Below are 144,179 nucleotides of genomic sequence, written 5' to 3'. Positions count from 1 at the left end.
TAGAACCCACAGAATTGTGCTGAGTGAGAAAGAGCCAATTCCAAGACATGACCTACTGAATGAGTCCTTTATATACCATATTTAAGATGACAAAATTACATAAATGGAGAATATATTTATGTGTTTCAAAGCTAAAGGAGGTAGGAAGAGGTAGGAAGCTGGATAGGAACAGTTGGAACTATAAAAAGGCAACATGAGGGATCCTCATAGCCATGAAAATGCTTTGCAGCCTGGCTATATCGACCTCAATATCCAGGCTGCAATATTATCCTACAGCTCTGAAAGGCACTGCCATCGGGAGAAACCAGGTAAAGGGATCCCTTTGTATTATTTCCTACAGCAGCACACAAATCTATAACTTTCTTAAAATAAAAGACTTAGTTATTAAAGTAAATACACAAGCCACGTAGACAACTGCAGACAAGGTGCTGGTCTCTATGGTGGGTCAGATTGACAATGACAGACCCAGCCGCAGGCTAACTCAGGAGTTTGTGTTGGTGACTCAAATACCATGAACAATATTGTCATCAGTAATATTTTTCAAAAGAATTAGCAACTCTAAGTGAAATTCAGGACCAAAGGATATTCAATTTTCTCTTAACTAATACGGTATTTGCATTCTTGAAAAATGTTGGGAATGTTCAAACTATGCAAAAATGCTTTGTTGTTTACATGTAAAATGGAGTTAGATTCTAGGCTTATTTAATTGTGCTCCCAAATATGTCAACTAAATATACCTCCAGAGGCAAAATATTTTCCCTGCGTTGATCCCTATCCACTTCTGTATTGCAGTGGTTCTCAAGGTATTATTTGGAGACTCCTGGTGATCCCCCTAGGAAGGTGAGAACAATTTTCCCTGACCTATCACCCATTCATATTTGTCCTTTTAGCCAGCGCCTGAGCTCTGTGGTGCTTCTATTATTCAGTCAAGACTAAGAAAATCGTGTATGTAAGGAACAGTTTAGAATTAGTCAACTGAGAATTGGTAAGGTACTCCTCTAATTAATGTCTTCCCACCGATGTTTGCCCAATCTCCCCTTTTATTACATTTATTACAAAGCTTCAGCGGGATGTCTGTGTGGCACAGAAGATCTATTAAATAAGGTTACTGTTCAGTTAGTGAAACAACAATAAAGATCCTAATTCTGTATTTGTTATTTTATTAATTCCTTTTCATTAAAAGAGTCATCCTGAGGCAGGCACAGATTTAAAATGGGAGGAACAATTGGACCGAAAGCCAGGAGACCATTTCTAGTGTTGGATTTTCAATCTTGGGCAGGACATTTTATTAAATTTACTATAAATTCCAGAAACAAATAACTAAGCCCTATTAAACAGATCTCCAATAAAATACCTTATCCCTTCTTATGCATGGACATAAATACAATGACAGTGCTTACAAATAAAAATTATACAGCATAGGATCCAACATGGCGGCCGGCGAGCAAGCAGCATTTTCTATACCTCCGCAGTAACGGGATCAGAGAGACACATAAATACACTTGCATGGGACCTTCTGAGGATCTTCTAACAATATTCCACTGAAAGGAGACCTGCCGATAACTAGTAAGTCTGTGTGAGGGGTCAGTTTGTCCCAGGCGACTGAATCTCGGCAACGCGGATCAGGGACACAATCCCACCGGTCATGGCGGCGGCTGATCTGGGCCCTGCAGGGCTGAGTCTGTGATCGGCCTCTGGCGGTTCAGCGCTAGGATCCACACTCCCACCACCCCACCCCCCTCCAGCCTGCTCGGAGCAACGCGGAGCAGGGACACAATCCCGCCAGCCACGGAGGCGGCTGGACTGGGCCCCGCAGGCCTGAGTCTGTGAACTGCCTCTAGCGGTTTGGCGCTAGGACTTTGGCAGCGCTTAGGGCTGAGTTTCAGCTTTGAGACAGAGGAGAGAAGCGGTCCAGTTTGGTTCCAGACACTGGTCGGACCACAGAGGAGGACAGCAGCCGCCATTTCAGAGAGATGATGTAATCATCCCCATGTTCTACTGATCACAGCTCATTCAGCTACGGAACAGGTGATTTCAGGCTGGTAAATTTCAAAAACACAACAGTTGCACCAAGCAGAAAGAAGTGCGTGCAGTATGAAAAGACAAGGAAAGAAAGGATCACAAGCAATGCAGGTCAACTCAACTTTAGAAGAGGTAATAGCTGCAACAGATGGAATATCAGATAAAGAGTTCAGGATATATATGCTTCAGATGATCTGGGGTCTCAAGGAAGACATGAGACAGCAAAATCAGACAATGAAAGATCACATTGACAAACAAATCCAGGAAGTAAAAGATCAATTTCACAGGGAGATAGAGGTAATAAAAAACAAACAAATAGAAATACTAGAAATGCAGGAAACAATAAACCAACTTAAAAACTCAATTGAGAATACTACCAGCAGAGTGGATCACTTAGAAGATAGAACATCAGACAATGAAGACAGAGTATTTCAACTTGAAAAGAACATAGATAGCTCAGCAAGTCTACTAAGAAACCATGAGCAGAACATTCAAGAGCTATGGGATAATATCAAAAGACCAAACTTAAGAGTCATTGGGATACAGGAAGGCACAGAGCTCCAAACCAAAGGATTAAGCAATCTATTCAGTGAAATAATACAAGAAAACTTCCCAGACATGAAGAATGTGACAGAATCCCAAATCCTAGAAGCCTACAGGATGCCGATTGTGCAAAATCATAAGAGATCCACACCTAGACACATTATAATGAAGATGTCCAAAATACAGAATAAGGAGAGAATTTTAAAAGCTGCAAGAGAAAGAAAGCAGATTACATTTAGGGGTAAACCAATCAGGATAACAGCTGATCTCTCAACACAGACTCTGAAAGCTAGAAGATCCTGGAATAACATATTTCAAACACTGAAAGAAAATGGGTTCCAACCAAGAATCGTGTATCCGGCGAAATTAAGCTTCAGGATAGAAGATGAAATTAAAACCTTCCATGATAAACAAAAGTTAAAAGAATTCGCAGCTAGAAAACCATCTCTTCAAAAAATCCTTGGCAAAACATTACAGGAAGAGGAAATGGAAAATAACATTGAAAACCAACAATGGGAGGTAGGACAGTAAAGGGGGGAAAGTAGTCAAAGAGGATAACAAATCAGGTTTAGTAACATCAATAAACAAATATGGCTGGAAGAACAAATCATATCTCAATAATAACCTTAAATGTTAATGGCTTAAACTCACCAATTAAGAGACACAGGCTAGTAGAATGGATCACAAAACAAGACCCAACAATATGCTGCCTACAGGAGACGCATTTGATAGGAAAAGATATTCATAGACTGAAGGTGAAAGGGTGGGAAAAATCATACCACTCATATGGACTGCGGAAACAAGCAGGAGTGTCCATACTCATATCTAATAAAATAGATTTCAAGCCAAAGTTAATCAAAAGGGATAAAGAAGGACACTTCATACTGCTCAAGGGAACCATACACCAACAAGACATAACAATCATAAATATATATGCCCCAAACAACGGTGCTGCTATGTTCATCAAGCAAACGCTCCTCAAGTTCAAGAGTCTAATAGACCACCATACAATAATCATGGGAGACTTTAATACACCTCTCTCACCACTGGACAGATCTTCCAAACAAAAGTTAAATAAGGAAACTATAGAACTCAATAACATAATTAATAACCTAGACTTAATTGACATATATAGACTATACCACCCAACATCAAGTAATTACACTTTTTTTCTCAGCAGCACATGGAACCTTCTCAAAAATAGACCATATATTATGTCACAGGGCAACTCTTAGACAATATAAAGGGGTAGAGATAATACCATGCATCTTATCTGATCATAATGGAATGAAACTGAAAATCAATGATAAAAGAAGGAAGCAAAAATCAAGCATCACCTGGAGAATGAACAATAGGTTGCTTAATGATCAATGGGTTCTAGAAGACATTAAGGAGGAAATTAAAAACTTCCTAGAGTCAAATGAAAACACAGACACAACATATCGGAATCTATGGGACACATTGAAAGCAGTTCTAAGAGGAAAATTCATTGCTTGGAGTTCATTCCTCAAAAAAAGAAAAAACCAACAAATAAATGATCTCATACTTCATCTCAAAATCCTAGAAAAAGAAGAGCAAAACAACAGCAAAAGAAGTAGAAGGCAAGAAATAATTAAAATCAGAGCTGAAATTAATGAAATTGAAACAAAAGAAACAATTGAAAAAATCGACAAAACTAAAAGTTGGTTTTTTGAAAAAATAAATAAAATTGACAGACCCTTAGCCATGCTAACGAAGAGAAGAAGAGAGAGAACCCAAATTACTAGCATACGGGATGAAAAAGGCAATATCACAACAGACACTTCAGAAATACAGATGATAATCAGAAATTATTTTGAATCCTTATACTCCAATAAAATAGAAGATAGTGAAGGCATAGATAAATTCCTTAAGTCTTATGATCTGCCCAGATTGAGTCAGGAGGACATAGACAACCTAAACAGACCAATAACAATAGAGGAAATAGAAGAAACCATCAAAAGATTACCAACTAAGAAAAGCCCAGGACCGGATGGGTATACAGCAGAGTTTTACAAAACCTTTAAAGAGGAACTAACACCAATACTTTTCAAGCTATTTCAGGAAATAGAAAAAGAGGGAGAACTTCCAAATTCGTTCTACGAGGCCAACATCACCCTGATTCCGAAACCAGACAAAGACACTTCAAAGAAAGAAAACTACAGACCAATATCTCTAATGAACCTTGACGCAAAAATCCTCAACAAAATTCTGGCGAATCGGATTCAAATACATATCAAAAAAATTATACACCATGATCAAGTAGGATTCATCCCTGGGAGGCAAGGCTGGTTCAATATACGGAAATCAATAAATGTTATTCACCACATCGATAGACTTAAAAATAAGAACCATATGATCATCTCGATAGATGCAGAAAAAGCATTCGACAAAGTACAGCATCCCTTTATGTTCAAAACTCTAGAAAAATTAGGGATAACTGGATCATACCTCAACATTGTAAAAGCCATTGATGATAAGCCACAGGCCAGCATCACTCTGAATGGAGAAAAATTGAAGGCATTCCCACTAAGATCGGGTACAAGACAGGGATGCCCTCTCTCACCACTTCTGTTCAACATAGTCCTCGAAACACTGGCCAGAGCAATTAGACAGACGAAAGAAATTAAAGGCATAAAAATAGGAAAAGAAGAACTTAAATTATCACTGTTTGCAGATGATATGATTCTATACCTAGCAGACCCAAAAGGGTCTACAAAGAAGCTATTAGAGCTAATAAATGAATTCAGCAAAGTGGCAGGATATAAGATCAACACGCATAAATCAAAGGCATTCCTGTATATCAGCGACAAATCCTCTGAAACGGAAATGAGGACAACTACTCCATTCACAATATCCCCCCAAAAAATAAAATACTTGGGAATCAACCTAACAAAAGAGGTGAAAGATTTATACAATGAAAATTACAGAACCCTAAAGAAAGATATAGAAGAAGACCTTAGAAGATGGAAAAATATACCCTGCTCATGGATAGGCAGAACTAACATCATCAAAATGGCAATATTACCAAAAGTTCTCTATAAGTTCAATGCAATGCCAATCAAAATCCCAACAGCATTTCTTGCAGAAATAGAAAAGAGAATCATGAAATTCATATGGAATAATAAAAGACCCAGAATAGCAAAAACAATGCTAAGCAGGAAGTGTGAATCAGGCGGTATAGTGATACCAGACTTCAAACTATACTACAGAGCAATAGTAACAAAAACAGCATGGTACTGGTACCAAAACAGGTGGGTGGACCAATGGTACAGAATAGAGGATACAGTAACCAATCCACAAAACTACAACTATCTTATATTTGATAAAGGGGCTAAAAGCATGCAATGGAGGAAGGATAGCATCTTCAACAAATGGTGCTGGGAAAACTGGAAATCCATTTGCATCAAAATGAATCTGAATCCCTATCTCTCGCCATCCACAAAAGTTAACTCAAAATGGATCAAGGAGCTTGATATTAAATCAGAGACACGGCATCTGATAGAAGAAAAAGTTGGTTATGATCTACATACTGTGGGATCAGGCTCCAAATTCCTCAATAGGACACCCATAGCGCAAGAGTTAACAACTAGAATCAACAAATGGGACTTACTCAAACTAAAAAGTTTTTTCTCAGCAAAAGAAACAATAAGAGAGATAAACAGGGAGCCTACATCCTGGGAACAAATCTTTACTCCGCACACTTCAGATAGAGCCCTAATAACCAGAATATACAAAGAACTCAAAAAATTAGACAATAAGATAACAAATAACCCAATCAATAAATGGGCCAAGGACCTGAACAGACACTTCTCAGAGGAGGACATACAATCAATCAATAAGTACATGAAAAAATGCTCACCATCACTAGCAGTCAGAGAAATGCAAATCAAAACTACCCTAAGATACCATCTCACTCCAGTAAGATTGGCAGCCATTAGGAAGTCAGACAACAATAAGTGCTGGAGAGGATGCGGGGAAAAGGGCACTCTTGTTCATTGCTGGTGGGACTGCAAATTTGTGTAGCCAATTTGGAAAGCAGTATGGAGATTTCTTGGAAAGCTGGGAATGGAACCACCATTTGACCCAGCTATTCCCCTTCTCGGTCTATTCCCAAAAGACCTAAAAAGAGCATGCTACAGGGACACTGCTACATCGATGTTCATAGCAGCACAATTCACCATAGCAAGATTGTGGAATCAGCCTAGATGCCCTTCAATAGATGAGTGGATAAAAAAAAATGTGGCATTTATACACAATGGAGTATTATTCTGCAGTAAAAAATGACAAAATCATAGAATTTAGAGGGAAATGGATGGCATTAGAGCAGATTATGCTAAGTGAAGCTAGTCAATCTTTAAAAAACAAATACCAAATGACTCCTTTGATATGAGGGGAGTAAACAAGGACAGGGTAGGGACAAAGAGCTTGAGAAGAAGATGTACATTAAACAGGGATGAGAGGTGGGTGGGAAAGGGAGTGAGAAGGGAAATCGCATGGAAATAGAAGGCGATCCTCAGGGTTATACAAAATGACATATAAGAGGAAAGGAGGGGTAAGACAAGATAATACAAAGGGAAGAAATGATTTATAGTAGAAGGGGTAGAGAGAGAAAAGGGGAGGGGAGGGGAGGGGAGGGGAGGGGGGATAGTAGAGTATAGGACAGACAGCAGAATACATCAGACACGAGAAAGGCAATATGTCAATCAATGGAAGGGTAACTGATGTGATACAGCAATCTGTATACGGGGTAAAATTGGGAGTTCATAACCCACCTGAATCAAACTGTGAAATATGATGTATTAAGAACTATGTAATGTTTTGAACGACCAACAATAAATAAAAAAAAATTATACAGCATAATTATTGTTATTGATGATAATCACACCTTGTCTTTGTTTTAGAGATTTCAAAGCTTTTCAAACCATCATCGTTTCATCATAATTGGTATACAAAACATTTATGTCTTAATGTATATAAATAAAGTTTTTACCTGCTAGCTGTTACACCTTCAAAAAAAAATAATAAGGAACGGTTTAGAGAAAAGCACTGACGGAAAAATAAAACAGCCAAACATTGGTGGATGCCACTGAGCATTATATTATCACACGAGAAATTTCAAAGTGGCAGGTGATTGTTGTGAGGAGAGGTAAGGGTGTGACCAGACTGTATCTTAGTGAATTAAGTCCGGACACCATGTGAGAAATCCAAAGGGAATCTCGAGGGTAAACATATGTCCTTTAACCAATAAGACAAGTTCTCCGGACGTCCCAGCAGGCTGCCCTGGCATATGTTTTAGTGACCTCTAAGCCTCGGTCAACCTTTCGCAGAACACAGATCTGTACCCTGCCTAGCATTTTTGCTTCAGAATCAAACACATAGCCAAGCCTCCAAGACATTTAGCCAAAGAGAGCTGACAGCCAAGTTCATCTAGGTGGTTGTGCTTTGACTTCCCCAGTGCCACCTGGGTGTTGTTGGGTCACCAGCTCACATCTCAGATGTTCCTGGTCCTTGGGCAAAACCTTGCACCTAGAACCCAGACATGGGATGTGGGCATTGCAACTTGAGAGGCTGAATTTCAAGAGCTTGGTTGAAGACCCTCTCCTTGGGACTCCTCAGGAGCCAACACGTCTTCCCCCTGGACTAGCAGATACCCAAGCTCTCTTTGGACGCCCACTCCACAAATATCACCCAGATAATGCCTTGGGTGATTAAAATTTTTTGAAGATTTTTCTATTGATTTCCTTTTAGTTATACATAAATTAGGATTCATGTTGACATAATTATGAAAGAATGGAATATAATTGCTCTAATTCAATCCCTAGTACTTCCTCTTTCCCTTTCTTCTCCCCCCCCCACCCCGTTTCTTTTTCTCAACTCTACTAACCTTTCTGCTGTTGTTTTCTAGTTTTTCTTTTCTTAATATGTCAACTTGCCAGATAGTAGTACCCAGATATTTGCTAACACATTCTTCTAGATGTTTCTGTGCAGGTATTTTTTTTTTCAGATGAGATAACATTTAAACCAGTGAATTTTGAGTAAAATAGATCACCCTTCATAATATGGATGGGAACTCGTTCAATTCATTGAAGGCCTTAAGAGAGAATTCTCCAAGGCAGAGGGAGTTCTGCCAGATGGCCTTTGGACGCAAGCTGAAATATCAGTCCTTTCCTGGATTTCCAGCATGCTGGCCTACCCTGCAGATTTTGAACATGCCCAACTATTACAGTTGCATGAGCTGATTCTTAAAATACATAGATAGATGAGTGACTGATTGATAGGTGATAGATATATCCATCCACATCCTATTTGTTCTGATTCGCTTGAGAACATTCACACAAGTTATTACTTGCTGAATGTTTCCTTTGTGTCTCAATGATTATCCTTTTCCCTGGTTTGGGTGTTGATAATCTGATTTACCAAGCCTCAAACCATCTAGCTGTGCAGGGCCACTTGGGCACAGATTCCAGAAAGGAATTCTATAGTCAAAATCTCAAAGGCTCACATGGCTTTTCATGTTTTTGAACCTATTTTCTTGCTCCCTCAGCCAATCCTTTTTAGAATTAGAGCGAAAAACCTTTGCATCCCTTTTGACCTTTTGACAGCGTTTGCACAGAGGGAAGTTAATCTTCTGGGCACAGAGTGAAGGTGGTATGAGCACTCAGCACCTCAGCTACAGTCTTTGATATGTTTAGGAATGGAAAATTCCTTCTATTTCTTCACCTAAACATAAAATCAATATTAAACCTTAATTGTCAAACATGGGAACATTTTATATTTGATCACTATGATATTCCAAAATGTTGGGAAGCAGGACATTCTAAAAGCCAAATGAGCCAAAGTTAAAAAATAATCTGGATTGAGGAGTTCTCAATGAATCTGTTTTGTACCACTGATCTAATAATTGATTTCTGCACAGAAGATCTGACAGTTCTTGAGATTCATTCAGCCCAGGTAATAAAATATCCTAATGTATACCTGGACTGGTATGCATGTAGTGATTGTGTAAGTCAACTCTCTGTTACTGTAATGAAATACCTGAGATAATCGATTTTAGAATAACATTTATTTTGGTTCACAATTTTGTAGATTTCAGTTCATTGTCAGTCCATGGCAGCACTGTGTATCATGGGGGGCAGGAATGTGTGGTGGAACAAGTTGCTCACCTCATGGTGGCTGAGAACTGAAAGAAAGGAAGAGGAAGGGATGGAGTGCTAATATCCCCTCCAAGGCCACGCCTCTAATGACCTAACTTCCTCCCAGTAGGCCCAACCTCCAGGTTCCACCACTACCCACTAGCATCATGGCTGAAGATCAAGTCTTTCACACAGGGGTCTTTAAGGGACTTTTAAGATCCAAACCATAACAGTGGGATGGGAAAATAGCCTAAAATTGCCATCTTCTGTGTCTTTTTTTTTTTCCCCTGAAAGTAATTATCACTCAATAGAAATTAAAACTCAAAGACCCCAAGAGTTCTAGAGTTTCTCTGAGTACAAATTGTTTTGTTGTTGCTCTGTTGTGGAATCAGAATTTGGTAAGGGAAAGGCTGAAAGACAGGGTGACAGGCAAGAATCACCAGTCTCTGCTGCTTTGCCCAGGGCTCACCTCTGACGCCAGATACGCTGTGGGAAGGTAAGCGGCTCTGCAATCCTATGCCTGCGGAGAGAGAGGCTTTTGCCCTGATTTGTCTTCAGATCATCTCCTGCCCTCTGAGCCTGAAAACTGATCTGCCTGTCATTTTATCGGGCTATTGTTATCGCGGAGGCCTCTGAGTCTCCCACTTGGCAGAGCACGTTAGCTTTTTGCTAAGCTCAGCCCAAGGTTCCCGCAGTGGTTCACTCCACCATTTAATTATATGTGGTCTGAGAAGTCTGCAATAATCCTCTTAAAATGGGTGGCCTTTTCATTCTTCTCTCTCGGCCCACCAAGCAAACTTCCTTTGTTCTATAAGCAGCAAGTTCTAGGCAAATGAAAAGGCTCCAATGAGGCTCCCGGTGTCTGGGGAACACATGGCAGTAGTCAGGAGTCAATGGGCACAGAGCTGTCAGGGGTGAGGGGTCCCCACCCATGCAAGCACACAAAAACACACAGCTTACCAACTAGGAGGTGCCCACGTCCAATCCAGCCTGGAGATACAGTTAATTTAGTCCCTACCACACTAACAGAGTTTTGATTTTCTTAAACTTAGTTACCAGATTTAAAAGGTCGAACATTCTACATTAAATTCCGCATTTCTGGCTCCTTTTGAAAAAGTGGGAGATATGGCAGCTCTAGGGGGTATGCATTTCCCAAGGTGCCTGGGGCTGGAGCTGAGGAATCAGAGCCCCCTTCAAGTAGGGGCCGTGATGGCCCAGAGTGACCCCAACCAGCAGCAGCAGCCCTGCTGAGCACTTGTTAAAATGCGGAATCTCAAGAACTGAAACTTAGGGCAGTAGAGAAGTGTGGGAGCTACCAGAGACTAGGGACAGTTGTGGGGAATGGGAGATATTGACTGAGGGGTGCAAAGTTTCACCTAGAGAGGAGTTCTATGTTTTTAAAATCTAATGCATAAAATAGTGACCACAGTCAATAATAACATATCATATATTTCAAAATTGCTAAAAGAAAGAATCTTAACGGTTCTCACTACAAAAAAGAATGATAAGTATACGAGGTAATGGATATGTTAATCAACTTGGCATAAACACTCCAGAGTTCACATGATCCAATCACTTCCCAAAGCTCCCATCTTCCATATATCATGGATGGACAACTTTGGCTACGATGTTTCCAACATCTGAAATTTGAAGGGTGTCTTCAAGCCATTGCATATTCCATAAGTATATACAATTATTATTGGTCAATTGAAAATAATTGGAGAGGATACTGGGGATGAAACCAGGAATGCTTTACCACAGAGCCACACCCTCAGCCCTTTTGTTTTTTTAATATTTATTTATTTATTAGGTGTAGATGGACACAACACAATGCCTTTATTTTTATGTGGTGCTGAGGATTGAACCCATGTCCCGTCCGTGCTAGGCGAGCACTCTACCATTGAGCCACAATCTCAGCCCCAAGCCCTTTTAATCATTTATTTTGAGACAGAGTCTCATTAAGTTACTTAGGGCCTCGCTGAGTTATTGAGGCTGGCCTGGAACTTGTGATTCTCATGCTTCAGCCTCCTGCGTCACTGGGATTAATTTCTTTAACTTAAAGGAAGAAGAAAAGAAACACAGGTTTTCAAGCTCAGACCTGCATCAGACACTCTGGGTGGGGCCCAGAAATCTGTGTTGGGACAAGCCCTCCAGGGGATTCTCACACTTGCTAGAGTTCCAGGATCACTGAGGGGGAGACTCCATTTTCCATGTCCTGAGGCCTATTTCCAGTCCATGTCTACACCAAGAGCTGATACTACTGGCCTCTGCATCCATGGCACGTGGCTTGACCCTGCTTTGCATGTTATGTTTTTGGGTGATCCTTGCAGATTGTCAGCCCACCTTGCTGGGACAGTTGGCAGCAAAACATCATTCTCTATATGCATGGAGAGGTCAGGGACTAGAGCAGGCATGGGGCTCTGGTGGGCCTCCAGGCCAGACTGTAAAGCTGAGAGGCACACATTCAACACAAAGAGGATCTGGTGAGAAGGAGGGGGAGAAGGGGACTGGGTCAATGCCATCTAGATATGGTCACTGCACTCACCCAGGCACCTTCTCTCCCCTGTAGTTTTGTGCATGTTGAGGTGTTTTCTGATATTTGCCCTGCTTTGTGCTTTTTCTTCCCCTCCCCATCCCCCTACGTACAGGTGGGATCTTGAGTTTCTCCAAGCCAGGAGAATATTGGGCCTGCACTCAGGGTCACTGCAAAGAGGAGGTGGAGCTGATTCAGCCAGGCTCTTGGCAAGCAGCACAGAGGGAAATGAGGGTAAAACACAGGAGGGATGTCCTGACAACTGCCATTGTCGCTCCTAAGCTTTCCAGAGTCATGTCTGCTTCAGGAAATTTGAGCAAAGTACCTGCCTAGTGGCTTGAAAGGAGCAGAGGGAGCCTGGAGCTCTCCCTGCTTACAGGAGAGTGGCCAAGGTCAAATGCACCTGGGTCTTGCCTTAGAGCCCAATGGCCTATTGCACCCCCTATTGCCACAGTGCTTAGCACAGGGCAGACACCAACCAAGTATCTGCTGCTAAAAAGAAAGGAAATCATGCTGAATTGAAGTGGGGGAGGGGCCTCACTCATTCCTTGCTGGTACTGAGGTGCTCCAGGCCCAGTGAGAGAGGGGGTCAGCAAGGGGCTCAGCTTAGTGGAGGGAGCAAGGCACATCCACCACACCTGCAGGATGCTCAGGGAGCAGGAAGCACTGTAGGAGGCCATGAGCTCTCCAGTCATTTCAGTCCTGTGGCTTCCCCTTTCTCAGCTGACCTGAGTTTTTCAGCATCTCACTGACCTTCCTACAGGGCATGCACTATGTCAGGAAAGAAGAGGAAGACAAATGGATAACATAACCTGGGCCCATGTGGTGTCAGGAGACTTAGGCCCTCACTGTCCTGGGAGGGGGTGTGCTCATTCTCACTGGAGATAATCATAACAACAATGACACTGCACACTGGTGGTCCCCGACTTAGGACGCTTTGACTTTTGACTTTATGGTAGTGAAGGGGGTGCAATAGGCCATTGGTAGAAAACCTTATTTTGAATTTTGGTTTTGATCTTTTTCCCCTGTCCTATGCTCTCTTGGCATGCTGGATGGAGACAGCAAGCTGGTGTTCCTCATCAGCCATGTTATTTGGAGCATAAATCAACCCAGCACTGTGGGATGTGCTGCTCAGTGGGGATGGTTGGTAGGTTGCAGGGATTCATTGCATTTCCAGCTTATGATGTTTTCAGTATGGTGGGTTCATTGGGATGTAATCCCATTGTAAATTGAGATTAGCAGCAGCAGCAGCAGTAATAGTAATAGCTGCTTTTATGTCCTGAGTTCTCACTAGGACTAGGCCCTTGGGTCCGCTATATTCAAGCAGGTGTCTGCAGAAAGTCCTTCTAAGCAGAGAAGTGCTTCCCAGATGTCTGTGGCTCTCAGGATTCCGTACCTGCTTTTCCACAGGATGTCCCCTTGATGGGGAATCCACGTTGAGTCATCAGGCAAACACTCTCAGAATGGCAGTTTCCTGCCTCCTGTGGAATGCATTGGCTCGGGGACAAACAGGAACTGAGGACAAAGATTTGTGTCTTTGTGGTGTCAGCTCTTTATTAGTAAATGCTCTCTCCAAATCCATGCATCAACAGAGAAGCCACCAACAGATGGTTCCATTTTGCAGAACGATGGAAATTAATGTCCACCCCTCTACTTTTAGAGCATGTGCCAGCTCCAGCTGTCCTTGGGACAAAAGGATGCCCAAGGAGAAAGAGTTGAGAGCCAGGACTCTAATCAATAGGGCATAATAAGCTTCTTCCCTGCAGGAGCCAGGGGTGGAATACTGACCAGGTCAGGAACCCACACACAATCCTTGAACTCGGGGTGAAAGGAGATGTTCAAGTAGCCAAAAATAAAATAGCAGTCACTGTTCTTGTTAGGAAATCATGTGACAAATTCTCATGAAAAGATATACTAGCCTCAAGTACAACGTGGCCTCAAGTTGAATGTCAGCCCACCCGGCCCTCCTACTTTAGCCGGGTACCGCAGAGCCACATACAGGAAGCTTCAAGGGACACGATCTCTCCTGCAGTGCTCTGTCCTGCTTCATCCACAAGCCATTGTGGCACTTTCCCCTGTACCCGTCTCTTAACAGTCCCCGTGTGGGTGGTTCTCCCAGCTTATCTTTGCTGGAGGCCTTGGGCAAGGTTCTTCCTGTTTTGGGGAACCAGTATGGACTTTTAACTTTCCTTCTCTGGGGACAATCTGCTGGGAGAGGGTACAGCTGATACAACATGCTGGGGCCTAGCTAAGACCCCTCCTGGCAGTGCTTGGTCTGAAGGAGACAAGCCCCCTTCCGCCCCCTCCACCACCAAGCTGAGACTGGGGCAATGTGAGATTGGAACTTGGAAATGCCTGACAGTCTCTGTTGCTTTCGGGGAACAGAGAAGACATAACATTAGGGAAGTTCAAGATCAGCCAGGCCTGACCATAGGTCTCTCCAGAGAGCCGTATAGAGAAGGAAGCAATGATAGGAGAAACAGGGCCCAGAAAGGAAGGAGGGGAGGGTCCTGTCCAGGTTCTCCCTGACTTTCCTCCTCCTAGATCCAGGTATTCCTGAGCCCGCTCATTCCTGCAGGCTCCTTAAAATCCATACATCCTGTTTGCACATTTTAGTATTTGTTGAGTGAGTGGCTCTCAGGGGTACTGGAAGAGCCACACTGGCAGGGACTGACTTCTCTCCACTCCAACCTCCAGGGGCTCTCGAGCAGTACAGGAGAGGAGGATGTGGAAGCCCCAGTTTCAGACATCATTTCCCAGTCATGGGGTTAAAACATGGGCAAAGATATGGCAACCCACTTGGATGCTCAATAATAGTCAGAGCATGCCTTCCGCTCATCTCAGTTCATCCCTGCCACATCCCTTTGAGTCAGTTATTGTTCCTGTTACAAGTAAAACCACTGAGGCTCAGAGAGATCAAGCAATTTGCCTGTACAGACACAGCTTCGGCTAACTGAAAGCATTCCTCACCTCTCTTAATCTTTCCCTTGGTGCTAGAGACCCCTGCTCTGAAGGGCTCACAGAATTAACAAACATTAGCCAGAGAAGGACTCTGAGGAGTTTATTGGTCTCATTAAGGCCCTGACACGTGTTTTAAATTTCCTTTTCAGGAACCCTGGGGAAGCCTTGCTAAAGCAGACAGCAGCTGTGGACAACAGGTCATTTCCTAGGGGTCTCACTCATGGCTCTCTTTGTCAGATTGATCCTCTGGGCCTCTGTGGCTGTTTCTGGAGAGGAGGAGATAGCTGTGCAAGGCACCACCCCCACCTGGGTCAGAAGCACCAGGGGCACTTGCCTTCCATGCAGCTCTCTGGGTCTCCCTCCCCCAGAGAGATGTATCTCACCCATGCCCATCCTGGGATCTGCAGGCTTAAAAAGCAATAGTTCAGAGTTATGCACACTAGGGCTTCAGACCTGAGCCAGGGTCTTGCAATTGAGTGGTGTCTTCCCCATGCATTCCCCAGAGGTTTGGCTTGCATTCCTCCCCTTTGGTTTCCTTTGGAGCCACTGCCTGAGTTGGCCAGAGACACTTGGGAAAGCAGAGGATGCTGCCATCCCTCTGGCTTCCCAGGCATGTGGGCGGTAAGCCTGAATGGTTCTGGAAGTTTGCCATCCTCCTGACTGAAAGAGTCAAGAACCCCTCCCCGCTCACTTCCCCAGCAAAGGACTAGGTGGTTTCTAGGGGATGCAGAGGGCCCCAGGTCCCCGAAGGCAGCTCTCCTGGCTGACAGATGCAGAGGGACAGTGTACCCTGGGCAGGTCATGTCAGAATCTTTATAAAGGAGGCACTAGGCAGCAATCAGGTCACAGGGCAACATTGTGGTTGAGTTTGTCTAGCTTTTATGCAAGGTTCGGAAAACCCAAGTCATCCATCTCAAACACAGCAGGTAGGTGTGCAGATAGGGACTGAAGGGGCCAGAAGAGCCAGTTGGCAAGTAGCTTGGTAACTGGACCCATGTAGCTTGGTAATTAAGCCCAATCTAAGGGGGAGGCTATCATTTAGGACTCTGCTACTGAGCCACATGGGAATGCAGTTGGATTTGAAAAGAATGTCTGATTTTACAACAGAAATTGAAAATCATGATTTTTGAGACCTCCCAAATTTGAAAAAAAAAATCATATATATATTTCTCCAATTTCATATATAAGCAACTCTGTATTGGCCAAGCAAAATATATCTGCTGACTGGATGTGGCCCATGGGCTGCCTAATTGTGGCCTCTGCTGTCAGTTTTGTCAAAAAGACCATGGTTCTGCAAAGGGAGCCACTGCCATGGTCAGGCATACACCTTTTAGTGGACACTCACACTAACTGGTTTGACAAAGCTGCTCAGGACACAGAGACTGGAGAGGCAGGTTCGGGAGGCTTTTTGATGGTAGGCCTGAACTGCCTTGAGGAGCATGCTTGGTCTGGGGCATTCATTTAATTCTTTCAACAAATATTTACTCTCTGCTATGTACCAGGCATGGGGTATATTGGTTGGATTAATTTTTTATTGCTGCTGTATCCAATTACTATAGACTTAATGGCTTACAATAGCAGAAATGTATTCTTTCACAGTTCTGGAGTCCAGAAGTCTGAAATCAGCATCATGGGCCCAAATCAAGGTGTCGGCAGGGCCCTGCTCCCTCTGGAGGCTCTTCGGGAATCAGTTCCTGCCTTCCCCATTCCCCTCCCCCGCACCCCCACTGCTGGTGGTAGTCTCTGGTCACATCATTCCAACCTCTGGCACCATGGTCTGATTGGCACATGTCCTGTGGGACAATGTCCCTCTGCTTCTCTCTTACAAGGACATTTGGTTTAGGAGCCACGTGATTAATTCAGGATGATCTCTCCATTTCAAAATTCTTTGTCAGGTTGCAAAGACTCTTTCTCCTTATAAAGGAACAAGTACAGGTTTTAGGATTTAGGACCTGATGTCTTTGGGGTCCATTAATCCAGCCACAAGATGGCAAAGAACAAAATGGATAAAATCCCGGGCCTTCTAGATCTGTCCAATGAGGTAGGCAGAAAAATCCAATGAACCAATAAGTACCATAATAAAGTGTTGTGCTATGGAAGTGCTGGGAAAGGCAATCAAGGCCCTTTGGGCACTGCCCCCTCAAACCTCAGGGCTGCTGCATGGGAGAGGAGGGAAGCCTGGGCTCCTCCAGTCTGGAGCTTCCCTGCAGCCCAGCAGAAAGAGGCCAGGGTGCCCCCTCTGTCCCTGTGTGCCTGGGCTCACACTCTTTGCAGGTTTTTGCTGCAACCCGAGACTTGGTGCATGGGAGTATCATCCCTGAGGATGGAAAGCATGACAGGAAGGGAAACTCGCCCCTCCCCCAGTATTCCTGGGAGATCCACCCGGTGCCCTGCTGCAGTAGACAGCTCAGCCTGGCTGCAGCCAGGGAGGGGCAGGCTCTGTCGGGGATCACTTGCAGGTCTTGGAGAACAAGGACAGGCTTGTTGGAGTGCATTTCCTTTCTCAGTTGCAAGCCCTACTGGGAAGATTTCCCTGACCTACATGGAGTGTGTGTCAGAGATTCCAACTCTGCCTGTCACTGAGCAGGTACCAGGAAGGCACAGTGGGCACAACTTCTGCTGAGGGTCAGATGACTGCCATCCTGGTGGGAGAGCCTGGCAGCCACTATGTGAAATGCCCCTCACCCTTGCTAAAAAAAAAAAAAAAAAAAAAAAAGCAGGCTGGGTCAAAGGACTCCCCTCCAGCCATTGATCTAGGAACCCAGTCTCAGATTTTCTTCCAAGCAAGGCTGGTATTACCAATCTCAGGAAAACCTGCTGGGAAAGGGTCTGGAGTATCAAGGTCACCTGATGTATTTGAAAGTGCTTTCCTCATCGCATTTGATCTGCCCTGGCAGGCAGACACTTCACGATTCCCCAGTTTCAGATGTTATTCTCCCTTTGTGAACAATAGAAGAAGCTGAAGGCCAAGGAGAAATGTAACGCATCCAAATGCCTTCAGACCCCTGTGGGCTGCAGGCCATGCCCACTGGCATCTGGATTTAAATGCAATTTGCAAATAATATCCCCCAAAGCCACCCCCACAGAAGGGAGTCCCCCTCTAATGTCTCTGGATGTTGGGAAACTCTGGAAGAACAAACCAGGAAACTCTGGAAGGGCAGGCACCTCATTTTCCCCAGCTCTGGAGCAGCACAGAGATGAGACCTTTCCCTTCCACCCCCAGCAGTGTGGGTGGACCCTGCAAGTCAAGGGCTTGGTATCTCTGTTGTGAAACAACGGGCAATCAGGCCCGTTCCATGCCTTCCTTCTCAGAGGAGAGCTGTTCAGGCAGGTCCACAGAAGCTGAGGAAAATCTTTGAACTCTGCAACAGACTGGGCTGGAGGGAGACGAAGTCCTCTTAGGCCCCAGGGCGGGTATGGTTTGTAGGGCAGCCCTGACCCTGGGCCACGTGACAACCTGGAAGATAGAAAACTGGGCTTGGAATGTTTAGGACTTGGCCACTGTGCCTGGAAGCAACTAGAATAGTGGCTACTGTCGAGTGTGGGGCTGAGTTATCAGCTAGCTGTGTGACTTTAACCAAGAGCCCATAAGAGGACTCAGTGTCCCCATTACAGAAAATGAATATAACAATGGCTTTGTCACATCGTTATGAAAATTAGGTAAGATTTCAACATTGCCTTTAACACATAGTAGGTGCTGAATTAAAGGAACGGATATTGTCATTGCAAAGTTATTTCTAATCTTCCACATTAAAGATAATGCTGCAACATGGAAATGTGTGTGCATGCTGCACATTGTTTGATAGTGAACATGCTGCTTTGGGGTCAACAAACCCCTGTCCACTTCCTGCTGGACATTGCTAACCTCAAATTTCCCATCTCTCCTGCAGTGCAGTTAGAAGTGATTATGTGCCTGACTTCTGGCCAGTGGAATGTGGGGAAATGATGTGAGCCACTTCCCAGCCACCCATTAAAAACCTGCTCAGTCCGCTACAAAAAGACTCTCGGGACAAAAGAAACTGCCTAAAACATTCTGAATCCTCCAGTTAGAATCACACCTTACTTTTGGCTTGGTTACCGGTTGCTTTGTCTTTACAAACCAAATACACTCTCAAACAGAACACAGGATAGAAAGATCCCAAATCCCCAAGTTGCCACTGCAGAAGAACCACCTGCAAAAGCCTTCAGCCAAGAAGAACCCCCAGGTCGGATTGTTACATCATTGAAAAGAAACTTCCAGTGCTTTAAGCCAGGGGCTAGCCAGCTGCCGACTGCCAACAAATTCCAGCCTACTGCCTATTTTTGTATTGTCTTTTGGGTGTATGTAGGCTTAAAATAAGTTTTGCATTCTAAAAACTGGCATAAATAGCAATATTTCGTGACACATGAAAATTATCTAAAAATTCAAATTTCATACATGAAGCCTTGTTGGAGTTGCAGTTTCATTACTAAGTAATGCACCAACTCCTGCTGTTTTATAGCAAGCAACAGAGGTGAGTGTTTGTGACAGAGGCTCTTCGGCCAGCAAAACCTGAAAGTATTTCCTATCTGTCTCACACAGATAATTGCTTTCTGCAACCAGGATTTGAGGATTATTTGTTGTAGAAGTTAGCTCACCCTGACTAACACAATTAAGGGATTTTTCTAAAGGGATATGATGAATATTTTTTAAGACTTTGAGACTCAAGGCAAAATTGTCTTTTTAAGGATTATGCTAATTTACACTCCTGCCAAGACTCATGAGCGGGACCATTTCCTTGCCAATCCCAGGCATGTGATCCAGCCTTACCTGCGAAACTAGGATGATTATTCTACTCTTACAGGGTTGTCATGGAGCCAAAATGAAGTAACTGGTGAACCTTGTAGGTGCTTGATAAATGTGAGTCCAGGAGTTCACCTGTATCCGTGGGGGCTATGTATTTTTTTCAGTTACTCATGCACCACTAGGTATATAAGGAGGAGAAGAATGAAAGAGAGTCTATTTAGAATACATGGAAAGACTCAGAAGAGAAATGGCATAGATTCAGAGGTGTGGAAGCTGAAAAAATGAAATTCAACAACCTGATGATGCAGATATTTTTCCCTTAAGGAAAGTTTCCAGATGTGGCCCAGACAGGTTAAGGGCTTTGCCCCAAGTCACACAGCTAATAAATGCTAAAGCTGGAATTTGAACACAGGTGTTTCTTGTAATGAGTTTTGTTTTGCCTTGTTTTTTTTTTTCCCCACTCTCCCAATATCTAATGAACTAATCAAATGCAATTACTTGTTTGAAAAATGTCCTCAGGGCCAGTTCTCTAAGCTGCCTAAAACATTCTGAATCCTCCAGTTAGTATCACACCTTACTTTTGGCTTGGTTTACCAGTTGCTTTGTCTTTACAAACCAAATACACTCTCAAAGGACCTTATCTATCATTAAGGATTTCCTGTGTGACTAACTCTGTATGTAGAATCCTGGAAGCCAATTCTAAAAAACTGATTTTTTCAGAATGTTTTGGTGTTGTCTCTGGAGAAATGAGTAATTTCTCAGGGAGGACAAAAGAAACATTTATTTAGAAGCAAAAGTCCTGGGACAGTCACCAAGTCAAGGCTGAGTGGATGACTTAGAACAAGAGGCCTGTCATTGGTGTCTTGGTCCTGCTGGCTCCTGTCACACCCTGGAAGACTTGCTGGCAGGTGTCAGGGAGGTGGGAGGCCGGAGTTCTGGAACCCCACCAGGCCACTGTCTGCATTTCTGTTGCCAGGGATAGCCACTTGAATGGACAAGTATGACTAGCCTTGGTCTAGCCAGCCATGGAAAAAGGAAAAAAAAAAAAAAAACACTTTTGAATGTTACAGTAAGAATGAAGAGCTTCACCAGCAATCAAGATTCAAATACCAATAACCAGTAATTGGAAGTGATGATTCCATCAAACAGAACATTTGTTGATTTTGAAACACACCAGAAAACTCTGTCTACATAAAACTATATTTCCCGTTCAGAATTCAAGTCATCGAGGCTGCTGAGTCCCAAACATCAATTCATTCTGGTCCCCAAATGCAGTTTTGCTTATGCTATTTGAGGGGTGGGGAGTCCTTTGTCATTCACGGTGTCAGCTCATCTCTTCATAGGTTGAAGGAAGCTCTTCAAGCTTCAGCTGGCTTGATGACTGACGGCACATGGTTGTCCCCATTCAGGCAGGACCTTTCTTCAGCTAGGTTTATTAGAGCCAATTAGAGCCTCAGAAAGATATTGCAAAAATAGATGATGTTCTGCCAACAAGCTCTCACCCATCCAGAGCACTGACATTATGTTCCTGGTCTTCAGGACACAGCCTACAGCCCTCCCTCTTTTCCCCAGTTGCTTCGGGAAGCATCCTTGCCATGTGGACATGGGGGGCTGGGAAACCTGGCTGATGCAGCAGCGGGACACGGTGCCAAAGGCGAAGGGGATAACTGGTCTGGAATTACCCATTCTTGTGTCTAAATCTAACCTGGATAATTCCGAGACATCCGACAATACTATTTACACATTGAAACTGTCTCAATAATTTGTAGATACTCATCTCTTCTGGAACGTTCATGAGTAATTTGTCTCAGTATCTCTGTAACTGAGACAGAAAGCTTGGCTCTACCCATGAAAGGATTAGTCACTTATATAAATAAGGATACAAACGGCTTGAGGAAATAGATTCTGGGAGACTCAAAACGGGATTACCAAGAACTGAAATGTATACCAGAAAAGCAAAGCACATCACGCCATGGCACACAAGAAGTGTCATTCCATCCGCCTACCTCCCACCCGCACCAGCATTATCAACAATGAACAATGGTGAAGAATGTGCACGGCACGATGCGATACCATCAATGTTTGCTCTTCCCGGTTAACCAACATGGCATTGCTCACAGATCCATTCACTTGCGACTCATTCATTCATTCATTCCTTAATCTGATCTGATTCCCCACTCTCTCCCCACCCCAAGCCCTTTCCCAGGCTCCCCGGGACTCCCTGATGTTCTCAACTTTTTCTCTAAGTCGTCCCTTCACTGGAATCAAGCTACTCCCTCCCCTGAGGATCCCACTTCCTCCCCTGCAGCCTCTTGGGGAAGGAGATGGGGAGCTGGTAGAAAGAAAGTTGGGGGTGGTTTGGAGGTGGGAGTTCCCCCCTGCTGCTTTCACACCAACCCAACCCTGATTTTATGAGAAGTAAGCATCATCTCATTGGCCCTTTGACTCCCGTCACCCACGTGGAGGACCATTTTTCTCAACAGTCAATTAAATCCCGATCTCCCCTCCACCCCATGACTTCTCCTGCACCAAACCCTCCCCTCCCCTCCCATGGTCCCGCCTCTGCTGTTGTTATCAATGCCTCATATCTGAGGTCCCAATTTCCAGCATCCCTCTGTGGCTGTCACACCCCATCCCTCCAGCTCCCTCTGCAGCCATTAATTCATTCTTCTCCCCAGTCCTGCAACTCACCAGCCTCAACACCCTCTCCCTCCCTCTCTTTAGTGCCCCCATCATTGCAATTCTTGATTCCCTGCCCACCTTCTAGCACTGTGGGTATTATGCCCTCTTGGCTGAACTCCAACCTTGAGTGGACCCCCATTGACTTCTGCCCATATTTGTCCTTGCCAGAGAAAATCTCCCAACCAGACTCGTTTCTCCTCCATGAATCGGAACAAGACTGGGGAGGTCCCAGCACTGCTGAGCATCATTCCCATGGATGTCTTTCTGCTCACTGACATAATTTCATGTTCTCTTCCATCTCACACCCCATCCTCAGGGATGCCTTCACCTCCTATCCTACATGGGAAAACCTGAAGCCGTGGCAAGGGGTTCCCTCAACTCCACCATCAGGTTGAAACACATCCCATGTGGCACCCATTCTCCCATCTTTGCACTAGAAAGTGTGTCTGTTCTCACTCTCTGCCGCTCTTGTCCTTGCCAGCCATCTGGCTGTCCAACCCTCTGACCCTTCCCTCTCCCTCACAGTGATTTCTACCTCACCACTGGTCCATGTCCTCAGCATGCAGCATGCTCCAGCACCTTCCGATCTCAAGGAGCATGCCTTGGTCACCAAGTCCCTCCACTTTTTTCTTCTGTTTCATTTCTCTGCCCTCCTTCATAACAGATTGCCTCCAAATGGCTGGATGTACTTGCTGCCTCCATTTCCATGTCTCTAAGACCCACCCCTCTTGAGCTTCCATATGGCCACTGTCCTCTGCCTCCACTGAAGCTGCTTTGATGACACTTACGGAGGCCTCCTTATTAGCAAATCCCTTCTCTCATTCAGGGGTGGCCACAGTGTCCACTGCCTCAGTATTTGAATACCCTCACTTCTCTGGCTTCCTGAGCCTCTCACCCACTCAGCTTCCTCCTGCTGTATTTCACATCCATGGAGAAGTCACTTGCATGGAACTGTTCTCTGACCAGTATTCAACATTTCAGGGCTGAGGGCTTGGCCTTGGGCTCTGTCTTCTCCTCCATCTTTCTTTCCAGGTGATAACATTTGGACTCATGGTTGGAAATGCTTCCTATATGCTGAGGACCCCAAGAGGATGTCCCCAGACCTTGCCCCTGAACCCTGTATTCTTATATCCATCGGCCTCCTTGGGATCCTCATGTGGGGGTCTAGGACACATCGCACATGGAATACAACCCAAATGGAGCTGTCAATCTTCTCTTCCCCCTAGGAAAAGCAGAGCAAAGCAATATGTCTATTTATTTTCAATCCTTCTACAACCTTTCTCTCAGGCCTTCTGCCAAGAGAACACCTTGGAGATTCACCCCAATCATCTGAGTCAGACTGGTATCACGTCCTTTGTCCTTTGATGACAGAAGTTGGCAGGAAGGGACTTGTTGTCCAAAGAGTGTCGTGCTCAGCTTCACTCTCAGCCAGACCTCCAGCATCTCGGGTTTTCTGACCTCTGCTACCCATCCAACCTCCTTGCCTGCCCACTCTGCCTTCGCACTTCTCTGACAACAGCAGCCCCATTTCTTTTTGGAGAAGGCACCTCTCTCCCATTCTCAGTCTACCTGTCTTAGCTCAGGGCAACCCAACTCCCCCAGCCACTGGACAATGTGCAGGTGACTTCAGTGTGACCAGTTGATCTGTTCCCCTTCCTTAGGGACATGACTCAAGCTAGGCCCAAAAGACTAAATTCCAGAATTATGGAATTACTAGAAATGTGAAGCTAACCAGATAAAAAGAAGACCCTGGATCCAACTGAGCCTCAATTTATTTCTATACCTCAAGTGACTTCTCCATTTTTTTCACTTATATTGACTTAAGTCAGGGTTTGTTTTTTTGGAATTATTTTACCCACAGTGCAAAGAGCTCTGATTAATGACCAATTCATTCGTTCCTCACTGACTGGTTTAACGACTATGTGTTGAACAACATCTGGTAGTAGTGATCTGTCTAAATCCGCATTCTGCTCACATCACTGAAACCACCACGTTTCCTCAGCTACCCCATTGCCTGTAACATCAAGTTCTGGACTTTGTGATTTAATCATTGGACCCCATCTGTATTTCTTGACTATCCTTATCTGAGGCCACTACGACAAAGAAGCTAACTCCGTTCTAGCTCCCTTCCAAACCCATACTTGTTCTGCTTTCAATCCTTTCTTTGCACACTTTTCATTTCATCCATCTCCAAGGCTCATCTCCCACTCACAGCCCCCAGCCCCCCACCAAGGAGGTACCCTCCATGGCCCTGGTTCACACGTGATCCATCCCTCTGTAGCACACCCCACTCACAGGATTCCCAGGTTCCCTGATCTCAGTATATGTGAGTCCTGTCTCCTAAGAGCAGTATGAAGGCAGGGCCTGGCTCTCCTGCTCTTTTCATGCCCCAAGTCCCTTGGGCAGCAGTGAACCTGCTCAGGAATGACAAGAATATGACAATGTTTGCTACTTACCAGACCCGGTTCTATGTTCACTCAGTCTGCTCTCATGGTAGCCAAGGGCTGAAGAGCTGGGCACCCAGGACCTCACACAAGGTCACATGGCTCAGAGTTGAAGGATCTGGAATGGATGTCTGCACCTGCCTCAGTGCACACTTGGACTTCAGAGCCAGGACATGGATGCCTCCTCAATGAGGATGGGAAGAAGAGACTTTCAAGGAAAATGCATTTCTCTGTTAACCCAGTGCCTGTCCTGCCGTCTGTGGTTAAGCATCTTGAACTGAAGGTCTTGGAGGTTCAAGAAGAGCCGTTCATGTAGCAATATCCAACTACTCCAATATTTTTTCTTTAAAAAAATTTTTTATTTGTTCTTTTTTAGCTCTACATGACAGTAGAATATATTTTTGACATACTATATTTGCATACTTAAATATTTCTAAATGTAGATTACTTTCAACAACGGAACTGGAACACCCCCCCACCTCCACACCTCCACCCCCACCCCAGACCAGGAACAAGCTGCAAACAAGCAGAGTTCTGTAGTGTGGCCCTATTTTGAGTAAAATCTGGCCTGGTAGCTTTCTCTCCAGTTACCCCTGACCTAGGCAGGCAGCCACATTGACCCTAGAGTCCGTGTGGTTGGAGAAATGGCCTGCTTCCCTAGGAAGCAGGGAGTCAGCCAAGAAGATAACAGACAGACCAGAAGCCCTGCTGAGACAACAGAGGGGAACCAGGCCTGGCGGCTCTGCCTCCTGCTCCCGGGGCCAATGGCCACCAGCCAGGTCAAGCCTGTCATTGACCACTGAAAAGCCCTGGGTTCCAAGCCAAGGATTGCTGGGTCCCCTCAGAAGGACTAAGCTGGTCTCCATTTGATGACAGGGGTCAGATTGATGGATCTTGAACCAGAGGTTACTGGTCTCTGTCCAGTAAACACTCTTGACTTAAAAGTCCTTCCACACACACTGATTGATGGTCAGGCCCTGTGTCAGTATGTGAGACAGAACCAGGCCTCTGTCTCCTGGAGACGAGATCACAGTGGCGGTAGAGGAAGAAGAGATTGGGAAGAAAAGGACACAGAGTCACTGACTTGGCTGTGGCTTTGCTGACAAGCCCAGTGGTCTCTTTCTCATGCTTGGGATGTGGGAAGCTGTGAGGAAGCTGGCGCCGCCATCTCTTCTCCCACTTTGCCCGGCCCATTTCTTGGCATCAGGGCACTTGATCCTTCTGGGTGCTTCTGGAGTAACCTTCAAAAACCAAAACAAACAACAACAACAACAAAACACACAGGGGATCCTATGGCAACACAGATCCTCCTCTTCCTCTGACCCCTTTCTACCTGCTGCCCTTTCTTGTAACAGAAACCTGATGTTCTGAGCTGGACCCGTCATGCCCATCCCCAGCAGGTGTGGGGAGGACATGAAAATGGCCGGTTCCTTATGGCTTCTGAGGGGTAACCTGTGAAGACAGAGAAAACACAACCTTTCAATTCAGAAAGATCTAGCTTGGAATCCAAGCTTGACCACTTGGCAAGGATGATGTGAAAGGATTGAGAGCTTAGACTGAGCCAGACAGCCTGGGGCCAAATGACAGCACTGCCACCTACAAACTGTGGAACTTGTCACGGTGTGTCACGTAACGTTTCTGTGCCTCCATTTCCTCCTCTGTGAAGTAGAGATTACCAAAGTCCTTGCCACTGAGTGGGTGAATTTGTATAAAGTGTTTAAAACAGCTTCGCTAGCAGGAAGCACTTGGCTATTATTAATTATGGCTAGCCATGTTTACTATACCTACTGGCAGGGATACTGAAAGATCTAAATGGGCTAATCACTGAAAAATGTTGAGTAGGTGCCTGACAAATACGAGTGTGTTTTCTTCCACATTTCTTTTGATAAGACAAAGAACATGTGGAAGGCAGACTCTTCCCATCTCCACCAACCTGACCGCTTAGGCCTGCTGGGGAGGGGACTGTCCAAGAGGCTGCTCCTAAGGGTAGTAGTGTCTAGATTTCATATTACAATACCCTCAAGTCCTCCAAAGGGATGTCTGAAATTCTTGAGATGATATCGATTTAAATGCACTTTAATGTTTAATTGTAAATTTTTATTTTTTTAATTTGTTTTAATTAGTTACACATGACAGCACAATGATCTTGACATATCATACATTTGAATCAGATGGGGTATAATTTCTCATTTTTCTGAGTGTACAGGTTGCAGAATCACATTGGTCATGCAGTCACATATGTACCCACAGCAATAATAATGTCTGTTTTATTCTGCTGTCCTTCTATTCCCCCCTTCCCCTCCCCTCCCCTCCCATCACTTCTCTCTACTCAATCTAAGGTGATGCTATTCTTTTTTTCCTCACATCTTTATACATGTATTTTGTATAATGATGAGGGTCTCCTTCCATCTTCCATGCAATTCCCCTTCTCTCTCTCTTTCCCTCCCACCCCTCTTCCCTATCTAGAAGTGATCTTCTTCTCATGCTCTTCCTCCTACCCCATTTTGAGTCACCCCCTTTATATCAGAGAAGACATTCAGCATTTGTTTTTTGGGGGGATTGGCTAACTTCACTTAGCATAATCTGCTCTAATGACATCCATTTCCCTGCAAATGCCATGATCTTGTTATTTTTAGTGCTGAGTAATATTCCATTGTGTATAAATGCCACATTTTTTTTTATCCATTCATCCATTGAAGGGCATTTAGGTTGGCTCCACAGTCTAGCTATTGTGAATTGTGCTGCTATAAACATTGATGTGGCTGTGTCCCTATAGTATGCTGTTTTTAGGTCTTTTGGGTATAGTCCGAGAAGAGAAATAGCTAGGTCAAATGGTGGTTCCATTCCCAGCTTTCCAAGGAATCTCCATACTGCTTTCCAAATTGGCTGCACCAATTTGCAGTCCCACCAGCAAGGTATGAGCATACCTCCCCCCACCCCCACCCCACATCCTTGCCAGCACTTGTTGTTGTTTGATTCATCATAGCTGCCATTCTTATTGGAGTGAGATGGTATCTTAGAGTAGTTTTAATTTGCATTTCTCTGATTGCTAGTGATGGTGAGCATTTTTTCGTGTTTTTGTTGATTGCTTGTATATCCTCTTCTGAGAAGTGTCTGTTCATGTCCTTGGTCCATTTGTTGATGGGGTTATTTGTGTTTTTTTGGTGTTTAGCTTTTTGAGTTCTTTTATACCCTAGAGATTAGAGCTCTATCTGATGTGTGAGTGGTAAAAATTTGTTCCCAGGATGTAGGCTCTCTATTCACCTCACATATTATTTCTCTTGCTGAGAAAAAACTTTTTAGTTTGAATTCGTCCCATTTGTTGATTCTTGGTTTTAACTCTTGTGCTATAGGCATCTTATTAAGGAACTTGGGGCCTCACCCCACGTGATGGAAGTTAGGGCCAACTTTTTCTTCCATTAGACGCAGAGTCTCTGATTTGATTCTTATATCCTTGATCCATTTTGAGTTAACTTTTGTGCATGGTGAGAGATAGGGATTCAATTTCGTTTTGTTGCATATGGATTTCCAGTTTTCCCAGCACTATTTGTTGAAGATGCTATCCTTTCTCCATTGCATGCTTTTAGCACCTTTGTCTCATTTAAGGTGGGTTGGTCTCTGTATCCTCTATTCTGTACCAGGGTCTACCAGCCTGTTTTGATGCCAGTACCTTGCTGTTTTTGTTACTATTGCTCTATAGTATAGTTTAAGATCTGGTATAGTGATACCACCTGTTTCACTCTTCCTGCTTAGAATTGCTTTAGCTATTCTGGGTCTCTTATTTTTCCAGATGAATTTCATAATTGCTTTTTCTATTTCTGTGAGGAATGCCATTGGGATTTTGATCGGAATCACATTGAATCTGTAAAGAGCTTTTGGTAATGTAGCCATTTTAATAATATTAATTCTGCCTATCCATGAGCAAGGTATAATTATAATTTTTTAAAAAAGATATCTCTTTTAGAAAGAAGCAAAAACAGCAGAGAAATAGAATATGACTGGTGGTCACAGGAATTGGCCAGCCAGCGTCAGGCATCAAGGAACACCAAGAAGCCCAGAGGACACACCTGGCCCCTGACCCTAGGAACAGAATGCCTGCTTCTTGGCACAGACCCTTTGCCTTGTTCAGGGAAGGAAGCAAAGTGCTGACCAGGGGAATTAAAAATGCTTATTCTGCCTGGAGTTCCTGCTCCTTCCCTCTTGCCAGGAAGGGAATTTTCTTGCTGCCTCCTCTATAGCATATCTGGGGAGGACGGAGGAAAATAGCCAAGGGCCCCTGAGCTGTCACCTCAAAGCTAGAAGTGATTGTGAGAAGGTGAGCAGGGAAGGGGGAGGACCCCAGTCACCTGCATTGGCTGCACCACAGCCTCACCAAAGGGCTCTCACAGAAGAGGGTTGGCCCAGCATACGGCTCCAAAGAGCCCTCCTCGCTGTCGCCGTCTTGGTACCTAGTCCCTGCCCACTAGCAGGGGCAGGTGGTAGGCATGCCACATTGAGGGCCTTTTTGCACACAGCCTGCAATGAACCTTATGTGTTACTAGGGGAGGTGGACAATGACCACTTGAGACCCCAGAATTAGTGGCTTGTATGCCCAGGAAGTTCTGGGTTGGACCTTTACCAAGACCCTTTCCCTGAACACTGACCATCACCTTCTGTGCTGTCTGGACACCAGGATGGATCTGTAAGCCAGGAGAGTGTCTCAAAAGTCATTGCATTTCAAGTTCACACTAGATCTCCCCTGAGCTCTCCATTGTAGCTCTTGTTAATGCATCTGTCTAAATAGTGACTTTGGCCCTGACCAGGCCTCCTCTCAGGACTCAGTACTCCTTGCCATCTTCCTCTGACCCCTGGCTGCAGTCTGCCTCTCCAGCTGGCAGGGCCTATCTTGCTTGGGCTAAGGATTCCTACAGGCAACCTTGGGCTGGGCCAACTGCGGTGAGAACCAGGCCAGCAGTGCAACCCAAGCCAAGACAGGTGAGACAGGTGGCCTGTGGACAAGGTCTCCTGGGGAGAGCAGTGTGGCCGGTGAGTCACTCCAGAGAAATCCTCTGGTGTTATAAATAGGCCCCACTGGCAGGGATGGGAGGGAGAATGATAAAGGACCATTGTAGGAGCAGCTTCCTGATAGGTAGTTATTGTACCATGATTAATCCCTCTGAGGGAATTCCAGTCTGCAAGACAGTTCCAAACCCCTTGCGTGCCAGAGCCAGCGTTGTGAGGTGCACGAGGTGTCCAGGAGGCTGCTGGGGCTGCACCTACATGATGACATTTAATTAATCAGCACACCAACCTACCAGATAAGTAGGCTTATCCTCCATTTAGAGATGGATAAACAGAGAGGTTCCTGCCCAGACTTCCGGTTCTCACAGCTGAGTCAGTACAGGAACCCAGGTCTGTCTGACAGCAAGGCCTCTGCTCCTTCAGTCAGGCCATGGGGTTTCTTGGCCAGCCAAAGGGGCCACAAAGGGCCCCTGGAACTGCAAAAATGACCAAGTCATCAACTGTGACATCCAGGGCTTCCTCATGTGGTGCAGTCAACTAAAGACTCCACTGATACTCAGGCACAAGACTGCCCAGGGGATCCACTGCCCAGGGAGTGAAGTGGATGGAAATCCATTTAAGGAATACTATATCTGTTAAATCTTCTTCTGTTTTTTTTTTAATTTCCCTTTTAAAAGTTAAATAAAATCAAGAAAGACTCCTAATAGAAACTAAGCAAAGGTACTGTTCTCAGCCACAAGATCATCTTGCTTCTATTTGCCAATGAGGGTCAGGTCTCTGAGACAGCTCCTGAAATTCTCTGGCCCACACAGCCGGGCCCACCCGGGCTCCTCCCACATGCCCCCCAGAGGAAGCAAGTCTAAGTCTGCTGGGTGAGCCCCAGTTGCCTCAGGGGAGACTGGGACCAGGTTTGCTTGGGACCCCACCCAAGGGGTCCAATAGGCAGGATTGTGTGCATTCCTGAGCTGCTGGGGACCTGGACATCAGGGGCTGAGTGACCTCAGAGCCTGAGGAGAGAATTCTTTGATCTGCCCATAGATGTTGCTGCCCAGGGTGTTGCTGAGATGGAGTCTTCTTCCTCCAGTACAGTGTGCACAGGGCTGGAGCCGGCTGAACCCTCTCTACGCCAGCAAGACGAGAAGGCACAGATGGCACCTGAATGCAAAATGGAGGGTTTTGTTGGCTTGTTTGTTTTTACGTAAATACCAAACAACCATCTCCTCCAGTGAGCTCTGCCGCTGAAGCGTGCATTTCAGGGAGGGAGGAGGAGTCTGAGCCTGCACAAGTATCTGCCCATGTGGAAAGGGATTTCTGAACAGTGTGTCTGGGGAGGATCCTTTCTACTCTGGAGATCCCGGATGGAGCTGGCCACAGCCTGGACACACTGGCTCTTTCTGCGGACACCCTTGAAGTTCTCACCACCAACACTGTGGGTTGAAAGCCCCAAGCTGAGCACGACATCTTCCCTCCTAGTAGGGATTTTCAAGATCTGTAGCTCCTGTGGCCTGGATGTGGTACACACAGGTTAGAATCAAGCCAAGAAGCTTTAAGCTGAAATAGCTTTGATCTCAACTGTCAAACTTCAGTGAAATAACTGTATGGTATGTGTCATCTGTGTACCTGCTGGCTTATTTCCTTCAGCACCCCCAACTGCAGAAACCCAGATTCACAAGCCACACACGAACCCCTAAGTACAGAATCCCCACCCACCCAGCCCAGTCTTCCCTCCCAACGGTGAGACATGACACCTAATTTACCAAAGTTTAAAGAAGCCAAAGTCTGTATGCTATAGTCTGTAGCCAGTGGCTCTATAAGTGTTGCCAAGACATTTGTCCAACAACCCAACATGCGAGAGCAACTACCACCATGCTGAGGGCAGCACGGCCTCAAGGGTTTTGAGGAGAGGAATCTGCATGCTCTGAACACAGGAGTTGCCATGGAAACAACACACCCATCTGCAGAGTCATTGCTCACCCAGGACCAAGTGTAGCTCTCTTAACCTGCCAACCCTCTAGCAGAAAGAACCAAAATGTAGGGTCTGCCACTCCCAAATGGCACATACATCCTTCCCCACCATCTCTCTGCTTATGAATGACTGGGCCCAAAGTGTGACAAATGGGGCAGGGTACAGCAGGCCTATCCTGCTTCAGGTGAAGTTGAGTTGGTCCTCCTGCCTGCAAAAGCATGACCCAAACTGGGCCATTGGACCTTATGAAATTTTCTGGTAGATATAACACTTAAGAGACACAGCTGCCCTTCCTTCTAGATCTCAACTAGAAGACCAGGACTTGGGGAGGACACCAACCAGTCCCTTTGTCTTTCCTTCCACATCATTACTGTGGCAGTTGACTCTCAAATCTGTACCTTCAGCCCAGAGTCCTCTCTGAAGCTCTAGTTCCTACATGGTAGCTCTTCAGGTTATTGTGTCTGCTCTGCGTGTCTCAAACTTATTATGTCCAAAATGAGCTGACTTGATTTTCAACATTCCCCATTGACTTCAAACCTACCATCCTCCCACACTCTGTCTGGATGAATCTGTCCAGGCACAAGGTCAGAAATACCTACAACTCCTCACTACCTCCACCACCTCCATTGCCACTACTTACATAGCCTCCGCCATCACTTCCACCTCCACTTCCACCATGGTCACCATCCTCAACTCCTCCACCTCCACTCTACCACATCAAAACCATTACTACCACCACCACCATGGCTATTACCCCTTCAGCCACCATCATAATCATTTCTACCTCCATCACCACCACTACCACCACCTCCACTTCAACTTCTACCTCCATTTCTGCCACCATTAAAACCATTATTACCATCACCATCACCACCTCATCACCTCCACCATCACCTCACACACCAAACACACACACCACACACGCTTACTGGGTCATCCAGTTCTAGTGATTTCCTCTCCTATATTTCTCTGGAGTCTGCCCCTTTCTTGCATAAAAGCTGCCAGAGCCCTACATCAATCTTGCCACTACCAGCTCTGCTTTTTTCATCTCCTTCGCCTCCTATATGGCCTATATACAACTGTTAGTGTAAACTTTCTAGAATTTTTAAAGCCTTGCAATAACTCCATGCCAAGTCCTCTCAGAATTGCACTGTAGAAAAACAGAACCTTCCTCAAATTTGGGAAACACGGGGTTAAAAACTTACATGCTTTCCTTTTGCAAATATTTGTCAGAAGCTTTAGCATGAATGAGCACTGAGACACATATAGGGCACTGGAGCAGAATTTCTCATAACTTTTTCTGGAGCTCCTCCAAGAAGAAAGGATGCCAAGGCACCTCTTTGTCTCTGGTTTCTTTCCTCTTACCTCAAAACCCCTCCTCTCTTATTGATTTTTGACCTCAAACTCCTTCTTTTTCATACACACCTTCCAAGATTGACACTATCACTTCCTGCCTTCCTTTATTCTTCAGTCTTATCATCTTTTGTCTGAATTTCTGATTTCTCCATCAGTCGAGGAGTTCTCCAAGTGTGGGAAATGATGGTGATCTCCTGGGCCAATAAAGTACCTGAGAAGTGGCAGGTGCCCCATCTGTGTTGGTGGGGTGACTGTTCGATGATTACTGATCTGGGCAAGAAAAGTGGAAGCAAAACCAGAAGCCTCCTGATGGGACTTGCTCCATCTCATCTTTCCCTTCCTCTCACTCCTCAGCCCACGTCCCCTGGAGTCTGCCTCTACCCCTCCATCAGTGCTGCTCTTACTAATGTCACCAATGACCCAGACCACTAAATTTGCCCTGGCATATTTAAGTTTTCAATTGATCCAACCTCTCAGCAGAATTCTACACAGACTGGTCTTTCTGAATCACTCTTCAGGACCACCCTGTCCTGTTTTTTCTCCCACCCCTCAGCTACTCTGCCCTGGTCTCCTTTATTGACCCATCCTTCTCTCACCTTCCAGGCAATACTGGAATTTCTTCAATCCTGAGCCTTCTCTGTCAGTGACTTTCTGGACCTGGGCAGCCATCCCCTGGCTTTGGCCACTCCCCTATCCAACCAAGACTCCCTCACTGATGTGCCTGCTCTACACCCTCCTTTGACCTGCAGGTTTCATTTTGCCAACTGCCCCTTTGACTAACTCCTTTGATATCTCATTGCTTCATACTCAGTGTAGCCAAAATACTAACTCTTGATCGTCCCCCTCAAACCTGATCCTCCTCCAGGATTCTGCCATCTCTAGAGACATCACCACCTTCAGTTCAGCTCACTCACCTCCCCAGCTTTGCCAAGAGTCAGCACTCTAAACAAATTGTGCGATAAAAAACAACTGAAGTGATCTACACTCTTAAAATTTTAAGTGTGTGATGCAGTCTAGTTACCTAAAGGGACGATGTTGTACAGCAGATCTCTAGAACTTATCCATCTTTCTTAATTGAAACACTATGCCTCTTGTTTTGAAAATTCCTATTTCTTCCACCATCCAGTCTCTGATAACCAACTTTCTGCTTGCTGATTCTTCACTATTAGAAACATCTCGTGTAAGTGGAATCATGAAGTATTTGTCTTTCTGTGACCCATTTATTTCATTAATGCCCTACAGATTTATCCATGTCACTGCATATGACAGAACTTCATCCTTTTTTTAAGGCTGAATGATACTCTAGTGTATATCGAGTTCTTCATCCACGTATCCATTGATGGACACGTAGGTTGACTCCATGTCTTGGCTACTGTGGATAGTGATGCAATGACATGGGATTGCAGACATCTCCTAGAGACCCTGATTTCCATTCTTCTGCATAAATACTCAGTGGTAGGATAGCTGGATCATACAATGGTGATTCTGTTTAATTTTTTGAGGAATTTCCATAGTGTTTTCCACAATGGCTACATCATTTTTTTCTCTCCTGCCAACAGTGGATGAAGGCTCCAATTCCTCCACATCCTTGCCAACCCTTGTCATTTTTTTTTGTTGTTGTTATTAATTACCATCTTGACAGGTGTGAGGTCATATCTCATTGTGGTTTTGGTTTGATTTCCCCTGATGATTAGTGACATTAAACTTTCTTTTTAGTTCACCATGTCTCTTGATTCCCCACTACTGTCATCCAATCCACACACCATCCTCTCTTGCTTGGATTCTTGTGGCATTCTCCAAGCAGGACCCCCTTTCCCCACCCTTCCCCCTGCTATACCCCCATCTACTCTCTACACAAGCAAAGACATGGTTCCAAAACCAAACCATTCCCTTTTCTTAGGTACGCTATTTCCTCCTATAGTCTCAGGATAAAATTGAACAGCCCTGGTGTAGTCCCCACCTTAACAGCAGAGTCGGCTGACTTTCTGGTCAGCCATACTGGCTTTTCTAGAATATTCTCCCAACCCCTTTTCTTTTCTTATATCACTCACCAAAACTCCTATATATCTCTCCTTAACTTCTTCAGAGCTCAGTTCAAAAATCATTTCAGCCACATGCCTTCATCTGACCTTACATATACATATTTGCCCCTCCTTCCTAAACTCATCACAAATAAGTGGGTAACTATACTTAGAGTCTGTTCTTGCTGTCAGAAGGCAAATTACAAAAGCACAAAGGAGCACATCTAGTTGTATTTCCAGAACCCAGAAAGAGCCTGGTTCCCAGGTGGGCTAAGTCAATACTTCTTAAATTAATGCATGAAGAGCTTTATTGTAGTTACAGCTTAAAGCTTGGGTTTTAAAGTTAGAAAAACAGGGCTCCACCTCTCACAAGATTTAGAGCCTTATGTCTCAGCTTCTCCAATTATAAAAGAGATAGAAGTGTGCATGGAGCCCGGTATATTTCCCACCAAGCAAGGTGGTAGCCTTGCTCTCCTCAGCAGATTAACATAAATCTTGATCATGGTTTCCTAAAGGTCCCAGGCTCTTTGATGATCCACTGTGTCACACAAAATGGAGATTGTGTACATTTCCTAGGACTGCCACAATAACTATAGCCTAGGTGGCCCAAACCACAGACATTTATTGTCTCACCATTCTGGAGATCAGAAGTCCAAGGTAAGGTGTCTGCAGGGTTGGTTCCTACCAAGGGCCATGAGAGAGAATCTGTCCCAGTCTCGTTCCCTCTTTCTGGTAGTTTGCTGGCACTCTTTGGCATTCCTTGGATTATAGATCCTTGCTTTCATTTTCATGTGATGTTCTTCGTGTGTGAGTTCTGTGTCCAAATTTCTCATTTTTATAAGGTCACCAGTCGCATTGGGTTAGGGGCCCACCCGACTCCAGTATGACCTTTTCCTAACTACTTACATGTGTTTATGTCCCATTTCCATATAAGGTGAAGTCCTAAGGTACTGGGTATTGTGAACTCATCTTCAGTTTTGGGGAGGATGCGATTCAACTCTTAACAGAACTTGTCTGTGGGATCTGAGGAGGAGGCCTGGAGAGGCCAGCTGGGCATGGGCAGGGCCTCTCTGTGGTTGGTGGCAATTGGGCATGATGATTGCCAAAGAGACAAACCCAGAGCTGAGTTGCCAGTGTTTTGAGGCCCTCGGTCTCTGCCTGGCCAAGGAAAGCCCCCGTGGAATAAAGGGACTTTCACCCACTGTCAGAGCAGGCAGGGAGAGGGAGCCCCACTATATCTCTGGGGAGGAACTGAGTGGGGGCAGGGGTGGCTCTCCATGCCTCATCTGAGATCTCCTGCCCAAAGCTCCACAGGCTAGTTCAGCTCCATATATGCCTGGCTCCTCATCTGACCACAGACTGACCTTGGCATCTAGCAAGACAATGGCTCCTACAGCTCACTTATCTGCTGACAGAGGAAGATGCTGGCCTCCCCCCTTCTCTTTACCCTGTTACTAAGAACTGAGGGCCAGCCAGAGTCTTCCCAGAACTGGTAAGATAAATGAGTGAGAAAATATTTCCATGAATCAGCTTACTTCCTACAGCTTCGTGCCCCATTTCAAGCATGCAGGCTCCACTCTGGACGGGAGTAGCAGTGTAGAGAGCTTTCACCATCAAGCAGTGGTCCCCAGGGTGCACCTATTCCAGGTTGCCAGTACCCCATGGTATGACCCTCAGCAGCTGGAAGGCACAGCAGGCTTTTACCATGGAGTGTTTTGTCTGAAGGAAAGGTGGCAGAGGGATGGGTTCCTGCCAAGGACAGCAATCAAGGCTAGCTTGTCACAATCACAGTTCTCCCTTTTCTCTCCCATGCACCCATCTGGGATCCTTGTATTTGGCTTATGAGCCACAGTCCAGGCACATAATAGATGCTCACTAATCAACATTTCCTGAATACTTCCTATGCTCAGTGAGAAACCCTGATTCCTCTCACAGTCTGCCTGTTTCTGGTTCTGTCTGCCTCTGATTTTCATCTCCCAATTTCTCCAGTCTTCCCATCTCTCCATCCACCAAGGCTCCCATCAGGCCCACGCTTGCCTTACCCAATGTGGCAACGGCACTTGTTCTCATCTTCACTTGCTGGTATTGCTCCACCTCCTCCCTCCTCCCCTTGACCTCCAGAGCCCCAAGACAGCTCAAGACCCTGCATCCATCCAATCATGCACTATCTGGATGGACATAGTCCAGCCTCCATCTGTTTGGTTATCTTTCCTGACCAGTTTCCCCCATGCCCCAAACAACACACCCATGCCTTGGCTCTCTGTCCCAACCACGCCAAACCATTGCCTATTCTAGACAAGGTCAGGCTATTTCCCACCATTGGACCTTCTCCTATATTGTTTATGGAATCTCCTTCCCTCGACTATCCAGCACACAAATTCCTATTTATTCTGTGAGACCCAACTCTTACATCAATCCCTGGGACATGACCCTTGGTTACCCTTCTCCTTCATCCCTCCTCTCAAAGCAGGTTGGACACTCTCCTGCTTCATTCATCGCTGTTTTGGGATCCTTTGCTGTTTAGCTCCTTTCTTTCATGAGTCCCAAAGGTTCTCCAAGTGGGGGAACCAAAACCTCCTGACAGTGCCATAACAAGGGGTGTTACCTGACTCCATGACAGAGATTCTTATTGAGGGGCACAGGAAGGAGAATTCTGACAAACATACCAGTGGTCTTGATGCAGATTGTCCTGGGGCCCCACACTGAGACCTGTTGTTCCTGTGGGCTCCAAGCTGGAGGATCCTGTCTTCTTCAGAAGGGCCCCCAGCACCAGCTCAGTGCTCATTACATGGAAAGATGAGAAGCTGAAGTCAGGGCCCTTGGCTCACAGCATGGCTTCCCCCCACCCATACCAGCCAAGTTGCTATGGTAAGCTTCTCAGCCCCTCTGAGGTTCAAGGAAGACCACCAGGCTCAGCTCAGAATTGAAAAACATAATACCCTTGGCCACTGTATTGGAACCCAATACATGACCAGGGGTCAGAATTGAGTCTATGGCAATAGGAGCTTCATATGTTTTTTTTCCATTGGTCCTGAAGCCTTACTCTAGTAATACTACGGCATATCTCTTTACAAACAAGGTAATTTTTTCTTGGAAAGTAAAATCCCCTCTCTTCTTGGAATGAGGAGTGTAAAACCTATCCTGAGTTCCCCTGAGTGTTTTGTCAACTTTTAGAAAGGTGGGTGTTGATGCATAGACATTTCCCAAGAAAACAAAAAGTGAAAAGTATCTCAAGCTGCTGCATGTCCCCTGTGATGGTACAGGCCTTGGGGTGAGGGCCATGGGGAGCATTGATGACCTTGGGCCTGTACACACTGGTCAATAGAAGTACAGGTGGCCAAGGGGTAGGGCTTTCAGAAGTTCTGTTTAACGAAACTCCATTCAAGTATGTGGGCACCTACAACCCCACCAGTGGGCTCTGTCAAATTCATTCACCAAATTATTCATTCATTCATTCATTCATTGATGCAGCAAGTATTTATCAAGTGTCCCAGATGTTACTGAACTAGGCCCTGAGGATACAGGGTACAAGATGCATCTTTGCACAAGAGGTTTTATGATATCCAGGGGAGGTGGGCAAGCAAATAGCAGCAAGGCAAAGTGGATTTGCTGGGATGGAAGTAAATAGAACATTCTGGAGGGACTTGACAGAAGAATCATGAAGAAAAAACCCACCTTTGCTAGATACTGGGACCCAAGAAGCTATTGTTGCAAAATCCCTTGTTTGAAAATCAAGGTCCATCTGTGCACCAAATGTTGCTTTGACACCTCCAGCCATGGCCCAAGGTGTCTGCATCCTTCTCCATCAGCTCAAGTCTGTGGGCATGTAGGGTTGAGTCTGGCCAGAGAGGGCAGACAGGACACTGAAGGGCAGATGCACCGAGAGAATCTGAAATCTGCCACACCTGACAGAGAGACAGAGGGGCAACTTCCTGATTGCTAACAGATTTTCTGGACTAGTTCTAGCAGCCCCCAGATATTTGGGAGTTATCTCTTCTTAGAGGTCCATCAGCCCTTTATAATCTTATTTTTTAAAATTTATTTAAGTCAATTTTGTTCATTTATTTATTTTTAAAAGTATCACATATCAATTAGGTGATTGACATCATTTTAGGTGTCTGGGATATGTCAGAGAACCATGTAGACAGATACCTTGTTTTCATGCAATATATTTTCTAGCAAGAAGACGTGTACAGAAAACAATAAAGAGAATGAACGGGTAAGTTACATAGTCTGGAGATGTTGCATGGTCACTGCCAGGAAGAAGAAAATAGAATAGGGTAAAGGAATTGGGGACTGGGAGAGTGAGGGAGCAAGTCACAGAAATGACAGGATTACATAGGGTCATCCCAGGTGATTAAGTGGGGAGGTCTTTCTCTGAGCAGGTGACTTGGATAAGCAAGGGCTATGCAAAAATAGGAGAGAAGAGTGCTTGCAGTAAAAGCCCCAGTGAGTGCAAATCCCTCACGGGGGAGCCTCTTGGAATATTTAAGGAACAACAAAGAGACGGGACTGAAGAGAATGAGCAGAGGGCACAGTTGTGAGGAGAAGGCTGGGAGTAGCCATTAGAGTTGTGGGCAGAACAATGTCACCTATGACATGCTCTTTTAAACAATCAACCTGCCTGGTGATTTAAAAAAAAAATGTTTAAATTGTTTTATTTTTAACTGAGACATAATTGCACATATGTATGGGGTACAGTGCAATATTTCAATGCATGTATATAATAGGTAGTAATCTAAGTAATTGCCATTTCTATTACCTCAATCATTTTTTTTAATTAAGAACATTCAAAAATCCTCTCTTTTAGTTCTTTTGAAACATACTATAAATCATTGTGAACTATAGTCACTCTGCTGTGCTGTATCAGACTGGAGCTTATTCTTCTTATCTAATTGTATTTTGGTACCCATTACCCAGCATCCTTCTATCCTTCCAACTCTTCCCAATACTCCCCTACCTCTGGTAATCACTATTCTGCTCTCTACTTCTATGAGATCAATCCTTTTAGCTTCCACATATGGATGAGAGCATGCAGCATTTGTCTTTCTATGTCTGGCTTATTTCACTTAACACAATGTCCTCCAGACTCATTCATATTGCCCTCTGGCTGTTTTGTTGAGACTAGATTGGAGGTTAGAGAAAGAGAGAATGGTTGGGATGCTGTTGCATAATCCATATGTGAATTGATGGTACTCCAACAAAACTGAGAGTCGCAAATCTAATTAGAAACCCAAGGGACATTTCTGGAAGAAGCCATAGGGTTTCCTGACAGATTGTATGTAGTACATTAGACAAAAGAGAAGTCAAGTTTGAGTGGGTTTTTGTTGCTTGCAGCAGGAAGAGAAGAGTCCTGAAAATGGTCTTCTTTGCTGTCATTTAGGGCTTGAAATGGCCTCTGCCAGCAACTTTCCACTATACCCCAGACCTAGCAAGATGCTTCTTTACAAACCATGGCTCTATGAGGAATTAAAAGTGTTGACTAAGTCAAAAGATGAAGCAAGTCCCTGTGTTTACACACAGAAGACTAGAGGTAGAAAAGACAAAGGGTGTGAAGAGAAATCCAGGAAATAGACCAGTCCTCTAAGTCCAACACGTCTCAGTGAAGGCACTGAGAAATTGGTATTACCGCATTGCAGTGTCAGAAATAATTAGTGCTTACCTACTATCCTCTATAAGCTCACCTACTTTCCCACCTCCCTTGCTTTTAGGTCATATGACTAATTCTGGCCAATGAACTGTGAGCACCAGTGATGAGTTTACTTCCAAGACGAACAATAAAAGCAGTGAGCACCCTCCATCCCTCCTTCTCTTACTACAGTGCGCTAGCCCAAAAATAGATGGAGCCTGGATCCTTGAGTCACCAGGTAGAGAACTACTGCTCACTGAACCTTATGTGAGCAAGATATAGGCTTGTTTATAGCAAGTTTGATTTATTGTTACAGCATGGCATAGACTTCTCTGACAAATACAACTGGCTAACAACTATAGAACAATTTAAAACAACAGTAACAAGAATAAATAACATCCACATATCACTTTACAGTTTAAAAGATATTTTGATCACTTGCATGTGATAATCACTGACTTCTTCGACTACACAATTTGCTGGAACATTTTCAAATGGACACCATTTGTGGAGAATATAGCTCAGTACAGAGCACTTGCCTAGCGTGTGTATGACCCTAGGTTTCATCCCCAGCACTGCAAAAAGGAAAAATATCAAATGGACACCTCTGGCTATCTTAAAAAACAAAAAACATAAGAGATACCTGTACTCTAATGTTTATTGCAGCACTATTCACAAGAGCTAAGGCATGGAATCAGCTTGGCTGCCCATCAATGGATGTATGAATAAGGAAAATGTGGATGGATGGATGAATAAGAAAATGGAATATTATTCTGTCACAAAAGAAATTAAATCCTGTAATTTGCAGCAAAATGAATGAAACTGGAGGACATTATATCAAGGGAAACAAGCCAAGCACAGCAAGAGAAACACTGCCCATTCTCTTACATGTAGAAGCTAACCAATGTTGCTCTTACCAAAGTAGAGAGTAGAATAACAGGAGAGAAGAGAGAAGAAGGATAAAGGGAGTTTGGATGATGTGTATCAAGACTCATATAGACAGGAACAAAAACTTTTAGTGTTTTCCATCCCAGTGGAGTGACTAAAGTTTACAATAATGGATTATGCATTTCATTAAGGAAAAAAAAGAGGGGAGTTCACAGTTTCTTGACACAAAAATTTATCAACATTTGAGGTGATGGAAGTGCTAATGGCCCCAATTGATCATGCATTTTATATGTGTATTAAATGTCACACTGTGACTTATAAATATGTACAATTATTATGTGTTAGCTTTAAGAAATCATGTAAATTTTTCCAATTAAAAAAGAATATCTATAGATAAATCAAAAGAAGCCTTTTGTAGGAAACAAGATATAAAAAAAGGTCCTTTACCATAGTACCCAAAATTAACATATCCATAGGAATAAACTTACTAGGAATAAAAAAGCAGAGCTATTAAAAATCTCTGAACTCTATTGGAGGAAGGTAAATTTTAACAAGTGGAGAAAGATACTGAGTTCTTGATTGGGAATATTTAGGATTACAAAGATGAAAACCCTCCACAAGTGAACTTGCCCATGTAATATACATCCAATCCACATTCCATTATGAGATCTCAGAGACTTGAAATTCACATAAAGGTCTTGAAGAATAAAAAGGTAATAGTAATGAAGAAAGTCTGGGGGAAGAAGGAATAAAATGCACTACTAGATAAAGGAATAAAATGCACCACATAAAAAAATTTTTTGTTCCTGTCTACATCTGGTTTTAAGATATGCTTAAAACTATCAGAAAACTACTGGAGAAAGAAGTATACACTTGAAATAGAAGGGAAAGCCTGTAAATATATCCCAGTACTTCAACCATCTAAGATGAATTTCTAAGGGATTAGAAATGAAGGTTTAATGACTTTTTTTCAAACCCCCAAACTCTGTTGTACTCCACACAGTCCCAGGGTAACCGTGGCACATAATGACATCAAACATCCTCATTAGAGGGGCTTGAATGGAAGGGGAGGTGTGTTAGAACGCATGTGTGTGTTTGAAAAATTGCCCCTGTATGTACATATGTAGTAAACTTATGATAAGAAGCAAAAAAAATGATAAGTGATTCAAGGTATTGCTTAGTTTGGCAAAAGGAGAAGACAATGAGATGGGAAAGACTTTCAAAGGGTCATCAATGATTTACTAATGTTCTATTGATCAAGCTGAGTGGCAGGTAGATAAGAGTTTCTATATTATTTATTCTATATAGATGGTACATATATTATTTATACATATGACATATTTATTAATACATTTTCAAAGTCCCTGAGGTATATTGTTATCATTCCCAAAAGGTATGTCTCTCCCACCCCCAGTTATGAATCACTGAATTAATAAGTGAACAATCAAACAATAAAAGAACTTGAGTTTTTAAAAATAGTCTATAAATTTTCTTTTTTTTTACAAAAGAATTTTGATGAAGATGAGTCTAAGTGCCTCCTTGAAAGCAACTGAGGGAATAACTCTTAGTACCACCCCTTCTTTAACCTCCCTACCCAAATGTAAAAAAATTATAGACTTCCCATATATCAGCAATCACCATTTGGAATCATAATTGGAAAAATTACTGTTAAACAACACAACAAGGCAACATATTCAATGATTCCACAAAGATTTAAAAAATCTTCAATTCTTTATGAAAATACATAATAATATAGTGAAGGAGATTTTTAAAAATCTGGATAACTCTGTGTTCCTAAGTGGCAATATTCAGTTTTATCAAGGAGTGTGTTCTCCCCAAAATAATGCACAATTGAATACAACCTCAACAAAAATCCTAAAGGATTCCTATGGGATTTGCAAAATAGATTGTACTTAAAATATATCAGACAAAACATGAGAAATGTTTGAAAAATAAAATATTCTTGACATGGTGAATATAAAAATTTCCATAAAAGTATATTTATTAAAACATTATGGTATTAACACCAGGGTAGATAAATAGATTGAAAAGAACAGCAAGTCTGGGACTGGGGCTGTCGTTCTGTGGCAGAGTGCTTGCCTAGCACATATGAGGCACTGAGTTTGATCCTTAGCACCACATAAAAATAAACCAATAAAGGCATGTTATCCATCTACAACTAAAAAAAAAAAAAAGAACAGTAAGTCTTAAAACAGATATGGTTATTTGGGAATGTAGTACATGGTAGAGAAACCATTTTAAACTAGAAGAAACAGACTCAAATGTTCAGTAAATGAAGGTGGGACTATTAACTACTATTGTAAAATAACCTACTTAGAGCCCAAACCCACCAATATATATATATATATATAAAATCCAAATGAATTGAAGAACCACATGCAGAAAAATAAAATTATAAAATTATTAGAAAAACAGAGAGAGAGTAGATAGAGATGCAGCTTAGTGTACTAAACACACATACACAGAGGTTTTCATACTTGATATGCGGATAATCTTTCTAAGCAAGATGTAGAAACATCAACCATAAAAGAAAACAATGACAAATTTGACTATTTACATGTTTTTAAAGTTCTATATACATTAATGACACCATTTGCAAAGATTAACAATGAGAGAGAAAATATCTGTAATGTACACAAAAGATAAATTCATGTTACAAATTATAATAATTGTTTAAAACTAATAAGAGGAAAAAAATCAATCTGATAGAATAACTAGGCAAAAGACACTAAAAAAACAATTCACAGAAGAAATACTGAGTTTCACACAAAGAAATGGAAATCTGAACAATGACATGTCATTTTAAAATCTGGTAGATTTTAAAATAGATAGGCAAAAATCTGATAGATAGGCAAAAATTAAAAAAAAACTGGTAACATGCCACACAGGTTAGAATGTGGGGTAAAGTGTTGGTGGGCATGTGGCACAGGGATCCTGTTATGGAGAGCACTGAGCTGTCCCCTAATCCAGCAATCTCATGGTTAGAAATATATCTGACCCAATCCCCACACCATGCAAAAAATCACATGTTCAGGAACATTCCTGCACATTGCTGGCAAAATAGCTAATACGAGGGAATTTAAATGTCTAATAGGATGAAACTGGAATAACCAATGGTGATGTATTCCTAACATGAAATGTGCAGCCCTTTGTAAGAATGCTGTGGTTCAAGATATACAGAAGTGGAAGTAAACCAAAGATATATTCTTAAAGGCAAAAAATAGAGACTCAAAACAGCATATTTATTATTACCCATTTATACAGGTACAAGAAAAAAGCATATTGTAAAATTAAGAACTAGAATGATCTTCACCAGACTCTCACTCTGGCAAGAGAAATGAGGTTGGCAGTAGGCGGGGAGATGAGCTCTTGCAAGGAAAAACTTTTATTTTTAATAATCTATATTTCTGTTGCCTTTGATTTTTTTTTAAAAAGCTCATATTTTCAAAAAGTAAAGAGTTGAGGAACAATGAGTATAGAATGATTTCACTTAAGTTTTTAAAGAGACAAATCCTTAAATACATACAGAGCAATCTTTCCTTTGCATTTTGTACTGAGGGACTATAAAAAAAGGACCAGGCAGTCTGAAACCATGCAAAGCAATCTTAAAGATAAGTGGGAAAGATACACCCTAAATTTCCTCTGGGGAGAGAAAAGAATGGGGTCTTGAAGAAATATTTGATTATTTGATACTTGACAATGAGCCTTGGAATTATTTTTTTTAAAACTATGCAGAAAAATAGAAGCTTAACTGACAAAAATACCATTTTTCAAGACATTTTAAACACATATAAACAAAAAATATTCCATTGGATCATCATTTAATTATCCATATTAGATTTTTTAAATTATGAAGTAATACTTGTCTATAACAAATGAAATGAAACAAGCCAAAGATGATGAGGAGAATGTGAATATTTCTGGACTTTATTGTTTCACTGACTTATGTGATTATTTTGTGCCAACATCATACTGATTTGCTAAAGCAATTTTAAAGTAAGTTGTAATATCTGGTGGAGCAAACCACTCCCAAAATGGCCCAGGCTATTCTCAGACTTTATTCTTCTATATTACCTTTAAAAGCTATTTATTGTTCCAAGATATGCCAGTGGGATTCCATTTAGAATTGCTTTTCATCTTTGGTTTTTATACAATTTTGTCCTTATATGTCTCTGCAACTTTATTTAAATTTGTTTGAAAAAATTCATACAATATTTTTGATGGCAATCCTTTTCACTAACATGAGTAGAATCTTTTTATTTTCATTTTTAACTCAATGTTGTTAATATGGAGAAAGGGTACTGTTTGCGTATTTACTTTGAATCCAACAAACTCACTAAATTTTCTTATCAATGCTAATTGGTAATTAATTGGTCATTGAGGCCTTTAAGAAATGCAATCAATCATGACATTTTCATATAAAGATACTTTTTTCTTTAATTCCAATATTTGCATTTCTTAATTTAACTTTTATGATATTGTTTGTTTGTACCAGGGATTGAACCTAGGGAGCTTAACCGTTGTGTCACACCTCCAGTCCTTTTTTATTTTTTATTTAAAGACAAGGTCTTTCTAAGTTGCTGAAGCAGGCTTTGAACTTATGATCTTCCTGCCTCAGCCTCCAGAGCTTCTGGGATTAATAGGCATATACCACCCTGGCCAGCTTGTTTTATTTTAGTAATAAAAGCACATAGTTTTAAAAGTCAAATGATACTACAAGACATAATTGAAAACAGCAGATTCTTGCTACACTCACTTTTTTTTTGCAACATTTGCTTTTGATTCTGAACCATCAGATGCAGCTACTTTTACCTTTTCAACATTAGTTATGACATTTTCAAATGCCATATTTTTAAGTGACAAGCTTATATTGGTTGTTTTTATTTTTTTTAGGTTTAGATACTATCTGTTGACTTACTACAATGAGAACAAGAATTTGGCTCTTTTATATAAACCCTTACCTACCTGTATATTCCCATTCTCCTAATATGACTCTATCACAGTGAACCAATTTTTACATTCACATAGTCATGAGTATGCAACTGTTATACATAGTTGAGCCATACACATAATGACTGGCCATCTTTCATTTGCTGTTCGGCTTTTCTTTTCCCTGGAATTAATAATGGTTTAATTTTGTTTATTTCTTTGCTTCTTTGTTTGTATGTATGTGTTTATGTATTATTGTTACTGTTTCATTTTGCTTACAAATCCATTAACATCTCTGGAAATAGTCTTCTCTCAATACATTTAATCACACCCATCAATCTATCAATTGTTTATTTTTTTTAAGAGATATCTTTCCTATGGCCCTGTATCTTCCTGCTCCAAATGGGATCAACTGCTTTCACAGGCAAGATGGTGGTGATCCTGGATTTCTCTTCACATTAGCCTTTCAAAATATTCCTTTGTCCCTCAGCTGTGTTTCCTGTTCACTTATTTCCCATTTCTCATGTTTTGTCTGTTTCCAGATTTATTCTCTGAAGTAGCTAGAGAGATGGTAAGAAAGAGAAGGTCATTCTCACATGTTGGAAATGTTTTCCAGTGAAGAGAGGAACATGAACTATTAGACAATAAAGGCAAAAAAAGAAAGAGTTAGCTGAAAGGGAGAAACTGTGGTCACCCAAGATGAGGAGGTAATATACAGGAGAAAGTTCCCAGAGATCATGCATGGATGAGCTGGCTTTGGAGAGGGAAATGTCTTCCCACAACCATCAGCAGGGAGAGCTGAAAGTCAGACTCCATTCTGGGAATCTGGCAGACTAGATTATCTGGGTTAACTCTCCTTTTGCAAACAAAAATACCAGATAAAATAGAAGACACATTTAAAAAAAAAAAAAAGCATCCAGAGGGTGACTAATATTGGATATATTAGATTTTTGTCAGTTAAAAATAGTCCACTAATACTTTCATATGTCTCAATCTACAGACATAATAGGTCAAAAATCTAAGAGAAAGAAAAAAACCCTAGAGAGGGAAGAAGAATACCAGAGTTGCTTTTGCACTGTGGGAATTTGCTGGTCCAACAAACTTGAACCATGCATGGTTGGTCTCTGATGGTAAGGGGGAAAAAGTCAAAAGAGAGGAATATAATAAGAGAATGTCCCCACACTAAACTATGAACCTAAAAAGTTATACTTTTCAAAAAGAATGAATCAATAGTAATTTCCTCCTCCCATCCAAGTCAGGGAAACTTGGATGAAAATTGCTGAAGCACTAAGCAGAGCAGAAGATGGCAGAGGGGTCCTCTGAAGATTTGCAGCTATATGTAGGACTATGACGGAGATTTGTATCCCAAATACACATTTCTGGGATGGCCTCCGAATAATTTCAACTGTGAGTTTAGTTCAGAGTAGTCTTTGATGAGTTGTGAGCCCAGGCAACTTGAGGAAACAAGGGCGAATCCTCAAGAAAAGCAATAAATCCAACAAATAGTTTTCAAGGATAATGAGCATCATGCAATAAAAACTAACCATGCATTAAGGAAACAAAGCCCCTTGAGTGAGATTCAATAGAAATAGCAGAAATAGACCTACAGAAAGAGTCAGATATTAGAATCATAAGACAGATTATAAAATAACTACACTTAAAAAGTTCTAAGTTAGGGATTTTATTTTGTGTTGGTTTTGCTTTTGTGGTACTGGGAATGAACCCGTGCATGCTAGTCAGAATTTCTACCACTGAGCTATACCCAAGCCAAAATCTTAAGATTTTTAAAGCTTAAAAAATCTCCAGACAATAAGAAACTATAAAAGGTGACATAGCAAATTTGAAGTAGAACTAAATCAGAATTCTAGGAATTAAAAACACACACACATGCATATACAAGGAAGAAGAGTCAAAATTTATAATAGGCTTTAGAAAAGAGTAGAAAAAGCTGAAGAGAGAGTTTGGGAACTGGAAGCTAGGTCCATAGAAGTCATCTAGAGTGAAGCGCAAAGACCAAAGAAATGGAAAAGGTGAGAATCTGAAAGATGGAGGATGAAGTGAGAAGATCGACATGGATATAATTGGAATCAGAGGGTACAGGGAAAAAGTGTGATAAAGTCAGTATTTGAAGAGATAATGGCCAAACCTTTTTAGAACTGATGAAAGCTTAGGATATGTTACTGGGTAGTGTTCCCCACCAAATACAGAATGATATTTGCTCTGCTGTCATGTAGCTGTGGGTGTAGTACAACTTAAGGAATTTAAAATTGTATTAAACAAGGATCTTACCATCCTATTCTGAGTTAAAATCTAAGGTCAGTGTGGTTACACATGGCAAAATTGGCCCCCACTCTGGATGGGAAATGAGGACTTATAGCCCAGCTGACATGGGATGGAGGAGGTTCTTTAGAAACACTGATCTTAGATTAGGATTCCTCTGAATCCTCCCCATAGAGCTATGAAATCTCATTTTTAAAAAAATCAGTATTTTGGTGGATAAGCATAACTTCCTCAGAGGATGAGAAAGAAAATCCCACAAGCTCCTACATCAACAATCTAGGCCAAGGCGCCAGAAAAACTTCACATACTCTGTCTTGTCATGAGTTACAATCATTGTTCTGGGAATTTTCCCAGGGGTTGGCTTTTTTCCTTATAAACAAAACTACATATCATTCTCGAAGCTGTCTGATAACTGGAATGCAAGCAGTTGTGGGATCTTTTCTAAGCCAAAGCATGATGCCCAGTGGTCCTAAAGGATAACGGGGGTCTGGGTATCAGTTTTCATTCTCCAGTGGAGCTGTCACCATTCAGGACACATGTGGAAACAGCCATCGCCTCTGACCTCTCCAAGTCAGTCCCAGATATCTCACACAGGAACCTCAGAGGGTTTTGTCCTCTGCCCTACAAGCTTGTACTTTTCTCTGCCTGAAGATACGATGGCTCAAGGACGAAGGCTTCTGAGAGTCTGTGAATAGCTTCTGAGAGTTCCTTGGGATGTCTGACTCAAGTACCCATGGCTGGTACAGCATGTTCCTCCTCTGTAAATTGTCCTGTGATGAAGTTTACAAGATAAAGTTGATGACTCTTAGATAAAGGGATACAGGCTCCGAGATGGTTTAAATAAAATGGATGAAAAAAAAAAAAAGAAAGAATCATTGTCAAGCCTCCCAGCCATTTTTCTTCAAGCTTCCTTCCTTCTTTCCTTCCTTCCATCCTTCCTGATAGTAATGTTAGGGTAGTAGGTCTTGTCAGGGTATAGTTTCCATTTTCTACTGCTGTGGTTTGGATATGGTTTAGAAGTGCTCCCAAGGGTTCATGTGTCAAGAACTTGGTCCTTGGTGTGGTGATGGTAAGAAGTCATGGGACCTTAAAGAGGTGAAGCTTTAGTGAGAAGTCTTAGATCACCAGGGGCATGCCCTTACAGGGGATTAATGTAATTCTCATGTTAGTTCCCAGTCTGTTCCTGGCTTCCTGTCTCACCAGGTGATCTCTCCCTCTCTGAAGTTCTCCTACTATGGTGCCATCTGCCACGATGTGAAAGAGTGGGGGGGGGCACTTGCCAGTGCTGATACCACGCTTCTTGGACTTCCAGCCTCCAAAAGTTTTCTTTAAATACGTCCCAGTGTTATATTATTGAAACAGAATATGGACTAATACACCCACTATACCCGGAGCAGAGCCCCTGATTCCTTTCGAGGTTGAGTAAAGAGCTGCGTCACTTCTCTCTCATTACCCGCTCTGCTGGTTCTGGTGCTGGGTTCTTTCTCCTGTGAATACAAGACTGACCACAGAAGGATCAGCAGTAGGTGACTCACAGTTGTTCTCAGCCGCCTTGAGAGTCTGCTGTCCTCCGAGCTTGGGCGCTTCCTTCTCCAGTTCCTCCCCTTTTGCTATACCACACACTTTTCCTTGCTCATCAACCCATGGCCTCCAGGCTCAACGCCAAACTTGTTCCTCTGGCTTTTCAGATCCTTCATCTGCTCCCAATAACAGTTTAAAACCAGACTTCCAACTCTCATTTACTCCCATGGTTCTCAGCCTGGGGTGCCCTAGAGGATGTTTGGAAATACATGGAAACGTTGTCATTATCACAAGGATGGGGTGGCAACTGGCACTTCATGGGCAGAGTCCATGCATGAGAATTGCCATAGAATGCCCAGAACAACCCCCACACGATGCCTATCCCATCCTAAAGCTGGAAGTGCCGCTGTTGAAAAGTCCTGCTTAGTTCTGGCCCAAAGTGGTCACTCATCAAATCTGCTGTTTGTCACTACTGTCCCACCCCCACCTGTAAGTTCCCTCTTTTCTTCCCTATTTATTTCAGTTCTACTCATTCTAAAGGCCTGGATTCCATGGATGCCCATCTGAGACCATCACTTCCCCACAAACCCTCTAGCCACTGTTATCACTGCAAGGCTGATGGGCGTGTGAGAAAGATGAGGACGCTGGAGTGACACAGACCCAAGTTTGAAGCTTGTTCTGTCATTTCCCCCAGTGTGGCCCAGGGAGACCCATTTCCCTTAGAAATGGGTCCTTTCCTTCTCTCTGAAGTAGAGGTGATAATAGCAACTACCTAAGATGATCCATAAGTTTAAATACTATGATGTAATGTTAAATGCTCAGCATCCCCCCACCATGGGCATGTGGAAGGAACTCCGTTAAAGCTATAATGCTTTAAATTACTTTTAACAGGGTGTTCTTACCCTATAAATACTGTGGAGTTGATATTCACCCCTGAGACTCTGTAAAATGAAAGTGTGAGGTTCCATCATTCAGGACAGAGACTGTGTAGCCGACACTCATATGTATTCAGCCACAGAAAGTGTCTTAGGATGTGAGCCACTGAGAAGTTGCAAAAGAAGGGGCCCCCCATGAGTCAACACCCTCCGAATCCTGTCTCTTCACCGAGGCCAGAAGCATGGGCTTGATGATGCCTACTGTCTGAGGTATAGGCACACCTCAAAGAAGAGCTAAGAGGAGAACTGGAGGTTCCATCTAGCTTCCTGAGGTCAGCGATCACCTGTAAGAAATGATGTCAAAGAATATAGATGCTGCCCCTCTGAGATGAAATGCCACCGCCTAGCCCCTTCTAGCTTCTCTTCACTGTTCTCTCCTCACTCTGGGTCTGTGGAATAAAACTCTGAGTTGCCCTGGAGTCCTTCTGGCTTGGCTTGGCTCTGTGTCCTAAGAAAGGGCATTGTCTCATAATCAAGGAATGATTTCAATGCATTTATCCAAGATTGTGGGGTGTCAGAAATACTCAGGGATGTGTGCAAGGGGTGGAGGACAGACCAGCCCAGGCTCACTGGCCTGAGCCCAAAGTCTGGGTCCCTACTGTCTCTGAACCTTAGCAAATATTAAGGGGCTAGTTGAGGATGTGACTTGCTCAGAAACTCTTAAGAAATGAACGTTGAAGGAATTTCAGAAAGAGATGATCCATAGTGATACCATTAGTCAGGAGCCCTGTTGAATTCTTCCATCTGATTTCTTGCTTTTTAAGTTTAAAAATGTCCCCAAAGTTCAAGATTCCTAAAGAGGTGCTCTGGTTTAGATGTCCCATTCAAAAGCCATACTGAAATTTCATTGCCACTGTGACAATATAGGAAGGTGAGGCTTTTAAGAGGTGCTTAGGTCATAAGGGTGCCTCTTCTGACAATTAAGACCCACTATCATGGAAGTGGGTTAGTTATCCTTGGAGCAGGTTGTTATAAGAGTGAGTCCAGCTTCCTTGGCTCTCTCTTTTACCTGTCCTCATCCTCTTTCACCACGTAGTACCCTCTCACCTTCCACCATCGGACAATGCAGCTAGAAAGCCCTCACCAGATACTGGCGATCCTTGATCTTGGACTTTCCAGCCTTTAGAACTGTATAAATTTGTTTTATTTATAAGTTACCCAATCTGTTGTGTTCTGTTAGAGCAGGGGAAAAAGGATTAAAACAAGAGTATTCCAAATGTCCTAGAGCCATATAGTTCGGGTATAAGGCATTGGATTTGCTATGCTTTGAAGACAAAGAGGTGATCATAATGAGAGTCAGGGCAATGTACAGATGGAGCAGATTCTCGTGTGGGTAAAGGAGTAGTAGGCATGGTTGAGCGGGGCTGGACTAAAGGCTTGGCTCTGCCACAGAGTGTCCAGAGGACTCTGGGCACCTCACATGGCTGCTCTGGGCATTTTTCCTTACTTCTCCATGAAAACATTGGTCACAGTGACAATATCTGAGTGTGAACCAGTTAAGACACTCAACTGACTTTTATCCATCGGATAAATAGTAAGAATCATTACACTGTTTACTTGTCTGCTGAATTTTCCAAAGATCTTTTTGCCCATCATCCACAGTCATCTGGAGGATATCCAGCTCTCTAGGGTCACCCTAGATCCACCAGAGGGCTTGCATCTTAGATGCTGTGTTCCTGGTCCTTGGCCCTGGTGACAAGCTCTGATCCTGACTCTTGCCATCTTCACGAATGAAGCCCTTGGACCTCCATTCTTTATGCTCCCAGGCTCTGGGTGTGGCTCCAGCAGGGCTCTGGGCTGGGGGTCAGAGGCACCTGTGCTGAAAAGCTAGAGTTAAGAAGCCACAGAGTCCTAAGTCCACTGGGCAACGAAAGTGAGATGACAAGGAGTAGTTAAGGTTCCTGTTCTCTGCAAAGGTGGCTGTTATGGCCCAGAGCAGGCAAGTCAGAGAGGAGCTGGTAACAGAAACCTCAATATGAACCTGCACTCGGCATATCTCTCAATACAGGGTCTCAACAAGAGCTCTGCCTGAGGACCATGACCATTTATATACCTAGGGAAAATATTCGAAAGAGAAAAAGGCTACAGGGGACCTTCCTGGCCAAGGCCAAACACAATCATCCTCCATAGGAGCTGGAGAAGCTCAGGCTTCTATGAAGAGAAGCTTGTATCTTCAAACCCATGTCCAGTCAATGTAGGCGAGCATGTCCCTGCAGGGCCAGCTGGAAGCTTCCTGCAGGACCTCTCCTTCTGGCCTCTTCAACTCAAGAGGTTTTACTACAGTGTAAAACCTTAACAAACCAGAGAATAATCAAAACTCTAAACGCATGAGGTCATTTTTAAGATTTTCCAGTGATGAGAAAGAGAAACCACAGTAAAACGAATTTACATCAAGGACACTCCAAACGAACAGTACCAAGCACCACTGCAAACTGAAACGGTCCTACCTCTTGTCATCAGCAAAAATGCAAAGCTTAGGGTGGTGGCCCTAGGGCCATCAAATCCCAGAGGAACTATTCCAACCATTTAATCAACAAAATTAGTCGTGGGGTGGTTCGCTGTTTTGAAAGATGGAGGGCAGGACACTCACCATGTGTTGTCAAAGATGAGGCAACTGAAATCATTTCCCTGGGCAACCTTTGGACTCACTCAAGTGAATGAGATGATTTTATTAACTGATTAGTGAGTATCTTGGGCCCTGCTTGAACATTCTGGTGAAATGACATTTGTAAGACGTACACAAGTATTCACACCCTGCATCTCGACAAAAACAGAAACTTCAAATCTTTTTCAGAAATGTGATCAAGAACAAAATAAAGTCTAAATATCTGTTTCAAAAAATCTGCAAAACAATGTCGAAGAAGACGGGGGGTTACAAAGTGGCAGCTCACACTTTCATGGCCCTTTGGGGAGCTGGAGAGGTTATGTGTATCTCACGTCATGGTTCTGACTGGTGCCAGATTTGAGAGGCACCTCCAGGCATTTGGAAGAAAGCACTACTTGGCTAGGAAAAGTGGTAACAAGGGAGGCTTTTAGTCCAGGAATTGCAATGAAAGTAACGTTAATCAGGTCACTACAATTGGCTTCCCACGGGCTGTCTCTACAACTGCTGAAGAATATCTTTGTGTTTACTTGCACAGTTGATCAAAAAATCCTTCTTCCCTAGAATATATTAACCTCTTTCTCTAGTTATCTTTAAAATTGGGGAGGTTTGAGAATCCAATAAAATCTCTCTGTCAAAAGTCCTCTTGGCACACAATTTACAATGCATTTGAAAGGATCTGAAGTCAAGCCATAAACACTGGCTTGGAATCTGTGTTAAAGTGGGCTCCATTGGAACATGTGGATCAAGAGTGGTTACAGGTCCATTTCCCAAGCGCTTCAGTGTCAGGGGCCCATCATCTCTGGGGGCTGATAGAACTATTATAATCACAAGAGAAGGACACTGAATTTGTCCTGAGAATCCACCATACTCACTGCCTATGACAGAAGCATGTATTCAGCAGGCCCAGAGCCATTTCTCCCAAGGGTTTTCAGAAACTTATGGTACACCTACTGGCATGACTGGACAGACAGGATATGAGTGAGGACAAACTGGAAGTACTCAAATCAGGAACTGTCCCCTTTAGGTCCCATTCTATAACTGGTGTGTGTGTATGTGTGTGTGCAGGTGTGTTTGTAAGTGCACATAGATGCTCGGGAGAGTGACATGCTGAAAGTTATCCATCTGAAAGGGTGCAGTATCGGATGCTCCACGCTGGCCCTGTCATACTCAATGCCTCTCCCCCAACCACAGTCAGAATATGGGAGAGGGAGGAGGGGAGAGAGCATATTCCTACTCTGCATGATGCTGTTTGCATGCTGAGGGTCCATGTCCCCTGGGGAATTCTGGGATCTGTGGCCCTTCCTGCTACTGGAGCAGGCACATTATTGACAGCCCTTGCTTGATGTTCCCAATATCAAGATATTGGGAATATAGGCCATGAGACAAGTGAATTTTTATCTGACCTCTCTGACTTGGAAATAGACCTCTTGGAGGAACACATTGCAATAGGTTCTGTGACATTGGTGTCACTGGGGTACATCTTCCTGCCACCCAGAAATTACTCTGGCTGCAGGCTCCCTCAGCAGGGCCCTTCCCTCCTTAGAGACCAGGGAGGAGAATGACACTCAATCCCCTTCCGCTGTGTCCACTGGGAAGGAGACAGAGGGCAGGGAGGCAGGAGAGGTTGTGAGAGATGACTTGCCTTAGTTTTGAAGTGTGATGGTTGTAGACATAGTGCCCATGGCTAGCTGGATGGTGACAGAGGCTGGAAAGTCAGGTTTGCTAGGGGTCAGATGTAAATAGCTCAGTCTTGATACTGTGAGCCAAAGAGTATGGCAGGGGACTGCTGAGTAGTGTCGTCACTTTCACAGGGTAGCACTTGAGGCTCACAGCAATGGCTGATTAGGGCCCTAAGCCCCTGAGTAGGACCCCCTAGAGTGTCAGCTAAGAAAGGCTTAGAGTGAGCCTCTCCCCTGCCCCTGGTTTAGGGGTTTGCTTGGTTTATCTTGAGGGCTTATATACTTTAGTGGGCCCTGAGACACTCACTGCCCCAGGGCACTCCTTCATTTTGTTGACAGTTTGTCTGTCTGTGTGTCTCTCTCTCTCCCTCTTCCCTATCCCCTTCTCCCTCCTTTGCCGCTGGCTTGACATTTCCCCCTGGAATGCTGCTCAAAGAGTTAGCCCTGGTAGATATTCATTCCCACCACACATTTCTGCTTGGGGAAAAAGATGGAAGTCTTTGTCTATAATAGAGCAGCTTCCTTCTCCGGACATCAGTACGAAAAGGTGATATAACTACTTTTCCTGGATTTGCCCTTCCTGCTCTTGAAATTCTGGGCTGAGTGATGTCATGTCTCCCTGTCCATGGCTTGCTGCAAGGATTTCTTTGGATGGCCACATGGAAGTATTCGCTCTACCAGGCAGTTTCCGTTTTGTTCTTTCCATTTCTTCCTTTCCATCATCCATTCGGTCCATCCTGAGGGTTTCTAAATAAAGCCAGAGCAGCACATTCCCATCTTTGGCATTCATGCCTTCAGTGGAAAGTTCTCCCTTTTTCCTTATGAACGATGAAGTGGCTTCATCTTGAATATCTCTGAGAAACTCTTACTCAGTTGATTACAACATTGCTAAATTTTTGGCAGAACACATATTTACCCACTTAATTATCATTATTAAGTATTTCTCCCACTCAGATTTTTGGCTTTACATATTATATCATTTTTGGCTGAGGGTGCATGTGTGTGGGGTGGGGGTATCAAGAAGAGGAAAAATACCATTTATTCATGTTGATTAAAATTCTCTGTACTTAAACTTCAATTTTTTCTCCCAATGACATATATCTAAGAACTACCCATAGTGCTTGGCAAATATTCCTTTCTTCAAACCATTTTTCTTTTGTTTCCAGAACAGGTCCTTTCCACTTGTTCTGCCCCCATCCATCAAGTCTTATACTTCCATCACCTCCCACTTGGGTTATAGATAGTTTTAGTTTTATAACTGGTAGAAGATGATGTCTTTTGAATACCCAAGGAGCCAAACGGACATCAGAAAGATTAATTCTAGGGTATGGAAAGTAAAATATTAGTCATCTGATTTACTCACTTGTGAAAATGCCAAAGGATTAAAATCCAAATCGCTCGTCTGGATTTCCAAACTTTTTGTCCTTCTGGTTAGTACCGTAATTCAAATCCAAAACCACTTCACCTCTTACATGTGATTTCCTTTCCCTGATGGATCTGTGAGTGGTCACTTCTAAACCCCTGACCAAGGAAGATCATAAAGGAACTATGGTGACCCCTTTATGGGGATTGTTACCATTCCCCAGATGAAAGCTCGGTTGCCCATGGTTCCAGCTGTCTCCAGGAGAGGGCCTGTGCGGCTATTGCTGAGGACTCTGACCTCTGGCCTGAAAGGACTCCCACACTGGATTCTGCTGTGACTACCATTCCATGAATACTCTGTCTCACTTTTGTTCCTCACCACTCCCTACCAACAATCACTAGTCTAAGTTGGCTCCCTAGGATGTAGGCAGCAGTTCAGAATGCTGGAAGGGGGAGAACAATCTACCCACATGTGTCTCATGATTAATGGGCTCAGTCTGGACTGGTGCACTTGACACATCTCCCCACAATTGGGGGTCTTCTCTTTGTCCTCCAACAAGTGGCTCTAAGGGAGCCTTCTCTCATAGTCATCTGCTTCCCTCTGACATGTATAACAAAAATGTGCACTTCCTATCTAAATAGGGGAAGGCCCTTAGGAGACAGGCTCACCAGGAGACAGCTCCACCCCATCTCTCACCTCCATTCCATCTGGGTAGACAAGGCCATGCAACTAACTCTTGCCAGTGGAATGTAAGCAGAGATGCTGAGTGTCATTTTGGTGGAGGTCCTTAAGAAGAAGATATGTTTGACCCATAGACTTTCCATTTAGCAGCAGGGCAAAGGGCAAGCCAAAGGTCCTGGGGGAACAGCAAAGACATGTGATGGAAAGACCCATGCCCCTGTTATAATACATGGAAAATAACTTCCTGTTGGTCAAAACCTCCTGCCTTGGACTACGTTACATGAATGGCATATAAAGGTCTATGGTGCTAGGTCAATGCCATGGTTTGGATGTTGTGTGTCTCACAAAGGTACATGGATTAAAGGTTTGGTACCATTGGGAGTTGGTGAAAATTTTAAGAGCTGGGCCTAGTAGGAGGTCTCCTGATCATTAGGGGTATGATCTCAAAGGGGATAGTGGGACCCTAGCCACTTCTTTTTTCTCTTTTTTGCATCTGTCCATGAGGTGAGCATCTCTGCTCCACTTCATGCTCCATGGTGTGCCATACAGGTCCCAAATCAACAGGGCCAACCAACCATGGACTAAAACCTCCAAAGCTATGAACCAAAAGAAACCTTTTCTCCTTTTGATTATCTCAAGTATTTGTTATAGTGACAGAAATATGACTAACATAGCAACTGAAGTGTGGAAGACTATTTGTTATAGCAGCTGTGTTACCCTCATCCTCCAGTGGCCATCTTTATCTCCTCCACCCTGGAGCTGCTTGGTTTCTGGCCCAGTACACCCTGAAAATGACTGTCCTCACTGAGGCCTGTGCCTATCAAGGTGCTAATTTTTCCACAGCAGTTGAGATTAGGATCCTGATGCCTAATAGAAGCAGTTTAGAACCTCAGAATATTTTGATGAGATGACTTCTGTGCCTTCAAGTGATGGCCTGTGGGTGTTGCCCAGGCTGCTGGGAGAAGGATCAGGGTTTATTTCTTGGTAGGTCTGAGATGAGGCTATACCAAGGTCAGTTCTCCTAGTGGCAACCTGACTACACAAATAGCCTAGCCCATCTCTCCCTTGGATCTTGTACAAGGAGAATGATGAAACCCCACAGGATAAATATCAAAGGATGAGATACCTAAAGTACCTGGCCCACAGTGAAGGCTCAGGAAACATTAGCTCCCTTCCCCACTCCTTCCTGAGGAGGAAACTCAGATATAAGTCTGTCTGGTTTAAAGTCTAGAGAAGGAAAGAGGGAATCCCCAAAGTGACCAAACCAGGTAGGGCGCGGTCACTTCCCACTGTGGCCTTCCAGGTTGAGAGTGAGTTCAGCAGGCTTTCCAGCACTCTAGGGAGGTGAACCATCTGAGCCAGTGGTCCATCTGAGCCAGTGAGAGGTCAGGACAGTTATCCCAGGTCCAACATGACCAGAGCCCCTAAAGGGTCAAAGGTAGCATACAGAAAGACCAGGGGACACACTCCTACCATATCAGGACCACCTCATGGCAGAAGGAAGCTGTTTTGAGAGCTCTTTAAAACAATGCTTCCAAGTGGTGCCCACCTCCCTCCCATATTAGATGCAGAATCCACACTCTCCTGGATAATCTTTCATTTATGCCGACACAGTCTAGGGCTTCAGGTTGGAAAGTCTACAGCTCCTTTGCAGCCAGCTGCCTGACAAGCAGAATACACATGATCCTTTCCCTGAATCAGCTTCAGTTCTCCTGTCCTCTGAGTATCAGCCTCGCCTTCCCCATCTCTTGCAGCACCTGGGCAACCTAACTGGGTTGTCCTCAGATGTGTATCTCATGTCTGGCTTCATAAGAGCATCTGCTGGAACCCAAGCATGGGAACCTCCTTGTCATTAGTCTTCTTTCCAAGGCTCTGGGCTTCATCCATATTCTTTCTGAGTCGTGGCTACATATCATTGTCCTTAACTCCACTTTATGTCTGCAGCAGGTCAGCTCTCAACAAAACATAGTCAACAATGTCCACTGGATGTTTCTAGAAACACCAAAGGGTAATTCAGAGACTTTTGTTTCAAATGAAAACAAATATGGAGGAATTATATTCGTCTTCAACCCTCTCCTAAGACAGCTTCAGAATGTCATTCAAGAGACACCCCATTTGGGGGGAAGTGGTTTAACTTATTCAAAGGCCTTGAGTTCACAGACAAAATGGCCATTTCTTTATATGCAGAGGCACTCAGGATGTCACTTACCTTCCTTCTTATGTGGGCCAGGATCCAATGGGGTGGGGAGTGGGGGTAAAGGAGCCATCTCCATCTTTCTCGCAAGAGATGCTTCATCCAGCATCTCTTTCCAAAAGGACTGTCCTGGACCATCTCTGAGAACCCCCCTCCCCAAGGCCAACTTCCAGAATTAAAAAAAAAAGAGCCACCAAATTCAGAGAGCAGGGGCTAGCCTTTAGGTGAGCAGATCCATTAGCTGGATCTCCGAAGACTCCTGGCCTCCGGGAAGCATCAAATCAGCCCTTGAAGACAGGGCAGATGACTGAATGCTTTGAATCAGGAGAAGAATTTCCACCCAAGTAAAACTTTCTGTGTCTATACCATAGGCAAGGTTTGGCTGTTCACCTCCAATTTTTCAATTTCCAACTAAGGTAGAGTACATTTTGAAAGGATGTGCCATGTGGTTTTTTGACAGCAGCTGGGTCAAGGCAACCTGCCCGTTATATAAGCAGGGCAGTTACAAAGGAGGTACAATGCTAAGCACCAGGGGCTGGATGAATGAGACACACAGGGTCCCACTTTCATGAAGCTCACAGTCCCGTGGGAAGGAAAGCAGATGATTCCAGGAATAAAGGAACTCCCCACTTAGTTTGGGAGTGGCCAGAGAAAATTTCCCAGAGGACGGGGATGTCTCAGTTAAGATCTGTGGGATGCCCAGGATTCCACCAGCAAAGAGGAGTCTTAATGGGGTGGGGACCCAGGCCACATGGAGGCTATGCACTGAGACAGTGAGGTGAAGGAGAGTGTTTCACCTGGGGAAGTGGCTGAAATGCCAAGGAGAGGTGAGCAGAGCCCAAGGGCCAACATGAATTTTGAACTTCAACCCAGGGGCAATGTCAGGACACAAACCTGGCATGAGAATTCAGAATGAGTCAACTATTATATTTGTAGATTCTAAGAGGCTATCAGTTTTAAACCACAACTTGTTTCAAAAATATTAAGATGTGAAAAATTAAATGTTAGAATATAAGAGATGGAAGTCCAGCTTGTAAAATAAAGAAAAAAAATTCAGTTTCAAAGCAACCCAGGCACCAGAGGTGTGAGGCAGTCCCACCTCGGGGAGGCAGAGTGGGGAGAAGAGGTCACACATGGTACCATATTGCTGGGACCATCACAGGCCCCTTGGTTCTCTTCTCTCAGCAATGTTGGCCAAGACAAAATAGATCAAAGCAAATCTCAAGGCCTCACTTTAACAAAAATGTGGAGGAAAGGGAACTGTTGTGTACTGGGTGGGAATGTAAACTGGTATTTGCATTATGGAAACCAGTATGGAAGTTCCTCAAAAAATTAAAAATAGAACTTCTATATGATCCAGTAATTCCCCTTCTGGGCAGTTACTCAAAATATTTGAAGTCAGTATGTCTGCACTCCCACGTTCATGGTAGCACTTTTCACAATAAAATGGTGTTATAGAGATTATGGACTCCACTGAGGTGCCCATCAGTGGGTGAATGGATGAGGATAATATAGATACATACATAGAATACTACTTGGTCTTTAAAAAGAAACAAATTTTGCCATTTGCAGCAGCATGGATGGCACTGGAGAATGTTATGTTAGATAAATAAGCCAGGCACACAAAGACAAATATTATATGTCCTCACTTATGTATGGAATCTGAGACAATAGAACGAGAGAAACAGAGGAGAATAGTGGACGTAGAGGCTGGGAGAGTGGAGGAGTGGGGTGGTCATAGCCAAGTTCTACAAAGCCTCAAACAGGAGGAATATGTAGTTTTTCTTTGAAATCTATTCCACAGTGTCCCGAGTATAGTGAATAACAACTCATTGTGCATTTAAAAATCCCTACAAGACTTAACTTTCAAATGTTTTACCATAAAAAAATAAGTATTTTTAGTGATGGCTGTATTCATTAGCTTGACTTAATTATTCCACATTGTATTCATAAATCATCACATCACTTTATATACCATAAACACGTACAAGTATAATTTGTCAATTTTATAACTAAAAGAATAAAGATTAAAAAGAAAAAAAATATTCTGGGCAAGGGTTCCTGAATTGGGCATGGAGACAGGGACAACACTGTGCTCTTTCTGAGGGGCACTTGGGTTGATCCTCGCCATATGAGGCTGTTCCCCTGCCCCACAGGACTCTTTCAAACCCCCAACTCAGCAGCAGCCCCTACTCTGACTCTCACCCCTAATGAGGCGGTGGTCATTCCTCCCCACTGCAGATGGTCCAAATTCATACACCATTATATTTTAGATCTTAAATGGTCCCCAAAGACTCATGAATTGAGGGTTTGGTCCCCAGCTGGTAGCACTATTGGGAGGTGGTGGAAGCCTTATGAGGAACGACCCCGTGGAAGGAAGTGGGTCAATGGGTGTGTGCCCTTGAAGGACATAGTGGGACTTTGCTGCCTTCCTCTCACTCTGGCTTTCCAGCCACCATGAGATGAGCAGCTTTCCCATCATGATGTTCACCAGACCCACAACAACAACAAAGGGGCCAGGTGGCCAGGGGCTAGAACTTCCGAAACTGTGAGCCAAAAGAAATCTTTCCTCCTTTTAAGTTGCTTATCTCAGGTATTTTATCACAGCAACAGAATGCTAACACATACCCCATTTCCAGGTCTGCATTTTACCCACTTGCTAATGCTTCAGAAATCATGATGTCTCTTCCAATGGATGGGTAAAGGATTTCTGAGTGGGACATGGAGATGAAGGGGTCAATCCCCACGTTGTTTTTGAGGACAATCTGTTACTAAATTGATGGTGTCTCTTAAAATCACTGTTCTATTGAGTTGTAGACTTTCAAATATTTGGTAATCCAAATGATGAACAGATCACGCGGTAGCAACTGTGACTCATTTGAAAAAACACAAAACAAAAAGCAAGGCACTTGTGTGTGTGTGTGTGTTTTAAGAAATACTTCTGTCTCCAACTGGTCTCTCCTTTTCTTGCAGATGTGCACAAATGAGCACTAATAAACAAATTCCAACCTCTATTGGGTAATTCCTCTTAAAATGGAAACAAAATCGAGGAGTATGTGGATGATTGCAGGAATTAGAGTCATGAGTATCTTAGGAGAGCACGTTACCTCCTTATGTAAGGATATGGATTTGCAGGGGTGGGAGGGAATGGCCCAGCAGGGTACAGGTTGGTATTTTGTTGGCTGCAGTTTGCTTTGCTCACTGGCTGCCATTCAGCAGTGCCTGTTGACACATCTCATCTGAGTCCTCTTTGCACAAGTCCAGTGACTGTCTGGGTGAAGAAACCAAGTCAGAGAGAAGTGACAAGTCTATGTGTCTCATCACAGACAACAGGACTGAATAGGTGCATCTAATTGCAGAGAACCCCAGAGTCTCCCAGAGATAGGTATGGCACCCATGGTGCCTTACCTGACTTACAAAAGTTCTTCTCAGTAGAAACTGGCATGTGGGGAATTCACCTCTCCACCCCACAGCACTTCGGGAGAAGTCACTGGCTAGGGGGAGACTCATCAAACTTGAGATTCTTTCCATCTCTGCCCCCAACTTGGTGCCTGGAATGCTTAAACAACAATAATTTGCAGGGCTTATCACTTTCTGTGACTTCCAGGAAATTACCATTAAAATTATATAACATATATTTTAATATTTAAATCATGTTATAGTAGTGGGCTCCAAGGCTGACATGTCAGCCTCCTTCCCTGCTTACCCGGCAGCTCTCAGGAAGCCTAGGAGCTCCTTTTTCCAATATAGAAAAATCAGGCCTTGGGCTGGGGTTGTGGCTCAGTGGTAGAGCACTTGACTACCACGTGTGAGGCCCTGAGTTCAATCCTCAGCACCACATAAAAATAAAAAAATAAAGGTATTGTGTCCAACTACAACTAAAAAAATAAATATTAAAAAAAAAAGAAAAATCAGGCCTTTCATTGGCAGGTGTGGGTCTTAGTATCAGAGCTCAGACCCAGGCGATAGGGATAGGTCCCTTGTCCTGGTTCGCTTTCTGCTGCTGAAACAGAATATCATAGACTGGGTAATTTGTAAAGCAAATCAATTTACTGCTCATGGTTCTGGAGGTCGTGAAGTCCAAGATCAAAGGCACTGTCCTCTGGTGAGGGCAATCTTGTTAATATTACAGCATGGCAGAGGTCATCACATGAGGAGGGAGCATTGGGGGGAGAGAGAGCTCACTTTGATAACTAACCCACTCCAATGCTAACAGCACCAGTCCATTCATGAAGTGGAGCCTCATGAGCTAACCACCTCATAAAGGTCCCATCTCCCAATATGGTCACAATGGCAATTCAGTTTCAACATGAGTTTTAAAGGGATATTCAAGCCATAACACCCTCTGAACAGCCTAATGACACGGCTGGTGCTGGCAGCCCTCAGGCGGAGCTCATGGCTCCTGAGGCAATAGCTTACATGACACAGCTCACCCCTTCTTCTCTCCTTCAGGGACTCATGTCCATGCCCATCCCCACTAGCATGGATTCCTGCAGCCGCCTATCACTTGATGGAGCACACTTTGAAAGCTGAGCCCTTGCCCTTCCCCTCCTATCTAAATCAAGTGTTCAAGGATGAGTCGAGGTTGGTTAGACCAAAAAGGTCAAGAACAGGGAGGCCTAATATGGTGGCTGGACTATGCCCCCATGCATTGAAGTTACAATCACCAGTACCTTGGAGTGCAACCTTATTAGAAAATAGGGTCTTTGCAGACTGCACCAAGCTCAGATGAGATCACTAGGGTAGGCTCTAATCTGATGGGTCTGGTATCCTTATATAAAGGAGATTCTTGGACACAGAGAGACACACATGGAAAGAACACCATGTGAACATTATGGCACAGACTGGATGCCTTTTCAACAAGCCCAGGAACACCAAAGATCACCAGCAAACCACGAAAAGTAGGAGAGAGGCCTGGAGCAGATTTTTCCTCACTACCTCTGGAGGAACCAGCCCTAGCCACACCCCGATCTAGGCTTTCTAGCCTCAAAAACTGTGAAAGAATAAATTTCTGCTGTTCAGGTCACCTAGACTCTAGTACTTGGTGGAAGCCCTAGTAAATGAACACAGAGACATAACACCCTGGATTCTCCAAAAAAGGTCATATTTCCAAATGTTCTAAACCTCAGTTCTCATGAGTTATCGAAATATACCAGAAGTTCAAATTTTAGCTTGAAAAATACCCTTTCATGAGATGCTCCCTAGATCCCCAAACAGCATCAAATCCATTTAGAGAAAGTCTTAATTTAGCATTCAGAAAATATGTTCCTCAAATGTGTAGCTCAATTTGCAAAAGCCTGTCTGCATCAGAACTCAGTTTACGCAGCAGGGAAACCTGCTGTGACACACATGATGGGCCAAGCAAATCCCTATCCTGCTGACAGACTTGGTCCAAGGGATCAGTTGGACTAAATGCAGTGCCATCTGACTTGCAGAGGAGCCTTAGAAAGTTCCAGGATAAACACACATGGGTCACCATCCCACCTGCATCATTTCCTCATCATGTGGCTCTGGGCAAGTCAGTCTCCTTTTGCTTTGGTTTCCTTATCTCAGTGCTGAGGTAATGCAGTGCCTGCCTCCTAGATTCAGGGAAGAGTTAGATGGACTGGAGTATACAGTAAGCACACACATACAGATGCATGCACTCATGCACCAGAGTCACAATTCTCCAGTAATCACAGCTTTTAGGCCATCAGGACCAGAGTTCCCAAGGGCTCATCTGGACAGAAGAGGAATCTATGGCCAATGGAGGACCCACTGCAGGGCTCAGGGCACAGCAGAATCAGCTGCCCCACACTTCCACACTCACAATTTCTCCTTCTCAGACCCAGATAACTCACAATGCCAGGAAAGATGGGTTTCTTTAGTCCAAGAGCCTCCTACCACAGGAAGGAAACGATTTTAAAATGGCATCTAGAAATGATCGCTTAGATTAAGTGGGAGCACAGATCCTCAGTCCTCTACTTTCTTCCCGCCCTCTTTTCTGTGAGCCTGTGAGGGGTGTGTGTGTGTGTGTGTGTGTGTGTGTGTGTGTGTGTGTAAACACAAGCAAGGCTGAGCCACAGCATTTAAAAATCTAAGGAAAGGAATTTTCAAGTAAGTTTTGTAAGCTCCAACTCTGTGGATTAACCAACTTGGGCTATGGATTTACTTGGTGATTCAGTTATTGGTCTGAGAAATGAAACATGGAAACAGAATATGTGCACGCATGAGAGTGAGCATCACTCCCCCCATTTAAAAATTAAAACAAATGAAAAAAAAAACAATAGGAAGAGAACAAAACCCCACCATGGTGTAACAAAATGAGGGACAAAATCCTCCATCCAGACAAAAACAGGCTTCCCCAGGTTCTGGTCTTTACTGGGTGGCGGGCTCAGGATGCCTCAGAAGGTAGGAAAATGCAAGTCAGATCAAGTGCTGAGCAACCCTAACTAGTTCCTGGAAGGGACACAGCATTTCCAAGCCTGTGCAAAGGGGCCAGATGTTTTCCTCATTAGGACCTTCCTCAGATAGAAATGATTCTTTCCTGTTTAATGCTTGAGTCAATTAGTCGTCATTCTGCAAAACTGGCAGCTGTCTAATTTCAACTGCCTTTAGAGGCTCTGAAAGTGTGTTCTGTACCCTGCATCAACCAGAAAGCACATTGGCCAAGTGTCGACCCTGGGCCCAGCCTTGCTGCCAGACTAACTTGAGCTAACAGGAAATACTGAAGGTAGAGGAACAGAAACTCGAAACCAGTCACACACATCCAGCATGTGGGACGTTCTCCAAGATGACTCTTTCAGATCCCTCAGTCAGTCTCCTAAGATTATTATATTTTTTAAACAGGTAGGGTGTACTTTCTGGAACACAAGAAAGCAAAGAGACATAGTCAAACACAGTGTGTAAACCTAGGTTCGATCCTGGTTTAAATAAGTAACAGCAAAACAATCATAACAGACAGTCTTGTGCCAACTGGGGAAATTTGAACATGGACTCTGTTGGTTTAGATTATGGCATTATCATTATTTTCTTAGGAATCATGTTGTTATTGTGGTTACCTTGGATATAGGGTGAAGTATCGTGATGTCTATAGCTTGTTTTTTTTATTAGTTCTTTTTAGTTATACATAATGTTAGGATTCATTTTGACATAATTATAAAAGCATGAAATATAATTTCCTCCAATTCAGGCCCACTATTTTCCCTTTCCCTCCATTTCTTCCTTTCTCTCTACTCTATTGATCATTCTGCTATTTACTTAATTTTTATTTTTTTAATTAGTGCCTTGTGGATACAACAAAGGTGAAATTCACTGTGGTATATTCATACATGTACACAGAAAAGTGAGGTCATCCATTCCACATTCTTCCCTGCGGTGTTCCTCCTCTCTACTCCTCAATTCACTTCCTCTTCCACTGGTCTTTCTTCTATTTTGATGGAATCTCCCCTTTTTCTTTTTCCTTGTTTTACACTAGTTTCCACATATCAGAGAAACCATTTGACCTTTGACCTTTGAGACTGCCTTATTTCACTTAGCATGATGGTCTCCCGTTTCATCTATTTACAGGCAAATGCCATAATTTCATTCTTCTTTTTGGCTCAAAAATCAAAACTCCATTGTGTATATATATACATTCATCTGTTGATGGGCATCTAGGTTGGTTCCATAGTTTGGCCATTGTGAATTATGCAACTATAAACATTGATGTGGCTGCATTCCTAGAGAATGCTGATTTTAGATCTTTTGGATATATACTGAGGAGTGGGATATCTGAATCATATAGTGATTCCATTCATAGTTGTAAATAGCACATAAAAATACACATACACACGTGTGCAATGATGTAAAATATAAAGCAATGATGCAAAAATTGTCACAATTAATGGAACTACATGGAGGTATTTGTTGTATAATGTTTTCATATGAAAAAGCAGGGGAAAGAAGAAAACAGAATAGAAAAAAATAATGATGATTATATGTATTAGGACCTACAGAAGTTCCAAATCTTTATATCTACAAGGTTAGCTGAACAGAACCTTAAATGTAGCAACTCTACCTTGGCTTAAATAATGATCTCTTGTTGACAAAAGTACCTTTAAAGAGAAAGTAAATAAAAGGGAAATATTTTAAAACTAAAAGTTTATTTTAAAAGTTGGGGAAAAGATTATTCTAATTAAAGCCATGCATTCTACTATCTTGTCTTCTGAAAAGCATAATGGAGAAAATATGGCCAGTATGCAACTATGCATGCTAGAACAACTAGGAATGGGGGAAAAAAAGGAAACAAGTGCTTCTAAAATCAAAATCAAAATGCCTGGTACAGGGGATGTCTTGGGATCGGGAGAAGAACACAGATGTTAGTGGAAGTAGATGTCAGTTCCAGTTCATGATTTGTGTGAAAGCCTCATGTACATGATGTATTATTAATAAATGAACAAATAAAATGGAAGAGGGCCATGCATGGATCAATGAGGATGGCTCAAAAATCAAGTAAGTTAAAATACTACCTGGTTCCTGTGGTTGGTTACGAAGATGATAAGAAAATGTTCTTATGTCAGTCTTCAGGACAGTGAAGAAAAAAATTGCACTCAGCTGGGCTCTGTGGTGCATGCCTGTAATCCCGGTGACTCTGGTGGCCAAGGCAGGAGGATTGCAAGTTTCAGGTCCTAAGCAATTTAGTGAAACCCTATCTCAAAATAAAAAATAAAAGAAAGGCTGAGGATGTGGTTCAGTTGTCCAGTGTCCCTGAGTTCAACCCCCAGTACCAAAAACAAACAAACAACAACAACAAAACTTCACACTCATTATAGGTCCACTCATTATAGGATGGTTTCAGTTTATCTATTACTTATTCATTCTACATTTTTTTTTTTAGTACCAGGAATTGAACTCAGGGGCTTTAACCACTGAGCCACATCCTCACATCTTTTTAATATTTTACTTAGAGACAGAGTTTTGCTGAGTTGCTTAGGACCTCACTAAGTTGCTGAGCCTGGCTTTGAACTCAAGATCCTCGCGCCTCAGCCTCCCCAGTCACTGGGATTACAGCATGTACCACCACACCCAACTCATTCTACAAATATTTACTGAAGATCTGCCATAGTTCAGGTAGATAGATAAATGATAGGTATATGATAGATAGATGGTAGGCATGTGGATAATAGATAGACAAATGATAGATGCAGATAGATGGTAGATATATGATAGGTATACATATTTTTATAGAAGGATACATGATAGATACATTTAGATGATAGAGATAGAAAGAAAAATAGGTATAGATGTCATATACATAATGTAACATGTCATATATACAGGCATCTGTACATATGTCAAGTGCTATGAAGAATTACATAAAGCGTGTGAAGGGGCTTAGAAACAGGGGCTGTTGACCAGTGGGCAAGGAGGGAGCTCTCTGAGAGTTTATATTTTAATGTAGATGGACAATAAACAAAAAAGCAAAATATACACCAGGCAAATTTCAGCCTGAAAAAGTAAAAATCATTTGATACAGTGATTAAAATAGGTTGGGCACTTACTTTAGATCCAGAAGAAAATCAGCAAGAAAAAAGACAATATAAAGAACCCCTTCCTGCTTCCCTAGAGAAGTGTGTGGCATATGAAAAGTGCTTGATGTATATTGGTTGGAAGAAAAAGTGAATGTGGAGCATCATTTACCAATCAATAAGAATCAGGCACATGTGCATAGGCTAATATAAAAGGGTGACTTCGAGTAGAGACAAGTAAGCTGCAGAAAGATCATTTCATAAAACTAAATGTGACACAGACAGATGCACAGAGAAAGAACTGAAAGAACCCACTCTATGTAGGTAACACCAAGAGGGAAGTTGGAGGGGCTTTCACTTTTGCCATAATGTACACATACTGTCCTTCTTCCAGAAGCACTTCTCACCAGAGATCATAGGGCTCCTCACTCATTCTGGGATGGCCCTAATGTGTGTGTGTGTGTGTATTATATATATATATATATATATATATATATATATATATATATATATATATATATATATATTTAAGAGTATTTGCCTACTTTGAAATAAAATAGACTTTTAAAGAAGCACATGATGATTATATGTATCAGGAGAGATGATCCAGAAATAGAGCAAGAATGTTGTTGAATCATTTGATTCAATCATGAAACCTACACAAGAAAAAGTTACTTTATAAGTGAGTATGCTCAGATGTCCAGGCAAAGCCAGCTCACTCACATACTAGCCATTGGCCAGGCTCCCTATGTACCCTGAAGCCTCTCCTATGTCCCAGGAAGGTCAGGGGCAGAGCATGTCACAGTGTCTACTGCCCATGTGTTATCTCAGAAACAAAGGAAGATGGCATAAGAATAGAGAATAAAGAAAGCATTCAAAATTTCAACTTTCAGCATCCTGTTGGTACCACCAAAATAACTTGTCAGGATCTAGTAGCAGTTAAATAATCCAGATCTTCACTGTGAAGGGAAATTAGAGATGCTGACTTGGTGGCCTCAACCCAGGTGAATACTGTGACTGGTTACAACAGAAACAACTGTCTTTTCTGATTTCTCACCCACTAAAAAAAACAAACAAACAACAAAAAAAAACTGCTTCATGTGGGAATGTTGACAACTGAAGACAGAGTACTAGGTTGTAGTTGAGAGAAAGCAGCTCTGTGTGCTATTGCACAGTGGGGTGACTGTACAAAAATGATAATGGTCTGTGTATATTTCACGAAAAGCTAAAAGAAATGATACTGAATGTCTTCCCTACAAAGAAATGATAAATGGTCAAGGAGATCTGCTTGCCCTGATTTGAACATTATACAATGTGCACATGTGTCGAAATATCACAGGGTATCTCATAAATATGTACAATCTAGACATGTCAATTTTAAAACAATTAAAAATCCATGGACATCAATAATAATATTCTAAAAACTGGAGACAAAGACATCTGGTACGGGTTTTTGTGCAAGAACTGGAAAACTAACAAGGCAAACCCTCCCCAAATTCTCCTGGGCAGTGTTGGTCTGAGAGCCCCACCAAGGACAGCTGCACACAAGAATCTGGTGGGTGGGATGCCAGCAGGAGTGCGTCCCAGGGTGAGGGCTCCTGACCCCAGAGGCTGAGCAGGCGAATCAGGTGACTGGGACTCCTAAAAGACCCTGTAATTTTCAGTTGACTAAATGGGGGGAAAATCAATATCTGAATCACCTTTCAAGTTTTTAATTTAATTAGACAAGGAAAATGAGGCTTCTTTAAAATTCTTACTCGGTATTAACTTCTGTCACAAAGCAGCCCAGAGTAATTGGTAAAAGTGAAAAAGTGATTACCGAGGCTTAAGCTTATTTATCACAGCTGCTGCACTTTCACAAAGTGAGTTTGCTGCTGCTAAAGCCTCCGCCAGAATGGCACGCCCACCCACCCCCCAGCATAGATTCCAGCCTTTTCATAAACCACCCCTAATAAGCCATTGTAAGAGGGTGGGGCGGGGAGTATGTTAACAAACCACCTGTGGGGTTCACAGCTGGAGCTTTGTCCTAGGAGCCTGTCTTTCCCCCTCCAGCTTCTCTGGAACACTAGGATCCTACAGTATGGCTTGGTCATGGAGCCTCTAGCTCATCTGGCTAATCCTGGGCAAGGGATCCTACAGTCTTTGGTGCCACCCGTCACCAGCAGAGCCAGACTGTGGCCTCAGTCATGGGATGCTCAAGTCACAATATTTTTCTGCCTTTGGCAAGTGACTCAGCACACAGAGCTAGACATCGGTGGTGGTGGTGATGTGTGTGGGGTATTCTGCAGCAGCCCTTCTTCTGTGGCCTTCAGGGTCCTTGGTGTGCATCACTCACTTGCCTTTTGTCTCCTCTCTTCTTCCAGGGTCTTACTGTGGGGAAGGCAGGTTCCTATCCCTTTTTATCTTCCAGGAATGACTGCAGTGCCCTGTGGGATGGAAGGAAGGAAGGAAGGAAGGAAGGAAGGAAGGAAGGAAGGAAGGAAGGAAGGAAGGAAGGAAGGAAGAAAGGAAGGAAGGAAGGAAGGGAGGAAGGGAGGAATCTCTCTACATAAATAACCACCCAATGAACCATAGGAGTCTGTTTCTTCAACTAAAACAGAATAAAACTTTCAAGGAAGGAGTAACATGCCAAGCTGTGTGAGGAAAAAACAGACCCAGCCCACAAAAAAATTTTTTTACAATCCAGTAGGTGAGATGGCGATATTTCATTTGGGGGAAAAGATTTAAAAATTTAAACTGAAGGCTCTGAGAATAATAAATAGCACAAACAGCCACAAACTGACTTCCAAAACATTATTATTTCATCACATTCATGTTGTCCCTCCCAAACCCAAATAGGCAAATCAAATCAGTATTGTAACAGATCAGGAATTGTTTGTGATCTTAGTAGGCCAGAGATTTGGCTGCATTTTGCTTTGGAAAAACATTCTGTTGGACAGTAAGGAGATCTATGGGTTGGAGAAGATGATTATTAAATACTTAGACACTTTTGCCTGATGAAGGGTTTCTGATCCCCTCCTCCCTCCCGTCTTGCCAGTTGTCACTGCTGTCAGGATGGCACTGGGCCAGGTGGACCTGAAGCCAGCCATTCCAAGACCGGCCTGGCCAGGCTTCAGAGCAAGGGGTAGGCTGGATGCAGACCCTGGCTCATGAATAGCAGCCTTCATATTCAGGGTTGTCTGGCTTCCCACCTTCATATGAGAATCAATCAAACCCACCAAATCGCATATATTCAATATGTGCATTTTTTTTTTTTTGGTACAGCAATTACACCACAAAGCAGCTGTTTAAGAAAAAGGAAACATTTCTTTATTTTGGCAGGCAGACTCTGTGCAGAGATTATTCCACTTTGCTGGTTCTCAGAGCGGCTTCCAGGAATAGCAGCAGCAGCAGCCATTGCAGAGTATCCTCACCTGCTAACTCATTTGTTTATTTCTTATATCAAGTAACATCAGCTTGGCCCCCAAGATGCTCAGGCTGCATTCTGGGGCTGGGAAAGGATTTGTAGATGCAGTAATTCCTTCTAACTTCTTTGGTTAGGGGGGGGCTTTGGTTTCAGCCAAATGAATGTGGCAAGGTATTTTCTCTCTGCCATCAATGCTTGGGACCATGCTCCAATGCTTTGATCTTAGGGACACACCGTTGGCAGCCTGCCTCCTGAGCAATGCCAAGGCACATGCTGGCTGAGGCAGCTGGAGCCATTGTCTCCCCCACCCCCAAACAGGTTAGGGCTGTCATTATTAATGTTTGGCACACATGTTATTTATGAGCTACTAAACGAGGCTAAAGAACAATAACAGCAGGATAACAGAACTACAGGCTACCGGTTTTGTCTGTGCCCAAATTAAATTAAGTAGTTGCAAAAGATAATTGGAGACACAGAGGTCTAGACTTGGAGTTAGCTTGTAATGTGGTAGGAAAGATTTGTAGTCTTTGTTAACATAACACATACAGAACTATCCAAGGCTAGCCTATAAAGTCAGGAGACTCGTTTTTACATGTGAGCCCCAAGAATCACCAGAAGTACTTTTATTCACAACTCATAGAGAATCAGGTAGGTGGTTTCTATAATATCCTATAGTGAATGTTAGATTCTTTTTCAGTTTAGTTTTGGTTTTTTTTTTGTTTGGTTTTGTTTTGCCGTGGGTGAGTCCAAATACCCTAATGAAGTGGTTCCAAGTGTGGTCCCAGGACTACTAGCATTCACATCACCTAGACACTGATTAGAAATGCAGATTCTTAGGCTTCACTTTTCTAGGGATGGAACCATCAAAACATATATAAGAGCTGGGGATGTGGCTCAAGCAGTAGCGCGCTTGCCTGGCATGCTCGCGGCACTGGGTTCCATCCTCAGCATCACATAGAAATAAAATAAAGATGTTGTGTCCACTGAAAACTAAAAAATACATATCAAAAAATTCTCTCTCTCTCTAAATATATATATATATTTATAAATATAATTTGTGTGTGTGTGTGCAAGTGGTACTGTAAATTGGACTTAGGGCTGCTCTACCACTGAGCTACATCTACAGCCCATTTTATTTTTTATTTTGAGGCAGGATCTCACTAAATTGAGGATCCTCAATTGTGATCCTCCTGCCTCAGCCTCCTGAATTGCTGGGATTACAGAAGTGTTTCACCACACAAACTAGCAATATTTTAACAAGCCCTCCATGGGATTCTGATGCTCACTCAATTGCACCAACATACAGTAGAGCACCATAATTCCACACTCCATTTAGAACTTGGAAAGTGGACACACCATTGGCAGCCTGCCTCCTGGGTGATGCCAAGGCACATGCTGGCTGGCACACACTGGCCTACCCTGGCCTTTCGCTTGTCAATCAGCTGGGTTCAGCGCTGGCTCCTTCTGATCCCTAGATGGCCAGAGTCAAAAAATGCGTACTGAATGAGCAAGGAAGCCTCTACTGGATCATTTCTAAACTCTCCCAGGATTCTGTTAATAAGCTCAGGAGAGAACACAAGGGTGGAGTCTGTTAACATCACATAAGGCATCTATCTTGTGTGCACCCTACACTTGGGTTAGGCAGACTCAGGACTCCTCTGGGGATATTTATTATGTATACTCTGACTTGTGGAATATCCCAACCTACATAACCTGCAAATATTGGCTTCTACTAAGAAGGCATTTTATTACTTCCTGTTAAAACAGAAGGTGATTAAAGTGCTTTTTAATTTAAAACAATTATTAAATGGAGCAGGAAGTAATGGTATCAGTTAATCTCAGGGTAGGGCTTTTTTAATTTTTTTTTTTAAATTTTAAGACCCTAATAGCTTCCTAAACATCAAGCATTTCTATGAAGCTAACCAGAGTTACTTAATTATAGGCTCTGTGACTAAGAATTTCTATGGAATTCTCAAAGGAATCATCAGGATCCTTGTATAATGCAGGGTTTAGATGTTCCACGCCAGAGCCTATATACTAGCCCTTTTATCTTAATGCACAAAGGTGTCCAGAAGAGGATGCAATGAGGAGTTAAACACCCTGGGGAGCCAGCCTGGCTCAGGGATGAGGCAACCGACCAAAGGCATGAACTCGGGTGCTGGCATCCCCACCCTGCTCGGCCGCGGGCCTCCGCAAGCCTTGTGCCAGGCGTACAGTGGCCTCCTGGTGGCTTTCTCATGCAGGGGAGCCCCCTCATAGCAATAACATCATGGCTTATCACCAAGACACTCAGTGTGGCTGTTGCTTCCCCTCAGAGCACTGAGGATCTGTCTTCAAAGCCCATTCGGCAGAGGGAGCCAGCTACATGTTGGAACTTGAGAGCCTGCGAGAAGTTAGGGCCGAGAGGAACACAGTGAATGGATGGCAATGATGAGCACCCAAGCCTGGTCCAGTGTCATCACCAGCAGGGGCACATGCACAAGCCCTGCAGCCCTCTCCTCTCCACTAACCTGCAGCACCAGATTCTTCAAAGCCCCATGTGAGCTTACAAACTCTCTGCTTCCTGTAATCTTTGCATTTAAGACAGGAGCCACATGGTTAAGTGAGGAAATGAAAACTAGGGAAGTGCTATGGTTCGCATCTGAAATGTTCCTCAAAGGTCCACAGGTGAAACACTTGGTCCCCAGCGTGGTGCTATTGGGAGGTGGTGGAGCCTGTAGGGGCCTCCTGGGAGGTTTTATGGTCACTGGGGACATGCTCCTAAAGAGGATCTTGGGACCCTGTCTCTTTCTCTTTTTGTCTTTTGCTTCCTGGCTATGAGGTGAACAGTTCTGTTCCACCACATGCTCCTGCAATCATGTGCCAACACACACCTAGGACAATAGGACTAACCAATCCTGGACCGAAACCCCTAAAGCTGTGAGCCAAAATAAACCTTTCCTCTTTATTAGCTGATTGTCTTGGGTAAAACTGATAAAAACAGAGAGAAAATCAAGAAAAGCAAACAGGTTCTGAATCTCACCCAACCTGAATTAGGGCCAGGCAGGGACACAGAGGTCCAGGTGGCAGGAGACAGTGTGCCACACTCATGTCACCACTCAGCACAGCACATGTAGCACTCTGCTGAAGGCCCGGGGAACTCTCACAGTGTTCCCTAACACACAGCCCCTGACACCATTGGTGTTATAGGCGTCTTGGACACTGTGGTAGTGCCATAGATCCTCTTCCTGGGAAAAGCCACCTGTACACATCCTCAGAAGGTTTCACAGTCCTGAATTCAGAACTCAGAGGAAGATGGGACACACAAAGAACAAGGCAGTGCAGATGTGTGTCATAAAGCAAGTCTGTGGGAACACTAGGAAGCGTGAATCATGCCAGCTCAGAAGCTTGGGGAAGCCTTCCTGCTGAGAAGGCGAGAAGGGATGGGGTGGAGGGAGGGAGTCAGAAGAATCACCGTCTGCCTCTTCATCTCTGGAAATAATCGGAAGTAACTCACAGGGTGGTGATGAGAACCCGGCTTTACACAGTAGGTACTGGGACCTATCAAACTTCAGTTTCTGTGGTACTTTCCTAGTATCAGAGCTGTGGGCTACACACTCCCCACGCACCAAACACCTGCCAGTCAGTGACTACATGTGGCACTATTCTAGTTGTTGGGATGCAAAGTGCAAGGCTAGATCCCTCACTTTCAGAGGCTTACAGCATAGCAGGTGGAGACGGAAAACAAACCTTAATTTCCCCTTTAGAAAGAACTCCAAGCAGGACTTTACAAATACACAGTTGGGGTCAAGAAATGGGAAGTCAGAGGGCCAGGGCACCCTCCCAACTAGAATAGGAACACCTTGAAGAAGTTGGCCCAAGAGGGAGACTTAACTGCTATTTTGGGTGGTACGGACTCACGGTCCAGCAGGACAAAGACCACTTCCTCTTCTCTCCCCAGCCCTAGAAATAGCAGGCAACTTTAGAATCTGATCCCAGCCATCTACACCACTTCCTCTCCTCAGTTTCCATCCTATTTAGACTTACTGAGCTCAAGTCACTCCCAGTCCACAGGCCCATAGCCTGGAATCCCTCCACCCTGTATGCATCACACTCTGGAAGCCATGGGCCAGTCTCACCTCTGTGGACAGGAACAGAGCTGTTGTTTCAACATTTTTGTTTTATTGGAATCACATCCCTGTTCCCCTAAGGCTTTATCTTAATGTTAACACACACACACACACACACACACACACACACACACAACCCCTCAGGGTGGGTGATAACAGTAATTTGTCATTTACATGTTACAGGACAGATAATCATGTCTTGAGGACAGGTTTAATAGACAGGTTTTTTGAACACGCTGCAGCAAAGAAGTTGCTGCTTTCTTGACTGGTGGGTACAGGGCATTGCACACAACTCTGTGGCACCCATTCTTTTCAGGACCTCAAGGCAAGGGTGTTATGGCTACCATTCTGCCTGTCTTTGTTGTGGCTCCAGGTACACCTAGGAGTCTGTCATCAGACTTTGGCTGTGGCTACTCCATTCCTTCCAGGGCTGGTTCTCCCTTATGAGTCAGGCACCAGGTGATGTCCATCTCTCCTCCACTGGTTCTACCTCAGCAGGTGGAGGTCCTAAGTCACAATGGCTTACGTACAAGAAACAGCTGCTAGGGATGGGAGTGGAGGCCAGGGAGGCGGTGGTGGAGACTTTTAAAATCTACCCTGAATTGGGTCTGACAGGGAGTGACCTTGTCATGGACATGTGCAATGTGATTTTAATCACAGGACCTCGAAATTTTCTGTGGGTAGTATATTTGAGCCAAGAGTACTTTCTGGGACAGTGCATCATTACCTTAATCTCAAGGGCTGGTGCATTAGGGTAAACTCTCATGATTCAATATTTTCTCCAAGTCAGAAACATCACTCAGCCTACCACTGACATGGTAGTTTTACTTTATATTTGCCAGATAATCACACAAAAGTCTAGAAACTAATAGTGTATCTATCAGCTTCTTACATAAATTTCGGAATTCTCCAGGTGAGTAAGCAGCAATTTTAAAGAGTAACAACAATCAACTAGTTGCTGATACTAGGAATGTTTATTTCAATTCAACTTAATCTCTAATGCAAAATATCCTAGTTCTTCTCCCTTCCAGATCCTTTTAACTCTCAGTGGAAGTATGTATTATAAATGTGAGTGAGTATAAGTTGGTGAAAGGCTGGTCGTATTTCCATCTCTGTAATGAAAGCTAACAGAAAAAGCTTAGTGTACACACCACTGGCATCTTGGTGCAAGTTCATTCAGTTATCCAACCCATCTTGTAAATTCACAGAGGGAACAAAAACACAAAGCCACAAGAAGTAATTGGTCCAGCCATGCTCACAAGGCTGGCAAAGGGCACATATAGTTAAGGGGGTCCCCAGAAGACAGGCTGTTTCCTTTCAATGAAGATTATTCAAAAAGGCAAATGGAGGCCAAGACTGAGCTCTCAGAACACATTTAGTAGGAAGTTATGAGCATTTTATGGATGTGTGGGCTTTAAATCTAGGAAGTACACCTATGAAATCCTAACTCACCAACTCCTGCCAAAATCTGTGTTGTTCTATTTTTGCTCTATTAACAGTGGGTTGATTTGTGTTCCACGGCAGACAAGTGACTTGCACAACTGTCATGCTAAGCCATGCTAAGCCATGGAAAGCTGAAGATCTAGCAAAAGGTTAGGGAGGCCTGGCTTCTTCAGCCTACACTACCAGTGAAAGAAAAAAGGACAAACTATGCCAGTGTTTTCCTACAACATAAAAAAAAAAAATTATACTGGACTGGGACTGTAGCTCAGTGGTGGAGCACTTGCCTAGCATGTGCTAGGTACTGAGTTCCATCCCCAGCACCCCTCCTCCACCACACACAAATACACACAGAAAAAATACACACAGCATTCATGTCTGCAGGATATGGACAACTGTAGAAAAAGCACAAGAAGTGGTGATGGGGCAGGACTACCCCTCAGTCCCCATCTAGCTGCCCTGAGAACTGAGGAGATCTCTGATCAGAGCTGGAACTCATGCAGATACCTCAGCTAGCCAGGGATCCATGTGGGACAGCTCTGAACTGGGCATTCATAGAGTGGACCCCTCCTCTTTTCAAGTGCTGTGGGAGCTCAACTAGGGACTCCTGACCAGACCATTCCCTGCGGCCAGAGTTTCAGTGGGCCATCCCCAAACTCACCATCATGGTACCAATGGCCACATGTAACTAAAGCTGTGGAAAATGGATTCTTTTGGCAACAGGGTTGGAGAAGCAAGCAAATAAAACCCAGGGTCCGTTCTCAAGGAGTTCTGAGCCCAGGGGACTCAGGGAAAATGGTTTCTTAGGAACAACAGTAACTAGGAAGAAATACAATTTGTTCCCTTCAAGTGCTACCCAAGGTGGGAAATGGCTGTAGCCCAGACTAATTTAGTGGGCATTCTTCCAAAATAGTGAGCCATATTTCTATCCAGGTAAGGCAAAAAAAAAAAAAAAATTCCTGAACTCTAAAATTGGGAAACTAAAGCAATTTAATGGGCTAAGTTTTTACCTTGTGTACAAGCATGCACTTCGCTTAAGGGCTAGGTAACCGGAATTAAGAGAGGGGAAATCTAGAAGCCTCTAGAGAAATCTAAAACATTCACGTACAGTAAGCCCATGCCCTCTGAGTGCTCTTTTTTTCTGGTAAAGAAAAAGAAAACTAAGCAGTGACCTGACCCAAAACTATCAGAGGAAGAAAAGCAACATTAGCTCAAAATTGAGCAGCAAGAACAATATGACTCCATTTGCCAGATAAAATAGGAAATTGTGCAGCTGGATTACCTCTGTGTCCGTCACAAAGGGTCAGTCTACTGGTCACGTAACCCAGTTTCTCAACTTAAAACTGATTCCTGCTGTCTAAATTCAGCCATCTCTTTTCTGATTAATAAAACTGTTTCACAGAAAACTGAATCACTTTACTTCTTCTTAATGTGACATAAAATTACGCATATTAATTTTAAACAATTTCCTAATAGAAAGGAAACACAGATTTGACTTTTTAAAAAATACTTTCTTAGTTGTAGATGAACACAATACCTTTATTTTATTTATTTATTTTTTATGTGGTGCCAGGTATTGAACCCAGTGCCTCACGCAGAACCACTGAGCCACAAACCCGCCCCTCCTGAGTGAGATTTTTAACATGCTGGGAACAAATCAAGATTTAATTTAAAATATATTTATAATAATTACAAATGATTACTGACTTTTTAAAATAAAGGTCACATTTGCAAGGGAAAAGTAATTTGCCTTCATCAGATCCTTTGCTTCTAATGGTTTATGGGTCTTCAGAATTAAAAAATCATTTTGCTTGATGATGCACAATTGGAAGGCAACACAAGATACTCTGGGCATAGGGGAATGAATGGAATTGAAAGAGCACCTCTCAGCACTTAGTCAAGGGCTGAGCACTTTCTCAGGGCACTTTAACAGGGCTAGCTAGGGGTCAAGGTTTTAGTCCCCTGCCAATACAGAACATTCACAAATTGCCTCAGTCTTTCCCAGTGTGATTTGTACAGTGAACTGTTGCTTAAGAATCACAGAGATCTTCAGAAGATAACAAACTTAGGGAATGTGCCATGGTCTTCAAGAAATATAATACAAAACTGAATGCTATTTACCAGTGGCATACAGAAAGTTGTGAGATCAAGTAGCATCATTGACCGGGACCCTTTATTTTGATTATCTAAGATTTAAGAGACCTCATGTAGTAAAAGAAGAGCCAATAATAGAAGACAGACAATCATCTTTGAGTGTTGGGAGTCCATATCAACTCTAGCCTAAATTTCAGTCTTTGGCAGTTAAGCTGGTAAAAAAAAAATCTAACATCAAAATTTGTAAAGCATCACTCACTCCACTTAATGGAACAGTTACACTAAGTTACATAAATATAGGCAGATGATACAAACCCATCTTCTTTCTTCTTGGCTACCCAATTACACAGGATGTGGAAAATATTCCTGATATCAAGCAGATAATCTGTTTTATCAATAGCAAGGAAACCATTTTTATAAACTGTCTTTCAGCTGAGAAAACAATGCACTCCTTACATCATACTGGAAAAGGAATGACCTCAAGATTTCCAAGCAACACAGCTATTTTTCAAATCCTAACTCCCCTGCTGATCATTAGAAATAATTTCAAATGTCCCATTCTTGGCCTTCATGGGTGCCAAACCCTGGGCAAGAATGTATCAAGGTTATAATTCCAAAACAGCCCCTTTCTGCACAGGGTGCTAAGCAGTCTGTCCTCCCTTTCTCTTCACACACCATCATTTATATGAGTTTCAGGTCTCTCCTGAATCAAGCTGTGCTTATGTCATAGGGAGGAAGTGAGAAATCCAAGTTATTTTGCTTCAAGCTCCTGCCGGCTAATAAACTACCTCAGATGCACTGTGACTACATTTACTGTACTGTGTTTAGAAAGCTGTGGTCTGAACTCCGTCTTTGGTCAAGGTGTACGTGCATGAGGCTGGTGATGAATATGACCCAAGAAGGCTCAGCACTGTATCCAACACACCCACGACTTTGTTGGTTGGTATTTGCAGAATGCATTTTTAAAACATAAATTTAGTAGAAGGGTAGAAATTGGTTTATCCAATGCTGATGTAAAGTGGTACTGTTTTCTATATCACATCCTTACTTAGTCCCAGCAATCTAAAATGTTGATGAATGATAGATGAATTTTTGTTTTTCACTAAGTAGCTAGAAATATTAAAAAGCTAAGGCAGACCAGAAATAAAACACAATTCCAATATCTTTTTTAAACCATATTTAAGTTTTTTTTTTAATTCAAATTGACCCAAAGCAAAACTTACATTACAAAGGAAGAACAAAATACATTATGATATAACACACTGGGAGTTAACATGAAAGCTAAATTTGCAGGCAAACAGCCTCATCCCAATCACATCCTGGGCTAATGAGCAATTCTGCAGGGAAGTTAGAATCTCAGTTTCGCATGGTCCACTCTGGTAATTAAGCTACACATTCTCGTCTCTCAGGGTGTGCATCTGACAAGTCATGCTAGACTCCCTCCTGCTCCAGATGTGTACTCTTGCCACTGCCAGAACACTGAATTCTCTAGTGGAAATGTTGTTCCAAGCATGACTGATAATGAATTAAAAAAACAAAACAGTCAAGTCCTCCAAACTAACAAGCATGGATTATTCTGTAGTAAATAGTTTAGAAATGTGGGAATTAAATAATCTAAGAACACTCTTACTCTTCTGCACATTTATAAACACAAATATTTACAAAAAAAAAAAGCAAACGTCTTTTCAAAAAATGAGGTTTGCGGTTCATTAATGATCATAAATCTTTTATGAGCTGGTTTCTTTGGTGTATCTGCCAAATATATTCTTATAAAGATTGAGTGGTTAAGTTTCAATAATAAATTTCAAAAGAAACAAAGAATCAATGACAAATTTGATAATATGCTGAACATTTTAATCAGGATTCTGAAAAACTAATCAGTTGATTTTCTGAAAATACCTGTTTTCTCTACTCAATATGTGACCACAAAATGCTTCTCTGGCAAGCAAATTCGAATGCAGATCTGTATGTTCACTGCTATATTCTACTATTACCAACTGCAAGACATTTTAGTTATTGTTAAATATGATATGTGATTGGGACTTTATTGAAAACAAACATAAAGTATTCTTTTGAAGCTTTCAGATAAATCAAACTTCAAACAATAAATAATGCAATTATACACTTCTTCATTAAATAGAATTTTCAATTCCAGGAAGAGTTCCCATAATTTTTTTTCTGAAATCACAGCAGCAAGACAGAACAAAGAATTCACCTAATCTGATATTTTTCCTTGGAATTTCCTGGCTCAAACTCAGTGGCTAACTTAGTTTGGAAATCTTTGAGTCGCTGGGGAGAGAATATCCTTTTAAACTAACTGAATAAATTAATACACATATGTGGATATAAGCACTGGGTAAATGAAATATTAACATCACCACTCAGAGTGCAGGACCCTAGGCACCCTCCTGCCTCCTCATCTCCCTGGGCTTGGGGTTTTAAGAGAAGCAACACCCAATTCATTTCTGGCCACATGTGTCCCTAATGCTGCTTCTACATATCAGATCTGATCTGGGGTGGTTTAAAGAATGAGAATACATCTCAGCAACTGTCTTCACAAGGGACTTAACTCTGACTTTCTGGGGATAATGTTTTGGAGAATATTTTTAAGAGGCAAACATCTGACTACCCACTTCTATCCATCAGGCTCTGCCAGCTACAGTTGGGGATGGTTAACAGAACTGGTCTCTTGCTGACTAGGTGCCTGTAAGAGTCTACAGTCCGCATAAGTGCTTCCCCTAATAATCCTTTTCCCGAAGCTGCACTTTCTTCCGAAACCTGCACATGGCTTAGGCATATCAGATTCTCTAATGCCAGGGCTACTCGCTAGCCAAGAGAGCAAACTTTGTGCCTGAGAAACTAGCACTGCTGGCTCTGAAAAAGGCAAAGCCAGCGTCATCTCCTGGCTCAGCTTAGTTATACTTCTAGGTGAAAGAGTTTTTATGACTTATAAGTAGAAATTCAGACAAGAAAAGAGAAGCCCTTCATCTTGTAAACTTCTGATAACCAATTTATTAATAGCATATAAATATTGTGGCATTTCCCAAATCACTAAAAATGATACTGGGACATTTGAGGTGCTTCTGAAACTAACATGATAATGAATGAATGAAGCACACAACACGTTGGCCAGGACATTATAGATACCTAGTGCATCTGGGCTATTTTCCATTGTCAGACACTTTATCATATCTGTGTTTACACTGCACACAAAAGACCAATCAACCCAGAAGAGAAAATAACAGTCCTGAAGAGCTTCACTGTACAGAACCTTAAAATAGACCGGAAATGTTTAATTAGCATATTAGGAATTAGCCAGACTTGCAAATATGCACCCGTTAGAGATTTTACCTTTAAAAAATATATCTATATCTATATAGATGTAGACATATATTTAAAACTGGGAAGAAAAAAACCCACTATGAAACGACCCCAAATTATTTAACCATTAAAGGCAAATGGTTTAACAATAGTTTGGGCTATTTTTAGGAAATACTCTACCACCAGGATATGAAATTTGCTGCTTAAAGTGAAGTAAAAGATAAAGCTTAAAATAGAAATTGTAACTGACACACTATGGGTCTGCTATGAAAATTAAAGTGGCGGTTCCTGTTCTCCCGGGCATGTCAAAGCCGGCCGTGGAATGATGAACAGCAAGTAAAATAATGATAGAATACACCAGAAAGAGTATTGCACTGGAGGCACTGTTTTAAAAACAGAATACACTGGCTTTATAAAGTTATTTTCTATCTCATTAATTTTTTTTTTAAAAGCACAATTCAACTAGAGAGAGAGAGAGAGAGGTTGAGACACAGTGTCTCATGGTAGTGTCCTATCGTTGTTAAAAAATAAGTTAAAAACGAGCACACCAATAGGAAAGCCGAGGTACTGGATTTTTGTCATTTGAAAGCTACATTAATTAGGAAAAAAAAGAGAACAGTTTGAAACAGCCAATTTATACTCATTAAAAATGAATGAGGTGACAGCATTATTTAAAAAAAAAAAATTTAGGGCATTTTCCAGTATAACCCAGGACCCCCCCTGGGTGAAACTGTGCCTCAAACTTCGACAAGTGTGCTGCTGGTTTCTGGTACCATGCTTGCCAATGAAACTAGAAATTTGGAAAGGGTAAACTCTCCACTTCAAACCTGCTTGTGTCATTTAGGAAAGACAATTTTTCTAAATGCAATGTTGTATAGAAAGCTTGGACCTCTTAAACTTGGACCAAGAAACCAAATTAAGACTTTCAAGCATGTGGTGTATGTTTATATATATATATATATATATGTATATATATAAAAATCCCTCCCCTACAATGAAAACCAACCAAATAAACAAAAAACCTAAAAGTGTATACCTGCTTTCTGACTTCACAGCAAATCAGAAATTGCATAGGATATACTTTGTGCAAGGCAAAAAGCCTTTTAAGTATCTGGAATATAACTCCTAATCTTGCTCACAGTTCTGATATATCAGATATCATCAAATTTGTGTTTTAAGTAGTCTTTCATGACCTTGGCAATTGGTAGTTCATCAAGTAGCTTTAGGTTTTGAAGGCCTATACATTGTCGAATTTTAATTCGGCACAGGTCCTGCAAGTTTCGGGGCTGTCCTAAAAAGACAGAAAAAAGAAAATGTTACTTTGTTATCAAGCACAATATTTAAGATGGGCTTTGAGATTTTGAAAAGAACTGTTTTTATTTCACTGGGAGTGCTCTCTATGGATTTTAAACACCATGGATCAGAAAGGCACTGACTAAATGACATGTCCGTGTGAAGTCTCAGATAGTTCTTGTCACAATCCTCTACAATATGGTAGAAATTTCCATTTCCATTTTACAAATAAGGATACTCTGTATCAGGGATTTAAGTAAATTGTTCAATGTCAGACAACCTTAGATTGAGACTAAAAACCAGTTCTGAGTCTAAGCCTGGTCTTTCTATCACAAATCAAGAGAACTCTGGTTCTTGTCCTGATGAGGCCTCTAATCTGTAGACAAGCCTCTGAGAGCAAACTGTTTCTCTGGGCCAGAGCCATTATCTGAAGAATATGCACCCAATGAGATACTCTCTTCCTCAAGCCCTTTCAATTCTGGGTCTAGGATGCTGGAGCCTTGATGCCTCTCAATCTCTGTGGAACTTTCTAAAGTACATCTGCCCACTTGTTCACTGTCATTCTAGACAGAGCAGAACCCTGGTTGTGAGGATGAGGGCTGAGAGGTGCAGCAGGCAGGGAGTGTGAACAGGCCCCTCCAGCTAGTCTGAATCTATGTTGCTTCACACCTCATACCCTAACCACCTGCCAATAACCCCTGCTTATCACCCCAAATGAAAAAAAGTAAAATCCAATTTATTCCACTTTTGAATACATTCCCAAACCATATAGATGGCCACAAACACAAGCGAAAAAATTTGTTTAACAGTACTTCAACATATTTGGAGTCACGTACATTCTGCTTTCCTATTAAATGGTAATGATAATAAAAGCTAAAATATTAACTGCTTACTCTGTGCCATGTATTGTTATAAGTTCTTGACACGTATTAACTCCTTTAATCCTTTTATGAGGGAAGTACTTTGATCATCATCCCCATTTTACTGACAGTCTCAGAGAGATTAAGTAACATGGGTATGTATGGCCAGGTAGATGCTGTATTTCAGTGGTTCTTGAACTTTTTGTCTCAAAACACCTTTACACTTTTAAAAATGATTGAGGACCCAAAAGAACTTTGATGTGGGTTATTTCTATGGATAATTACCATATGAGAAGTTAAAACAAATTTTAGAGATTATTTATTAATTCATTTAAAAGTAATGGCTCAAAAACTAAAAAGAAATTGTGAGAGGAATGGCATTCTTTCACATTTCTGGAATGTTTTTTAATATCTGGCTTAAAAGTGGACAGCTGAATTTTCACATATGCGTCTGTTAATTGTACCATCTAGTCTGTGGAAAACTTCACTTATACTCAGGAGAGAAGAAATATGAAAGGCTAATAATGTCTTAATATTATTATGAAAATCATTTTGACCTCATAGATACCCTGAAAGGGACCAGGGGACTGTAAGACTCCTCAGGCCACATGTGCAGAAACACTGCTATTCTTAGTAACCCCTTACTTGAATTATACTTGTTTATAGTGATCACCATTACTCAAATAATTCTTCACGAGTGAAAAAGGCTCCCAGTCCTCAGACTCAGACAACTATTCTAGAAGGCTTGGGTGAATGCTGCTTTCCAAGAGCATAGTGAATATGTGCATTCTTGGCAGAGTCACAGCAGAAGCAACTGCTGCCTTGGAAATGCCTCAACTTGGGGTATGTGTAACCACAGATGTCTGTAGAAGGATTCATGCAGGATGTGACCTATATACTCAAGGGGTCTTTGGACAAGATTGAATCTTCTCCATCTTCCAGATCTTTGCCAAAACAGCATTTCATCGGGAGACGAGATCATGCTCCCTATGGAAACCCTTAGAGCTCCCCTCCTTTATAACAGGCTGTAATTTTACCTTTCCATGTTTGGGTCTTACATATTAATGCCCATCTTTCTCACCATATGACATATGTCATGAAGCCAGGACCATGTCCAATACCATTTGCCAATGTAAACCCAACGCTTGACACAGTACTCAACAAATATTAGCTGGAATAAATGAATACTTAATAGGCTTTCCTTTAAAGTATAAAACAGTCAATATGTGGTGAAACATGCCTATAACAGCAAGTCATTTCCTAACCTGTTTTGAATTATTTTTCATCACCACTCATGGGCTACCTTGGGAAGAGAATGAATTATCACTGTCATTTTTCAACAAATGCTTGTAGTATTTGACCTGAAAATGCAAATCAGAATATGAATTAGATATGATTCTTCTTCTTCTTTTTTCTTTTTAAGTAAAGAATCCAAATTTCCTGTTGGGTGTGGTGGCCCAGGCCTGTAATCCCAGTGACTCTGGAGGCTGAGGCAGGAGAATCCAAGTTTGAGGTTAGCTTTACAAAGACTCCATCTCAAAATGCAAAATAAAAAGGGTTGGGGAATGTAGCTCAGTGGTAGAACACCCTTGGGTTCAATCCCCAGTACTAAGAGAGAGAGAGAGAGAGAGGGACGGGGGTGGGGGATAGTTGATTTTTCTAATAGATGGTTGGTTCTTTTCAAGTATCATTTAAGTTGACATACATAAGTATACATTCATATAGAAAACATATCAACAAAGTGGAAAAAACAAAATTCCTGGAATTTTGCTTAGCTCTATCCCTTAGAAAGGACTGGGACAAAAGGTTATGTAATGGGGCTCTTCTTAAGTTGTGTTTGTGATAGACTATCCTCCCCAAAGATGACTACAATTTCTCCTCTCCCTCATATTTTGTGTAATGTGGCTGGATACTCTTATCACTGACTGGGAAAGACTCAGGCATAGATAACAGAGAATGGTAGTATTTTTATCATCATTACACTCGACAATACTACTACTACTTTTAGTATTTAGTGATTTCTCCTACCATTTTGTGGTTTAAAACAATTATTATCCCTTCTCTGTTCCATGCAGTGTTTTCTGGAGAGGCTTGACCAGGGCCTCCCTGCTTGCAAAATGGCTCACTCAGATGGCTGGTGCGTTGGTGCTAGAGGTTGGCTAGGAGCTCAATCAGACTGTCCAGATCTAAATATATCAGAATGCTGTTAATGGACATTTTAGGCCTAAATATATGGGAACACTTTGCTCAATTTGGTGGTGTTTCTCCTCCTTCAAGCAGTTATCTGGTATGTTTGGGGAGAATGTGATCTTTATTTTCTCAAGCCTGTGTAACTCCTGTCTTTAATGATAGTGATATATCAGAGTCAAACTGCCTGGGTCTGACTTCTGGCCCTGCGTCTGCATGATCTTGACAAGGTATTTCTGCCTCAGTATCCTCAAAATAACTGCATCTATCTCAAGGGCTTTATAAGCATTAAAAAAGTTAATTTTGAAAAAGTGCTAAGAAGAGTGCCAAACACAAGGGGATTATTTGGTCAATGGGTTTTTAAATATTTGTAAAGATAAGGTTTGCTTCTCATTCCCAGAAAAAACAGAAAGGCACCCTCTTTGGAAGGGAGAGTCTTCATCTTTTTGATGTTAAAATAGTAAGAAAACTAATTAGTGTAACCATTAAGGAGCAACGAGTCATTGGGAACAATTTATTACTCAGAAATAGTCCTGGGAAAATTGATGGAAATTGTATTCTGGAAATCATTGCATGACTTTTTTTCCTTTTTTTAACTTTTTTAGTTGTAGATGGACACAATACATTTATTTTATTTATTTATGTGATGTTGAGGATTCAACCCAGTGCCCCATGCATGCGAGGCAAGCGCTGGTACTACCACTGAGCCACAACCCCAGCCCACTGCATGACTTTTAACTATATAAAAAGATGTGATGAAGTGAGGGATGTATTTATAGATTCTGCACTTATATATAAATACTAACTCATCTTGTCATACCAGCATTGTTGACTTAACAGGGGGCTAAATAATAAAGAGTAATAAGGACTACTCATTGTAACTGTTGTTATTCCTAAACTATTCCAAGAGTCTTCAGGAATAACATTTTAGGAATCGATTATGATTAAAACAAAAGTACTTAATTCTTGTCAACAGAACACGTAAGAGTATTTACTGAGCACCTACTATATACTAAACAATGCACTGTACCAAAGATTAAAGGGGCAGGGGAAAGACAGAATAGTAGAGGAAGAGAAAGAATGAAGAGAATGAAGGCAAAAACATCAAGACAGATGTGCACATCATTTTCTAGGCTCTTTGAAAATTAGCTCCCACTAAATAACAACTGTTTAGTCCATGGGAATATAAGAGAGGAAAATGTGAGAGAAACCTCTAAAAAAGGGTAAAAATAAGAAACTATAAATGCTTTGGGGGATGCAGAAAAATTCCAAGGTATTCAGACTAACCAACTACAGTGGAATTATATAATAGTTCAAAGGGTTATTAGTCTTTCCATTTGGTAAAGAAGCCCATCATTACTAGTAATTGGGCTGGTATAAAATAGGAAATCAGCTTTTAAAGGGTCCAGTTTAGTATAAATTACAAAACAAGAACCAGCTACCTCCTTTGACAGCTCCATTACTATATTTGTGATAGATAAATCTATTTATTTGGATAAAAATATCTGGATTCATACAGGTAGAGACAGAGAGACAAAATATTTTAAATACCAAAGTGGACAACATTAAAGCAAAACAGATCCCAGGTTTTCCTTTGGGGGCTGGGAAGACTGGAGGAAGAGAGGAGTGTGTAAAGAAATAAAGGGAAAGATTTAGCCTCCTCTGGTTTGCACGATCTGTCACTCCTTCGGGAACCTCTTCATCTTAGGTCAAAATCTGGAATGGTCTCCCAATACGTATCTCTGTGTTTTATCTCTACTTTCCATTTTTAAAACCCTACTATAAACACATGTTCTCCCTTTGCTCTTGCTTCTGAATTCCCTTCACTATGGGGTAGTATGAAATGTGCTACACAAATTTTACTTTATAGGGCCAAGGCAGGTTCTAGTTCTCTTAAAAAAAATTATGGCATAGTCTCTTAGAGTCCAAATGTATCCACTTATCAGTCTTCTGACATTTGCCTATTGGTTACATTTTTTTCCATAGACAAATGAGCTTTGAACTCTAACTTCCTTTGGTACTCCATCACAAAAAACCATACATGGCTTACTAACAAATGACAAGAAATCTTTAGATGCTAACATTAAAAATAGAAAGTAATAAACGTACTGTGAAAAAGTGCAAAATAAGATTTTCTGTATCTTTAAATTTTAAAATGTGATAAAAATTGACTTATAACTATGTACTACTGATTGCTAATTTCTAATTTTTAGAAACTAGAAATGATTATTGATTTTTTAATAATTAAGAATGGAAAACCTATTTAGATTATGATGTAGATGCCTGACAAAAATCCATAATTCATTAGAAAAAGAAAATATAAAAAATAACCTTAGTTAAAATGTGTTACACAATGTCTCCAAATAGTCACACTATATAATATTGTTTTAAAATGAATCATCCTACCAAAAAAAAAAATTAAAGCAGCATCAAAGCAGCATCGGAAAGAACAGTAAGTAAGGGGAGCAGATGTCAGTGGCATTTTGCATGATCACATACCTACTGCTGTACTGATTCAGCTTAGAAAGTCTCAGTCCATTTCCTTTTCTTAAAATTAAAAAAGAGAAGCCATGATTTTTATTGGTCCTGTGTGTGTGTGTGTGTGTTTTATTTTTCCTTTTGCAGTGTTAGTGATTGAATGCAAGGCCTTGTGCATGCTGAACAAGCTACTCCACCACTGTGCTATAGCCCTGGCTCTGAAGTTTTGTGTGTGTGTGTGTGTGTGTGTGTTTTTCCGTCCTTTTTTTAAGTTTGAAATCTTGTATTTTACATTTGCAAACATAGTACTTTTGTTTTTGCACAAACATAGTACTTGACTATTGCTGAAATATAAACAAAAACATATTTCTGGTTACTGTGATATTTATAAAATCGTATTTTTAAACATCTGTGATTGATGTTCCAGAAAGTTACTAGCTTAAGTAGTTGACAGATTGTCTCCTGCCAAACAGTTTACACAACTCAGTTCCCATCCACTTAATCTTTTTCTTTTGGAAATATGAGCCATTCAGTTTCCTAAAACATACAAATAAAAATCCAACCCAGTCCTACCTTCTACACACCCCTGAAACATACTGATGGCTGCTTCCAGTCTTTGAGCAGTGTCTTCCAGAACACAGATCACACTGCCTCAGTGCAGACTCCCTTGGATTTAAACACAAACCCAAATAGCATACTCTCTGCCCTAAGAATAATTTAGACCAGAGATTGCTATAGAAATAAAAAGGTGCTGTGTGAAGGAAAGTAAGCTGGGAAAGTTAAGCTGCTGAACTAGCAAACAAAGTTAAATGGTTTATTTACTCAGGGGCTTGGCACTTTTTACACATTACCATGCATGGCAAATCTCTGTAACTGGCCTCTGGGATCCAATGTACCAGTCTTTTCAGCTGATGAGAATCATGAACCTGTTTTACATCACAGTATCTATAGGGCCACAATTTTATAAACAAATTTCAGAAATCACCAATCTCAACATAACCTATGTAGTAAATGTGATAGCATAGGGCAAGCAATAATTTTTTAAAATTTCACATTACCCACAAATTTTAACTTAATAGAAATACAATAGAGATTCATCAAATTCCAAAATACTAGGCTAACAGGACACCCTTTAAAAATCTCAATGTAGAAATTACATATCACTGTGTGTTTACTTTTTAGTTTAAGGACCTCTTTGTACCTTTAAAATGGTAGGACCTTAAAGAATTCTTCTTTAATTGAGTTGAATTTATCCATATTTACCACATTTAGAAAATAGAAATTTTAGAAACCTTTATTGATTCACTTACAAGTAACAGTAATAAATTCATCAGTTGAAGTAGAAATAAAGTCTTTTGGAAAAATTGAACTGATTTCCAAAACAAAAATGATCCTGAGATAAATGGCATTACTCTCACATTTCTGCAAATCTCTCTCTCTTTTTTTAAAAATAGCCTTTATTTTATTTATTTATTTGTATGTGGTGCTGAGGATCGAACCCAGGGCCTTGCACGTGCTAGGCGAGTGCTCTACCACTGAGCTACACCCCCATCCCCTGCAAACCTCTTTTAATGTGTGACCTCAGAGATCTGCTTCCGCATCTCATCTGTTGTAATATGCTGCCTTGATTGGAGTACCTGGAGAAAACCCTGCCTTACTCAGACATGCAGTTGGAAAAGAAAGGAATATTTTAATATTTTTTTCCAGATAACTGTAGATCTTCTATGATACTATATCAAAACCACACAAGTGATGGCTTCTTTAAGGTTAGCTGAAATACAGAATTTGAAACCAAATTGGTGAACTTTTTGTACTCTTTTAGATTAAAATCCATTTATCTTGCACTTTGGGTCTTTTACCCATGTATGATTCTCGAACAAAGCCTTTACACATTAGAATCTTACAGTAGCAAATACAAACTTCCCCAATTCTCATTTTCAGAGTTCAAATTTCTACTAGCCATCAAGGCTGTCAGTTGTTTTCCTTAAAGTGACCAATGAATTTTATTCATTTTCAAGAAAATGCCTGCCAATAACCCAAGACTAAATCTATAGTTTGGCTGTTAATCTTTCAGGTAAAAATGGTGCTTCCTGAAAAAAACCTTCTGGTTCAGCTCAAATGAATTACAGTTACTTTTCCTCAATTCAGTCATCACACTTTGGTACACAGTGAGAACATTTTCCATTTCCATCCCACAGAATATTAAGAAAATATATACACAAAAGGGTAATATTTAATAAAATTAATTTTACTGCTTCATCAAAGGCATTCTTAAGTGGGACTGGAATACTCTTTACTGAAAGCGCCTGCTGGAAAGACGCAATGACTATTGAGTACGCGTTGGGCCACTGCCTATATCATGCTAACAAGCCAGAGTTTACCCTCCACAGCTTGTCTACCAAATGTCATAAAGTGTAAATGTCATCACTGTGAAAAGGGCAAACAATACTTAATGAAATTAGTTTAGACTTGATGGACACATAAGACAGTCTTGAGGACCTGGAGAAGCCCATTTGGTGAAAAAAACAGTTCTACATGAAACAAAAATTATTTTTAAATTGCAAGCAGTAGGAAGTCATGCCTTTAAAAGTGGTTAGTGGCAGCTGGGTACCATAGCCCATGCCTTTAATGCCAGTGACTCAGGAGGCTGAGGCAGGAGGATTGAAAGTTTGAGGCCAGCCTCAGCAATTTAGCAAGACTCTGTGTTAAAATAAAAAAGAGCTAGAGACGTAGCTCAGTGGTAGAATGCACCTGGATTCAATCCTCAATACCAAAACAAATAAACAAACAAACAAAAAAAACACTCCCAAAAAAAAACTTGTTACCAGTAAAAATTTTAAGCGAGGGATCTTAAGGATTATGGTCTGATTTCACCAATTTTCAAAAAAAGAAACTAAGATTCAGAAGTGGAGGGTGAAGGGTAAAAGATCCGCCCTTATTTATTAGGCAAGTCAGACAGGAGCCCATTAGGAGCTCTCTCCCACCCCATCCTGCTGATTTAACAGCACCTCTGACACAGGCACAGTAGAGAGACCTTATTGATATAGGGAGACCGTGTTTCTGATCCCAATGGGCAAATATTATTCAGTTTAAAGGAACACAGGTAGGATGTATTTTTTACATTTTAAGTAAAAATGATAAAAATTTTTAATTCTGGTTTCAGCTCCAATAGGAAAAGAGCTTGGTAGTTGTTACTTCCGTCCTTAAAGAAAAATTTGAACTAAAATTATTGATCTTGGATCAATCAGTAAATTGAGGTTGTAGGGCAAACTTTACCAAACACATGGAGAAATAAACCCTGAGAACCACAGTTGAGATCTGCTTACCTGTAGTAGGAGCCACTGGAACTGACAGGAACACTTCAATGGCAAGTTTGAGGAACTGTTAGGGGTTGTGTATGAACTAGTGAGGTCAGAGTCTTGGGAAGCCCCCTTCTGGTTATGAGTTTTACTTCCAGGAACCCCACCCACCAGGTTCCCAAAGTGAAGAGCCAATAAAGACCGCCTCATGGCTCCTAGGGGGAGGGAAGCCCAAAGTCTAAGGCTTGGGGAACCCAAAACAAAGACCCTGTTGGAATAGGAACCTTCCAGTACCTACAGTTCCAGCAAACATTACACACAGCCTAACTCCTAGGCACAGTAATAAAACACCTTACATTAAAGAGCCAAGGAATGCATGGGTGAAGCAGGAACATCAAATCTGCTTTGGGCAGAAACACCACTAGAGAGTCAAAAAGAATGATTTAGGTGGAGGCATTAGAACACAAAGGAAGACTGCAGCCTTAAAAAGACAGATGGTCCTACACTTCTGGAAAGTATCCCAATTTTACTCAGTCCCTGCCCCTTTGTGTGCTCAGCCAGTCAATCCACGAACTGGGTGCAAGTTCCTGTTGATGCTTATTGTTGCCCCTCATATTAAGTACATGCTCAGCAGGTCCCTCCTAGCCACCTGGCTGCATGACTCCACGCACAGATTCTACAGGGCTGAAAATAGGCAGCTGGGCTAGAATAAGAATCTATTGGTAGTAAGCCAGTCCTTGCTGTTTATCTACCCTCACTTTATCATAGTCTATTCTGAAAAATGCTTATAGAGCATTTAAAATGTGTCAGGCACTGTTTTAGGTACATTATAAATATTAATTTATTTAATCTTCATAACAAGCCTGTAGCGTGGATATTATCATCACCTTTATTTTGAGAAAGGACACTGAGGCACAGAGAGGTTAGATAATCCTGCCTAAGGTCACAGCTAAAGTGTAGAATTAGAATTGGAACTCGGCAGCCTATCTCTAGTCTATGCCTCTGCAGAGCAAAATATTTAACAAAAGGGGCTCAGACATTTAGTGAGTAAGTATCAGGCATTTTTGAGGGCAGCCATACTACTTCAACCAAGATTCTTCAGTGCAGAAGTTAAAAGGATATAACGACAAAAAAGATGCAAGGTAACCAATGATAAAAAGATACAAGGTACCAGTGGCTGCAGCACCACATACACCACACCTTCATTCTTTGGCTACTTCTGTGTGCCTCAAAAGCTTTCTGCAAGGGAACATATGCCAGATAGCCCCATACCTCTCCAAGGCCAGGCTGAATGGTGCAGACCAACAGGGGGTCATCAGTGCTCATGGCCATTTAAATTTATCCTAATGACAAGTAAATAAAATTTAAAAATTAGTCCCCGTAGTGGCATTAGCTGCATAACAAGTGCTCAACAGTCACAGGGAGGCCAATGGGTACCACAATGGACAGCACTGAGAGAACATCTCTATTATTACAGAAAGTTCTCCTGGCTGCACTGAGTTAGACCTGTGATTTTTTTTAAGCTTTAGTCTGAATATATTTAATCATAATAAGTTAATCTTCTTCCCCACTAGAAATAAAACAAATTATATTTCATTTCTTAAAAGCAAATTTTTACTCTCAAGTTCAGTTTCAAGAGTTGGAGTGGATTGTTTACAAGCAAGATAAGTGAAATTTCTTACCCGTGTACCTAGGATGTTAATGTCTTTCTATAATCATGAATGAAAGTTCAAAATCAGTGAGGTAAAAGGCATTCATTAGAAAGTACAGCAGGCAGCAAAATAAATTTTGTTTATAGACTTAACTTCATGTGTTGGATGTTAACCTTGGGGACGTGTACTTGACTGGTCACAAGGAAGCTGGACAAGAGAAGGAATCGAAGTCTACACAAACTAACAGTCCATCAGAAAACAACTCACATGCATATGCTACTACATAAAAGTAGATATTTCCAAATGCTTAAAAAAGAAGCCATACATAAACAAGTCAGACTAATGGAAGCTGTGTGTTTCAGGGACAATAGTGCCTAATTTCCCACTGATAGTTTTTTCCTACAACAATTTCTAGTATCCTTAGCCTCCATTACGAGGGGACTTAAATAAATAATACTGCCATTCCATTTCATGTGGGTTCACTTGAATAGAAAAGCCACAATTAAAACATGAATAACTTAACAATAAACCACAAATTCTAGAACACTCCCATAACTAAGGAATCTAAAATCCAAATTCTCCATTTTCCCAATCTGAAAACTACAGAATTCTAGAAAGACGATCTCTTTGACTGTAGGAACTGGCTTGTTCTAACACAGATCTTTGTTTTGAAAATTCTCCTCCCTGTCCTTTCCTCCATTTCTTTTCCCATCCTTACTATCTACCCTGTTATTTTTATTAACACAAGTGAACTCAGAACTTTAAAATTTTTTTTGGATGAATGAGGCGTTATTTAGCAAGCAGGGCTTATAGGAATGATTAATGTCTAGTTATTTAATGTTATAAAAACACCTTGAGCTTCTCAAGAGATGCAAATTGTTTGAAAAGATGCAATAATATAGTAATAATTATATTACATACTTGTGACTTCTTGTAAGAAATCCAAACACGGTCGACTACTTCCCGAAATACTTATTGAAACAGCCAGTGGGGTCTGACCTTCATAGTTCCTTGTGTTTGTGTCCGCTCCATAGTTATATAACATCCGTGCACACAGCACATCATCCCGAAGGGCAGACAAGTGTAAAGGAGTCTGTCCATCTTCTAAACGCCCCAAGTTTGTGTCTGCCCCTCTCTGAAGGAACATTCGGCAATAAGAGTGATTACTTTTGATCACAGCATATCGCAACAGGAATCCATTCTGAATGTCGATGTTGGCATTGTGGTCCAGGAGGATTTTTACACAGCTTGACCTCTCTCGGATGATGGCGAGCTGAAGCGGTGTTGTACCTTTATCGCTGAGTGGGTCGACCTCAGCCTTGAACTCCAGAAGGAGTCGGACAAATGAGTCCCTACCATAGTGAGCAGCCACATGGAGGGGAGTCCAACCATCATTGCTTTTTGCATTAATAATGTCACTCCTGTATTCCGATTCTAACATCAAGCGTGCAATCCGGGCCCGGCCATGCATGGCTGCATAATGAAGAGCAGTGAAGCCTCCAATTAAGTCTTTAACCGTGGGATCAGCTAGAGTTAAAACCAAAATGAAAACGTTAGCACAGTCTAAGACAAAACAATGTACTCTCCCATGGCACAGCACTCCAATTCTAGCCAATTCTCGTACAAAATGTGAAGGGATCAAACATTACAAAGAACATCAAGTACTTTCTCCCCTCAGTTTAACTGAAGTCTACTTTCCACGAAAAACAAATTTTAGTAGAAAGTTATCAAGCCTGAGCTAGTGGAAAGAAAAACACATACAAAATGTTTACGCTGATAGATACTAAAAACAGAGTTCAGACCATCATATCCCCTCTTTGCTAATTTAACCAACTCCTTTGGCTACCTTACACCCCCATCTCTGCAGTCTCCCTTTTCTCGTTTGTTCTGAATGTTTCATTTTCTCTTGCACTTCTTCTTGGTCCTAAAGAGAAGCATGTGCAGCAACATCTGCTGCTCTGAATTATGGATAATACTCTGGTCTGGCAGACTGTGTTGTTTTAGGGCATATTTGATAAAAAAAATAAAATATAATATAAAAACAGTTTTTATGTGGTCTGTAAAAATTCTAAAGCATGCAAGATGTTAAAGTAATCTTGACAAATCATGTTTCCATAAAATAAAATATGTCTCTGAATTCTTAAGTTTTACATGGTCTTAGGAATTCATAAGAATTAAGTACATAGTATGTGAAAAATGGGGAGAAACTCAAGCACTAGATAAACGCTATGTGCTAAAACAGTTTTAAAAACCTCTCCTTAATTGACTGATTTCTGGGGGGAAAAGGTACCAGAATTCATCTGCTATGTGACCTTTGAGTCACTTCTGTCACTTGCCCCAGTGTTTTCATTAAGGCAAAGGTCAGTTCTCTATAGCTTGAATCCTTCTGGCATTCCTGTACAGTGGGTAGAGCAGGTTCAAGACCTGCTTCCTCTAACTCATATAGGCTACTTCCTGGAAGCCAGCAGTTCATTGTAGGATATAAACTGGCCAAACGTAATTACTAGGATTAAATGGGTTTCTTATAAAAGTCATCTTGAATTTTCAGTTTGTTGATAAAAATTTAAAAAAAACAATAGTGATTTTCACACACACATACACAAAATGCCTCTAAAGTTATGTGATTAAACATTCATATGTTGTTTAGTAAAATGTAAAATTTAGTTCTAGAATATATTACAATGGATGGATTCTGTTAGAAAAATCTTAAGGCAGAAAATTATATGTTAAAATATGAATAATACTATGGAGAGTGACATTTTCCATTAAGAAGGATTTGCTAACAAAATCTATGAAAAGTAATGCTTTTTAGGTAAACCATATCATTTGAATTCCTAAAAACACTTAATCTAACGTGACAGTATACAATGGTAATGTCATTTTAATCAGTTTAGAGAAAATAAGTGTATCATATCTATGTTGGTTTTACCTAAAAGAAAAACATACAGCATCTATTTACTCTCCCTTCAAAAAGGCAGGCAAGAACATTTTAGCAAAGCATTTTGCTGCCATCTACTGGTTATAGTGTGAACATAAACTATTAAGTTTTATTTTGACAGATGATGCTGAGCAAATCTGTTTCACATAACTTTGTTCATCTTAAATAAACTTAAAAAGCAAAGACAGGTATGACATCCAAAAGATTCCCTCCTATTCAAATGTTGCAAGCAATCTTGTCTAAATGTCATTTTCAATCTATACCTGGCCAGGCAACTGTTTCCTGACCTCTTCATCTGTGAGTAAAATCAAGAATACCTTCTTTCACTTCTCCCACCTTTCATCCACCAGGGGAGCCTTCAAAGGTGTCAGTCAACATCCTTATTTTCATCCTATACTCATTCTAAATTAAAACTGGGTTAGATGATATTGCACTTGCATCTTTGATTTCCACTTCAGGTTTGTTTTTTTGTACTGGGGATTGAACCCTCTGGGGTGCTTTACTACTGAGCTACATCCCCCAATCCTTTTTGATTATTTATTTTGAGACAGGGTCTCCCTAAGTTGCCGAGGATCATGCTCAACTGCAGAAACTGGCCTTGAACTTGCGATCCTCCTACCTCAGCCTCCTGAGTTGCTAGGACTGCAGACATACCCCCAAGCCTGGTGAGGTCTTTTTTAGGCACTATTCACATGTTGGTGCTATGCTGGGCTAAGAAAAAAACAGATAAACACATGCAACAAAGATCTGCTTAGTCTCATTAATAAAAACAAAAACAAAAACAAAACCAAAACAAAACAACAACAAAAAAAGCAATCAAATGAATTAATGGACTACACCCTAGGAATATGTCACTGAAAGAAGCAATGGAGGTAACAATGAATAAAATTTGTACAGTTACTGTTCACAAGACATTAACAACCAAATCAGAGATCATGAGGCAAATGAAAATGCAAACAAAATTTAATTTCTGGATTAGTATTTGCCAATGCAATAAGATAAGAAAAAGATATCCCATTTAATGGCAATAAAAACAACAGAACACTTAAACAGATATTCACTAGAAAATATGTAAGGCTCATGCAAAGTACACTACACTACTTCATCTACGTTTGCTCAAACATCCCTTGATAAAAAAGAAGCCTTCCCTGAACACTTCATCTAACTAACAATTCCACCAAACCTATTCATCTGTTCCTTTAGCAAACATTTTTTTTTTTTCTTCTCCAGATAGGACCTACTTTAAACAAGCTACAGCATAATCTCAATAAGCCCATTTAAATCTATTGAAAATTTTTAATATATATAAATAAAAACAAGGAAACATTCCTATGATGAATACAGTTTCTTCCTAAGAACTTCGAAGTAAAATTCACTCATTTTAAGTATAGAGATTGATGAGCTATGACAATTACATACAGTCACATAAACAGAAACACAGTTAAAATATAGAACATTTCCATCACCTCAGAAAGTTCTTTCATGTCTCAGTCAACTCCCTGCCCAAACTCTGGCAAACCATTGATGAGGAAAAAAGGAAGTTTTGCCTTTCCTGAAATTTCACATAAAAGGAATCATATGTAAACTTTTGTTTGATTTATTTCACCTGGCATAATATCTTGAAATTTATCAACATTGTTGAATCAACAGTCCATTCCTTGTATTGCTGAATAGTATTTCTATAATATGGATATGCATTGTTTTATCCATTTGTAAGCAGGTGGACATGAGTTATTATCAATGTGAAGCTATTTGAATGATGCTACTGTGTACATTCATGGTAAGTGTGTATGTGCATATGTTTTCATTTCTAGGTGAGAACTCCTGGGTCATATATTCAATGCACATTAATTTTATAAGAAATCACCAACTATTAGTTTCTAAATGGCTACACAGTTTTGCACTTGCAACAGCAATATGTGAGAGCCCCAGGTCCATATCCTGGTATCATCAATTTTACTCAGAGTTTTAAATCATGGCTTATTTTGCTTTAAATTTACATTTCCCTGATACTAACTAGTGACACTGGGCCTCCTTATACACTTCCTTTTGTGAATTCTTTTTTCACATCATTTAGCCATCTTTATTGGGATGCCTTATTATTGTGTTGTAAAAAATCTTTATATATTCTACATATGATATTTGTGAGATGTTTTATAAATATTTTCTTCCAGTCTACCTTTTCTTTCTTTGCCTATCTTTTCATTCTTTGTACTATGATTTGAAGAGTAAACATTTAAAATTTTTATTTAGTCCAATATTTCTTTTGTGTATCCTGTTAAAGAAAGCTTTGACCAATGCAATGTCACAAGACATTCTGTTTTCCGTGGAGTTAATCTAAACAAACTTGCTTATGCATGGATGTGGCATGGTGGGTCCCAGCATTGAGTGTATCCACAGGGCACTAATAATTTTTTTAAAAAAACTAAATGAATTGAAGAGAAATTGATGGAGTAGAGGAAGGGGAGTGAGGGCAGGGAGGGAGCAAGTGCTGGGGACTGACTTGGAGTGGGTCGTATTTCATGCTTTTGTGATTATGTCGTGGTGTGTATCCTGGTATTGTATGTAACTAAAATGAATAAATTTTAAGAAAAGATATTCTCTTTTCCTGTAGAAATTCTGAACTTCTAAATTTCTTATGTTTAGGTCAATGATCTACTACTTGTTAACTTTTTTTTTTTTTTTTTTTTTTTTTTTTTGGTACCGGGGATTGAACTCAGGATCACTTGACCACTAAGCCACATTCCCAGCCCTATTTTCTATTTTATTTAGAGACAGGGTCTCACTGGTTGCTTAGCTCCTCCCAGTTGCTGAGGCTGGCTTTGAACTCTTGATCCTCCTGTCTCAGCCTCCAGAGTCATTGGGATTACAGGAGTGCGCCACCATGCCTGACTATACCTCTTCACAATGATTTCCCCTGGCACCGTCAACGAAAATCAATATACCATAAAAGTGTAGGTCTATTTCTGAACTCCATTTTATTCTATGATCTAAAAGTCTTTCCATACACAAATACCAGACTGTTTTAACTACTGTAACTTTACAGTAAGTTTTGATAGCAGGTAAGTACTTCAATCTTCTTTCAAATAATTTGGCTAATATATTTTAGAATCAACTTACCAATTTCTTCAAATAAGCCTGCTGAAATTTTGATTGGAAGGAACTCCAATGAATCTAAAAGTGGCAATATCCTCAAAATGATATAAACAACATATTTTTCCCAAACCATGCAAATGGAATATTTCTCCATTTATGCAAGTCTTCTTTAATTTCTCTCAGGAATATTTCAGTGCATGGGTTATATATTTTAAAATTTATCCTACAAATTTAAATTTTTCTTGCTATATATACTCATTCTTTAAATGTTAATTGCTCAGAGAGAAAAGTTAAACTGAGTTTTATATTGGCCTATAAATTCACTTCTTAGTTCTAGTACATTTTTGTAGATTTCTCACAATTTTCTGCATGCAAATTATGTTCTCTGTAAATAGACTATTAAACTTTTTCCTTTTCAATTTATTGTTCTTTTATTCCAATGGCTAGAACCCACAATAGAATATTGAATAAAAATGGTAAAAGCATATACCCTCGCCTTGTTTCTGATCTTAGAGTAAAAATATTCAATAGTTCATCCCTGAGTAGAACATAAATTGTAGGTTTTCACAGACATAATTATGTTAAGTTGCCTTCTTTTGTCTGCTTAAGTCTTTATCAGGAATGAGAATTTTAATACTATCACACACATTTTCTGCATCTATTAACATGTTCATTTTTTAAAATCTTTTATTCTCTTAATATAGTAAATAAGTCACCTTATTGACTTCCACACATTAAACAAACCTTGAATTTCTGACATAAGTACTACTTATTAAATGTATTGATAAATTTGCCACTATTTTGTCAGTGATTTTAAAAAGTCTTTGTTTAATCCCCAATACTATCAAAAAAGAGACAGAGACAGAAAAGGAGGAGGAGGAGGAGGGGCAGGAGAGGGGGAGAGGGAAGGGGAGGAAGAGGGGGAGGGGAGGAAAGAAAACCTTAAAAAAAAAAAAAAAAGTAGAGGCCAATAAAAATCATGGCACCTCTTTTTAAATTTTGAAACCAGGACCTCACAATGCTGGATAAGTGCTCTACCACTGAGCTACATCCCCAGCTCAAGGATTTTTCTATCTGTACCCATGAAGGATGTAGTTTTCTTTTCTTTATTGTCTTTGACAATGCAAGTCTACATATGAAGTTAGGAGTGTTTTCTCTTCTGCTTTCTCAAAAGGTCTATATATAATTATTTGTTCCTTTAATAGTAAAACAACACAACAGAGACAGTAGCTGGGCCTAATGTTTTCTTTGAGAAAGTTTTAACTATGAACTAAATTTCTTAAATTGACGTACAGCTATTAAATAGTTCTATTTTTTATTTGGGTCAGTTTTAACGATTTATGTCCTTCAAAGAACTTGTCCATTTCTTCTAAATGGCAAAAAGATGTTCATCATATTCCTTACCTTTTTGATACCTATAGGATCTGTAGTAACATCTCTTTCTCCATTCTTGAAATCAGTTATGTTTTTTTCTCTTGTTTTCTTTGGTCTAGCTAAAGAGTTACCAATTTTATTGATCTTTTCAAAGAACCAATTTTTGTTTTTTAGTTCCCATCAATTTCCTCTAGAATTTGCTCAGTTTCAATTATGCTGATTTCTGGTTTTGTATTCATTATTTTAGTCCTATTTTAACTTAGGCTTTAATTTTAATAGTCTATCAAAACTACTTTAATATACTCACCTTTTCTTTCCCCTTTTCTATGTTCTTAATGTCATACATATTATATTTTCATATAAGTCCAATAGTTTAACAAAATTGTTTTACAATATTGTTCTTTCAAAAATGAAATGCGAAAAAAGCATATTTATACTATTTGTGATAGAACTATTCAAAGGTAAAAACAGTATTCCCTAATAATAATGACTATTTAATGTAATAACAGACTTTCAGCTTTTCTCCTCCTACTTTAAAAAAAATGATATTCAATCATAATCACATTCTAATTACTTAACCCTTTCCCTGTGTGTGGGCTCTAAGAATGCCTCTGTTTTCAAAATTATATGTAATAGGGGTAGCATTTTTATAGAGAAAATATCTCTTGCTTTTAAGACTATGTACTTGGGATAAATTAAGAAAATTTAGTTATTAATTTAATTGAATTTAAATTATTAGAATGTATGTACATTTATTGTACATTTATGTACATCTACCAGTTTTAAGGTTATAAACATATTATTCAGTTGCTTTTCAAAAGTCATCTCACAATTTCCCACCATGTTTTGGCATTATCATTTGGGTAAAATGTTTCATTTCTGAAAATCTAAAAAAAGTTCTTATAACTTCTGTGGAAGTCTTTGATTACTCCCTCATCTCACTTATTTTCATGTATTCCACACCAGTAGAGTTTTACTTAGTTTATTTTATTTGGTACCAGGGATTAAACCCAGAGGTGCTTTACCAGTGAGCCACATCCCCAGCTCCCCCAGCTTTTCTTTTTTTTTCTATTTTGAGACAGGGTCTCACTAAGTTGCTGAGGTGGCTTTGAACTCGTGATCCTTCTGTCTCAGCCTCCCCAGCTACTGGGATTTCAGGTGTGCACCACTGTGCATGGCTTACTTACTTTGTTGAGAGGGAACCTAAGATGTTTTTCTCAGGTTCCTCTGAGGATTTGCTCTATACACTTAACTTCTAAAGTTTTAGTCTAATGCCCTCCAGGCCAATTTGCAAAAGCACTCAATCTAAAGATGAATAAGTACACTAAGTTATGGTCTCTTCATTTCCTCTTTTGAAATGTTCAACACTGTCTTAGAATTTTTAGAAAGATTCAAAATTGGAAATTGAAGATAATAACAATGGATTCTTAATAATTCTTACCTTTGTAATATTCTCTTCCCTTACAATTCCAATAGGACACTAGATCATTAGCACAGAAAGACTGCCACGATCTGTACAGAGGTACTACTTTGTGCCTTCTATATGTATTGAAAATTTATAAAACCCTAGTTTTTATCATTTTGAAACAACATGTTTAAAAGTAAGGCAATAAAGTACCACTTACCTGTGCAGGCCAAAGTTTTTTTGTGCTAACACAGGAGCCCCTAGTCACCTGTGCTTATAGAGCAGTTAAAAACATGGCCAATAAGACTAAGGAGCTGAATTCATTTAACTGAAATTTAAATAGTTTCCCTGCAATGGATAACACAGGTTTAGAATGAACTAAAGAGTCTCATTTTTCCCCCTTTTGGAATATTGATATTATTAGTTATCTAGCGCAAATCTGCTTTTTTTTTTTTTTGAACAAAACTGGATTTTTCCCATAGTAGAAATATAGCTGCTCCTCAGCAAGACTACTCCGATGGTCCTACCACTCATACTCACTCTCAGGCATGGGAAGCCTCTTAGCTCTGAGCTTTGCTAGCTCTGTGCAATCACTCATGCATGAGTGGTTTTACTATGCAGGTGTATAGACTTAAAATTGGTAAAATCTGATCTTTTAATATAGTTAAAAAAATGTGTAGTTTTACAAGTGGCTTATATTAAACATCTATCTCCTGCTTCTTAAATTGCATCTACCTTATTTTCTCCTGCTTGTTTGCGAATCTTTAACATTTCAATAAATGGCAACTCTTTCTTCCAGAGTCTCAAACCAAAAACCTTCATTCATTTGTGATTTCTTTCACTCCCACCTCATATCCCACTTCCTTAGGCCTTAGGTCTTGGACCCTTCAATACAGTTACAAACTATAATTAGAGAATTTCTAGAACACAAATCTGCCTTTCCCACTCCTCTCCATTAAATATTTTGATAGACCAGAATGTCCCTAGAATAAATTATTGAATATGCTCCAAAAATAATCAACTTTTTTCAGTTCCTAGTATCAAACATGTTCCTTCTCTTTTCAACCTTCTCACTCGCTGTCCCTTGTATTTGGATTAATTCCACACCCCATTCTTTCAGCACCCACACTCCTGTCTGACACGCCTTTCAAGATCTTTGTTCAAACTCTGCTTTCTCTAGAAATCCTTCCTTGCCACCCCAACCACAATCCTAGCAGAGAGAGGCTCTTATAGCACACAGCACTTAACTCACTTTGTTGGAAATACCACATTTTCTTCCAAGCAGTAGTCATGGTTAGAAAAATGGTTTGATTCCCAGATCCAATGTTAATGATATGAATGATCTTAGGCAAATTATCTAATCTTCTGTGGCTACTTTTTCATTGTGAAAATCAATAACACTACCTTCACAGTTGTGAAGACTTTGGCATATATTAAATGCTCAGTAAATATTGGCTATAAATCTACACACTTGTTAAAATGCTAGAAGGCTAGCACCATGTTTATTTCTGTGTCTTGTTGCCTAATACAGGGCCAGGCAGATATTAAGTGCTCAATAAATATATGACTAAATTATTTAGAGGGGACCAAATAGCCAAATCATCTATCTATGAGTTCTCTCTCTCTCTCTCTCTCTCTCTCTCTCTCTCTCTCTCTCACACACACACACACACACACACACACACACACACACACCAGAAGAAAGGGGAATAAAGAAAAGGAGAGCAAAATGTTCAACTCTTGTTATACATTTTTTTCCACTTATTTCCCCCTGTTGGTGATTTTGAAGAGTGGTCTGATAAATTCAGGTAGCATTCTAATTCCATCACAAGGCTAGCCCATTTTCAAGCAATAGTTTTTGAGAAAAGATCAGTCGTATCAGTCAGACTAGTAAACTATTATGTTAGTTACTTAACTGGTGATAGTTTTATCTCTTAAGAGAAAAAAAAAAGGTGTAGGTTCTACCCTCATGAAACTTCAGACTAACTGGCAACAGAGATATTGAATAGTAAACTAATTTATCATGCTTATTGACAGGCGCTACAATAAGAAGGTGTAGAGGAAAATATCATGCACTAAAGGGATAATATCATACTGGAACAGCATTTTATCATACAACTAGGACATAAATAATGATCTCAGCTGACCTAAGAGAGTGGCAGCTGAGATTTGAGGGAGAAGTAAGCACAAGCAAGGGAAAGGGGGCCAGAGTGAGGTAAGCACAAGAGTGACCTATCCAGGAAAAAGCCCAAGCTCAGCAAAGGCACAAAGCTACAGCAGGAAAAGTAAGTGGAGTCAGATACTGCAAGCAGATCACAGGAAGGACTTAGAACAGCAACTGCAAGGAACTGGGAAACCACTGATGGATTTTGAAAAGGAAATATTTTAATTTCCACTTCTGACAGATAACATTATTTGGAGTTAAGCTGAGTTGAGGTAAGGGCAAGATGATGTGGGTATGAAGGAGACCAATCCAATAGTACTGGTGAGGAAAGAGGCTTTCCTGCCTAAGAGTGGGGCTGTGTCTCCTGTGAAAAGAGGTGAAATCGTTGACAGATTTTTACAAGGCAGAATCAATTAAGATTTAGTAACCGATCACATCAGAAGTGAGGAAAAAGGTGTTCATAATGGTTTCTAGATTTCTGGCATAGTGGTGCCATAAACTGGGAAAGAACACAGTGAGGACAGTGGGTTGTGCTGTGATATTGACAGGTCATGAAAGGGGATAACTAGGACTATGCTAGTAAGTACAGAACACACTTAAGCACTATATGTGGTCACACAGAGCAGATAAGAGGAGTTTCCTCTCCCCAAAATGAATTTGTCTGGGCTGGTTCATAATGTGGTAGGAAAAATGCTCTCTGAAGATCTTATTAGGATAAAAGGAGCCGGTAAGAGATGCTATATAACAAATGAAGGGCTTCTCCAAAATATTTTGTTGTTGTTTTTTATTAAAATGTGTTATAGAGCACATAACAGAATAAATGGAATGACACGTGACGTTCTTTCAAACCCCGGTTAGAAAACTTTATCTGATCCAACAGTGCATCATCATGAAGAAAGAAGGAAAAATTGAGGCTTATCTTTGGGGGAAAGAGGTGAAAATTGTACATGCACAAAAACCAATTCTGGACCAACCTAAATGCCACAAACCTTTTTAGAAGAAAATACGGGTAAATAATGATCTCATGATATGATGTATTTCCTAAACAACACATAAAAGGCACAAACCATAAGACAAAAGAAAAACTGAACTCACATACATTAAAATGTAGACTTCTACCCAACAACAAAAACATCAAAAATGTGGAAAAACTGGGCTGATGATGTCAGTGGCACAGCACTTGCCTACCATGCACAAGAACCTATGTTCAACCCCCAGTACCACAAAACAAATGATTAGTAAAAATCAAAATGAATGTGAAAGAAATAGTATAAATTCAGAGAAGATTGTTGCGATATATAACAAAGGGGAATATATAAGCAATTCCTGGAAGTCAATAAGAAAAAAAACAACCTAGTCTCATAATTTTTCATTAGTTATAGTTGATTTCGAAAAAAAAAAAAAAAAGAGGCAAGCGTGTCGCACAGGGGAAGAGCAAACCATCTGCTGATACGCTACTGGCAGAGGCAGAAGAATGGGCACTTTCCCACAGGTCAGGAAGGACATAAGCAATTGCAACCTCTTCAGAGGACAACTTGTCAATATCCATTAAAAAATTTGACTTGGGAAGTGCACTTCTAGGAATTATTAAAGAGAGAAGCTTACATATGTAGAAAGATCAGTCCAGGACATTCTCTGTAATACTACTTCTATCAGGAAAATGAAAACAATTTAAAGTATCCAACAACAGGAGTTAAGTGGAAATAAATTACATAAATAAATTAGAGATAGAATGATATTCTGACAAATAACTATCACTAAGCTGTTAGGTGACAAAAATCAAGATATAGAACAGAATATTAAGAAAGGGCAGCAGGCTAGAAGGTAGAGGATGGAAAAATAATCATGCCTATATGCACAGACTATATATGCACATTTTTTTAAAAAAGTGATGAAAGATATGGTCTCTGAGGAAAAGACTGAGACTGGGACTGGGACTAGTGAGTATCCACTTCCTCCTCTCTGACCAGTCTGCAGTGCCTTAAATTTTGTTTTTAATGAGATATGTACATATTACCTTCTCAAAAGACAACATCTCCTAAGAAAATTTCATCCTTTCTCAAAAATAAAAAACAGAATAAATGATAATAAAACCATACTGAAACATCAACATGTATTTATTGACAGCTATTTATGAGGCAGAATCAACAAGACTTATTAAAAAGGTGTCCATGATGGTTTCTAGATCTGGTACAGCAATCCAGTTATATTCATAACATATCATCTATGGCTGCTTTCACATTATGCATTACTATAGAACTCATATGAGGTTTCTCTTTGGAGTAATGACAAATTAAATGTGGTATTGGATGCTCAAGTCACTGAATCGTACACTTTTACATGAGTGAACTGTATAGTATGTGAATTGTATCTACTTATTATTTGAGGTACTAAGGGATCAAACCCAGGGGATCACACATGCTAGGCATACACCAATTCCTTTGAATCATGTAAATAAAGCTGTAAACACACACACACACACACACACACACACACACACACACACATACACATACACACACAATGTTTATAGAGAAAATAGGGATTAGAAACTGTGGCCTACAAATAAAATGTGGCCCATCACTGGTTTTCTTCTTCTCCCCCAACTGGTTTTGTTTTGTTCTGAGACAAGGTTTCATTATATAGCCCAAGCTGGCCTTGAACTTGCAATCCTCATGCACCAGTCTCCTCAGTGGCTGAGATTACAGGAAAGTGCCTCTGCAGCTGGCCCACCATTGATTCATTTTTTTTTTTTTTTTGGTACCAGGGATTGAGCTCAGGGGCACTCCACCACTGAGCCATATCCCCAGCCCTTTTTATATTTTATTTAGAGACAGGGTCTCATTGAGTTGCTTAGGGCCTTGCAGTTGCTGGCTTTGAACTTGTGATCCTCCTTTCTCAGCCCCTTGAGCTGCTGGGATTACAGCGTGCCCCATCATGCCAGCAAAACTTTTTTTTGTCATTGTTGTTTTTGTGTGGTTGGTGCTGGGGATTGAACCCGCAAAGCAAGCACTCTACCAACTGAGCTACCAACATAGCCCTGATTTTTTTTTAATATTTTTTACATGGTACATGGACATAATACCTTTATTTTATTTATTTATATGTGGTGTTGAGGATGGAACCCAGTGCCTCACAAGTGCTAGGCAAGCTCGATACACTGAGCTACAACCCTAGTCCCCCTACCATTGATTTTTATAAGTAAGGATTTAATGGAAAAGTCACACCTATTATATATGATATATAGCTGTTTTCTCATTACAAAACAAACCTCTGATATCAGAAATATCTTTAAGTCATACAATTGAGTATAAAGCAGCTGCTGTAGAACAGTAAGTAAGCATATTGCTTATGATCAAAACCCACACACAATACAATGCAGTATAATTTTTATGAGTACATGCAATGGCATTAGGACATGATCTGGAAGGATAAACACAAAATGAAACTTATGTCTACAGTTACTTACAGGCAGTGGAAGGCAGACATGGATAGGGGCTGGTCAACGGGGACTTGGGCTTTATTTGTAATTTATTTGAAAATGTGTTTTATTTGTGCTAAGGAGACAGTATCCATGTATTACCTGAATATTTGGACTTTTTCTTCTTAATTTTATTTTTTTAGCGAGGCTGATGAAAGTAGAAAGTAACAAGACTAGGAAGAATAAAGAATGTGAGCTCTGATCTTCATCTTAATTTTACTATCTACTGCCAGAATTAAGTGTTCTTGATCCTACACCCACCTTTTTGTTTTTTCAATCTTTTTCCTGGCATTCCGCTTATGTTTCACCTTCATTAACTTCAGAACTGAGGTTTTCAAGTTGTATGGTGAAATGACGTGGAAGACAACTAGAAAGCAGGCACAGGCCAATGAATTTCTGGGTCTTGTAGACAATAGACTTATTTCAGGCATATAATTCCCATTTCAGGGCCCCTGGGATGTATGACTACTCCCAATCTCAGGTTTAGCCTTATCTTACTCCATGCTCATAGCCTCTGTATTCATATATTCATGTTCTTCACACAATCCTCATGAGAGCTATGGGACTTCTGACATTTTTATGCACTTCAGAATGCAAGGAAATTTGGCTAGCCTTGTAACAAAGTGCAAACTAAGAATGAAACTATGTTGTTAATGAGCAATCCAGGCCATAGAATGGCACAAGTGTAAACTGAGCTCCGATCAAGCTGTTTTATACCATAATTTATAGAGTTAATGAAGGTATAAATAATAATAAAAAAATCCATTTCTAGGAAAATCAAGCAGCTTAAGTTCAACTGGAAGAAAAAGTAAATTGATTTGGGACAGTTATTTGTTTAAAAATCCTATGGAGATGCAGTTTTTTGAAGCAAAAACATCAAATGACAAATGTAGTTTCCAACTACATATATTTATACAGAATTAGACCTCAGAAAAACCAGTCTTCTTGTAGGATACCTAGAAACTATGTATGATTCTGGAAAAGGCAAGTGCTTTACAGCAATAATAATAAAAGTAAGCATTCAAAATAAAAAGAAAGGCAAATTTTAAGACCATTAGAGCCAAGATGTTTAAAAGAAGTCTGAACTAAGGTCTCTCTGCGTAAGCAATTATCAACAGGGAAAACTTGTGCAATTCTCAGTACCTCAACCACTTCTGTTTCTGGAAACAAAAGTTAACTACACAGCTCAAGAAGTACAGCTTAGTTGAAATACCTTGAGAAAACTTGGTTGTACGTGGAAATTATACATGCAAGGAGAGGAAGTCAAACTCATCTTTTAAACAATCTGGTTTTAAACAAAACTCAGTATTTTGTTCACAAATTTTTCACAAAGAATAGGAAACGAGATGTTGAGTATTAATGAAAGAGAAGCATTAAAAATTACACACACATGTGTGTGCAGGCACACATGCACTTTTAACTTGATTTCAAGTTTCTCCATGGGGAAAAAGGTTTGCTTGTAATAAACTCACCTCCGTGTTCTAGAAATACTCGAACACATCTTTCCTTTCCTCTTGCTGCAGAGAAATGAAGCAGGGTCCAGCCATTAGCATCTCGGCCATTTGGAGAATAGCCTTGTTCTAACATCTTCCGCACTGTGTGAACATCCCCAGCGGCCACTGCAGCCTGAATCTGCAATTCTTCCTGGAGTTCAGGGTTCCTTCGACAATGGTGGTGTAACATCCTAGCGAGTCCACTTTTTACAAAGGATTCATTAGGTCACAGGGATCAGCCTTTCAGGAAGGTAGAATTTATGAAATTTAGAATAGAATATGTGGCTCCTAATACTGCATCCACAAAATATCATAGAATTATCTCCATTTGCTAAATCAGTAAACCTAAGTAACAACAGTTCATATTCCTAGTTAACATTAAGACAAAAAAGTTTCAGGAATTTCACTAAGATTACAAATGATTTTGCCAGGTATTGAACTCCTAGAACAAAACATTTCTTCTTTAGCCTTTTGAAAATTCAAAACAAGCAACATATGGGCACAAGAGCTTTATTACAGATAAAATGGGAGGTGACACCAGGCAGCTAAAAAAAGTGGGAACCACTAAAGGTGCTAAATTAGTACCTGTTTTAGGAGTTCTGATTTATGTGGTGCACCACGGAAGAGATTTAAGTTGCAAACATTTAAGGATTCTATCTTAGATCAGAGTTAGTAAATATGGAGTATCAGATGGACAATCCATGTTCTTTAAAGACTAAAGACAATTTTGAGAAGTCAAAAAAAAGAAAGAAAGAAAGAAAGAAAAATCTTTAGGCTGGTTCTTTAAAGTAAATCAATATCTTATTTTTAGCATATGGTGGAAGGTTGGGGGAAGGAAAAGTAGAATGGATTAAGTAAATTAGAGTAAAATATTTTTATTATATTTACCTTCCTTTGTCTATTTCAATTTCTTTCTATCAGTGTTTCCCAGTTTATGGTATTTGATGTATGATCTACTCCTTTCCTTTTCTGCCACATCCTTTTTGGCACTTTTCTAATTTGTTTTTCAGAAGTTTAACTTTATAAATATTCAAAGCAGAAAAATTATGATATGTTTTTAAACTCTAAGAATCTGAAAAACCTGTTAAGTACCTGTTAAAATAAAATTATTTTAAAGGAAAAGTAATACCTAGAATTTCCATAAGCTCTAGTAGGTCACAAAAGAGATATGTACTCAAACCAAATATAAAATGAGATCTTCATGCAAACAGGAACAATCCAAATTGAAATGATGAAAGGTCACATCTCATGTGTGAGTACAAAAAAGTTTTTAAGATTTTAGATATGCGTAGAAACCTAAACTCTAATAAACTTCTAGGAAGATATTCCAATTGAGCTCATTTGAAAGAATAGATTACCCTCATCTTTTAAGTAGTAATTTCCATTTCTAACAATAAAAATTAAAAATTATGTGATAAGGCCATTTAAAGACATTTTGTTCTCATATGTAGGTTAGACATTTTGAGATAATCTTGTGACCAATAATAATTTAACTTGCAAAATTTCTCCTTATAGATTATATAGTTTAAACTAAGCTTACGTTAGGTCAAACCATCATAGCTTAAGAGTACAAATACCTGATGTGATTTTATACATGGAACATTATGTTATTACATATTCATAAGTATCACTACTGTGATGTAATTTAAAAATATCAAGCTACTGCTACAAATAGCTATTTTCTCAGAGACAATAGAGAGTTCTTAATAATTTGTTATCTTAAAAAACAAGATTTTCCCCTCTGTCTCCACTTAGTTACTTCATTGATATTAAATCTGATCTTAGAAACCTTAAGGAATTAGAATTTTTGCTAATTCTCAGTGTTATAAGAGAAAATGTGGAAGATCATCAGAAAGAATTAATAGAAACTGTAACTATATGCTCAAAGCAATCATCTTTAACAGAATGTTTTGAATGGGATGATTTTCTTGGAACTTAAAGAAGGTCTGCTGTACAAGAAAAAGTCTGAAACAGTATCAAAACAAACCTGGATTTCCTTTTAGCAAGTGTTGTATGTAGTACACTACTGTTATGCCAAATTAAAAAAAAAAAGTTGAAACAGTATCAAAAATAAACTGGCATTTTCTTTCAACAAGTATATGTATATGTATAGGTATATAGGTATATGTAGTAAACATTAACAAGTATAGGTATATGTAGTAAACATTAACTAATTTATTTATTTGGTTTTTTGTTTGTTTATTGTGAGGGGTGGTAATGAGGATTGAACTCAGGGGCACTCAACCACTGAGCCACACCCCAGCCCTAATTTATATTCTAGAGACAGGATCTCACTGAGTTGCTTAGCGCCTCACTGATGCTGAGGCTGGCTTTGAACTGTGATCCTCTTGCCTCAATCTCCTCAGCTGCTGGGATTACAGGCATGTGCCACCATGCCTGGCTGATTTATTTTTTTAATTCATAATTTGTACATTTCTTTATTTAATTAATTTATTTATTTTTGGTGTTTGGAATTGAACCCAGGATGTGCTCTACCATTGAGTTAAATTCGCAGCCCCCATATGTTAGCTGATTTCAAGAAAAGTAAAAGCTAAATGGGTATCTCCCGATGTAGTATAGCTGACTGATAATCCTGATGTACCTTACCTTACAGAAGAGTGTCCCTTCTCCTGGTGTATGGATTGCCTAATAACCATTGTGCATATACAGCATTGTGGGGAGGGGTTCAGAGGGTGTCCAGGTTGCAGAGCAAAAGAGCCTTCTTAACCTAAAAATAAATAACAATCACAGGGAAATTCCTCAAAATAATAAAGAAATCATAGCTACTTGAACAGTCTACTTTTTGGTGAGCTTAAATATCCGTACTTTACCATAAATCTATACAGACAGAAAGAACTCAGAAAAACTCTTAGAAAAAATGATCTTGTCACTTAAAATATTCCTGAAGGTAGTATCAAACGTGATTTACTTCCAGACACCCACAACCCCCATGTATTTTTTTTTTTTTTTAAAGAGTAGAGAAATCATATATTTGGATTCTGGATGCAAGCACAGATTCTTCTTTTTCCTCTACTAAGAATGTATCTTCAGACATTTCATTTGAATTATTTTAACTGACACCATGAGTTACCTGCTGTGCTTTCTAAACAGGACTAAAAGGAGAAAATATGTGCACTGAATATAGAAGATGGCCAGGGTCAAAATGGAATCTATGACAACTAAAAGGTAAGGATAAATGCTGGTTCCTCATATGCTCAAGAGGTATCAACTCAATAATGTTAAAGATATTATTTCTTTATGCATACATCAAACTAGGTAAAACAGTAACAATACTTTTGCCAGCTTCCCCACATGAATTCTAAAACAAACAAACAAACAAACAAAAAAACCTCTCACTACAACTAAAAGAAAAGGGATCTTTCTCAATGTCAAGTGAATACTAGGTCTGTAAATTCCATTCAGGTTAAAAACACATGCAAAGTGACTTACACAAACAACAAGAGAATCACTTTAGGAATTTTGTATTGGAAGAACCAGCACCCCTTTCCATGACAACACCCTCTATCACTTAAATCTTCAGATAAGGGAAAGGCCAGGCTACCTGGCAACCTGACAAGCTGTAGGGAAAAAGTAGAAGTTGTAGGTACTGCTGGCTGCATGCTAGAATTTTCACCAATCCAAATTAGATAGACCACTCCTGCATTTTGCTCTTTTCATACCTGATTCTTTCTTGTCAAACTTTTCCAAGGAGGGCAAAGACTGCTAGCTTTCACTGGGAAATAAAATCTAATATTCTATCTTATTGTTTCTAAATAAATGAAGTAGACATGATAAGAGCACCTTTACACAAGGCAAAGTGTAAATAATGTGGAACAATCCTTATAGAAATGACTAAGTCTAAAGCTAGGGTAGGAAATATACAAGATGAGCCTGGAGCATCTTGTAGTACTAAAAGGAATGTGCGCGACGAAAAAAACTCACCAATGGACTAAGTTGAGAGAACAAAGGAACCAAATGAAAGAGCTTTCAATGGCCAAAGATGAAACAACTGGAGCAAGGAAATACATCAACAGTACTGAATTATAACCCAAAATATAAAATAAATCCCAGTGAGTACATATTGAAATAAATAACTGGACAAATAAAGAGAAATACAATTCCTGTTCAGAGTTCCAAATAACACGTGTACTAGTACCCACTTGAGAAGGTAACAAATATATATTAACATAGGTATCAACAGCAGAAATTGGCTACAGAATATATGGGGAACATTGTATTATCTTTCTAATTTTTCTAAGTTATGCTAAAATAAAGTATTTTAAAAATGCAAATCAATTATTTCCAATGATGTGCCTCACACATTTCCACATATGACCTGTGATCATTAATGACATTTACATGTCAGAAATGAATATCACTGGACACCTTATTTCTAAGTGTGTCCTAGCAGCCCCTGCTCCCAAAAGTAGAAAAGATCCAACATGGCTTCAAGCCCATAAGAATCCTTGTGGTTTTTACTGGCTTCTAAATAGCCATCACTACTACCATGGAGGTGGGTAGACATGATGGGGAGGAGGCCATGACAGCTGAGAGGTTGAGGAAAATATGAAATACTATTTATTTATAATATCAGAAAAGACTGGATATTAAAATATGAAGTGACTAAATTATTTCTCCCCATAAAAAAAGATGTATGAACATTAGTAACTTATGATAATTTCATATAAGTTACTTCAATCAAACAAATGAATGTCTGCTGAATGCCTGAGATGGCCAGCATGGTGTTAGGCCTTGGCCATAGATATCAGCTCTAGAGAGTATTTTAATAGAGAGTTCTGCATAATTAAAGTGATTTTTTTTAATCCTAGAAATTTTAGGATTGTTTTTCTCTTTTCTGATAAAACAAAGCACTATAAATTTAAATTTAAATCAAAGCACTCCTTATATATATCTGGTACATCACTCTTTATACGGAAAAACACATACAACTATGTACACATGATCCCTGTCAGTTGCACCATTTTAAATTATGGAAGGCATTAATTTATCACCAAAAATCCCAATAGTTCAAAGCATCAGACAATTTCCTTTGGTTTACTGATGAGAGCTGCACCTAATAGGGTATGGCTACTCATGTATGTATAAATAAAGAATAAAAAAAGACCAAAGAACTTAAAAGTGAATACTGTATTCACTGGTAAAAATGCCTATTACAAACCATCAAGGAAATCCAAAGGTGAGAATGGAGAAGAGCCTATTTCCCCTCAGGGAGTACCTGTTTAAAAATCTGAAAGCTCATGGAAGTCACCTATCAAAAAAAAGGAATATGGCAAAAAAGACAATTTTTAAAATAACATAATTCAGTTTAAGACTATCTTGATGACTTGGACTCAGGAACTAAGATCCTCTAAGGATACAATCTTTAGAAATTCCATTCTAAGTCAGAATAAAGCAAAAAGTAAACAAATGCTGAATACTGTAGAAGTATGTATCAAAGTGAACCATTTCCATAATATGTATCACTTTTATATGCAGTTTTATTGCTCAAAGTTAACACTGTGTTTAAATTTTGCTAACTCATCTTTTCCTCTCTACATGGGGTCAAAAGAAAACAAACTTGGGTTCCCAAGGTTTTATACTATTTAATCATATTAGAAATTACAAGTTCAGAAATTAAGATAAATTACCGCTTAATTTCCATATAGATGTCAAGTGAACTTCATTTAGTAAAACCAAAACTTCTTGCTTCACATATTTAAAAGAAAATATGTGATATGATAGTGAAATATAAAATACCCACAAAACTAAACATTTTAAAAAACCTCTACAAAATTATAAAATCTTCATAAAGTTTGACCATATTTCTCTAATTTCCTTTGGTATAATGACTAGACCTTAGTGGCTTTTTGCATATTATTTTCACTAAAAGTTCACACGTTTTTTGATTAAGTGATACAAATTAGAACTGTCTTCATGATTTCACACAAACTAGAAACAAGCTAACAGCTTACTACTCAAAAAAAGAAATAAGCATTTCCTTGCAGAGTAAGCAAAGATAGAAGCTAGTAAGGAAATAAAATCAACAACTTCAAGGATTTTGGCTCTAAGGGGGAAAAATATTCTACTAGTGGCTCATAAGACCTAAGAGGAAAGATGGATGCAGAAACACTCCAAGGCCCAATCAAAGCATACAACCTGGTTGAAATGCATGTTAATGAGCTCAACTTAGTGATTAAGAGCCTGGAACCCACCCAAAAGGGGAGGTGTTATTTTAAAATCACTCAACATAGCACTGTGTTTGTGTTCCTAAACAAATATAAGGGTATTCATAGTTCCTCCAAATTACTGGGCCTGTGAATAACACAGGGATTTATCATCATGTACAATGTATCTATGATTCACTTAAGTTTCAGCAGAAAACCCAATACTTTTCACATAGTGCAGATGAGGCAATAAAGGAATTTTAAAGTTCACTTATCCAACTCAACTCAAAGCTTAAATCACAAGTATTAAAAATGATGCTATCTTATTCTATTAACCCATGTATGCCAATACAATCTTTGCAGCCTCACGTATCAGTGCCTAGAAAGTCTTCAAGAAAGGAGACAAGTGTTATACTGTGGACTGCTTTCACTTGAGAATGAATTGAGAAGCTGAAAGTCAAATAGTAGATACAACATGAACTTTAACTGACTTTAGGATTTTTAGAAGTAGCATATGCCTCTAAGTCACCAAAGTTAAATATGAACAAAATAAATAATTGTCAATGTGTAATCCACAGTATTTTCAAGAGGCATCACTGAATAGCTTCAATTAAAATCAATTATTCTCTTCTATGTGATTATAAATATATTATTTGGTGACCAAATAAATCAGATGAGTTTGTTTTCAAAATGATGTGTCTGGCAAAAGAATGAACATAAAGTTGGCAGCCAGACTGAAAAAAATATAAATGACCTAAATGGCCATGTTGCAAGTAAATACCCAAATTAAATATTTTAAATGTTTGGCATAACCTAGATCAAATACTCTCCATCATGCTAATAATATTCTCTAATCTTAGAAAAATGATTAAAAGCTGAGCAGATCCATGATATTATTTAAGCAATGAGAATGAACTGGTGGGAAACATGGGGAAAGCAATGCCCTCTTTTCATAAGTTTTTGACAAGTTACAGACTTCCCCTCTCTTACCATCTCAGGTAATGGAGAAAGCCCTCAGAAATGAAAACTCACTAGGATTAAATCCAAAGCAGAAAAAATATTTCACCAAGAAGGGTTAAATAGAAAATATATACTTCATATGAATCTTTAAATCATATCTCAAATATTTAGCCTTTTTTTTAGATTCTAAAGTAATCTTTAGGTATCTCTGTTTACTTCCATATTTAAATAATAAAAAGCAGCATTTAACTTTATATGCCTAGCTTTTACTGAAATGATCAATTAGCCTTGATTCCTACATACATATATAAAGATCTACCTAAACTTTCACCATAGAACAGTCACTGGTAGATGCTATTTCTAATTGTATTCAGAAAATAGTCTTGACATCCAGTTCCAGATCTCAAGAATATCCAGATCCCTTAAAAGTATCTTTAGTTATATCTGGAGAATTAGTAGAATCATATGGAAAGCAGAAACTCCAGTGGAACAAAGTAAAAAAAAATCATCTGTTATTTTAAGTACTTTTTCACACCAAAAAATCCTTACACAATCTGAGATATTAAAAAAAAAAAAAATCCTGAGGTTAACAAGTCACTTTATACCCTTGCTAGTAGATGCTAGAAAAGTCATTCACTTGGCTGATTTCTGAATTAGCCTTTATAAAATTTCTGTGCTCATATGCTCTCGTTAGGAATTATATTCATGTCCTAAACTTACCTTTAATGCATTTTCAGAGGCAGCATCAAAATAGGCAGCAGAAATGTGACCACATGAATTAGATGCTTAAATTTTTATCTAGCAAATTCTCTGTAAGAGTTTTGAAATGAGAAAACTGATTTATGAAGAGGGCCAAAATTAAGCCCCAGATATCTAAACACACCAAAATATCCTTTATTTTTGTATTCCTGACTGTAAAATGATTGTTAACAAAACATTGTGTAAATTTTTGTTTGTCTAAAACATCTGTGATGTAACAAATATCTCTTTGTAAAAATTTTGGTGTCTATCCATATTTGTCATACACAAATGTGGGAAAACCTAGAGTTAATCACATGTAAATGCTTCAGGAGCTAATACTGTTTTCATTCTATTCACATTTTAAAAGTAAATATATCCACTTTTTACTATTGAAAAAAAATCAGAGTATTTTTGAAACTTAACAAATTTCAAGCCAATAGTTTACCCTCCCCTACCAGACTGTCAGGTGAGGTAATGAAAAGATTTTCTGACAGAGGTACAGAAAAGGTGACAGAAGTAGCAAAGGGGGTGGGGGTAAGTAAATTGTGGTTTAATTAAAAAGCAGAGTCTTTCAGAATTAACAAGCAATTAACATGAAATTGAAGAATTCCTATGAGAGTAAGGAAGGTGGGAGAGCTACAAAAAGGTCTCAAAGCCTCAGAGCAAATGGCACAGTGTATCAAAGGATAAAATGCAAAACATGGAAACTCACTGAATGGAGAGGAAAAGGAAAATACGTTTCTAGAGTAGAGAAGTTATTAAAACGTTAAGGATCAGGCCCTGCAGTGTTTTTGTTTTTGCTAGGAAACTGGGGTCTAGGAAAGGATGCATCCCCAAGCAACCGCCCTGAAAATAATGCACTGCCTAATGAGGTAGGGGCCAGGAATAAACAATGGGGGAGGGGAGGTCTGGCTCATTACCTTTATGGAAGATGCTGGTCAGAGGTACTCTGCCTGCTGCTTCTCTAGAGAGTGGACAGACCCCCTTCCTGCTCTCGAGTGTCCTCCGGTCAGTTCACACCTGGAAAACGGAAACCAGTGAGTGGTGCAGTGCCCCAGGGGCGAAGAGAAAAGGGTTCTAAGAAAGAGGGAGCAAAGGAAAAAGCTAGAAAGTGGCAAAGGGCAGGCAGGCAGAAACAGTGATTTTTCCTTCTTCCCAGACCTCTAGGTAGCCCCCTTCCCTTCGGAGGAGGTAACTGACTTTACCTGTTTCCTCAGCTGCTGCTTCTCTTCCTTCTTTCAGCCTCCTCCACACTCACCAACTTCTCCATTGAAGAAACACCCCAGGCAGGGCCGGACACGGGTGTTCCCGATCCTCCTAGGTGCCTCACGGCCCTGGCCCGGAGAGCATCCAGATAGCCGAGTAGGGTAGGGGTGGCTGTCCTGGCCTCCGGGCAGCTTCGGGACAGGGGTGCAGGGAGGAAGTCCCGGCTCGAGGATTGGGGGGGACAGCCCCGGTCCAGGGGCTCGGAGCAGGGGGGCTGTCGCGCTCCGGGCCAGAGGCTTCCAGCTACGGAGGGACTCAGGAGGTCTCGGGACAGCGAGGTCCTAGGTCGTACAGAGTCCGAAGTGCCAGCAGCCGGGTCTCCGGACAGGGGGCTTTCGGGATGCACTTTGCACTGGGCCACCCCCGCCCCCTCCCTCCAGCACTTTGGGGTCACTGGGATGGGACCAATCCTTCAGCAGCCAATCAGCGGCCGCACTAGAGCCTGAGCCCTGAGCCGTAAACCAGGTCCGGGGTGGGAGGGGGTGGGGGGTGGGGGCGACTTGGTTGGTTGGTTGCTTCCTTCTCCCCTCCTTTCCCCAGCAGCCCCCACCCCCTATCTGCCGTAAAGCTGCTTGCGGATTCGCGACAGTTAGGAGAGGCGTGTCGATCGGAGCTAACACTCGTCTCTGATTGGTCTCACTCACTTCCCCTCGGCTTCCCCGCGGAGGCTTCCAAGGCTCCGCCCCTGGCAGAGGGACTCGAAGTGGTTGCTAAGAGACACTGTACACCGAATGGTGGCTGTGCGCATGCGGGAGGAGTGGATTAGCGTATACATTCCGTGAACTACGGTGGCCCTGAAAGAACAGGCGTGAACTTGAATGGCGTTGAGAAGGCCGAGAGGCCTGAGGCAGCTCCCGGACAGGTAACCCCAAGCGGTCGTTGAACTGAGCGACTGGAGAGACGTGTGTACAGCAGAGTGAGGGTCTGGTACCGGAGCTGGGGAGGCAGCAGTCTCCACAAAGTGAGGAGGGAAAGGCCCTGACCCTCCGCCTCTCCTCAGCGCTTCCAGTGCTCAATCTTTGGTGCATCTGTCGGTCTCAGAGACCCGGTGAGCTACCAAGCTGGAGATGCCTCCCGGAGGCTGCAAGATAGCATTGTCTTTGGAACCGCGATGCTGGCTCAAGGGCTTTCCTGAAAGGATAACGATCCTCTCTCTGGTCCACGGTTTCCTGTGAGTGAAGGTAACGGGAGAGTGGGAAACATGTAACATGGGCATATGAAGACGTGTTCATTAAATGCGTTAATTCATTTCGCTAGTACTTACTGGCCAAGCACTGTTCCAGTCTTTGGGGAGACAACAGAAAACAAGAGAAAGGCAATCACTTGTGTTTTCATTTCATCAAGGGAGATTAATACAAGATGATCAGGGACAGTCTATACTAAAAGCAAAATAAGAGGATCGAATTTGCGAGGACGTGATGGGTTGTTTTAGGTAGTCAAGAAGGGTCTTAGAGTGACATTTGAGCAGCAGTCTGAATGACAAAGAGCTAGCCATGTCGGTTGTAGGGGAAGAAATTTGCAGGTAGAGTGAATCAGAAGTACAAAGCTTTTGATGCTGGAATAAGCTTTTCTGTTTACAGGAACTGAAGAAAAAAATCCTTGTAGCTGAAGCAGAGAGTAAAGGGTAGGGGGAGAGCATTGATAAGATTAGAAGGTGTGGGACAGGCTGTGGATCTTGCAGCACCTTGTTTGCTTTGACAGTCTCTTATTTATGTTTGAAAAGACTACTGGCTCCTCAATAGAGAAGACTGGTGGGCCGCTGGATTACAGCAAATATGGTCAGCTGTTATAGTTGTCCAGGCAAGAAATGATGTCTCAGACTAAGGTCACCCAGTACATCAGACATTTGACTCCCACCAGTATCCTCAAAAGTAAAATACCTACTTGATTGTATATGAAGGAAGTATTATAATGTATCGACTACTTTTATGTAATTAGATATATTAGGATATTTTGTGGCAGGTGGGAATCATAACCACTTAAGTTTGTTCTCTCCTGTTTTCTTCTACACTGTCATTCATTTATTCAAGAATACTTGCTTAGTGCCTTCCATGTGAGTCATCTACGTGTTTATGTGGACAAACAGGGCTCAGTTCTGCCCAGAGAAGCTCATAATCAAGTGTGGAGGGAACCAAAGAACCAAAGTTGAGGAGAATGCAGTGAAACAGATACTGTGGTATTAACCTACGGATTATATGGCAGGACTGCCTGATCCTGACTTGCATATGTAAAAGGCTCTCTGAGGGTAATGGTTTCCAAGTTGAAGGTGGAGGGTGGAGGTTGAGTATGATTTAGTCAGAAAAAAATGGGTTACACACAGCCTGGGAGTCTCTTAAGTGCACAATTTCTAGGGACCTTAGAAAAAGCATAGAGCTTAGTTTGTGGTCTCAGAAGTGAGGAGACCCCAATAATTAGATCTCAGAGGACCTGGTAATGCCATGTTTAAAGGGCTTTGACTTTATCCCAAAGAAAGTAAACATTTTTTCAGAAGGCAGTGGATGTAAGGTGGGCCAGATACAACCACTTAGGAAAGAATCTGTTGCAATTGTCTAGGATAAAAGTGGTAAATGCAGCAATGACAGTGAGGCTGGAGGGAAGACGGATGGGGAAGGGTTGGAAGATGCCCAGGTTTCTAGCTTGGGTAACAAGGAAATATAGAAGTCATATTGAACTGAGGAGTGTAGGAGAAAAGCAAGTTTGAGGGAAGAGACAAAGAGTTGAATTTGCCAGGTGGAGGGTTCCAGAAGGTACTTGAGTACAGTCTTGTGACTTGGAGTGGTTCAACTTACCATAAGTATCTGTAGAAATTGTACTTCAAATTGTACTTTGGTCTTTTCCTAGACTGGCAATAATGCAGTCCAGTACTCTCTCAGTGGTGCGCAGTGGCAGTGAGCCACATCCCAGTCAGCCACAGGATCACCAGTGGAAACTACCAGTACTCTACAGCATACTGTATTTTTTTTGGATATTGCATTTTGTGGTTTTGTATCCCATCAAATCTACAAAATGCCAGTCTATGTCTATGCCTCCTATATCATCTGTATCCATGTAATCATTCTGGTTTTGTTTTTCACTTTCCATAAGGTATTCAATAAGTTATATGAGATATTCAATGCTTTATTATAAAATAGGCTTTATGTTAGGTCATTTTGCCCAACTATAGGCAAATGTAAGGGTCTGAGCATATTTAAGGAGGTTAGGCTAAAGTATGATGTCAGTAAGTTAAATGTATTAAATGCATTTTTAACTCATGATAGATTTATCAAGAATAATATCATTGTAAGTCAAGGAGCATCTATAGAAAGCTCAGAAAAAATATAGTTAAAGACATTGAAAGTCCACAAAATTGATAGAGAGGACTGAACACTTAGAGATCCCAACATATAGGAGACCAGAAGAGGAAGAGGATCCAGTAAGGGTGACTGAGTAGGACCTTCCAAAGAGGGAGTTCCACTACATAGTTATCCACATGAACATATGCTTATTTTTATTATAAGGAATTTTCCCCTTTGGCCAAGAATTCCAACAATGAAATTGTAAGTGGGAAAAATAGATTAGTAGGGAGAGGAGAGTAAAATGGTATACACACCGAGAGAAGGCACTTGAATGTTATAGATTAATGGTTAAATTAATATGCATATCTGGCGAGTGCCAAAGATTTCATTCTCTTGTTCTGTGTAAGGCTTTTCAGAAAATACAAATTTTTAGAACATCTTTTTATTAACCATTTGGTTGAAGTAGAAAACCTAAAAGTTGGGTTCAGTAAGAGCCAGGTTGCAAATCATGCAGGGAATTTTCATCATTTCTGGTTGTTTCTTGAAGCTAAAACCCTTTAGAAAGTGTAGTTATATAACTGCATATTCAAAAGAATAAATGCCAAACTCTGCAAGCAGTTCCAAAACAGAGATCTCAACAAGAGTCTAAAACAGTAATATGCCATTTAAAATGAGATAACTCTTCCTAAAACAAAATAAAAACACTTTGATGTATACCATATATTTTGGGGTGTAGAACTTCCAATTTTTTAAATCATTTTTAGTTTTAATCTCATTATACTTCTTATCAGTCATATTTCAAATCTCTAAATTTCCCTTTTTCCTTAAAATAGATAGGTGAAATATAGTTAGAAACTATTGTAATTTTAGGAATAATCAGAATAGCATTTGTAATTAAATGGTATTAAATTATAGTAAATTAGATGGTTTTAACTTTACCATGATGTTTTACTAATTTATTATAAAAGCAAAACAACTTCCCAGGAAATTTGAAAGGCATTTAGAAGACCTCACCTTTAATCCAACTATACTACCTTGTAGTTTTTTGTCTGTTTGTTGAGATAGCATCTTGCTGTGTGCCCAGGCCAACTTCAGACTTGGGATCTTTCTGCTTCAGTCTCCTGTGTAGCTGGCCTAAATATATTTTTGTAGTTTATTTTTGTCTTTATTATTTTACATAGCTGCAACAATACTTGTCTTCTAGACTTAATCTGTTCATTCTGTCTATAAAGTTAATCCTGAGAAGTTTCCTTACGGGGAACCTTGATCTCTACACCAGGCCTCCAATATTCTTCAGGTGATGGAATTTCACAGTAGCAAAAGAATCTAGGAATCATCTGATCCAGTGATTTTCACATTTTTTTAGCAGTAGTACTACAATGTATGTGTATGTGAATGTGTGTGTATGTGTGTGTGTGTGTGTGTATATATATATACTCACACACACATATATATATTCATGTCTTATTAGCAACAATGTTGCCATATTAGGCCCTATTAACAAACTGGACCAAACCAGAACAGAGTCACCTGTGTTAGATGCCAGTAATGTAAGAACTAAAAAACAGGAGATGCCCAGCAACAAATGAGAAGGGGCCCTGTGTGCTTGAGCTAGCAAAATAAGGATGCCCCCTCTTTTTTAACCTGATAAGGAAAATAACTTCGAAATGACCAATCCATTTTTTTGTTTTTCTCTCCTGCTCAGCTCATTGGAACACCTTCTCAATTCATGAATTATTAATTTGAAAGAAAAAACTATTGAGAAGGACATGCTGGTATATGCCTTTAATCCCAGCTACTGGGGAAGCTGAAGCAGTAGGATTGCAAGTTTGAGGCCAGCCTAGGCAACTTAGCAAAACCTTGTGTCAAAATTTAAAAAAGGACAGGGATTGTAGTTCAGTGGTAAAGCCCTTGTCAAGCTCCAGAACCACAAACAAAGAAAATGCCTAGTAGATCTTTAAACTAAATTTCTTGAAAAATTTTTTAATAGCTCATGTATTTATAAGTTCAGTTTTATAATATGTACTAATTATAAAATCAGGAAATTTCAAACTCCAAAAGAAGGAAAGAGAGGGAGAGAAAGAGGTATATAAATATGTAAATGGTTATGGAGAACATATTGTCTTATAGCTGTCACAGCACCCATGCAGCTCAATGTATTTGCTAAATACTGCTTCATCTGAAAGATGAATGTATATGAACTCTTGGTGAAGGACCTGATCACTGAGTTGTTTCCTGATTGTCAGCTCTTCCATATTTTTGGCCATTTGTTCTTCATCTAAAGTCCTGTTGGGCTGTGGATATAGTTCAATGGTAGAGCGCTTGCCCAGCAGGCTCAAACCTCTGGGTTCGATTACCCATAAAATCCTGTGATCAAGTTGCAAGTATTTTTTCAAGTGATTGAGAGATATTATTAAATGGCCTATTAAATTGTGCTATTAAATTTTCTAATTCTTAAATTAGAACTTTTCATTGATTTAAAAGCACTTTAGATAGTAGAGGTCTTGGAGTTTATTTTGTTTTGTTATGTTTGCATTGCTGCAGATCTAGTCAGGGACTGCACATATGCAGAGATTTGTTTGTTTCATTTGCAGGGTGCTGGGAATCAAACTCAGTCCTCTTATCTGTTAAGCAAGAACTCTACCACTGAGTTCCACACCCTGCCCTAGGTTACAGAGTATTTTTTTTAACAAGTTAACATTGATTAGGTTTTAATAGACATCATTTTTATTCACTTAGATAATATCAAATCGACAAGAGTTTGAAGCACTAATTTTACAACATATAAATGAAGTAACTCAGGAATAAATATTTCTGAAGTTTAATTCATAAAACTCTATTCAACCAGAATTGAGTTTATTCGTTGAGTAGAAAAAAATTATAATTTGTAAAATGCCCAAGTGCCGCAGTCTGGCTGGGCACAAAATAACCGAGCCACCACACAGCCTTTTAGGTTCAAACAGCAACTCTTTATTCCCGAACTCTTATCGGCACTCTACACACATTTTCTGGGAACACACACTCCCTCCACCAGGCTCTGTGCGCCAAGTCTCTCAGAACCCCTCTCAGAACTCTGGGAACTCCAGAGTAGCAGCAGGATCCGCCCTAATCCGGGAGCCGCCCTAATCCGGGAGCCGCCCTAATCCCGGAGCAGGGTCACCTTTCAACCATTCCCTCTGGCAAAAATGCCATGCGTCATTCTGACTAAACTCTAGCTCGAAACACCCAAGCTCCAATGCAGCAATTCTGATTTAATTGGTCTCTGGAGAGTCCAGGGTTCAAGGATGTTTCCTACTGTTCCAGTGATTTCAAAGGTCTAGAACCACCACCCGGGAGGCTACATCCTGGCCCTTAAGGCACTTGTTAGTTGAGAGAATAAGTAGTTTATGCTCTGATTGACAGTAAATTTCATTCTGGGACTATTGAGGGACCTGGTCTAATGAATTAGAGCTATCATAGACACATGCAGTACATTGACATCCCATTAGCTATCTGGTCAACTGTATCTGAAAGGAAGCAGGGATGGGGCTGGGTAGAGAAATTCTACTGTAGATCTTGGTACCATGGTCCCAGCATAAAGAGTACTGAAGGAAAGGAAGCTAACTCATACCTTTTGAGTTCCTTGGGGCGCTGACCTGGTAATTTCAGGGATTTTTTTTCTTCAAGGGTAATTTACTTTGCTCTTTACCACAATCGTTTTAAGATGTGACTTTAATGTGTACCTCTTATATTAAGCACACTGTCAGGTATACAGTAAAGACCGAATGAGCTCAGAACTCAATTCCTGTTATAGATACTACTATATACTGTGTTTATAAATGTTTTATTTGAAATTTTTATTGTAATTTAAAATTCAGAAGTTACAAATTACATGGTATTAGGGGCTGGGGATATAGTTCAATGGTACATTGTTCCCTCATGCAAAGAACCTGAGTTCAATCCCCAGTCAGTGGGTACCGGTAGACAAAAACACACTGGAGCATATTTTAATATTATTATAGCTGTATATGCTACTAAATTTCTCTTCAGGAATATGTTCCACAAATATAAGTGCCTCCTATACTAGAAAGTGGAGAAGTAATGAACTAAGCAGACTGCTCTTACTGAATTGTTAGCTAGCATGGGAAACATACAGATCATTGAACAAAAAATTAAAATACAATTGTGACATGTTCTATAAGGCACAACATCAGTACTGGGAGACTGAGAACATCAGAGGAGGGCGGGACTTCAGAGAAAGTCATAATTACGCTTAAAGCAAAAGGAGAAGTGGGTAGAAGGGCTTTTCCAGACATAAGGAACAGCACAGTATCAAGGTCCAGAGTCAGGAAAGAACCTTTCAAGGAGACTAAGGGAGTATTAGCATCCTCCTTGAGTTACGTAAGTGAAAACACTTATAACTTAGATGTATGCTACTTAAATATACCTTACGTGTGTACCTTCAGTGTATACTACTTCATTGAGGAAGCCTTTTTTTTTTTTTTTTTTTTTTTTAATAAACTGAAAACCAAATTGTCTGTAAAGAACTCAACAGTTCAGTAAAATCTGGGTAGTGTCATACAGACATTCACTAAATTCTCCCTGACACTGGTGGCAGATTTGGGGAGGATAGGAGGACTGCAGAGATTGAACAGAGCATGGACTGGTAAAAGTGACTGAGTATAGAAAACCTTTCAATGAAGGATTTCACTCTGAAGGACCACTTAAAACAAAACCAGATTATAGCAATTAAGAGTAGAAAAGTTGCATTTAAAAAAATATTGATACTCAGGAGGGTTTCCATTTTTAAAATACTTAGTACTTATTCAATTTGATATAAACCTAAGCAACTTAGCGTCTCATCAGAAAAAAATGGGTAGTTTGATCAGTGATTCTCAAAGTGTAGTCCCTGGTCCATTTCTTAGATCCTCCTGAGACCCACAAAATCAGAATCTCAGTGGGGGTGGGGGGGTACTCTCAGCCATCTGTGTCCTAACAAGCCTTCCAGGGAATTCCAGTGTTAAGAGTTTGATTGATTTAGACCTTCTCCAGGATTTCTTCTGACAATGAACTATGGTTGTTTTGTTTTGTTGGTGGGGATGTTCTTTTTGTTTTGTTTTGTTTTGTGATGCTGAGGAGTGAACCCAGTGCCTGGTGTGTGGTAGGCAAGCACTCTTTATCACTGATCTACACCCCCAGCCTAAAGCTCTGATTCTGATATCCAACATCAATTTGTGCTATGTTGGAGAAAAGTTAGCTTTTGGAGTGGTCAAATAATGGAGCTACTTGGGAAAGATACATGTGGATACTTTCTAATGATGTAGTTTATGTTAAATGCTACAATCCCTGTTATTCCATGCTCCTAAAAACAAAACTACTTCTTTATTTGTTTAAAACTAATACCAGCTGTTTATGAATTTATCCAGCAACTTTGTATTTGCTGATATCTGCATCTTCCCAGTTCAGGGTGATCTGTGTTGAGCCCAATCAGGGTTTCATGTGGTTCAGATGATTACAACTTTGCTTTTGCGCTGTTTCCCATCTTTTAGTTCATGTCCTCCTTTCCAGAGGCCCCAGATCTGTCAGTGCTTACTGAATTTCCTTATCAAGAATCTGGTAGCCATCCTACACACACACACACACAAAAGAATCCGGTGACCAATATTTTCTTCAACCCCCTATAAAAGAGGGAAAGAGGATTATCTTTCTCAAAATAAACCATGTTCATCTTTTTTTTTTTTTTTAATACCACACACAGAAATGCAAAGGAATCAGACAGATCCCAAGGTGGATATTTCAGGATTGGATTTCATTTAACCTTCCTAGCATCCTGTGAGCTGAGTACCATTATATGACCTTTGAACACAGAAGGAGACTGAGGTTTAGAAGATAATTTGCCCCTGTGATGACTTTGATTTAGTGAAGCCATTTGACTCTAAGGCTTTTATTGGGTATACTACTTTAACAAAAAAACCACGTAAGTTTCTGAGCCTTTTATCTATAACTGGATTGCCAGCTTTTATCTTCATACTTAAAAATTAAATAAAATTTTTGGCCATTATCAGAATCCAAGGACAAAAGTTTAATTGGAAGACAATTTATAAACACTTGAGTTTAATAAGAGTTCTGGGCTGGGGGTATAGCTCAGTGGTAGAGCACTTGCCTAGCATGTGCAAGGCCCTGGGTTTGGTCTCCTGAACTTTAAAAAAAACGTAATAATGATAACTAGGGAAATTGTTTAAAATACAAATTATTGGGCCTCATTGCAGAGCTACCACACCTAAAACCCCTTAGGTTGGGCCATGGAGTCTGTTTTTACAGCCTTTTAAGTGATACTGACAGGCCAAACTTTGAGCAGGATTGTTTTAAGAAGGGGTAGTGCTACACCCTCAGGCTAGGGCTAGTACTTGCCACTTGTCCCTGTCAGGCTTAAGGGTAAGGAGAAGTTCAGTTCCCAGTAGTTGAGAAAGTGTCCTTCCTTCTCTGCAGCCCCCCAAATCTCCTAATGGAGTCTATTTGGGCACTAAGAAGGGTGAAGAGTTAATCTAGCCAAGGGGAAGATACCCAGCACATGGTTTGCTGTTTGAAAGATGTCCCCTTCCCTTCTTTTGACAGCAGAGAGAGGTGCTCTTGAAGAGCCAAACCACACCCATTTTGGTTTTTTCTGGCATAGTTAATGTGATTTTGATTTTGATGGGGAAGGAAACCAGAATCCTGGAAGAAGCATTTGTTTGGAATGCTTCAACTTTTGCTTTAAATATCTTAATATCTAGATTAAGTAGCCTCTCAGATTTGATTAGATTTGAACCTATTGTTGAGCTATGCTAAAGCCCAGTATTGAATCTATTAGCATCTGTAGTAGCCAAGTCATATGTGAAAGTTTTTGACTTTTAGTAATATTGACTGTGAAAATAGATGTTTTTCAAATTTAAAGACTCCCAAAGTAGCAATTTCCCCATGTAGAAAGGATTAAATTACTAGCAGCTTATTCTTTGATAATTTTGAATTATCAAAGATGAGAGTATTTTCCAATGAATAGTCTTATATAGAAATATATTTAAGAAAACCTTTTTAACCTTTTTTTTAATACTGTTTCGATTTGGATTAAGACATTTTGAAATTCAAAATTCTAATGTGTTTTTTTAGAACAATGGATATTAATGAAATAATCTGTACATTAATGCTGGGAATCAAAAGACTGATGTATATAGCCAAAATAGTTGAATTTTTATTTAAACTTTTTCCTTTAAGATAATTATAAATTCACAAGTTGTTAAGAAATAATAACAGTACAGAGAGATATTATGTAGCCTTTACCTAGTTTCCTCCTATGGAGCTAACTTAGCACAATGTCACAGCCAGAAGTTTTTTTGTTTTTGTTTTTTTTTTTCCTTCTGTGCTGGGTATTGAACTTAGGTCCCCACACATGCTAAGCAAATGCTCTACCACTGAGCTATATTCCCAGCATAGTCAGGATCTTGTCATCAACGCCAATCTCATTCAGAGTTTACTTATATTCATTTGAATGTATACTTAGTTCTGTGTAATTTTATCATCTGTGTATTTTGTCATCTATGTAGGTTAGTCTGTCCCTATCAGTTCATTATCACAAGGATCCCTCTGTTATCCTCTATAACCCTACCCACTGAAGGAGAGGAGGCCTCCCTTGCAGCTGGCAGCCACTAATCTGTTCTTCACTCCTTATTTTATCATTCAAGAATAGAATTATGAACTACACAGCCTTCTGAGATTGACTTTTCCCCTTCAATCTAATTCCTTTGATGTTGCACGTATCTATAATTTTTCCCTTTTTGTTGCTGAAAGGTATTCCATGGTGTGGATGCATTCCAGTTTACTTACCCATTCACCAAGTGGAGGACATTGTGGTACAGATTTAGCTTTTTAAGAAACTGCCAAACTGTTTTCCAGAGTAGCTGTATCAGTTAATATTTTCACCAGTCATATAAGAGGGATCCAGTTTCTCTTATGTTCTTACCAGTATTTGGTGTCACTGATTTTTGTTCTAGCTATTTTGAGAATGGTCTTTCACTGTAGGTTTAATTTGCATTTTCCTAATGACTAATGAGTTTGACCATCTTTTCATGTGTTTATTTGCCACCTCTGTATCCTCTTTAGTGAAATATTTGTTCATAAGTCTTACCCATCTGAGAGTTCTTTATATATATTAGGTATTTGCTCTTTGTCAGATACTTGGTTTGCATATATTTTCTCTGTTTATATCTTGCCTTTCATCCTCTTAATATGATATTTCACAGTGCAAATTATTTTAACTTTGTCAAAGTCCTGTTTACCAATTTTTACTTTTATGAATTGTGCTTTTAGAGTCAAGGATTTACTTAACCCTAAATCCCAAGGATTTTGTTCAGTTTTTTCCTAAAAGGCTAAGTTTAAGTTTTGCATCTATTTTGAGTTAATTTAGTAGAAAATTAAAATTATTTTAATTGTAGTACAATCGCAGTCTCAGTCACTTAGATTCATAGTACCTGTAAGCTGTTGATGACCTGATGTCGACGTGGGATCATTGCAACTTTTCTTGAGGACCTGATGGGTTTGTTGTAGCTACTAAAACTTAATATAAAAATTGAATCAATCAAGCCTTTGGCTGCTGAATATTTCTTTAAAAAAAATAAATCTTGGTTTGCATTGGTAAATTGCATAGTAATGAACCTTGAAAATGATTGAGGATTGGTATTCTGTTTTATGGTATGCCCGGTAGAATGGAAGGTCAAAGATTAGGCTGTATGAGTTACTACTTACTCTTAGGAAGTTTATTCACCTGTCATTCTGGGCTTTGTGGCAGCAGAGGAAATTTGAAGAACCGCACTTGCCTTCTAACTTGTCTTGGTACCTTCCTAGGCAGCCAGGAGTGGGAGTCTACTCTTCCCTGTCAAGAGGCATGTTCTGTAGATACCAAGAGATGGCACTGCTTATTCACTTGTCCTGATTTGACCCCTCTAGTTATTTACTCCCTTTCCAGGCTAGACAGGCCTCTCTTGTTTACTATGTATGAACAGTTTCAAAGCCTCACAGCATCCAGAGTGGCCTGCTGCTTTGTTCTCATTTCTTACAAGCTTGATGTCTGAAGGGTACGCCTTCTTCCAGGCCAGCATGGTAATGCAGCTTGCCATGTGCCAACCTCAGAGCAGGCACTTCTGGAAAAAAAGTTGGTTTATCCCCCTAGTTTGCTTTTTCAATTTTCATCCTTTCATTTAACACTACAATTGTTTTAAAAAGAAAAACTACAGTTTTCAATTTTCAACAGGCTACCCACATTTATTTCAGTGCAGATTTATTTGGTCTCTCATAAATATTTTAAGAAACAGTGTAATTAAGAAAGGTTTATGTTTGATTTGGTCCCAACAGAAGCAACCTAGCAACTGGTCCTCATTCATTTGTCATCTGCCTGGCCATTAGTCTTTTGTGACCCCATCATTTCTCTTATGTTTACAAAGAGTCCATTTGAGTCTGGGTTGTTTGTTTTTTGTGGTTCTGGGAATTGAACGTAGGGGTATTTTACCACTGAGCTACATCGATACTCCTTTTTATTTTTTATTTTGAGATAATGCCTCACTAAGTTACTGAGGGTCTCACTAAATTGCTGAGACTGACCTCAAACTTGCTACTATACCTGGCTTAAATCTGTATTTTTAGTTTAAAGTTTACAACTTTTCAGCTTGATTTCTTTCTCATAGCACAGGGTCCTACCATGACAGAAAGCACGTTATTTTCTCTCTGAAATATTTATTTATTGATGCTCACTTTCGTTTGTATGCTGTAAAGATTGCACTGTACAAATTTGTCCTTTATGCCCATAGAAATGATCAAATAGCAAATTCATTTTCCTTTATGGTAAAATTTAAGAATTTTTGACCCATAGAAATATCATTGGAAGTATTTTATTGATATAGGATTGAAATAAAAATAGTTTCATTTGTTGCTAAAATTTTTAATGAGTTGAGCATATATTATTGACTGAAGCCTAAAAGATTCTATTTTAAAGTGTCAGTAGTTTTATTGAGAAGAAATGTTATTGTTAAAACTAAAAAAATAAAGAAAAATAAGTATGATAAAATTTGAAGTAGAATATGAAAACCAATTTCTGATATATAACTGACAACAGCCGAGGTGATGATTTTATTTAGGCTATCACAATAGGGAGAATGTTCTTCAGTGGGAAACCTCTCAAGGAGGAGGAAGAGATTTTTATAGTACAAAGAAAGCGGTGTACCACTCAACACCTATAGTTCCAACTACTTGAGTCTCAGGCAGGAGGATCTAAAGTTAATGGCCAGCCTTGGCGACTTAGAGAGACCCTCACCTTAAGAAAAATAAAAACTAAGGAGTCATGAGGGGAGGATAGAGGTAGGTTCTACCTGGGAATAAGGACAGGGGCCAATCCTTCCTGGTTGGCTTCTTCCTGGAATACAAAGGGGCACAGTGCTCTTAACTATAGCTGCTTTCTGGGAGCACAGTGGTCTGATAAAATTTAATGCTATCAGATGGAAAAAGATTATCATTAGATATATTAATCAATCATCTTGAATGTATATTGCAGCTTGAAAGTAGGAGTCAGAGAAAACTTACTAAAGCTTTGTTCATAATTTTAAAATCTATAGGTTTCTTGTATTTATCTCTGTATTAGAGGTCTGAAACAGGACAGCTTTGTCTGGTGGGGTGGCCAATAGTTGAAATTTCTTAGAAGCTAAATAGGGGGAAGAAGCCAGTGTAAAGAGGTGGAAGACCACAGCTAGGTTGGTGGGCCACACTGTAGAAGTGAGGTCCAATGTAACTGGTCATCTTCAAAGTCTCTTCCGGAGAAGGAGGTTAAAGATGGGTCCAGCATTTATGCACAGGTCAAGATGGAGAAGAAAAGGTTTTGTTAAAAGGTAAGGTTTAAGAGGACAAAATCATGACCCATATAAAATGAACAATTATTACATATTTTACTAAACTCTTTAGTTCATGAGGGAATCAGGCAGATGTCACAGCCCATTTCAGGGAGAAGTAAGAGAACCATGAGTTAATATGGAGTAAAGGAATATTAAAATGTTTACAGGTAGAAGCAAAACCAATTATTTGCTTGTCTATGGATAAGAATTACTTGCATTTGTATCAATTATCTACAGTTAAGAGATGCAAAATAGCTCAAAGGCAATGAAAGGGTCAGAGCCCCCATAGGATCAGGTCATTCCCAGAGGCACCAGTATTCCATTAGAAGGATATTCAGTAAATCTTTGCTTATGCCAAAGTCTTTATTCTACATGCTTCCTCTGATATTGACCCATCAGTCAATGGCCCATATTCTGTGCCTTAAAAGTCCTTTCTGACCTTAAATGTCCATTTCCTTCCTCTTCCTGGTCTTCATCATGTCCGGGAAGTCCTAGACAACTGGAATGTCTAAATTTACATCTAGCCACAAATACAGTTTGCTCATGTTTGGATTATTTTCGCTTCATATTTTGTCTTTTTCTTGAGACATTTGAAAAATTTTTTTAAATAGGTGATAATTAAGACTCTTGCCATTATCTTATGTTCTAAATTGGAACTTAATGAACAATAGCTATAATATCGTTTGGCCATATAGCAATCTAACCTCACATTTTCATCTATAAATTGGAGGTTAAGTTTAATGAATTTTAATTACCCCAATGAACTGGGGCGATTTTGCCCCTAAGGGACATTTGACAATGTCTATAGACATTTTTGGTTGTCAGAATCTAGTGGATGAGGCTGGGAGTGCTTTGGAATGTAGGGGTAGAAGTTGGGAATGTTGCCTAACATCCTACAGAGCCCAAGACAGCTCTTGACTACAGAGTAATCTAGCTACAAATGTAAACAGCACTGAGCCCTGGCAACCCAATGAGCAGTGTTAGAAGAAAGTTGATGTTTTTGTTGTGATAAAATCACCCTTAATTTTTTGCCCTTAAGTCTATATAGAAAGCATACATTTTACTGTTATAGTCTTTTTGGGGGGTGGGGGCGTGCCAGGGATTGAACTCAGGGGCACTCAGCCACTGAGCCCATATCCCAGCCCTATTTTGTATTTTATTTAGAGACAGGGTCTCACTGAGTTTCTTAGCACCTTGCTTTTGCTGAGGCTGGCTCTGAATTTGTGATCCCCCTGCCTCAGCCTCCGGAGCAGCTGGGATTACAGGTTTGTGCGACCATTCCTGGCTCATTATTATAATCTTAAAGTGATGTTCTTATTATGAATTTCCATATTAGAAATTCAGCAACCAATATTACCCTTACTTGAGACTTTGTGGTTAAGTGGAAACAATAGTTGTCTTTCTTTTGTAATATGAATATTACACTCGTTATTAAAATTACTTCTTCTATTTTAGGCTTTACTGAAGAAGCATTATAGAGATTCATCACATTTCTAAGATATCAGTATTTACAAATTGGAGTTATCAGCCATCTTAAAGATTGATGTTGGATATCAAAATGAAAACCTTCTGTGAAGTTTTAGAACAGTTATACAAAAAAGTACTTTCTGGAACCATACTTGAAGATGACAGCCATGATTATGTCTTTTACCTCAACCCAGCACTTTCAAACCAAGATTGCTCAGCAGCCAGTTCCTTAGAATGGCTGAACACCGATGCTGTGCCGGGCCAGCATCAGCTGCCCTCCATCAGGGTGTCTACCATTCCTGAAGCACCTGTTTGTGTGAAGAGACACTCTCAGATGAGCGATGCCCAAGAGATGATGCTCCTTCAGTTAACTGTGATCAAAGTGATGGTAACCAGGATATTGTCTGTTGAAACTGAGATCCATGCAAAAGAGAAATACAGAGATGTAATTAAAATTCTTTTGCAATCAAATGAAATTGATTCTAAATTGGTAAGCCAATTTTTATCGATTTTGAAGACCTAAGTATTTAAAATAAATGTTTTAAGAACATTCAGTAGTAATGATTACATGTATTTGTTTGGTTGTAGATCTGCATGTTCCAAAATTCAGACAAATTGTTGTCTCACATGGCCGCAAAGTGCCTTGCGTTGCTTCTGTATTTCCAGTTGAGAGAAAAGGTAAGCTAAGTGATCAAAGTATGTTATTATTTCTCTTCTAATATTTTCAAAGTTGTTCTTTGACACTTGATTTTACACCTTCAGGTATTTGCATTAATCAAGGATTTGCTTACGTAATAATGTGAAGTCCACAAAAATCTAAGAATCTAATAATACAATGGTGGCTTACATCAAGAATTAAAGTCTTAAATACATTATAAATTATAATAAATCAGATTCTTAACCTTAAAAGGTGGGTTTCACATCAGAGGCCATAACTTTCTTCACATTCTTAAGAAAGTAGGTTAGACCCCTCTCCACAAGAAAGGTTTAGGCACTTCTGTTTGAGACTAAGCCTGTTTTCAGTGGCTAATATAAGTTAATTTTCAGAATGGTCCTCAGCATAATGGAAAAAATATATCGATACATTTAGAATCAGGTTATCCTCTTATCTGTGAATTAGTTAATAAGCAATTCTAAGCATCTACTGACTTCTTTCAGCTATAAATGATTTGTTTCCTTCTTAAAATAACATTTTTTCTGATTATAAAAAGATGTTATTGGTAGTAGGAAATTTGAAAAATGTGACAAAGTATAAAGAACAAAATAAAAGCTACACATCATTTTACCACCTAGAGATAAGACTGCTAATATTGGCATGTTTCCTTTATTTCTCTGATATATTGATTTTCTTCACTTAAAGAATATTGGGATGTTTTACTTCCTTCTTGTTTAACCAAATGTTATCATGGTTTTTTTTAGGCAAACAAGTAAACAATGTTGTATATAGTTGTGTTGTGAATAATAGGTAATTTATGATTTTAAAGAAAGTACTAAATCATAAGATTTTTTTATTTCTTCCTTATAGATAATGTTAAGTAATTCATGGATTGCTTTTTGCCAAAAAAATCTTTCTGGATATTCTGAGAGTGATGAAGCAATACATTGTCTCTGGACTCTTACAGCGGTAATGAAAGAAATCTTTAAAGATACGTGTTCAGAAAAAGCAGGTACACATTACATTGTCCCATAAATAGTCATCATCTAACTTCCAGGAACATTATATTTATAATCAAGAAAAAAAAAACTTACTTATGATCTGTTTGAAGTATAAAAAACAAACAAAAAAATCTTTCCATATTTTGTGTGTATGCCTGCATGTGTGTGCACATGCCATGGGGTTCAAATCTAGGGCCTCCTACACATTAGGCAAATACTCTACCACTGAGCTACATTCCCAGCCCAAGGATAACTTTTTTAAAAAGAAAAAAAGTTACAAGGAAAAAAATAAAGCTTTTACTTATTATCTGCTGCTATTGGTGTTTGTAAAGTGAATGTTAACCATGGTTAATAACTGTTAATCTCTGTATTCTCATTTGTTCATACTCTAGGTAAATATTCCAAACCTATCTTTTCTCTTATGAAGTGATATTCATAAAAATTGAATTATAAAATTGCATTTTAAAAAGCTTTGTTTTCCCTATTGTGTATAATTACTGTTTTTATAATTGCAGAAATTTTAAAGCAGTTCCTGACTCCTTTTGATACTACTCTTGAAGTGTTCTATGATTCCTTATTCGTTCAGCATTTTAAAAACTGTCAGAAACTTTCTAGAATAATAAACAGCTTGGTATGTTTCCTGGAATTGCTCGAACTTCTCATAGCCTCCAGAATCTACCTGAAGTTACATTGCAAGAGCCAAAGGATTTTATTTTTGAAACCTTCTTGTGTGCTAGATGTTCTTACCTGGCCTATTCAGGCTTTTGTCAAAAGAAAGTTGATCATTTTCATCAAAAAGTGCCTTCTCTATAAAGTGGGCGAAGACCTCTGTCGTGGCTCTGTTCCTGCCATGATATCGCCAGATCATCACTTAGACACAGACATGTTGGCTTTAGCTAATGCTGTTTTGCAAGCTGTGCATCTTGGGTTGTTGAAGACATTGTCTGTTCATAGAAAACCTTCCTGCTTTGGAGGTGATGAAGTTCAGCCTGGATGTGCATATCTCTGTGGTCCAGATCATGTGATCCTTAGAGCAGCAAGTTTAATTACAATGAAATCCTTAGAAATCAAATTTCAAAGTGATACCTCAACAAATGAAATGAAAGGTAATTCTCCAAACCCCTTTTTTGTGCAAACTAATGTATAATTATTTACTTCAGTAAAATAATTCTGAATTATCAAATCTCAGGACTAGTATGAATTCCATTAATTTAAGATTTTTCCCCCAAAAGAAATAACCTTAAGGAACATGCCAGCTTTTTGTGGGCTAACTGAATGTGTATAGCATAATAAATGACTTCAGCCAAAAATAATTACTCTCAAGTCATCTCATAATAAATGATAGAAGTCAACTCATATTCAAATATTTGTATTTTATCTATATTATCATTCATGAATGTAGTATTATCTACTTATGTGGATTGCTGATAATTAGAAATCAAATTAAAACTAAAGTATGAGAAGTTATATTGATGAAGAAATTGTTGCATATAATTTCCAAGATGATAAATCAAGTGTTCAAAGAAAGCCTTGTAAAGTATGATTTTCAGTGTAGGTGTTGGAGAATACATGTCCTCTATTTCATTTGAGAAAAATGAACAGTAAATGTCTACCAAACAGCCTACTGTGAAAAGCATAAATTGTAAGCAGTGACTTTCCTGGACTGCTTTGGATATCATTGAGCTTTTAATAACTACTTATTAGTTATAATTTTTGTAGTTACAATTTGGAACACTAGGTGGCATCTATTGTATAATTCATAATTTAAAAATTCCATAAGCCTTTTTGATATTTTTGGCTTAATATTAAGCAGAACTTTCTTTACATGCTTCCATAAACAAACAAAAAAATATTTTCTGTTATTTTGAAGGAAAAACTTGCTTGGTTGTATTGTCTCTAGTAAAAAGCAGCTTTGGTATCCAGTGAAAAGACCTTTTTTCATCATTTATGTATATGCTTTTATCAAGAGATCATCATGTAATTTTTTTCTCAGCTGTATTGTAATTACTTATTTGTCACTTGTGCCAAATAGACATATAGCCATTTTTAAATGCATGCTTACATTTTAAATGCATGCTAACATTTTAAATGCATCTTTCTAAATCACTTTTTTTCTCTGAGCCTCAGTTTCCTCATTTATAAAATAGAAATACTCCCTAATTTATATAACTTTAGAAGGTGTGAATTATGATCTAGCATTTTAAGGTACTTTATTAGAAATTTGTATATAGGCAAGGTATTATTAATGTATTCATAAACTATTGCCTACACTTTGAAACTTGCATTTTTTGAAGTTGATTTACACAGGTTCATGTCTGAGTTACTGACCTTCTTAAAGCCTCACCTTCAGCCCTCACTGCAACTACATAATCCATGTGAATGGCTGTCCAGGGTATTCATAGAACAAGACGATGACATGCTGGAGGCTGCCAAGGCATCAATGGGCATTTACCTAAAGTTGACCAGGTTAGTGAGTTTAAAGTAATTATTCAACTACCCGCAAGCCAAAAGGCAGGAAACATTTCAGAAAATATACTGAGTGTATTATTTACCTTCCATCAATTGGGTGGTGGATCTTGTGGTTTCCTCCTAAGTTCCAATTCCTTTCTTTAATCTTGCCTTACACACAAACAAGATTACATTTGTATTATTATGATAACTTGGCAGACTGGGCAGGGGATGTAGAACTAGGCTGGAATCCGAAAACCTGGGATCCTATATAGTCTGCACGTCTGCTTTACCTGTGTAGTTAGGGGTAAGCTAATTCACTTCTGTGAATCACATTTGATGGGTATGATCATTATTCACCTCTGAGACTTACATTTCTGTATAAAACTTCTGTAAGATATTTTTTTCCTTTATAAAAATAAGTACTGACTTATAAAAAATCAAAGGAACAGTTCTATATTTTCACTGTAATCTACAGCCACATTTTAACTTATACCTTCTTCAGGCAAGTATGTAAAATTAATTTTGAAGTTTTGTTACTGGTGACATTTCATACTGACTCTGTTTCTACTTTATTAAAACAGCTGCACTTAACAGCAATATTTTCTTGTGGCAAATATCTATAATTGCTTATGAAATTAATAACTGATGACCTTTTCCACCATTTCTGCTCTGCTTTATTAAAACCCTAAAGTATTTGCTTTATTTCCATTTCTTTCTTGGCCTGGGAGAAAGGGATTTCTCACTAATGATCAGCGGTACAGCGTTGTGCTGCCAGTACTTGCTGTGTTATGACACTGCTGGCAGTGGCTGCTTTCAGACCAAGTGTTTGAGGCCAATTTTCAAAAGGTTCTAATCAAGAACACAAAATTCCTGCATGTGATTTGAATTAGGCTCAAAAATGGTAAAATAAAAATTCATACTGAAAATGCACAGGCCTATAAGAGCATATCTTAATTGTATTCAAAGTTGACTTCTTAAGAAAGAGGAAGCCTCTGAATTAAATTTGCTTTATATGTGAATTTCTCTGTTCATTTCAGTTCAGTTTCCCGAATGGCAAATACTTATGGCATACATACTTTCAAAAAATATGTAGTTATATTAAAGATTTTTTTGGTGGTAAATGATGGAAATCAACTCAAACTGATTTAAACAAACAAAGGATTTATTGGCTCACTATGAGGAGTTCTTAAGGGATTTAGTTGGCATCAAGGATTTAAATTGTCATCAGTTACTTCTCCTTTTTGGTATCTCACAATTCTGAATTAATTTTAGGCATTTGCCATTTGTAAAAGAGATGTATCTTCCCATATAATCCAGCTGCACTTTTGAAGTTGCTAAAAAGTACAGAGGCACTGTGTAATAAAAGTGTGAGCTCTTTGTGAAACAGTGGCATTTGACTTCATGAATTGGTTTTCCTCAATATAAATTGTGTCTCAATGATATAGTAGTTAAAAACAAAAACAAAACAAAAAAAAAAAAAAAACCTCCATTAAAGGGTTTTCTAAATGAAGTCTTTCTTTTTGAATATTCTCCAAAGCAAGAATATTTTATGAGCTACTAGCAGCTCATCAGGCTTACCTCAGTCTTAGAATTATCACCTTTCATATCTCAAGTAAAATTCCCAGCAGAGATCTGAATAGCTCACTTGAGTCCCATATACAGAACCAATCACTGTGGCCAGCAAGGAGCATGAGTGCACTGATGGGTCAGTCTGGGTTACTTGCCCACCTCTGCTGAGGTTTAGGTTCCACCTCTACCTTACCACATAGAATTGGTTGCCCAAAAGAATGAAGGGTTCTGATGTCAGGATAAAGGATGGCAGGACTTCTGTTAGGCAGACAAAAAGTGGAAATGCCTAAGACAGTGGACTTTGTTTTATTAAGTCAAATTCTCTTAGAGTTTGTGGGGAAAAGGATTGGTTTTGAACTTTTTTCTTTTAAAGTTATGGGTAGATTAAAAAGTAAGGTGACAGGTGAATATGTGGCATGTGAATTAAATCTGTCAAAACTGTTATGTTTATGAAAAGTCATTAATCCGAGTTCACCATTACCTTCATTTTCAGAGAATGTGAGGCTACGAAAAGGTTGACCCAAGAAAAGGAAATGTGGATCCGTCACACCCATGAAAATGGTTATAATCCTCACTGTATTTTCTTATTCTTCCTAAAAAATATAGGATTTGATTCTACAGTTCTTCTTGACTTTTTGATTTCATCAGAAACCTGTTTTCTTGAATATTTTGTTAGGTATTTAAAATTACTGCAAAAAGACTGGGATAATTTTTTCACTATCTGTGAGTTCTTTGATGCATCTGAATCTCAATATGGCATAAATATTTGTGGTTGTGTCTCCTCACTAGTCCAAGACAGAAGCACCAACTCCATACTGCCTCATCATTTGACTGCTCCTAATAGTCACAAAAAGGGACACGCTTGGGTCACCAGGGCTTCTGGTGATTCTTCTGAACCACTGAACCAGGTTGTGATATCCAAGGAAACCCATACCATGGGGGATCATAGTCTGTCTTCCCCCCAGGCGTCTCACAGTCTGGTAGATTATGAAGACTCTGATGATTCTGAAGCAGAATCCACAGACCAGTGTTTAGTAAAAAGTGAACAAACATCTTTACACCAAGAAGCAATTAAGAAAATTCAGGACCCAGCTGCGTTAAGCAGGGATAAAAAGGAATTTAACCATGAGCCTCAATCATGGCCTCTGATTGCAAAGGAATCTACTACTTCCTTCATTGATTGTGAAGCAGCCCCAAATAACACTGTCTCCGAAGCAAGAATATTTTATAGAATAATAAAATGCTTCAAAGAGCTACAAGATGCCATTTGCCGTTTGCAAAAGAGAAATCTCTTCCCATATAATCCAGCTGCACTTTTGAAGTTGCTAAAAGGTACAGAGGCACTCTGTAGTAAAAGTGTGAGCCCTTTGTGAAACAGTAGCATTTGACTTCATTAATTGGTTTTCCTCAATATAAATTGTGTCTCCATGATATAACAGTTAAAAACAAAACAAAACTCCACCAAAGCGTTTTCTAAATGAAGTCTTTCTTTTTGCCTATTGGAAGCAGCCTAGTGCCTGAAAAGATGCATCAAATGCCATATCACTTGATATAATTGTATGCCTCTTGAAATTGATGGCGATTCAAGCACATACAATTTGGGACAGTTAATTGTATTAGTTTCCTAGGGCTGCCATAACAAATTACTACCTACTTAACAACTTAAAACCACCAAAATGTATTCTCTCAAGTTCTGAGGGCAGTAAGTCCAAAGTAAGGTGTCATCATGGTCGTGCTTTCCCTCAAAGCTCTGGAGAAGAAACCTTCCCTGCTTCTGGTATTGCCAGCTGTCTTTGAGGTCTGTTGCTTTGTACCTGCGTTACTCTAGTCTCTTGCTCGTGGCATGGCATGTGTGTCCATGTCCATTTTCCCTCTTATAAGGGCAACAGTCATTGGATTAGGCCTCATTCTAATCCAGCATGACCTTGTCTTAACTTGATTACATCTGCAAAGAACTTTTTCTAAATAAGATCATGCTTACAGGTTCCAG

At 40.3% G+C, this 144,179-nt stretch overlaps 2 protein-coding genes across 4 annotated transcripts; one reads left to right on the top strand and one right to left on the bottom strand.

Annotated features, from left to right (window-relative positions):
• Positions 1–81,872: 81,872 nt before the first annotated feature.
• Positions 81,873–121,341, bottom strand: Asb7 (ankyrin repeat and SOCS box containing 7). 2 transcript variants are annotated; one of them, XM_026394726.2, is made up of 6 exons: positions 120,822–121,341; positions 120,537–120,636; positions 114,359–114,479; positions 111,731–111,991; positions 96,722–97,327; positions 81,873–85,322 (listed from the first exon to the last, which is right to left on the bottom strand). In XM_026394726.2, the coding sequence occupies exons 4-6, from the start codon at positions 111,939–111,941 to the stop codon at positions 85,183–85,185; spliced, it is 957 nt and encodes a 318-aa protein (XP_026250511.1). In that variant the 5' UTR covers positions 111,942–111,991; positions 114,359–114,479; positions 120,537–120,636; positions 120,822–121,341; the 3' UTR covers positions 81,873–85,182. The 2 variants fall into 2 exon arrangements, with proteins under 2 accessions (XP_026250511.1, XP_026250513.1); XM_026394728.2 differs by lacking the exons at positions 114,359–114,479; positions 120,537–120,636; positions 120,822–121,341 and adding an exon at positions 110,520–110,625 and having other exon boundaries at positions 111,731–111,814.
• A 341-nt stretch (positions 121,342–121,682) lies between these two features.
• On the top strand, positions 121,683–143,820 carry Lins1 (lines homolog 1). 2 transcript variants are annotated; one of them, XM_026394739.1, is made up of 7 exons: positions 121,683–122,053; positions 136,502–137,003; positions 137,102–137,191; positions 138,039–138,180; positions 138,685–139,275; positions 140,464–140,635; positions 142,683–143,820. In XM_026394739.1, exons 2-7 carry the CDS (start codon positions 136,590–136,592, stop codon positions 143,560–143,562), a joined length of 2,289 nt encoding a protein of 762 aa, XP_026250524.1. In that variant the 5' UTR covers positions 121,683–122,053; positions 136,502–136,589; the 3' UTR covers positions 143,563–143,820. The 2 variants fall into 2 exon arrangements, with proteins under 2 accessions (XP_026250524.1, XP_026250523.1); XM_026394738.1 differs by having other exon boundaries at positions 121,683–122,063.
• Positions 143,821–144,179: the final 359 nt, after the last annotated feature.

Source organism: Urocitellus parryii, chromosome 6 (assembly GCF_045843805.1).
Source record: "Urocitellus parryii isolate mUroPar1 chromosome 6, mUroPar1.hap1, whole genome shotgun sequence".
NCBI classification, from domain to species: Eukaryota; Metazoa; Chordata; class Mammalia; order Rodentia; family Sciuridae; genus Urocitellus; species Urocitellus parryii.
Note: the sequence above shows the minus strand (reverse complement) of the source record. Positions and strands in the feature narration are given on the sequence as shown.

What these genes read in the sequence shown, in the direction of transcription:
- Asb7 (XM_026394726.2), bottom strand. Translation starts at nt 111,941, where the DNA reads ATGTTACACCACCATTGTCGAAGGAACCCTGAACTCCAGGAAGAATTG. An exon ending in AGTATTTCTAGAACACGGAG is followed by an intron (nt 97,328 to 111,730) that starts GTGAGTTTATTA and finishes TTTTAACTCTAG; the next exon opens with CTGATCCCACGGTTAAAGAC. An exon ending in TTTCTTACAAGAAGTCACAA is followed by an intron (nt 85,323 to 96,721) that starts GTATGTAATATA and finishes CTGTCTTTTTAG; the next exon opens with GACAGCCCCGAAACTTGCAG.
- Lins1 (XM_026394739.1), top strand. Translation starts at nt 136,590, where the DNA reads ATGTTGGATATCAAAATGAAAACCTTCTGTGAAGTTTTAGAACAGTTA. An exon ending in ATTTCCAGTTGAGAGAAAAG is followed by an intron (nt 137,192 to 138,038) that starts GTAAGCTAAGTG and finishes TCTTCCTTATAG; the next exon opens with ATAATGTTAAGTAATTCATG. An exon ending in ATTTACCTAAAGTTGACCAG is followed by an intron (nt 140,636 to 142,682) that starts GTTAGTGAGTTT and finishes CTTCATTTTCAG; the next exon opens with AGAATGTGAGGCTACGAAAA.